Source organism: Dipteris shenzhenensis, chromosome 1 (genome assembly GCF_047967505.1).
Source record: "Dipteris shenzhenensis isolate YYH24624 ecotype China chromosome 1, Dip_SZ_1.0, whole genome shotgun sequence".
In the NCBI taxonomy this organism is placed as follows: Eukaryota; Viridiplantae; Streptophyta; class Polypodiopsida; order Gleicheniales; family Dipteridaceae; genus Dipteris; species Dipteris shenzhenensis.
In genome coordinates this window covers 41572984-41694879 of record NC_141596.1, presented here as the reverse complement: position 1 = coordinate 41694879, position 121896 = coordinate 41572984, and the positions used below count along the sequence as shown (strand labels likewise).

The 121896-nt window shown below is 42.1% G+C and overlaps 2 protein-coding genes across 2 annotated transcripts; both read left to right on the top strand.

The window, feature by feature from the left end:
• The first annotated feature begins 16817 nt into the window (after positions 1-16817).
• Positions 16818-56774, top strand: LOC147905850 (uncharacterized). Its single transcript, XM_087378584.1, has 7 exons — positions 16818-17285; positions 17382-17495; positions 17588-17758; positions 17886-18902; positions 32352-32477; positions 37465-37635; positions 54867-56774. Exons 1-7 carry the CDS (start codon positions 16818-16820, stop codon positions 56772-56774), a joined length of 3975 nt encoding a protein of 1324 aa, XP_087234710.1.
• Positions 56775-95579: 38805 nt separating this feature from the next.
• LOC147905849 (RING-H2 finger protein ATL43-like) lies at positions 95580-98807 on the top strand. Its single transcript, XM_087375120.1, has one exon. The coding sequence runs from the start codon at positions 96407-96409 to the stop codon at positions 98087-98089; it is 1683 nt and encodes a 560-aa protein (XP_087231246.1). The 5' UTR covers positions 95580-96406; the 3' UTR covers positions 98090-98807.
• Positions 98808-121896: the final 23089 nt, after the last annotated feature.

Genomic DNA, 121896 nt, shown 5'->3' with positions numbered 1-121896 from the left:
TATTGTTACACCTGGAGTAAGGAAGACAAAGGATGTTTTGAGAGCACCTGGTAGTGAGCCCATTTTGCATAGGTCTATTAGAGTTAAGTATCCTGTGGATAGGTTAAATATGATGGATTTACAGCCATTCACTATGCCTATATGGTCAAAGTGATACAAGAACTAGAACCCACTTCTTTTGAGTAAGCCATGGGAAAAGAAAAATGGGAGAAAGCCATGGATGAAGAAATGGATGCCTTGGAAGCAAATGCTATATGGGAATTGGTGCCTTTTCCTAAAGACAAGAATGCAATTGGCTGCAAGTGGGTTTATAAGGTGAAACACAATGCAGATGGTTCTGTGAAAAGATACAAGGCAAGATTAGTTGTCAAGGGATATGCACAGATATATGGCATTGATTATGAAGAAACATTCAATCCGGTTGCAAGGATGGCAACCATAAGAGTAGTCATTGCTATGGCTGCATCAAAGGGATGGTCTTTACATCAGATGGATGTAAAGAATGCTTTCTTGCATGGTGATTTGCAAGAAGAGGTCTATATGGAGCAGCCACCAGGTTATGTTCATGCTGTTCATCTTGAGTTTGTTTGCAAGTTGAAGAAAGCCTTGTATGGCTTGAAGCAAGCACTCAGAGCATGGTTTGACAAGATAGGATAGTATCTTGTCACTATTGGCTTTCAGATTTCCAAGGCAGATTTCTCACTTTATGTGAGAAAAACAGAGAAAGGCATTATGCTGCTTGTCATTTATGTTGATGATTTGATCATCACAGGTGATAGTGATGAAGATATCCTTCATGTGAAAATGCTATTGAAGCAGAAGTTTGAGATGAAGGATTGTTGGGGTAAAGGATAGTGTGCCCACCCACTTGTATAGTGCCCATGTATACTCATATATATATGATAGAGGAATAAGCTGGAGTAGCTTTTGCTCCACCACTTTTGCTGTCTCCTCTTATCCCTTCCTGAGTGCTCCTCTCTTCCCCCACAACTGGTATCAGAGCCAAGGAGAGCTTGTTGAGAGCTTGGTGAGTGTGGCCAGCAAGGTTAGAGAGGAGCAGCTCGGTGGGAGCTTCATCGATCGAATTGGAACTACAGTGAAGGCGAAGAAGCGGACGGTCTGATAGAGAGCTCTTGCAAGAACCTTGAGCTACCTCTGCGATGGTAGATCAAAACAACAGAGCTTAGCCTTCCCCTCACAAACAGCAGCATCTCCATCCTCCAACCTGCATGTTCAATCCTCCCAATAGCCCATTAGTAGCGACGTCTCCAATTCTACGTCTAGCCACAGCTCCTGGCTTTCACCCTTGCAGCAGCTCTTCCCTCAATGGCAGGGTCATGGGAAGGATAAACCCATCCTCACACCGGAGGAACAAGGCGAGGCAGAGTAGCGAGCGCTTGTGTTGGCCCTGGCGAGTAGAAAGCCTATGACCGTTCTAGAATTTTACTATCCTAGGTGCAGTCTGTGCCATTCACTACTCAAAATGGTGATGGAGGTAGTGGCCCAAAATGGTGAGTGGTTGAATATTGTGATGGCAGACGTGGAGAAGACGGGGCAGCCATAGCTATGCTGGTCTGAGCTCAAGAGCTCGAGGAGAAGAGCTTGAGGAGAGAGTTCAGTGGAGCTTGTGGATTGCATGTTTGATGCAGTTGTATGCTTGGGAGATAGCCGGTGTTGCATTTGAGGTCTTGGAGCTGAGCATTGGCTGATTTTGGTCTCTTTGCATGACATTTTGCAGAAGTATGCCTTGTGGACATTGTGTGGGATATGTGCTTGTGCACTATAGTTGAGCTTTGTTAGCTCATGTTTTCCCGTGCATTTGAGTCCTGTTGGACATAATTTGCTGCATCTTGTCCATGCTGGACATTAGACAGCGTCAGTTTCTTTCAGTTGGTCTTGGCTTGGCTCGGGGACAGGTGTAGGTCTCCCCGAGTGACAGTAGGCTAATAGAGACAGAGAATCATATCCAATGGATACAATACTTTGCACATGTCTCAAACTAGGTGGTATTGACTTGTGTGCAAAGTGGCACCCCCATCCGATAAGTACTTGTTTGAATAACACACCTAGGACCATGTTTTTTCATGGTTGTGCATGACACTAAGGCAAAAACGATGTTTAATTCGTCATCAACCATACAAAGCATATCCAATGGGCAAAATACTTTGCACGCCTCAACCTAGGTGGGATTGACTTGCATGCAAAGTTGGGCACCCATACAATAAGTACTTGTTTGAATAACACACCTAGGATCGTGTTTTTTGAAGGTTGTGCATGACGCTTAGGCAAAAACGGTGTTTAATGCTTGATCGGCCATAGAAAGCATATCCGATGGGCACAATATTTTGCATGCACGTCAACCTAGGTGGTATTGAGTTGCATGCAATGTGGCACACCCATCCAATAAGTACTTGTTCGGATAACACACCTAGGAGCATGTTTTCTAATGGATGTGCATCAACTGAGGCAAAAATGGTGTACAATGCTTGATCGACAATGGAAAGCCTATCCAATTGGCACAATACTTTGCACGCATCTCAACCTAGGTGGTATTTCCTTAGGTGCAAAGTGGCGCCCCCCTCTGATAAGTACTTATTTGGATAACACACCTAGGAGTTTGTGAAGTTAGTAGTTTTAAAAAAGGCGTGATTCAATGGATAGCCGATTTTGAGTAACAATTGACATTATAAAATTATTTGTGAGGTTAATAGTTTTGAAAAACGCATGTTTATTATGAAAATAATTGAGTCTAATTATAATGAAAACAATTGCACTTAGTAGGATATTTATTAATCAAAAGAAAGAGAAGGGTGACATTAGAAAACTATTTGGGAGGTTTGTAGTTTCAAAAAGAGCATGTCTATTATGAAAAAATTTGAGTATAATTACTTTGAAAACAATTACGCTTAGTATGAAAGAAAGAGAAGGGTGAAAGGAAAGGAAAAGGAAAAAGACTAGTGAAAAGAAAGAACAAGAAAAAAGGAAAAAGAAGGGTACAAAAGGAAAATCTTAATTTGCCCTAAAAAAGTATAAAAAGGACTTCTTTCCTTCATTCATTCTTATCTCAATCAATTGGAGCAAGAAGGAGCAATAGGAAGAATCAAGGAGAGTCTACATCCTATCTACAAAACCTTCAGCCAGCGTAGCTAGGTATGACGAATTTATATTCATGTTTCCTTTTCTTAAATATTTAAGAAATAAAAATTGAGAGAGAAGAGAGAGGGGAAAATAATCTTTTTGAAAAGGAGAGGGAGGCCATGGCTGACGGAAGAAGCAGGGATGGTAGGAAAAGAGAAGAGAGGCGATGGAAGAGAGGAGGGAAAGGAAGAGAAGAGTAGGGGGAGGGAGGGCGATGGAAATGGGAAGGGAGAGACGTACGGAAGAGGATGGAAAGGACGTATGGAAGGAAGAGATGTATGGAAGATGGACGAAGGGAGTGGAGAGGACGAAGGGAGTGGAGAGGATGCGATGGAAGGGGGGATGCGACGGAAGAGGACGAAGGGAGTGGAGAGGATGCGACGGAAGGGGGGATGCGACGGAAGGATGGATTACATCTCCCTTTCTTTATTCCCTCACGGCTGCGACCGCCAAGGAATAAGGGGAAGGGGATTACCCTTACCCTTAACGGACGACGGGGAGCAATGGATGGCAGGGACGGGCGAATGGGCGATGGACGATGGGGAGCGACAGATGGCGGGTGGGGAGTGACGGATGATGGACGGGTGAACGGGCAACGGAGATGGACAAGCGAATGGGCGACGGATGAATGGTGATGACGAGACGAATGAGCAACACATGACAAACATTTAAGCGAGTAGACTAGTAGTTGTGAACGGGTGAGCAATGGACATGAGCAATGCATGTCAGACATTCAACGACGGCGGGCAGAGGAGGGAGAGAATGAGGTGGGAAGAAGTTGGGATTGGTGAGGAAGGTAAAAGAAAAAAGAGTGTCATACTACTACAAAATACAAGAAAGAAAGAGTTTCCGAAAGAGAGATCTTACCAGTGTACTATTATCGGTAAGAAAGACCTTGGGAAAGAGAATGTCATGCATGTTCAGTGAGGACAGATGAAAGAAAATAGGATGGAAGAATGTTTAGGAGAATGTCAACTTTTTTGTTTAGGAAAATGTCGGCTCTTTTGTTTGTATTTTAAATTCAATCCTCCGGCACTTTTTTTTTGCACTTCAAATTTAAATCTCCCGCACAAATTATCTCCTAAACTATTTAGAAATTAGAATCCTTCTCATTTTGGTTCTCACTTTCCTCTCCTCTTCTCCTCCTAATCGATGTTTTCCTCTCCTAATCTACATCCCTCTTGATCTCAATGCTTGATGTTGATGGCGTTCGCGTCTTTACTCGATGTAGCTTGATGCATGATGCTTTGTTCTTCCATGTTCCTTAATGCTTTATGTGTGGATGCCATGCTTTGTGCTATGGTCATCTCATGCGCTTGTGCTTTTGGCATGATTATTGCATTCATGCGTTGCTTTTCCATTTGTTGCAAAGGTCTTACCATGAGTGTTTTTACTTCAATGGCAATGTCTAATTGCTAACAATGATTCTGATCTAACAAGAGCATAGAGCTCAAAAAGGCAATCACTTTTTCTTTTTGGAACGTGTCCAAATTCTTTATGGATTGCAAGTTATGGCTTGTTGAAGTTTCTGTGAAAAAGAGGGCCTTTGATGATGTTGCATAGGGATTCACATGCTGAATTCCAAACTGTGCTTGGCAGGGGCTATGTGCTTAGGTGACACTTGGTGATGTGGCAATTAAGCAACCCTACCTAAACTTAGTGTGGGGAGTTAACTTAACCATTATCTTAACCAAGGTTTAACTTGACCATACCCTTACCCAACCTTATTTGCCATGTGTCTTATCAAGGGACTGCCATGTGGCCTAATGTTCAACTTTAGAGAAGGAAAAAAGAAAGCTTTGAAGCTCTACAACATGGTGACGATAGCGACGTAGTTTGCGGCTTGTGGTCGGTGGATTTGTCTGCTGGTGCTGTTGCGCCTTTTGCTTTGGAGGCGAAGCTTGTATTTGATGGAGAGATTTCACAGTGATCGAATTGATCATCGACGAAACTCTGAATTTTCTCGGTGATTTTGTTTCGGCGTTGTCTCGTTCAGCTCCTTTCGAATTGAGAATAGAGGCTTGAATTTACGAGGGATCACATCCATTAATCAAGTTGCTGAGGCACTAGATTATCTGCATCCTATGCTAGATGCTTGAGGCTTGTAGGCCACAGAGGGCTGCTAGAAGGTTCGTTGAGTTACTTTGGTGGAGGCTATTGGTCTGTTGTTGGCATTGGATGCTTGCCTACAGCAGTCAATGGAGGGAGCTACTCTAGAGGCAAGGCGTTGGTCTATAGAATCGGTCGTGAGGAGCTTCGGCTGCTGGAGAGATGCAGCAGAATAGGAGTCGGCCATCTCTAAGTTTGTTGGAATGGACGAGTCACCCACTATGTAGATGTCAAGCCCGAGGCTCCATGTGCTCCTTCGATGGGCCTGCGCTAAGTCCTCATAGCTTCTGAGGATTGCTGAGGAGACTGGAACTCACTAGAGGTTGGAGGCCATAGTGGTGCTGGTGGCGAGGCATTGACTATCACCAAGTGATGATGTAACACCTAGCCGTGGGAGGTCATCTGCTAGAGAGTTCTGTGTATCAGGCATGGAAGCTACCTTGTGGTAGTCGGATGGGTAGTTGTAGAGGTCATTTGAGCTCGTGGTGGTTGAAGCGCAGGTTGTAGAGCTCGTCTTTGCTTGTTGAGTAAGTTAAAGCCCAAAATTCATAGTTGTTGAATCGCCTTGCAGTAAAGGGTCATAAGCTTGCGGATCAGAGGTGCCTGGAGGACAAGAATACCAATAGAGAGACTCAAGAGCTCTCACATGAAAATGAGCTTTGGAAACTAACATTTGGGAAGAGAGCCAAGAAATGTCTCTCTTTAATATGAAACCTGGCAACTCAAACACTTAGAAATCACTCAAAGAAATCTCTCTCTCCCTAAGAACAAGATGAGTGTGCCACTCACTCTAAACTACCTAGGCTTGTGGGCAACCTATGCTCTAATACCATGAAAAAGATCCAATATATGATCACCACTAAGCCTAGTGCACACAACATCAGCAAAAGAACTAAGGAGGCTCAAAGCACACTAAATAAGACATGAGAGGGAGATAGCAAGTCGATATCTCTTGCAATGTGTCTACTCAACAATACATGATAGGCCTCTTATATACAGAGTGCCCTTTGAATAGTCAACACTTGTGTGATCCTCTCATCCACATCTCTCCTTGTGGATATCCTCAATCCACATCTCCACATCATGTAGTCCACATCATAGGGTGGCTACTTTAATACATTTCTTATCACATACCTTTGCCCTTTAATCTATGTGTTCATGGCACCATATCTCAACACCTTCCATAAGTCAGACCCTTTAGCAATGCACGGTCCTTTTTCGAAGAGGGTTGCTCCTACCAGAAGATTTTTCTAGTGTTTACATCTCGTGATCTTTACCCGGGAGATATTCTTAATGATCAGGGCCATATATTGAAAAGCTTTAAGGATCCATTGAGCCATAAACCTAGCCTCTGATTTTTCTATGTCTATAATGACAAAACCTCCAATAGGATTTGGGAGGGTATAGACTTTCCACCTTACTTTGGCCCAATTCCCCTCCCTAGAGAAAGGTTCCAAAAAGGTGGTTTACTTGGTCAAAGCCTTTCTTTCATGGGGACCAATAAGAGAAAAAATATTAGAAAAGTATAGATATCGTGGTTAAGTACAAACTTTCTTGTAGAAAGAGGTGGTTGGAGTCCCTGCCATTGTTGCACTTTGGATATGATTTTATCAATTACCCAATCCCATCCATCCTTGTTTGAGCACCTGAAGCCTATTGGAATTTTGAGAAGATTGAAAATTTATCCTTCCTTTATGAACTCCGAGGCTAAATCTTGTTCCCGTTCGGACCCGCCGACCCAAGTCCCACAATCACTAAGGAATCCAAATCCACGACCATATCCAAGAGCACTAAATCCATCTCCTCTGACAGTTCCAATACAACAACTTCAAGGTGAGGAAGTGGATTCACAATTCGAGTATAAAGCTAAGTACCCAGTGTACTATGTGGAAGGAGCAAAAGGTTTAATACCTATCTATGCGAATCAAGTTTGGCCCAACACATATCAATCAGTACTACGATTGTGGAGAGAATCATCGGATTGCAGAGTGCCCTCATCATGGTAGCCCCACTACTTTCCAACCACTCTACAGAGATTGTGGCATTGACCATGCCTGTATGGATTGTCCCATGAAAAATAAGGTCCCACAACAAAATGAGGCTAAGCCTGACGTCCCAATTGGCATTATTGGGGTGGATCATCAAAGTCTAGGCCCGGTAAGCATATTATCACAACCTGTGAATGTAATTACACGCCAGCAAAAAGAGGCCACCAAGGGCCCTAATATTCCAATTTAATCCAGAAGTGACCTCTTCAAAAGAAATCACAAGTGCATATACCTCTTCCAACCAAGCTCATCCACATCAGCTATTGTCGATCCTCAAATAAAAGAAGCTCCATACTCTAATGTAGAAGTGGAGAAGGCTCGATTTTAGGCACCTCAACAATGGGTACAAAAAGAACAAGCTCATTTTGAAGCTGAGAATCAAGCACAAGATCCAATCCCTCGCTTGGCCCCACCAAGTATCAACACAGTCCTTGAGCCTTTGTTCCAACAACAAGATCCACAACATAATGTACCACCACACCAACTTGAAGGTGCCGCACTCTTTAGCATTCTAAGTTGCTCGGTGTCCATTCCCATCGGAATCCTCTTACAAAATTGTCCCAATCTCTGGGAGAGTTTCAAAGGATGGATTGAACTAGAAAAATCCCCCTCCACCTATGTAAGACATAGAAGATATTCTTGTGTGGATGGGTGAGAGAGATGACATATGCAACATCACCATGCCTTTGATCCATAGAGCATATGAGTAAGTCCAAGCCATAGTGGATGGTGGAGCGGGTCTGAATGTCCTATCCAAGGAGGTCTATGATGAATGGGGTCTCCCACCAATGCAAAAGGGCAATTTCAACATACGCCTTGCAGATGATTCACGTGCAAAGCCCTTGGGAATAGTGAATGAAGTGTCAACAAATGTAGTAGGAGTCTGCTTTTCTCTTTAATTTACAATCTTGGATCTCCCCAAGAAATCTTCTAAAATCTTGATTATACATCCTTGGTTGAGTGAAGCATCAATCCTCCATGATTGGGAAACTAATAGATTGACAATCCAAACTCATGACACTACAGTAAGAGTCAATGTGGGGACAGGAGCAATAAAACCTACTGAGACTGCCTAGCATGGTCAAATAAGCAAATGAAGGGAATTTCACCAAAAGTGGCAGTACACACGATACCTATTAGGGAAGTGCCCACCCTAAGGTATGTGGACCTTATCGAACAAATCCAAAAAGTCCATCACACATTATATAGCGTTTTCCCCCTAGTGTTATGCACTACCATAAAAGAACATGGACCTAGGTGTATTATTTTCTAACAAGTACTTATCGGATGGGGGCACGACTTTGCCTACAAGTAAATACCACCTAGGTTGAGGCATGTGCAAAGTATTATGTCCATTGGATATGATTTGCATGGTCGAGCACACATTATACACCTTTTTCCCCCTACTGTTATGCACCAACGTCAAAAAACATGCTCCCAGGTATGTTATTTAAACAAGTACTTATGGAATGGTCACACCACTTTTCATGCACAAAAATACCACTTGGGTTGAGGCCCATTCAAAGTATTATTCCCATCGGATATGATTTGCATTATTGACCAAGCATTAAACGCCGTTTTTGCGTTAGTGTCATGCACAAGCATCAAAAAACACTGTCCTAGGTGTGGTATTCGAACAAGTACTTATCGGATCGGTGTGCCACATTTCACGCAGCTTAGTGCCACCTAGATTGAGATGCATGAAAAATATTATGCCCATCGGATATGCTTTGAATGGTTGATTATGCACTGTGCACCGTTTTCCCCCTAAAGTTATGCACAACCATCCAAAAACGAGCTCCCAGGTATGTTATGCGAACAAGTACTTATGGGATGGGTGTGCCACTTTGCATGCAAGTAAATACCACCTAGGTTGAGGCATGTACAAAGTATTCTGTGCATCTGATAGGGTTTGCATTGCAGATCAAGCATTAAACACCATTTTTGCCTCAGTGTGATGCACATCCGTTAAAAAACACGCTCTTAGGTGTGTTGTCCAAACAAGTACTTATCGGATGGGTGCTCCACATGCAACTCAATACCACCTAGGTTGAGGTGCATGCAGAGTATTGTGCCCATTGTATATGCCTTGCATGGTTGATCACGCATTATACACCGTTTTTTCCCTAGTGTTATACACAATCGTCAAAAAACACGCTCCTAGGTGTGTTATTCGAACAAGTACTTATCGATGTGGGCGTCACTTTGCATGCAAGTAAATACCATCTAGGTTGAGGTGCATGCAAAGTATTATGTCCATCGGATATGATTTGCATGGTCAATCACACATTATACACCATTTCCTCCTAGGGTTATGCACCACCATCAAAAAATGCCCTCCCAGGTGTGTTATCCAAACAAGTACTTATGAGATGGCCATGCCACTTTGCATGTAGGTCAATACCACCTATGTAGAGGCTAGTGCAAAGTATTGTGCCCATCGGATATGATTTGCATGGTCGACCAAGCATTAAACTCATGCACAAGCATAAAAAAACACTGTCCTAAGTATGTTATTCCAACAAGTACTTATTGGATTGGCACGCCACATTGCATGCAACTCATTATCACCTAGGTTGTGTGTAAAGAGTGCAAATTATTGTGTCCATAGGATATGACTTGCATGATCGATCACGCATTATACACCGTTTTCCTCCTAGTGTTATGCACCATCGTCAAAAAACGCACTCTCAGGTGTGTTATCTGAACAAGTACTAATGGGATGGACGTACCACTTTGCATGCAGGTTAATATCACCTATGTAGAGGCCCATGCAAAGTATTGTGCCCATCGGATATGATTTTCATTGTTGACCAAGTATTAAACTTCGTTTTTGCCTTAGTGTTATGCGCAAGCATAAAAAAACACTATCCTAGGTGTGTTATTCCAACAAGTACTTATCGGATTGACGCGCCACATTGCATGCAACTCAATACCACCTAGGTTGAGGTGCCTACAAATTATTGTTCCCATTGTATATGCTTTGCATGGTCAATCAAACATGTACCATTTTCTCCCTAGTGTTATGCACAATCGTCAAAAAATGCACTCTTAGGTGTGTTATGCGAACAAGTACTTATGGGATGGGCATGCAACTTTGCATGCAAGTAAATACCACCTAGGTTGAGGTGTGTACAAATTATTATGCCCATCAGATAGGCTTTGCATTGTCAATCAAGCATTAAACATTGTTTTTGCCTCAGTGTGATGCACATCCATAAAAAAACATGCTCCTAGGTGTGTTATCCAGGGATGTTTTTATCGAAGCTATGCTTATATATTGATATCAACTCTTGGCAAAAGTTTTCAAGCTAATTTTTGTAGTTTCACAATACTGGTAGAATGTAGTACTTTTTTATATATTTATTTTGAATTTTGAAGGAAAAAATGTAAATCTTGGTGAAATTTTGAATTTTTTTGCATAAAAGTTTCAAACCCTGGCGAATGTTTCAAACAATTGTTTTATTAGGGCATACAAACTTTTGACGCCAATATAAAGTTTGGCTTCTTAATGAAACTATCTTGAAAGAATCAACCATGGTGTTATCCGAACAAGTACTTATCGGATGGGTGCACCACATTGCATGCAACTCAATACCACCTAGGTTGAGGTGCATGCAGAGTACTGTGCCCATTGGATATGATTTGCATGGTCGATCATGCTTGTGCATAACACTGTTTTCCCCCTAGTGTTATGCACAAGCGTCAAAAAACGTGCTCCCAGGTGTGTTATGCGAGCAAGTACTTATGGGATGGGTGTGCCACAACTCAATACCACCTAGTTTGAGGTGCATGCAAAGTATTGTGCCCATTGGATATGCTTTGCATGGTCAATCATGCATTATGTACCATTTTCCCCCTTGTGTTATGCACAACCATCAAAAAATGCACTCCAAGATGTCTTATGCGAACAAGTACTTATGGGATGGGCACACCACTTTTCATGCAAGTAAATACCTCCTAGTTGAGGTGGGTGCAAAGTATCATGCCCATCGGATAGGCTTTGCATTGTCGATCAAGCATTAAACATTGTTTTTGCCTCAGTGTGATGCGCATTCGTAAAAAAACATGCTCCTAGGTTTGTCATTTGAACAAGTACTTATCGGATGAGCGTGTCACATTGCATGCAGCTCAATACCACCTAGTTCGAGGTGCTTTTAAAGTATTGTACCCATCAGATATGCTTTAGATGGTTGATCACACATTATACACCGTTTTTCCCCTAGTGTTATGCACAACCATCAAAAAATGTGCTCCCAGGTGTGTTATTTGAACAAGTTTTTATGGGATGGGTGCGCCACTTTTCATGCAACTCAATACCACCTAGGTTGAGGTGCGTGCAAAGTATTGTGCCCATCCGATCTGCTTTGCATGGTGGATCAAGCATTAAACACTATTTTTGCCTCAGTGTGATGCACATTCATCAAAAACACGCTCCTAGGTGTGTTATCCAAACAAGTACTTATCGGATGGGCACATCACATTGCATGCAACTCAATAGTAAATTCTTTATAATATCATTTATCATTCTAAATCGTATAATCACAATTTGAAATTAGAGATTCTATTAGCTAAATGCTAAACATGAATCCATTATTGGAAACCCATATCCTTGTATCACCATCAAAATTTAATAAAATAAAGTAAAAGTAAAACAAAAGAGAGTAATTATAAAAAGCTACAACTACCAGTGTGGGAGATATTTTGCAAATGATATCATTTGCAAATAAGAACATAGCGGAAGGTCAAGTTTTGGGGTTTGAACATTGGGATCAGTGGCCATTTGCAAAGATGAGGATTGTGAAAGTTACTAATGATGGTATGGATGATAACGCAACATCATTGGATGGTCCCTATTATGAGGAAGGAAAAGATTTGAGATGGATCATGCAATTTTTGAAGTTTAAAAAGGGACATGTGGTTTTCAATGATAAAGATAAGGTATACTACAATTTTAAAGGACTTAAAGAATATGCCTACAAGCTAAGCTTTGTCCCTTCACACTTGGATGATTTTAATGGACTCAAATATAGAAGTGACATCTTATTAGGAGTGGATGAGTTCATTGATACTGAGAAAGATACAAAATTCAGAAGCAAGGCATGCTCTGGAGTGGATAAATTCTTGCATATTGAGAAAGGCAAAGGCATCAAAAGTGTTGTCTCTTCAGAATTAGATGATTTCAATGCAATCATCTATAGAAGTGGCATCTTATCAGGAGTGGATGAGTTTAGTGGTACTGTAAAGGCAAAAGAGCGATGTCTTATCTGGAGTCGATGAATTCATGCACATCGAGAAAGATAAAGATATCATCGATGAGTTCAGTGTTATTGTGAAGGAAAAAGACTTCAGAAGTGATGTCTTATCTCGAGTTGATGAATTCATGCACGTCGAGAAAGATAAAGATATCATTGTTGTTGTCTCCTCAAACTTGGATGATTTCAATGCACTTAACTATAGAAGTGATGTCTTGTTGGGAGTGGATGAGTTCATTGGTACCAATAAAGCAAAATGTTTCAGAATTGATGTCTCATCTGGAGTGGATGAATTCATACACATTGTCAAGGAGTGCAAAGAGTTCGAAAGTGTTGGCTTATCAAACATGGACGACATGGATATTGACTCAAATGGTCCGAAGATTACTTCAAAGACAATCAAGTTGTAACATCAGTTATGAAGGCAATTCATAGTGTACATGTAAAAAAAGGTCACCTACCAGCAAATTTGAGAATACAAGTAGACGATTATAGACGAGAGAATAAAAATGTACTCTTTTTTGCATTTTGCTCAATGCTAATCGCGCATCGAATCTTCAATGAGATTGAAGTTGGGTTTTCGTTGGTTGAACACACACATGAGGATATCGATCAGGTTTTTAGCACAGTCTCAAGAGAGCTAAAACACAATGACGTGGAGACAATGGATGACTTGATAAGAAAATGTGGGAGGTAAGTTAGTGGCCGCAAGGAAGGATGTATGATTGGAAGAGCTTTATTCTACCTTTCATACAAAAAGGTGGTGATGCCCTAATTGGCTATATCGCTCCACACTACTTTTGCTTTTTCTTAAAGGATAAAAAACCAGTGATGCAGTGGAAACACTATTCTCATGATACAACATGGGAACCCGAAGAACCTTACTGTCTCTTAACTTCAATCCCGAGCAAAGAAATGTATCTAGTATGGGCTCCTATAAAAGAATTCAATGAGAAATCTAAAGGTGAAATAGAAGGCTTAAAATCTTTTCTTACATACAAAGAGGAAATGCTTTGTAGATTTCCTGATTGGAAGCCCTCTTGGAAGGAACACACTCTTGTTGTAATTAAGAAGACCTATCGATTGATAAAGGATCTTGAGAAAATGTGAGCAAATGATGCTAAGGCAAAATGGCCTTTATTTTGACCAAATGTTGGTAACGACTTGCACCCATAATTTGATGTCTTTGAAAATGAGTTTGATTTGCTACTCCCACGTCCATATTATGGACCAAGGAAGAGAGAGTTTATGCCAGAAATAGACATAGACATCCACTGTTTTGTTGCAATTTGACCATCGGATGATGAGCATGAGAATGTTAAGTTTTGGGTTGCAAAAGTAGTGAATGTGAGCATGGATGACGACAAAAAAGTTGCAACATTTACAACACTATGGTATGATCCAAGGGGTAGGAATGAGAACCAGGATAACAATACATTGTATATTGGCTATTTGAAAAGGGAATGGGTCCCAAACCATGAAGCAGTTTCAGGGTTTTCCATCGAGACAGTCATAGTATCTTGGAAATCAAGGACAAAGAAGACAAGGAATCACATGGGATATGATGTATAAGAAAAAATAAGACTACCACTACCCATTATTTTGCATATTACAGAGTTTTAGAAGATGCTTGCTAAGGAGGAAGTAGAAGGAGATAGCGTAAATGAAGAATGCCCATGACAATACCATTCAAGCATCAATAAAGACTCTAGATGATAGACGAGATTGAACGAGGATGGCATCCAAGCAACAAGTGATGGTAAATCGGACATTCAAACAAACAAGTTGCCCATTTGTACGTAGCACTTTGTAAAGGCAAAATTGAGTTATTGAAAAGACTGCATGTCAGACTCCTTTGTACAAAGACTCATGGAGAGTAATATTTCTTGTAAACATTTGACAATGTAAAATTGCAAGCATAGCTATTACTATTTTTGGAGCACATTTAAAGAGTCTTCCATCCCTCATGAGTCCAAAATTAATGAAATAAGTGTTAAACACTAAAATATTATACCTTAAAATTAAAGGGTACCTAGGATCCCGACCCATCATAGATGGGTCATGCTACTTGCCAAGGCAAGAGAGGATTGCCACATGGTACAACCTTTGAGCGACACGCAAGTTGTTGAATATAAGAATATATAGATAGATAGATATATAAGAAATATGACAATCTGTTGTTTATCTAGATGGTATGGGATGCCACATCTCTTCTATGTGTTCCTTTACTGCAAAGTCCTTGAGCTAAGAGCACATCATTTGATCCATTGGATGTATTCAATTTACTACCCTCCCTCTTATTCATTGAGAGAGGACCTTTGGATTAATATATATTTTCATTGATATAATTTCATTCTTCCAGACAAAAAAGGACAAATGGGTGGAGAAACGGACAATGCTCAGAGGGGCTAAGCTAAGGAGATTATATAGCTAGTTGACCTTGATGTTGACTTTGGTTTCAATTATTCTAGCAAACAACTTGGGGATTCCAAGAGAAGAGAGGCCAGACTAGACAAAACATGTGGCTCTTAAGCACTCTATGATTCTATGGTAAAGTTGTATGATGTATCTTAATGTCCACATTTTCATTGATGCTTTCTAACCTTGGATTCAATGTCATGTTGGCTACATGAATTGATTGAACACACATTGGGAAAACCTATTTAGCATACATGCACAAATTAAAGGACGAAAAGTCAAACCAATCAAGTCTTAAGAATCATCATGAGGCTAGGGCCATACACTCCACCCTCCTTTCCCTCTAGCCAATTAATGATTTTTTCTTTTTTTCAAGTTGGGGAGACCCATTCACATAGCAACACGAATATTAAATAGCTTAATGTCCAAATAGATGAACCCTATAACTATTATCATTCTCATAAATGTTGAAAGTTTAACCCTATAATTATTATCTTTCTCATAAATGTTGAAAGTTAAGTACTTGATTGTGTAAGTCTTTTTTAAGTACTTGATTGTGCAAGTCTGTTTTGGTGCTTAAGTGTATAGATCTAGGCTAATCTTCCAATAATATATTTGATATATTGGTGAAAGATTTCATGTGCACGCGTGCATGCGTGTGTGTGGGGCGGCAGGGTAGGGGGAATTTTCATGGAATTAATTTATAATTTTATAATATTAATGGCTAAACTTAGCTATTTTTAAAGATTTAGTTTTAAATCATGGCGCATGTATTGAGCTTTTATTTTTATAGGAGCATATTAACTTTCACCTGCCTTATAAAACTCACTTATGAACGAAGCTAACGTGAAAAAATCATCTCTGGTATATTCTTAAGCCTTTTTCACATTGATCATGAAAGCTAGGCAAAGAAGAGCTTACAGGGCATTTCCATGTTAGGATTTTGAGTCTGTATTTCTACAGGGAGGCAAATAATAGAAGTCGTTCGTGAAATTCGCCTTCTTCATCGGTTGTAAGGGAGCCATCTACTTTCACGGCTACCATCAAGGATTTTGGTGAAGTTAGGGGTGAAAATAGGTGGAGAGAGACATTCGAGCCAATCTGTTGCAACGAACCTCAGCGTGTTTTGCTGCTACAAGCATCCCGAAATGTCGACGCGAGATGTTCCCACGAACACATTGCGTAGCCTTCTGCCTATGTCTTTGTTCTCGTCGTGGGAATGGGTCTTGGGTGGGTCCCTATTCTGAGGGTGGACACACACTATCGCCACCCAGAAGCATGTATTAAAATGCATCTCAACGGTGGGCAACCAAGCGGTGGATGGGTAATCTAGAGAAAATCGATTCTAGATCAGTAGAATGGCCAAAAATGGCGGCAGCATCAAGTATTGTTCAATGGAAACATAGTTTGAAAATCTGCAAAGAATAAAATAAATGAAGTCCGAAATTGCCTTGTCCAAAGGATCAGTTAATTATTGGAGTGGCATCTAGTCTTGATTAAGGCTATAGGGCCGAGCGAGGGTGTAAACGAGCTGAAGCGAGGGACAAGGAGAGGGGTGAGGTGTGAAGCAAGAGACTTGAGAGGGTAGTTGAATGTCCGGGTGGCGTGAAAGGTAGTTGAAAGAGACAGAATGTCCGGGTGCTGTGAAACGTAGATGAAGGAGAGGACATGCCGGCTGATCACCATCTTCATCACTCCATAGCCGCCTTACTATGTGTCTTGTGGGTGCTTCTCATCCCATCTCCATGCCCTCCAAGCTTTCAGACCTCCCCTTGCCCCTCCGCTTGCCTCCTGAGCCCTCCCCCCCCTTCCCCTAAGCTTGTTTAATCCCTCGCCCAATCCCACCATCATGTCTCCCCCTCAGCCCTCCCTTCTCGATTCTCGCAAGACCACGCCCTTAGGCTGGGAGGGCGCAAAGTTTCCCCTCTCCAAAATCGACCTTGCAAAAGTTGCGGGGGATTTTAATCGGAAATCGAAGCAGAACGGCGGCCCAGGATCAGTCAAGAATTCGCCAAGGCGACAGAAGGGGTCTCTAACGATAAATAGCCCACGATCCCATGGCCAAGGTGCCGCTAAGATCTCTGGGAACATGCGGCTTGTTAGTAAGACGAGCAAAGGTTGGAGCTGGTTGTCGATTAACTTCAGGGAGAGCAAATCGAATAAGTTGGCTAGACCGAGAAAAGGAGAGCTTGCACCGGAGTTGGTGAAAGCAATCTGGGGAGCACACAATATGAGGGCCTGCCAAGATCCGCTTGAGATTTTACGAAGTTCGGCTCGTAAAAAAGTGTCTATAGATCCAGAATTGGAAGTGAAAAAGGTGCTTATCATATTGTGCTAACGTTCATTCTACTTTCCCAAATGCATTTTGTAATATGTAGACGTGATCATATACTCTGTGTGATTTTCTCATCAGATCCGCGCTAGGAAAAGGCAACAGAGCAGTAAAGTTAAAACAGCTGAGAACCTTATGGACGTTTTACTTCAAAATTGGACATATTTTGAGCATGCTCATGCGGAGATGCCCTCGGTAAGCCACCAAGAATGCCAAACTAACTTTTAAAGGCAGAGAATTTCGCTATCCTGAGTACCAGCTTACAGCAAACCTGCGTTCCTGTGCAGACGGAAAAGCGTGTTCATGCAAAGTACTGTGAAAATGAATTTGGTCACTTTCTTCTTTCTGGTGGCCAACAAATTCATGGACAATTCAACTTGAATTTGCACTTTCTCATTAAAGAGCTTCGCCAACTTACGACTAAGCTTCGAAGCCAGATTCTCCCAACGTATTATCAGGCAAGGCCTCTACACAAAGTAGACGCTGACCAAACTATACGCATATTAGCACTCGACATAACCTCTTTTGAACTGCACATGCAGAAGCCATTCAATCAACTCATTTCAATGCTGGGATCATTTGCAGGAATTGCCATCCTGGAAATCACCTAGGTTGGAGGAGACTTCAGAACTGGAGATACCAGCAATGCCTTCCATGCCACAGCTTTATCCCATCGAGGGGCTTGCTCCAATCCCATCTGAGCGGGATGAACATATACCAAATGATCTGCCAGCTCCTGTATACAAACCACCCGCCACAAAAGAATACCCTTCTCTAGTTTTGCCTGAACCTTTGAAGGCACCTCCTCTTAAACTGCCCAATATGCCTGTTTTTACGGAAGATGAATCCACTATCAACTATGATGCGTATAAAGAGGAAACACTGCCTGTTTTTGTTTTTCCATATCAAGAGCCATTGCCAGTATGGGTAGAACCTCATTTGGCGGAGCTTCCTCAAGAACCAGAATATTTAGTGCCGGAAATTATACCTCCACCCGCTCTGGAACCCATTCCTTCATTCCGCCTGCCTCTGCTGGATCCAAGGCCTTGTGAAAAGTCTTATTATGAGCTTGGGAAGGATCAAAGAGGTATCTGTGATGGTTTATGCAGCAAGCATGGACACAAGCACCACTTTACACCAGGACAACAGAGGAGGGAACCATGCTTTGCTAAGCCACCTTCATTGTTGCCCATTCCCTCTCCTCCATTCCCTGAAGCTGAAACCATCAACCTTGATACTAAAGATTCTCAGATGTTGACTTTGGCGGCAATTCAGACTAGAGACCCTAACCACTTTCCTGCTGAGCTAGATTCGATCAGTCATGCCCTCCATCTACCAATCATGCCTGAACCACCCTTTGAGCCACCTCCTGATGAGCCCATCCCACCATATCTACCCCCAGTACAAAAAGAAGAGCCCATTTATGTGCCACCTCCCCCTCTTCACCTTCCCCCATGGAGGGAGCCAAAGCCACCACCTCCTGTTGGATGGCTTGCTGGACAGCGCCCAGTGTTTTTGATTGACTGCAGTGCCGCAATGGGAGGAGAACGCATGGAAGCTGTACAAAAATGTCTAAGACAGCTGTTCAGCCCAGGAGGCCAGGTAATCTCAGACCTTGGAAAACGATAACAAACAATGAGATTGTGTGAATATATGTAAAATTTCAATGAGTTCTCAGTGCCCTTAAGTAAAGGAAACAAAAAGATGATGAGAAGTTTATCTTTTCATAAAAATTTATCTCGGAGAGTCTAGAAAAATGGTCTCTCAACCATTACAGCAATACATGGATTTCGTAATTGGAACTCAGCTAATAGTTGTGCTTGTATACTATGAGACCATACACCTTGTTTCATATCAAAAGAAGTGCTTTTGTTTAACCATTATTTGATACTGGGGTCCACTGGAAGAAACTTTTTAGAATAGCGTTTCTTTCTTTAGGTTTCTTCTTGTGTGATCACTTTGAAATACTCTGGCTTGTAAGTTTGGGCACGTATGTCACTTTGGATCACTGACACTTTCACAGGAAGCAGTCCATTTTCTTGTCGAGGAACTAAGCACCAGTGAGATACATCTCACTTCATTTATCCCTTTCAGTAGAGGATGCCATATCTAGGGATAACAAAGCTGTTATTTCCCTACTCCATTTCTGCTCTCGGTTATATCATGAAATTACCTGGGCTACAAAATATTATAATAATCCAAGAATAGACATAGTATGTAAGAGAGACTATAAAATGATGGGTGCAAATACAAGATCAGGTGATACTTTAAGCCGAAGGTGGGCCAACAAGTACCCAAATCATGCAGACTTAACTCAGAAGAATTCTGAACTGACTTGACACTGTAAGCTTTCAGATTCTTCGACAAGAAATATATTTCTGATTTTCATACATTGACTCTCTCTGTCAGCAGCCTTGATGATGTGTGGGCAGTCCAATACTCAGGATGGGTCATGAACCCACCATTAAGCGCAATCAACCCACCAGCATATCAGAACAAGGATAAAGGCTCATCTGGATAATTTGAGTACAGGGACCACTTTAGTCTCCTTTAACTAATGTGGCTGCCACACAATGCTCTAATCCCAATATGAGAAGGAATGAACCAGAGCGACAATGCGCTGTTGACAAGAGCTAATGAAATGCCTCACAATTGCCTTCAGACTAAAATTTGGATTGACGAATATGTCGAAGAAAACTGCCTCCAAGGCTATTGTAAGACCCTCTAACCACAATCTTCATGATTTTGGTTCAGTGATACACAATTGTCTGTAAAAGGGTGGTAGATTGACAGTATCTCATATTGCTTTTGTTAGAGCCCTTACGTCATGTTATTCGTGGAAATGTCTGCACAAAAGCTTGTGGCCCTCACAAGAAGCTTATGTAAGCTCATCTTGGTGCCCTTTAAGATCAGGAAAACTGCTGAAATGAGAGAAAATTTAGGCCAACATGGAAGCCGAGTTTCTGTATGTGTTACATTGGAGAATCCATAAAATAATCTTATGCACCTGATGATGGAGTGTCCTTCGACATCACGAGCTGTTACCATTCTTTGCCGAAGCTGAAAAGTGATTTTTTTACTGCATTGAAATGCCCGTGCGATTATTGGCACCGCTCTGTTTATTTCCCAGAGAGAGGAACCACTTATGTTATGTTTGCAAAACTCCTTGCAATGATCAGGTGTCCACGGGTGTGGCTGTTTGCAATATGTGTCTCTGGGTTCCCGCTCAATGCCTAAAGCAACCCTGGAGCAGGTGCTAAAGCCAATGTGGCAGACTATAGAACTCGTGGATTCTTTTATCTTTGAAAATGTAAAATATGCATGCAAGCAAGCTTGCAAAAATGCGTGCAATGCTGTGAGTTTCTTTTGCAACCTCCTTCGCTTGTTCCAAGATCAAGCACAAGGTGTAAACAATGCCCAATTAGGCGTCCCTATAGGCAGGTCTATTGTCCACAACATGGGTTGATCACTAGAGTACAAAATGCAACCCAGATGTGCAAGGCTCTAGGACCGTCTCCCAAACATCGATGGGTGCAGCAATGTGAGATATCTTCTGATGCAAAACCGGATTTCCACACTTGGGAAGGAACTAGGCGCTCTTCGAGCCATGCTACGATGCCCCAGCTGAGCCCTTCTATGCAATACTGGCATATACCCATTATCTCTGCCCACAATAGGTAATAGAACTTGTAGCGGGACGGGTGAGAGTCGATTAAGGTAAAGTGAGAGGGCGAAAATCAATACAAGGGCGGTGGCAGATAGTCGACAACGTCCGTGTCCAGAAGGTTCTTGGTTGCCAGGTGAGTATATAGAGGGGAGTGAGGGGGGTGTGGTTGAGCAAACAAGAAGAGCGGCTGAGAGAACGGGGGAGATCGATGGAAGGGAGAGAACCTACGAGAAGAAGGGAGAAAAATGAAAGCGGAAGGGCAAGGCGGCAGAGCATAGGACTCGTAGCTTTGTCAATTTGCCACAAATAGAGGCACCAAAGACTAAGGGGCTTAGCACATGGGAAGAAATAGGTTGGGAATATTTCTATTGTATTCCCATCCCACAATGTGCTAACAAAACAAGGTGAATGATATTTAATCATTCATAAGGCTTGCCCAAGATCAAAATAGCAAAAAAAAAGAAATGATGTGGAGGAAGACTCGGGAGATAAAGGGGAGAGAGAGAGAGAGAGAGAGAGAGAGGATAGGGGAGGCGTTTTTTTGGGGGGGGAGAAAAGGTGGAGATGGTGTGTAGGAAGACTTGAGGAAATAAAGAAGGGGGGGAAGAGAGGGAGAGAGAGAGAGAGAGAGAGAGAGAAAGAGAGAGTCAACCACTTTAAAGTCTGCATTCAAGTCCAATGAAAAAAAGTCAATATATTGTCCAATAGGAAAAATGCACTTCCAAAATTTTTAAAAATGCCTAATTTTTGCTTTGCCCAATTTGAAGCATTGTTAAGGCTACCCAGAGGGCAAGCCAAAAAGAACTAAGGATGGGTTTAGGTGTAAGAGGACACATGGCATCATTTCATGTATTTAGGAGGTGGGGACAACGTGCCCATGTTTTGGAATCCCTAAAAAAGGGGAAGCCATTCTAGTTGCCAGGGTCTAGAGGCCATGGTCTAGGATGGGAGAAAAAGTGGCTACTCCCATTCTAAATCCATCCTAGACCATTTGGTCTAGAATGGGAGTAATGATAACAAAAAGATTCTCATCCTAAACCGATACTAGTCCCATCCATGTGCTAAGGCCCTAATTACTGTACTTATCTTTTGCACCTATTCCCTAAATCATAAATGGGTTGCTAGAATTCAAAATTTCAGAGCTATCAATGTACGAGCGATTCGTAGTCCAAATCAATTGCATGCCATTCGTAATTCCGAAGAAATTATAATCAAAGTGCTTGCCCCCTCTATCCCCCTCCATGGACCTCCACTCTTGGCTGGCTTGATTTCTTTTGCCATGTCAGGCGATGCCGAGAGAGTTCCTAGGAACACCCTGAATGGAATTATCCACCTTCTATGTATGGGTCACAACACCATTGTGTGGGGGTTAAAGGTCATTGTGCCTTTACCCCGGTTATGTACAATACTCAAACACATATATAAATAAATGAAAAAGAAGATTAGGGTGTTCTGCACCCATCAAAAACTTGTGTGGCTCTCTGTTTCTCTCTCTCCCTCTTTCGTTATGCTTCCGTTGAGAGCACTCTCAACTGGTATCAGAGCTTGGGTGATCTAGCTGAGCATGCGTGAATGCCTGGAAGCTCAACAGCTCTGTGGGAGAAAGGACAAGCTCAGTGGGAAGCTTTGTGGGTGATTTTACTTGCATCCGAGTGCCCAAAGACCTTAAAGGAACCTTTGGAAAAGTCACTTTGGTTTTGCGAAGTGGTTTTGAGAGCCTGTTACGTGTTTTCAAAGAAAAAGTCTTTTTTTTAGCTTTTCCTTGTTCCGTTCGACGACAGAGACTCCGTAGAGGCAACCATTGCCTGCTTTTAGTGTCCATTTCACTTCACGAACATGGAAACACCTTCATTCTTGAATTTGGGATCATTTTGTTGGATTTCTGACTCAATGTGTCGGTTTCAACGTTTTTCTGCCCGGGTGTTGGAACTTAAGTTTGGAGCAACCATTTGTAGATCTGTTAGTTCCGATGGACTCAGGAGGTCCTAAAACTTCTATGTTGCTCATCATTCGCACTCCGGTGGAGTTTACAAACAGTTCAGTTTCCAAAAATGTTTTTCAGTCTGTGTATTGGACCCAGTGATTGGGACCACGGTTTCCAAAACCGTTTGTCCCATTGCGTTTCGGACACCTAAAAACCTCTACCTATCAGTTCTTGCGCGATTCAGTGGAGTATTTTCAGAGTTATAGATCTTTGTGTATTTGATTTCGTCTCTCTGTTATGCATTTTTCATTCTAAGGTTTTAAAACCTTAGATTTATGCTATGCTTCTGTGGATGATGATGACATGGTTGCAGTCACTTTGAATGGACTTGGTCCTAAATATAAGTCTTTCAACACTTCCATTTCGGTGAGGCCACATATGCCAGATTTCATGAACTGGTTGCTTTTTTGATACATGAAGAAGTGAAGCTTGGGCTAAATACTGGTGCTAGTAGATCCAGAAATAGAGATGTTGTCTTTTACTCTAATCAGAGAGGTAGAGGTGGTAGAGGCAAGAGTGCCTCTCATGGTAGAGGTGATGTCAAATATACATCACAGGCTCAAGCCCATAATTGGAGCAATCAAAATCAACCTCGTAGAGGAGGAGGATCTCTCCAAGGCAGGGGGAGATCTAGATTGCGAGGTAGAGGGGCTTGGCAGCCACTTCACCATGTGGATCAGCCCAATAAGGATAAGGTATGCCATTACTGTGGGAAGATTGGCCATATTGCAAGCGAATCAGAGAGGAAGGGCAAATCAGCAAGGTCATTTTGCTTCTTCAAGTCATACACATGATACACCCATAGACCAGTTGTTTGCTATGACATATGTACAAGATCATAAGCCTACTGATGGTGGCTTTAAGGATGTGTGGTACATAGATTCAGGAGCATCTAACCATATGACACCACATGGTGAGTGGTTTGAACAAAGATGACTTCTGAGCTGCATGGATCTGTTTGCACCGGTGATGATACTCAGCATGGCATTACCCATACGGGTGTTGTATCTTTGGCTATGCATGATGGCCAGACTAAGAAATTGATTGATGTAGTGCATGTGCCTTCTATCACAAAGAATTTGTTGTCTGTTGGGTAAATGGCTGAGCAAAACTTGCAGGTGCAGTTTAATAAGCATGGCTGTTTCATTGAAGGATTTGATAATGGCTGTAAACTTATTGCAAAAGGGAAAAGACAAGGAAGAATGCTCATTTTAGATGCAGGCATACTGGAATTGAAGGCTGCCATGTTCACCCATGGTACGAGTGTTGTTTAGGACTTGGAAATTTGGCACAAACGCATTGGTCATATTAATATTCAGAAGGTGAAAAATATGCAGCATAAAGGCTTTGTTGTTGGCCTACCAAAGTTCAAGTATAATGCTTTGGAGCATGTATGTCCTACATGCCAATTTAGAAAGCAATCCAGGTTGCCATTTACTAGGCATATACGGGAAAGTAATAGGCCCTTGCAGTTGATTCACACTCATGTCTGGGATCCAGCTCAGACTACCTCGATGGGAGGTTCATCATATTATGTCACATTTATTGATGATTTTCACCCGTATACATGGTTGTATTTTTTGAAACATAAGGATGAGGTCCTGCCTGCTTTCAAGCATTTCAAGCAACATGTTGAAAAGGAGTTTGGGTCATATATCACATGCTTGAGATCAGATAATGGAGGTGAATATCTGTCAAATGAATTTGATGACTTCTTGGCCTATCATGGGATTAGACGGGAGCTTACATGCCCATATACACCAAGCAGAATGGAGTGGCTGAATGTAAGAATGGGGTGATTGGTTCATGTGGTAGAGCCATGTTGAATGAAAAGAACTTACTCACTTGCAACTGCAGTGTATGTGCTGAATCGCACTCCTACTAGTGGCATTCATATGCTCACACCATATGAGAATTGTATCGATAGAAGCCTGATGTCAGTCATTTAAAAGTGTTTGGTAGCTTGGCATATGTGCATATACTGGATGAAAAGAGAAAATTAGATCCGAAGGCTGAAAGATGTGTGTTTATTGGCTATGCACAGAACCGGAAGGGTTACAAATGCTACAACCCATTGATCAAGAAGACTATGGTGAGTCAGGATGTTGTTTTTGATGAGCTGGAATCTTGGTATGGCAAGCCGAAAGTGGATGTTCCAAATGATGCATCTGCAGGTCATGCATATGATAAAAATCAGCAAATTAGTACATCCATATCTGGGCCTACATCCATTGGTTCTACTATAGTAAATCCTTGGTCTGGCAGGTTATGCAATTCCACTAACACTGCTATGTTAGTGAGGGGGAGAGATAAAGGGAAAGCCAAGGTTGTTGAGGTGCTTTCGCTAGCTGAAAATGATGTCCTTGGGCCATCAAATTGTGGCTATGATTCGTCATGTAGTGACAGTTTGGATAGTGAGCTGGGTATACCATCTCTGTCTACATCTGGAGTTAAGGGAAGCAGGTACATACCTCCTCATGAACGAGAAGAGTCAGGCACTTCAGTGAGAAGATCACAGAGAGTCAGGTATCCTGTTGACAGGTTAACTTATAGTGGTTATGCTACTCGGCATTATGCATATATGACAAAAGTTATGGGACATACTGAGCCATCTATCTTTGGCGAGGCTATGCAACATGGTCATTGGCAGAATGCCATGGATGAGGAGATGGATGCCCTTGCCACTAATCAGGCTTGGGATTTGGTGGAGTTGCCTGAAGGCAAGAATCCTATTGGTTGCAAATGGGTCTACAAAGTAAAATGCAAGTCTGATGGATCAGTGGAAAGGTATAAAGCAAGGCTGGTTGCCAAAGGGTATAAACAGCAGTATGGGCTAGATTATGAGGAAACTTTCAGCCTTGTTGCCAAGATGGCAACTGTGAGAACTATCATAGCATTGGCTGTTGCAAATGGCTGGAAATTGTCGCAAATGGATGTCAAGAAAGCTTTCCTAAATGGTGACTTGTTGGAGGAAGTCTATATGGTTCAGCCGGAGGGTTATGTGCACCCTGACTATCCCAACTATGTTTGTAGGTTGAAGAAAGCTCTCTATGGGCTGAAGCAAGCACCTAGAGCATGGAATGAAAGGATTAGTAGTTGGGAAGGCTGATCATTCACTGTTCACAAAGAAGACAATTGCTGGATATGTTGTGATCGTGATCTATGTTGATGATCTGATTCTGACTGGTAGTGATGATGATGGCATTGCTGAAATTAAGAGCAAGCTGGAAATGGAGTTTGATATAAAGGATCTAGGGGATTTGAAGTTCTTTCTTGGCATAGAGGTGTTGAGAACGCCAGATGATGGCATTTGGCTTATGCAGAGGCAGTATGCCTTAAATATGCTAGAGAGGTTTGGCATGAAGGATTGCAAACCAATGGATATCCCCTTGGATCAAAACTTGAAGATGATGGCTGATCTGGAGCTGAGATTGATGACATTACCATGTATAGGCAGATGGTTGGCAGCTTGATATATTTGACAATCACTAGGCCTGATTTGGCATATGCTATGGGACTCATTAGTCAATTTATGCAGAAGCCACGGAAGCCTCACTTGGATGCAGTGAGGAGGATTGTGCGGTATGTCAAGGCTACATATGAACATGGGCTCTTTTATGCATATGGCAAGGAAATAGAGCTGGCTGGATACACAGATGTAGATTGGGCAGGATGTGCATATGATAGGAGATCCACTAGTGGCTATGCATTCAGCCTTGGAAGTGCTATGGTTAGCTAGAGTAGCAAAAAGCAACCCACAGTGGCATTGTCTAGTACAGAAGCTGAGTATAGAGGTGCAGCATTGGCTGCATGTGAGATTTCTTGGCTTCAGAAGTTGTTGCGGGATTTGGGATTGCATGTGGATAAGCCAATCAAACTTTACTGAGATAACATGAGTAGTGTCCAGTTGGCAAGTAATCCCGTATATCATGCTAGAACAAAGCATATTGAGGTACACTACCATTTCATCAGAGAGATGGTGTTGATGAGGCAAGTTGACCTCATTCATGTTCGAACTGAAGATCAGGTTGCAAATATCTTTACCAAGTCCTTGGGTAAAGATAAGTTCACATTCTTTCGAGAGCTTCTTGGTGTCTTACTCCCTACTTGAGCTTGAGGGGGAGTGTTGGAAGACAAGCTCGGGTATGCTATCCCACAAATATGTTACGGATAGCTAGATATGCCTATCAGCACTATGATTGGTGTGTTAGTAGTTAGTAGTAGTCAGAACATGGTTCATACCCATGGTTAGTTCTTATCAGTCCAGTTAGGTCTTATCTTGTGGTTTTAGTTCTTTTTAGTGTGTTCACTTGGTGGATGTACTGTCTTTTTCCTTCTAGTATGGAATAGACTATGTGTTGGAGGCTGCTCGCCCTCCTAGTGTTCTTCCTCATACCTGGGTATTCTCGCTTCCGCTACACTATCTTCTTTGACACCCACACTTTCCTAGTTACATCACATAGTATTCATGTCTGCCTAGTGATCGTGTAAGCATGGGACCATATACGTCTGAATGCACCAAATCAAGCTTTTCTAGCTCTGTATTTTCCCTTATTTTATGGGGGGCTGATTTAGTTTGCTTCCCATAGAGACAATGCTCATAAAATTATAAATTAAAAAAACTCAAACGCGGTACATAACCCAAACAACATAAGAGTTTCATTCCATTCTGGCTCATGTGTCCCAACCGGCAATGCCACAAAGAAGTACTTGGTTGCTCGATTATTGCAACAACATGATCAGACATCCCTGATACATGTAGGGGATACAATGTCCCACACCTAGCACCTCTTGCCAAAACCATAGAGCCCTTCTAAAATTTTTAACTCTGAAAAGCCAAAGGTGGTCTAAAAACCAGATGAAAATAGAATATTAAAGAATAGTCTGTAAATGTAGTCGAGAGAAGTGTAGGTTTGTTACATTCCCTCCATCACCAAATAGTTGTCCTTAGGTGGCAACAACTACACAGGGTCATTCAACTATTAAGCTTCCTCGTAAATCTAAATAAGATGAGAATACTCATCCAAATGACTACAATCAAGACACTTAGGACAAATAGTGAGATAATGCAAGAATTTCAATAGATACTTAACACTCATAGCATCCACCACTGATGGTAAAGGATCCACAACCTCATCCTTATCCAAAGACTTTGTTGCTATTCATCCGTGAGAGTGGATGGTACTGATCCCTCATAATGCATAAAATGGTTGACATGGAAAATCTTATGGATCCTTCATGCATCACTTTTGTGTGGTGTTTCTCTTACACTCTTTAGTTGGAATGATATGTTAGATAGTTGGATTTCTTTAATGGAAGTGGTGAGCTAGAGGCATTCGGGAATTTTTGCTATGATGTAGAGAAATTCTTTGGCACAACAAAGCTTACTTGTGATGAGGACCAAGTGTTCCATAGCTCCACCTTTCTCATGAAAGATGCCGATATGTGGTGGTGGCACTATATGATGTGGTCAATATTCAAAACTATTTCATACTTTCTTCATAGTCTATAATGGAAATAGCCCTTAGCATTGAATAAAATGTGAAGGCTATCAAATCCCTTTGAGTCAATAAAATGAATGCTTGAAAATGTGAACATTATTTTATCGAGTTTAAGGCTTCCATGCAATGATGAAAATGCTTGAGGTTAACAAAACGAATGATAGAATTTATTTCTCTCTTTCAAGAATAGGATGAAGCCTTGGGCTCATGATGAGCTAGTGATACAACATGCCTACATACTCCAATTATCAATAGGCATTAGAAGCGACCAATACGTTGACAAATTGGTAGGAGATTGGGAGAGAAGGCTTTGAGTGGAATGTTCCACACTGTGTAGACCTGAGCAAGATCATGATAATGATCATGGAAGAAAAACACCACAATATTCCTTCTTTTGTAGACACAAGAGAATGAGACCACATGGCAACAAAGCCATATGCCCCACATAAGAAATCCCTTTAGTAGATGTCAAGGAAAAAGGTAAAGCAATGGCTCAAAACACTGGTGGATCTAGTTGGACTAATGCAAGCACTAGTGGGGTCAAAAATATTTCATGCTTTAGATGTTTAGGTCCCCATTATGTTAGGGACTACCCAATGAACAATCATTAGAGCCAATAATGGAGAACTAGCACACCCTTGCAAAAAATGACATCACTATTGCAACTTTGAAGTGTTGTAGCTGAAGATTAGCAAACACTATATGTCATAGCCATCGTAAATGGAAGGACTACAAGAGTTATGGTGGACATGGGGGCCACACATAATTTTTTACCCCAATAAATGTTAACAACCTAGGCCTATGCATGGAATTGGATATTGAAATGGCCATGAACATTGAAGATAGTAAATTCTTGGAGTGGTAGTGGCACAAATAGCATAGAATGTAATGGTCATTATGCGTGAGGCAGGGTGCATTATAGAATTTAGTGTCATGCCTCTTAATGATTCAGTGAATATGGGCTAGACATGGCTATGGGAAAACAATGCACTTAATTGCACGAGCAGAGGCCTAGTTGAGGGGATGGAAGATCTCCTTATGGTGTGTGTGTTTGTGTGTGTTGAGAGAGGGATGAGAGAATGTCAAAGAAAGAGACCACGCTACAAGCCTATATGATAGGATTAGTTTACTAAATGCACCTTGAAAATGATTTAACTAGGAGAGCTAAACCTTTGACATCACCTATGATGTCATGTCCACATCCTACAATGACCCTTATCCACACCAAGAGACAAGATCCTATCCACATATATACACACAAACATACGACTTTAAGCCCCCTTTTGGAGTGAAGGTGGTGACCTTGGACAACCTTCAATATGCTCTCAAAATGTACCATGTCTCTCTACTATACATGTTCCCCAATGCCAACTGAGAGGCTAAAGTTTGGGCATCATGCAAAGGAACAACTAGGCACACAAAGAATACCCCACACTAAACATAGTTAAACATAGGAAATGGAGACTTTTAAAGGAATTGCAAATAGAGATAAAAGGCATACATGATTATTAAAATCATTTTGGGGGACATCTTGGGCAGAGAACCCATGACTCACACATGAAAACTAAAAATATAGATAATCTTTGGAAGTTTAATAACTTCCTAGGCATTTGTCAATAAGCATGTTCTTTTCCATCGACACTTTCATGCTACCATTGCTTGTGATTTGCAAATATTCTGTTGATGTATATTTTGCATTGATGATAAGACAATGGAGACCCAAAATACTATTGAAGATGACAATGCAAAAGCCCATGAAGACCTCAATGTAAAACGTTTCGATAAAGCACCCATGTTCAAGGCGTTCAAGGCATTTAACATACCCTTGTGAAAACCCCTTTAAAAACTAAAGTTTAATCTTAAGTTTAAAATGTTATGCTAAGGGTCACCTTGTCCACCAATGGTAAGTGTTCCAAATGGCACAAGCTCTGAGGACTGGATGAATGGCTATAGTGACTGGTCGCATAGGTGGAAAGCAAGGAGATGTTGCTAAAGATCAGCTACATCATATTAAGCAAGAAAAAAATCATTTTGTAGCATCTCATACCTTCAAAAATATCAAAGTATAGGATCTCCTCTTGTCCATACAATAGCATAGCTTTTGCACAATAGCTCCTCAAAGAGCTCATCACAAAACATAGATTACTACACAATCAATTATCAATAGTGCAGTGGAAAAATCCTTTCTACTCATTGAAAATTAGGCTCTATAGAGTTCAACAAGGCTATACTTTTCTTGGAATAGCCTTTTCATATATGTAGATCATCATTTGAAAACTAGGCTCTGCAGATTTCAATAAAGCTCTACTTGGCTTGGGAAGAGTCATTTGATATATGCAGATTAGAATTTGGCCCAGAATTTCATTAGAATAGGCATGAAGATGGACTTCTTGAACTATCAACATGGTGCTCAATATCCAGATTCAAGGTTATGGAACCTAAAATGACCTCTATTTTTAAGTTGGTTTTTCCTCCTCGCATCACCTAGGAATGCTCAATTACAATTGTAGATTAAAAATTTAACACATCAAGGCCAAGGTTCCTAATCAAGTTTTACCCCTATAACTACTACTATTGCACCACAACATCCTCTTCCTTGATATCTAAGATCATTTTGTCCCTAATACAGATTTAGGTTTGGAAAAGGTAAAGTTTTGGCACTCTGTATCAAAAACTTGAATGGAGGGGCAACCTTACTTAGGAAACATTAGTGCACCAATAGCTCAAGTTATGGAATGGCCCCCCCTCCTTTGGCAAGAAGATACTCCTCCTCATTGGCTGTGCATTGCCATTTAAATAGCAGCATAATTTCAACCACTTTAAGGCATTGAACTATGGAGGAATGCAAAGAGGGATTGAAGACCTAGGTGGTAACCTCATTACTTTGATACCATTTGTTAACTTGGGGCTATACAAGCAAAGGCCTAGCTAAGGAGAATGGAATGTCTCCATGGTGTGTGTGTGTGTGTGTGTGTTCAAAGAGGGATTAGAGAGAGTGCTTAAGAAAGAGACCACCCTGCAAGGATGAATTATAAGATTTTAATTTTGTGGATACACTGAGAACACCTAATATAGCCATAAGGGTTGAAAATGTGACATCACCTAGAATGTCATTCCAACTCCTACAATGGCCCTTGTATACCCCAAGAGATAAGATTCTATCCACACACACATACACATGGTTACATTAATACAGATACCCACATGGTTACATTAGTACATGTCTACACATGGTTACCATAATACAGGTATACACATAATGAGGACACACATCTATATGAATTTGAAACCAACCGTTGGCATTATAAAGTGGAGCATCATATTTTTTTTCTAGACGCATGTGGTGAATCCCTTATAGTATTCCCTTATAGACACTACGTTCAACTCTTATTAGTCATTCAGATCAAGAAGGCAAAGAAAATATGTCTAAAAATGATTTAAAAAAGGCAAGAAAGGTCCCTAGGTTTAACGTCAAACCATCACTTCCTAAGCCTTCCTTGACAAAAAATTGATTAGCAATAATGATAGATAAACTTGACTTTAGGGTTATCACAATAAATAAGAAATCTTTACAACTACACCACCATTCAATCTGTATTTTGAGGCAGGGCATCTTAATTCATGTGCAAATACAATGTATGCTCTATATAACTTGTGTGAATTCTTTTTTTGGGTGGGCAGAGGGGGTTTCTACATAAATTTCCCTTTTTTTCTATATACGCCTGTTATAAAAAATAATATACCACAAACTATATTTTAGGACATAAAGCTATTAAGGAATATAGCATGATAACAGTCAATATTAAATGTGCCAGCCAAATTTTGGACCAATATTGTCAAAAGAAACCGAAGATATGGTGGACTAAAAGTCTCTCTACTTTTGTGATATCTTGAATTAGGTTGAAGTTGCAGCTACCCATTTTGATATCATAATGTACTCATTTGATGCTTGGAGCTATGGGGAAATAGAAAACTCCTACATATACAAACAAGCATCAGGATCAAGATATTCAAGGCCTTTAGAGGTGATCTTGTTCTCTTTAGAAGTTAATTACTTTCCAACAAACAAAATTTTCATTTCTCCATTGCATGTAGTTCATCGACGTGGCTTAATTTCATGGCCCCTCGACAGATACATTTCATGAACTTTGAATGAATAGAATAGAATAGATAAGACTTGAATTGAAAAGATTTTGGAAGCTGTGCAATTTATATATAAGTTGTAGCTGTCATTTATGTTTTTGTTCTTGTTTGCTAATAATGTGTGTTTATTAACTTTTCTAACCTGGCTATCTAGGCTACAATGAGATTGGAGTTGGTGTTGCATGTAACAGTCAACTTTAATGGTTTCTTTAATGAATAATGTCTAGTAGCCTATATAGATACATTTAAATCTCAACTTATTATCAATTTTGCAACTAAGGACAACGATAATGATTGCTCATATCGACTTCTCCCAAGGAGAGGACCTCCCTAAATTGCAAGTATTTAACCATTAAAAACTTTCTAAGATGTTTTATTCCATTGAATAATCATGCATGTTATGTAAAGAGCATGCATATAAAATACCTTTTCATTAAACTAAATCAAGCATTTTATCATAAATGAACTCATCTTAGAAAATCTTCTACCCCTCAATCTTAAAAATAGATCCAAAGGTAATAAGATACCTTAGTGATCCCTTAGGAATGTTCATTGGATTCCTAGCATCATTGATTCAAGGAGGCAAACCACCACAAGGGACTTCTAAGTTTATACATCACAAATGACTCCAGAAGTAGAAACAATCCCCAAATATCCCCTCAACAAGGACCTAGGGAGCCTCTATATTATCTCAATATGGAGCCTTACACTCCGTGGAACCTTTCTATGCTAAAGGTTCACAATTTTCATACATGCAATTAGCAAGAGTCTTCTTTCAAGCCACTATAACCATTGTAGTCAACTATATCTAGAGCATAATAAGATGAAATGAAAATGGAATAATTAAATGTATGTATTCCATTTTCTCTAGGGCTCATCCTCAAATACAAAATGGTAGCTCCATCATGACACACTACAGGTTTCCACGTGGCATAATGCTAGATACTCTCAAAGTAATTATGTCCTAATAGTTCATCTACACATAAAGATGCCCTGTGTAATTCACCACATATATATGTACTATCGTAAAAAAAGATACTTTGTGAAATGTGTTGTATCAAGAATTTGGTGCACATATAGATGGGCTAAACAATTGCAAAAGTAGAACCGCCAACCTAGGGCCACTTAGGTAAGATGATAACAGGGAGGAGCATTCACTAAGCATGATTACACTACAAGAGTTGAATTCCTTAACTATTGCATGCTTGGTGGGAGGTATTTACCTAAGCAAAGGGAAATTTGATCACCCATAGCTTATCATGGGCTTGCCTTGTGTGTGAGGATGAATCTTGAAATAATTCATTGCGTTGAGATCTTGGGGCAAATGAATTGAGTAGCAAAGAGCTGATGGAGGAATTTCTTGCAAAGCAAGGACAGAGTCAGCTTCATGTGTTAGTGCTAAATCATCCTCAAGGGATATAAATAGAGCATCGGAATATTTAAATTTTGATTGCATGGAAAATACTTGATGTCAACAAATTCAAGAAGGTTCTCCCAATGTTATGTGCCCAATGCTATGAGCTAGAGCGTATGAACGTTAGGCTTGAATCGTATCAATTGTGACAGTGATAGACTTAGAAATATGGTGGGTGGGTGGGGGAGGTGGCGATTGTTGTCACAAAGAAACATTCTTGGTAGTAGAATTTGTTGACTCAAGTGTCATTGCATGGGGTGGTAGCACATCATCATCAACTCCCTACGTAGTGAGAACTATAGTGGCCATCACAAGGCCACAATCATTCATGTGTAAATGAATTTGTAACCATTGTTTCTGGAATATAGCATTTCAAGATGAATAATGACATATAGTAAAGTTCTAAATAACCACCATGCTTTTACTCCATAAGGGTAGCCATATCAAATGAGGTCAAGTTTATGACATTTCCTCTTAGGCATGTAGGTGTGCCACGGAACTAGAGACTTGAAGGTGGGAGAGGTTTGGATGATTACTTGTTTAAATTTGTAATGTGTTGCCTTTTGGATTTTAGCCAAATGGGTTATAGATGTGGAAACTACTTTATCCCAAAAGTGATTTTAAGAGAGGACCAACGATGAGCATCGTTTGTGACCATTCCACCAAGGTTTGTATCTTACATCTAATGACTCCATTTTGCTCAAGTTACGGCATTGTAAGTTGTTGAAGGAGAATGCCACCATTGTCGATCAACAACTATTTGGATATAGATAGATAGATAGATAGATAGATAGATAAATAGACGGATAGACATATAGAAAGATGGATAGATGGACAAATACATAGATAGACAGACATCAATTAGATATATAGATAGATAGGTAGGTAGGTAGGTGGGTAGGTAGGTAGGTAGGTAGACAGACCGATGGACGGACGGACGGACAGACGGACGGATGGACGGATGGATACACACACACACACACACACACACGCGCACGCACGCACGCACACACACACACACACGGGCACATACATGCACACACACAAAACAGATACATGGAAGAGATACAAATATAATCTCACTAAAAAGATATGCATATAAAAATGCTTGCTACCCACATTATCCTACATCAGTGAAATCAATATTAGAATAATGAATCCTACTTGTATTAATCAAGTACGTCCAACTACATCTTAGGTAATGTCTAAGTTGGGTTTGAATAAGAATGATCACATTCCTTAGTTAGTTACTATAACTACTTACCTCTTGGTCTATATGGTATGTACAAATCATGATAAATGTAGCTTTTTTGTTTCCTTCACATAATTATGTTCACTTTGTATGCATTCTATTTGTACAAGGGTCAAATATCCTTATGTGATCCTCAGACAACTCATGCCTCAAAGAGGCCCTTTGATGAAGGATCTTAGAGTGAAACAATCAACATTCTATTGCACTGTAGCATCGCTCGTCTACATGATGCACCTCTTTCTAGCATCATGGCATCTTCCAAAGCTAATGTCAAATGAATTTATTGAATGAAAAATGCTCACTAATGCCAATTATTGAATCTAGTCAATAAAGATGGGAATGCTTTTGATTCGGTATGAATTCTAGAAAATCACCAAATGTAGTTTTGTTTTTGTTCTAAGACTCATTCCAATAGACTCTAGAAAATCACCAAATGCAATTTTGTTTTTGTTCTAAGACTCGTTCCAATAGACTCCTTCACTATGGTGATATCCAAATTCAATTGGTACATCCCCTCCAAAATTCTAAGGGAGCCTTTTTACTCATCCCTATGATCATGTTGATGTTCCTATGCAATTGAATGCTCATAGATACTTGCTCCATATCGATTGTCTGATGTAGACTCGGTTTTAAAATTCTTGGACTGTTGGATACATCCAGTGCTGGTCTCTAAATTCCTCCACCCCAACAAGTGACGATGCTCGTATCCTCCCTTTCATGGAGAGCTTTTTAAGGAGATGTGCTGCCAATCACGCTTTCATCACAGAAGAAATAATAAGCTCTAAAAGTGGACACAGCAGTGAAATAGAGGAGCACAACAAGATGGAAGGAGGTGCAGACTCTGATACCGAGAGGAATCCTCCACCTGGTGGGTGTTTGTGGATGTTCATCCATGACATATGGTGGTGGATGAAAGAATTGTTAATGTGGCAGACACAATTCTTGGTGGGTCTAGTTCTACTTGAGCCTGTAAATTAATTTGCGCAAGGATCATTGCTGTGTGCCTTGAGAGAATTCATAAGGGCTGACCTTTAAACTTTGTGATACTTAGCAAAAGGGGGTCATTTAATATCAATAGCTGCTTCCACGTATTTGCACTACCACCATGACTACGACTTCCAACGCTTCTTCAAGCTCGTTCTGGTTACATTGGCTATGACAATCAACTGAAGGCCATCGGTTCTATCAAAATCCTTATACAAGCTAAAATATTGGTTATCAATGTCTACTTGGTTCCAAACTTGAGAAACAATATCCTTTCAGTTGTACAACTACATCTCAAGGCATGAGAATTGAGGTTTTTAGAGATCATTGTAGTCAAGGTCATGCACAAAGGAAAATCCATCTCCTTGCAATTCCCTCAGTCAATAGATTTTACCCACTTGTGCAGTGATTTATCTTGAATCTCATGACCCAGTCACTTTCCTCCTCTGTTGTTTCATTTTCTGCCTCATGTTTTCCACTTTGAATTTTGTATTGCTAGTATGACTCAGGGCTCTATAAAGATTGGACCACAACTTGTCTTTTACGTGTATAAGAGATTCCATCAACTTGATAGCCTTGTCACCTTACAAGTAGTTTTACAATAAGAACCAAAAATGTATGTGCTCAGTCTTTTCGATTCTCCTAGCCAAGATAAGCGTCCTCTGTGTTGGAGGCGTAGGTGTATGTCTCAACATGTCCTCAAGTAAAATTCCTGCTTCTCAGTCTTAATCATCTGTTGTGCCCCAAACAGAATTCATATTATCTTGTGCTTCTGATTCACTGCTGCATGCAACGTGAGTGTCTGCCCTTCTGTTGTACCTATTTCAGGCAATAAATTGGCATATGCCCAAAGAATCGCAACTATGACAGTCTGCACTTACTCGGCATCGGGTCCAGTTTGCCTTTTTATCTTTACATCCCAAGATGGACAATGATTAGTCTTGATGGAAATTCAGGATGCACTGGACTTCAGTGCCAAATTTGCTTGATTTCTTCATCCCACTGGATGGCAAACTGTACAGCTCTGGCAGATTCCATGAATATGCTGACATAAGGCACACATGCTAGCAGATCTTTAGTTTGCATGGTCTGATGCAAGTGTACATATATAGATTAGATTTCCTGTAGAATTTCATTTCATAAATTCAATGTTTTTTTAAAGTCGCTCCAATGATTCAATAATACTTAGAGCCATCAACTTGTTATTACTTTTCTGCAGCCGATGAGAGTGATGACTCCAGCAACCCTTGAAGCGGCTTTGGGTTGGGTGAAAAGGTGGCGTCCTGCAGGGACAACTAATCTTTGGAAAGCTATAGACTTAGCTACCAGTCGCACTTTGGCGGATTGCATCTACCTTTTCAGTGAAGGGAGGTCTGACAAACCAGTTCTTGTAAGTATCTGTTGATGTTTACAGGAAAGAACTACATACAATAATACTTTTTAATAAACTGATGCTATTGTAAGAAACGTAGAAGCTATCATTGATTAAATAGGCTAGACGCAAAATCAACTTATAAGAAACTGGTCCTAAACACCGAAAGGGGGGATCTACTCATCTACTTCCTACAAAACATTAGTATATACAACGACCAAGGAGCTGGTCCTCCAATCCTTTGGTATGATAAGTTTTGATTACCCTTACTAGCCTCCCTCTAGTCATGGACGCTGCCTACAGCTGCACAAGGAGGATCAGAGCCATCTATGAGTTGTCAGACCTAAAGTCACTTTACACGCAGAAAAGCAAGATGGAGCATCAGAAAGCAGCAAGAGGAGCCACAGGATCTGACGTAGTCCAACATCCCTCCCCAAATATTGAAGACTATTTTGGAATAGCCTTTCCAAGATGTCGAAGAGTTTTTTTTTTTGGCGGGTGAAAGTATCTCATATTTATGTTTATGTTTATAAAGTAATTAAACAAAGGATAAAAGATCAGCCCTCGAGGGGGGCGTTGTCTACATCATCTAGCTATCTAGCTACATCATCTTGGCAAAGTTTCTGGCAGTGAGCCTGAGACCCCGCCCAATTACGAAGAGAGAATGGCGAGCTTCCTTGCAGACATGCCTAGGAAGGTGCTAGGCCATGAAGCAGTTATGCTACAAAGACCTTTCTCTGAAGAAGAAATTAGGTACATCGTCGTGCAGATGCCCAGGGACAAAGCCCCGGGTCCGGATGGTATGCCTGCTGAATTTTTGCAGGTTTACTGGGACACATGCAAAAAGCAGCTGATGAGCTTAATCAAGTGGTGCTGCAACACAGGAAAGCTCCCGAGCAGCGTCAACACCGGGGTTATCAAGCTAATCCCCAAGGGGTGCAACAGGACAAAGCTCAGCCAACGGAGGCCTCTATCTCTCCTGAACACGTCTTACAAGATCATTGCCAAAGCAATGGCAAACAGAATAAATTTATCCTGGCCAGGTTGATACACTCCAAACAATTTGGATTTGTTACATGGACTTTGCTCTTAGCCAGAATGAGAGGATGGTTATGCTGAATCCAAAAAGCTTACGACAGAGTTAGCTGAACTCTATAACTCATACTATGCTAGCTCTTGGGTATGGCAGAGGTTTTTGCAGGCTGGTTAATATGCTGTTCTCAAATGCTTGGGCAAGGATCTCTATCAATGGGTACCACTTCCAGAGATTTTCGCTTATGAGATCCATAAGGCAGGGGTGCCCTCTGGCACCCCTATTGTTTGACTGGAATTAAACCTGACTGGCCCACTTCTCAAGTCTATAGGCTTCGGAGGGATGCGCTGGAAGAACGGGAAACCCTTCAGAAAAGCTAGACTAATGGAATGTGGGGGGAGAACGGCTAACCCTGCCTTGCTGGTAGCTCAATCTCAGTGAAAGTTCCACGCACCTCGGGACAGACTTGACACATGGTCCATGAGATTCAGGAGGATTTGGAGATCCACCCCGTCTTTAAAACTTTATGCTATGGAGGGTTCTTTTGGGGAAGTGGAACCCAAGGGTCCCTCCGGAGTCCGGTTCGCCCCTTCCGCAATCAGTGCAAGGAAACTCATATGCACTTATTTTGGGACTGTTCCTTCTCCAGGAAAGTTTGGAATGAGGCTCAGGTCTGCACAGATACATATCAGGGTTAGGAGATCGGGGTAGCCTCAATGACGCAGCCTACGAAGTCTGGCAGGTGATGAGAGGGGCAATCATTACTAACTTGTGGAAATTCAGAAATGATGTGGCATTTTCGAGGCCTCACTATGGCAATGGCCTCACTACTACAATTTTGGATGATGCCAAGAATACCTTGCTGTTCTTTGGGAAAAAGAATGAGACGTTCAGGAAAGATGTCGAAGAGTTAACAAGTGTTCGTTAGAGGTTTTAGTCGAAGACTCATCACAGACTATGCAAATGATGTACCAGTTAAAGGGCCTTATCTGAGACAGAAAGTTTTAAAGATATCGACACAGCAGCAATGCTATGGTGGCCGATCTGATCTATCGTTTGTGATTGAGGAGGCCAGTGATTTGTTGAAGATAAAGACACAGCAGCAATGCTATGGTGGCCGACCTGATCGATCGTATGTGCTTATTCAGTCTTCTTCACGCTTGTCTTCACCTTCAACGCAATACTTTGTCTTCCTGATCGTAACTCTTACATAAGAGGGTTTTTCTCAAGCATCAAAACTAAAATCCCCTCCCACTTGCAAAGAGCAACTGCAATGGAAAAGGTTACAATCTGCGCCACTCCAAAAGAGCCTAAAGACTTGTGCAGAGAATACAATACTTTACATCCCCCGTTGGAGATGGTCCTGCCAAACGAGGTGCGCATTCTACATCTGCAGCACTTTGCAACAGATTGTCCGACCAAAAAAGGTAATGAACATTCAAAATCTGATTCTCAAGATTTTCGTGAATGTTAGGGAATCCCCTCTGGAGCCGGTTGCCGCAGCTTTTGAACGGAAATCGGCGACGGGAGCCGATTTCCGGCCGTCAGCGGTGGCGACTTGGGGAGCCGGTAGCATCAATCTCACGCGTGGCGTAAATCTAATGGTGGAATATTTTTGATCAGAGGGTGCACGTCCACCGTTGCGCTAGCTGTCACAACACCGTCGCGGTTGCATCTATAGATCTAAGGACTGTAAGGCGACGCTTCTCGCAAGCCCTTAGTTCCTTTAGATCATTGGATGTGGACTGTTGAAGAAGTAGTCACGTCAGATGGTTCTAACGATCGTAATTAGGCAGTGATCGCGAGCCGTCCATTATGCATGTGGGGATATGTTAACCAGTTAATTTTACCGATTGTTGATGGCGAATTGGAGCACGGATGATGTGCAAGAACGAGGCTACATGAATTGAACGCACGCAGCGGTTTCCAATTCCCGAGCTTAGCCAAAGTTTTTCCGGATTACATTAAAGATTACAAAACTCACAAGGCCTAATCAATTCCAACGATCTAAAGATACTCCGCGAAAGATACTTCGGTTGCTGAGAGGAATTCTATGCCTTCTGTTGTAAGGGCCTCTGCAGCGTCAGGGCCCATGAAGGAGAAATCTCCCTCAGCCTCCCCTCTTGCTAAGAGAGCCAAGGACGACCAAGGGACGCGAATCTCCGAGAGCCATGAGTCGGACGACGACGAAATGGAGGTTTTTGAGGGCAATGCCTTCAATCGTCAAGGGGTGTCACGGACGAGATATCCAACGGTCTGGGTAAGCTTGCTCTGGGTACGCCGAAGGATGCTGTGGTCTTCAAGGCCTCTGTCTCAGGAAGTGCAATCATCCGCGAGTACGCAGAGCTTAGGGAGAAAGGTGTCTTTGTTTATTTTAAGGGCAAAACATACAAGGAGGCGGACCTTGAGCGATGGAGAGCGAGCCTCGCAATGCGGAGGTTCGGTATCTCCTCAGTTTCATATGTTGGAAAGGGCTTCTATTTGCTCCGTCTTCAAACTGACGAAATGGTCGAAGAGATCCTTGACAAAGGCAGCATCCCGTTCTACGGCTTAGTGGGCTACGCTGTTGCATATCATGCCAAGTTCGACCCAATAACGGAGTTGCAAAACGTTTGCCCTGTGTGGATTTCTTTCCCCGGCTTACCCTTCATGCTCAAGCCGGTTGTCCACGAAGTTGCAAACGAGTTGGGGCAAGTCATTTTCGCTCCCCCGCCAAAAGCTGTTGAGACGAATCCTACCCCCAGAGCTTGTATTCTGTGGGACATTTCCCAGAGGCCACCCGAGGTTGTCGAACTCGACTCAGGGGATTTCGAACCCATTCGTATCAGAGTCCGCTTCAATCCATTCCCCAATGCCTATTTTGCATGCAGAGAGATTGGGCACTTTGCAAGACAGTGTCCCCAAAGGGGAGTGCAGAAGAATTCGACCTAGAAAGAGCCCCAGGTTGAGGCCATGCAAGTCGAACCGCAACAGGAGCCAGAATCTAGTGTTCCAGCCAAAGAAACTCTTCCCGCTTCTGAAGGTATTCTGGAAGATTGCATCAAGGCTAGAGCCCCCCAACGCCCGACTCCTAAGGGATCACCCTCTCTTGCGCAGAAGGCACCGCTGTTGGGGGAATCCTCCAAGGCAAATCGGATGGTGCTCCCACAGCGTCTCGATCTCTCTGAGGATGAAATCCACAACTTCAACAGAAGGATCCCGCAGAAGGAGATCCAACCCGAAAAAGGAGGAGGGAGGAAGGGGAAATCGAACAGAAAGAATATGTTCGATGTGCTGGCTAGCCCAAACCTCCCTTGTAATCATGCAGGTTAAACTTGTGACGTGGAATGTCCATGGGTTGGGCCTTCGAGCTAAGAGATGGATACTAGCCGAGAGGATTCGTGGCTGGAAGGCTAATGTGGTCTGTCTTCAAGAGTTGAAGCTGGGAGAGAAGGATGTTTTTTTCTTAGCTGCTTTTTTTAAGGAGTTCGATGTTTTCTCAACTTGCAGGAAAAGAGGATCAGGAGGCTCAGCTATCCTCTGTCGAAAGGAGCTTAGAGCCTCGCACTGCTTGGTGCATGATGAGGGTTCAGCAGTAGGGGTAGTCCTCGATGTCGAGGGAGAACCTCTTTCTATTATCTTGGTGTATGTTCCTACAGACGTTGGGTAGGCGAATCAATTTTGGGATTGGATGGGAGACCAAGACCTCAGTGCCAGACTGGTGACAGTCGGTGACTTCAATCACTTTGAAGCTAGGAGCAACTACTGGTCCATGATGCAAGAGCAGCATGGTTTTGTAGAAGCTCGTCAGCTTGGCCTGCTGGACAGGAGACCCACATGGTTTAGAGCAGGCAACTTGCAGTCAGCTGTGCTTGACTTGTGCTGGTTCAATTGGGGTGCTTCTTGGGTCTTCCCCCCTTGGAAAGGTGAGGTAGACCGCTCGCAGACCTTCTCTGATCATATGCCTTGCATTGTTTCTTTTGTCATTAGGTCACAGCCAGTTAGGAAGGGTCGTTAATCCTTCAAACTCAATGCGTCTTTATTGAATGAAGACAACTGTAGGGCATTGGAATCCGCCTAGAGACAGGGAGTCAGAGGGACAAAAGATCCAATCAGAGCCTTTGACAAAGGGATTTCTGCTGTTGTTAAGGTAGCGCGGAGTCTGGGTAAGCTGCAGGCGGCTCGTAAGCGGAATCTGGACTTCAGCTCAAGAGAGAAACTCAAAAGTCTGAGGGAGAAAGATGCTTTGGAGGAACAGGACATTAGGGAGATGCAGCAGTGTGAAGCTGTGCTTAGACAATTCGAATTCCACAAAGCAGAGGGTGCCAGAGTGAGGTCGTCTGCCAGATGGATGGCACAAGGAGATGCACCTTCCACCTTCTTCAAGACAAAAAGGACAGATAAGACTCGGGACAATATTTGTAGAATCTGCGACTCTCTAGACAATTGGATCACTGAACAGGACAGTATCAGCTAGCACTTTACCTCATCTCTAGAGGCAATCCTCGGAGCCAGGGAAGTGCAATCAGAAGCTAAGACAGAGGCCCGGCAGCTCCTTCTGGATTGCGTGGACAAAAGAATAGAGGTGAGAGATTTAGCTAAGTTGTGTGAGCCCTTCACTCTCGAGGAAGCGGACGCACTGATTCTTCATATGAAGAGAAACAAATCCCCAGGCCCTGATGGACTAACAGTCGAATTTTACCAGGCGTTATGGGGTACTCTCAAAGGCGACTTTGTGAGAAAGGCCAACGAGAGTTGGGTTAGGGAATCCTCCTCTCCAAAAGTCAATAAAGGACTTATTAGACTCATTCCCAAGAGATTTCCTGAGATTTCCTGCTGAAAGATTCGGTGACTGGAGGCCTCTGTCAGTATTAAACATCTCCTACAAAATCATATCGCCACAAGAATCACACACCTGATACCCGAAGTGGTCTCTAACCAACAATATGGATTTGTCAAGGGTAGGCACATCCATGATAATGTTCTGAATGTCATTGCTGCTCTGGAGCACGCCTGGTCGCAAAAGGAAGAGATTATCCAGCTCAACATTGATTTCGATAAAGCTTATGACCAGGTGGAATGGGGCTACATCCTGGCAGTCATGCAAACAATGGGATAAAGGCACTTTTAGCTAATGCCACAGCTACCATCTGCATCAATGGAGCTGAGGTAGGGTCTTTTGACCTTAGGAGATCTATCAGGCAGGGATGTCCCTTGGCACCGTTGGTGTTTGCCCTGATTATAGAACCTCTGCCCGCTATGTTCTGCAAGCTAATTACAAGCTAATTACAAGGGGTTCCCTGGATCCCATGAGACTTCCTGGTTCCAACACCTTTTTTCGCTCAGCTATTTGCCGACAACTCCAACTCGATCTGCAAGGCTGATCCAGAGCAACTGAAGCTAGTCCTCGGGTTGTTTGAAATTCATTGTATTGCCTCAGGCTCGAGAATCCAATGGGACAAATCCCAAGCTCTGTTTGTCTCAAGAAGAGACCCAACTGAGTGGATGAAAGCTACAGGGTTGAAATGGGTTCCTAAGGGGCAGGTCATTCAGCATCTGGGAATCCCTATAGGAGCTGGAATCTCAGTCAGACAACGTTTCTTGTGGTGGTGGCCCAAGTTTAAGGCCAAAATTGACGCATGGGCAAAGGTTCCGCTAAGTCTATTGGGCAGATGCACGGTGGTCAAACATATACTGGCACCGGCTTCGTTCTACATTCTCTCTATTTGTGCATTCTATAAAAGCCATATCCTTCTGATCGAAAAGAGCCTGAGGGCCTTCATATGGAAGAGAACCAAATGGAAAGGGATTTCCTGGTCAATCCTGTGCACGCCAAAAAAATTGGGTGGCTTCGGAGTCCCTGACCTGAAGTGAAGAGCAGTCTCATTCCTGATGAAACTGTGGGTTCAATTCTTGGACTACAGGGAACCCTGGACTGAATTTCTTGAATTTGCTGTTCGCAATGCTAAGGTGACTCACTTCAGCACTCTGGATATGTGGACTAAAGTCTTCTCGATCGCCCCCCTATGTCTAAAAGGGAGTTTCTTCAACAGACTTATGGCAGCTTGGAAGGAAGGGCTAGTATTACTCTCTTGGAGAGGGCTCCCTGCAGGTCTAGAGGACTTCTCCCTGAAGCTATCCATTTGGTGGCAAGCGGCCTGGCCTGGTGGTGGCAAATTCGCATTAGGCAAGGAGAGGATGGCAGGATAGATCGCTGCCAAAGGATTACACTCTTGGGAAGACCGTTGGGATGCACAGACAAGCAGCTGGCTGTCCCCTTACCAGATTGAAGCAGATTTTGCTCCTGTCCCAGGAAGAAATGGGTATCATCATGGGCATTTTGCTCAGGATTCCCCCAGATTGGCCCACCAATCTCCACCCGTCGGAACACTCTGTTACAGAGGAGTGGGTGTGGGGCTCCGATATCCCCCTGACTAAACTGTCACCTAAGATGTTAGACAAGCTCCTTGCATACAAGGAGGGATGGCATCTAAAATTTAATGACCGGTGGCTTAGAAAAGATTCTGAGGCCACGTGGAGTAGCAGATTTGCGAGGCTGTGGAAATCAACTCCCGATAACAAGATTAACTACTTCCTGTGGAGAATATGTGGAGGGTACTTCCCCATTGGCAGTCATGTCCGGTGGCTCCACGTGGATGATAGATGCAAGCTGTGCAAATGTTCAGTAGAAACACTTACCTTTTCTGGGGATGCCCCTGGGTCCAGAACCTGTGGGGAATCCTGAGAGGGTAGTGTGCCTCAACCTTGGGCATGCAATTTATTTCTAAAGGAGCAGCTGTCTTTGGCGCGGATCTTGGTCCAGATAGAGCTACGCTGTGGGAGGTGATCAGATATGCCACACTCCACAGAGTCTGGTCCGCTCGCTATGAGGCATCCATTAACAGTTCGGCTATCTTCTCTCTTCCTTGTAAACAAGGAGTAGTTGACATACAAGCAGTAGTTGACATAGGTGTCCAAGTGAAATGGCTTGTAGCCAGCTGGCCTGAGGAGAGCGCTAGGGTACGCCTCCAAAGTGTTTTGAGTGAGATGTCTTTTGTTTGAGCCATATGGAAGAATTGGACTGAGCCGCATGTAAGAAACTGTTTTATGGAATTTATGAGAATACCTCTTTCAATAAAATTTTACTGATTGTTCGTAATAAAGCCGGTCGAATCGTGCGCCACTTATTCCCATGATGGAGAAATTTTGATCCTACGGCTAGGATCTCGCCTCCGACGACGGACGTGGACACTCCAAAGGAACATCCTACAGGGAAAGATGCTATGGACATGGCGAGGAAAGCTAATAATGCAACCGAATCACCTAAGTCGACGAGGCGAACTTCAGCGACATACAAGAAGTCCAACGAAGGCAGTTCGACAAGCACGGTTCGACAAGCAGAGACGACAAAAGTCCGCCTAAGCTCAACACAGTGGTGGCCAGTAACAGCGAGGCAGGATGGCAAGGGACTGACACAGGCCACAGGAAGAAGGTTGAGGTGGCAGATATGCAGACTTCACTCGATGAGGTGGCGCCAAGTAGGAAGGAATGTCTCCGTGCAGTCAAAGAGGTAAAATGCGTACAGGGTCTACATTCATCAATGTGTATGCCCTGTGGAGGTCATGGGACAAGCTGCTGATGACGACTAGGGCCCGAAGTGGCCTTAATATGCGCGGCGCGTGCTCCAAGTGGAAGAAAGTGGCAGTAAAGAGAATGATTACTAGATGTAAGCCTGCGGTGATGGCCCTTCACAGGAACTAAAGACTGGTGAGGATAACGTGGAGTCCATGCATATACATGGCTACCAAGTGATGTGCAACTGCCCCCATCTCGGTAAGGGAGGCACAGCGATGCTAGTCAGGTTTGATGTACAGATAGTTTCTAGCTTCAAGGATGCCAAAGGTGAATTTTCATCATCAGAGGTGCGGATCGGCAACGCCTCCTTTGTCATTATCTCTGTTTATGCGCCTAATCTCTTGCAACAAAGAACTCCCCTGTGGAAGAGATTGGAGCAAGTAATGGCAAGCAAGCAGGCGGTCTGCCTTTGTGCCCAGAACCGACAGATAGGTCACATCAGAGTATGAACATGTCGCTCCTGCAATAAAAGCTTGCGTGGGACTCTTTCATCAACAATGGGGAGTTTGTAGATTGGATCGAGATGGATGGTCTGAGAAAACTTAGGATCTTCACGTGGCACAACAGGCACGTGGCTGAAACATGGAGAGCCGCAAGACTCGACTGAATACATGTCTCATTGATGACTTCAGGGACAAGTAATTTTTGATGTTGTTGCTTCAGATCACCTCCCTTTACTGGTTTGTTTCGATCTAGCACGAATCAAAAGCGGCAGCAAAGGTCCTTTTCCTGTTAAGCTCAATACGAGCTTTCTAGGAAAATCAGCATTTGATGATACTATTTGGAAAGCCTATAAGGACAAAGCCACCGAATTTCATAATCAGGTCCGCAAATGGATGGCTTGCATGAAAACAACTACTGAGATCGCTTAGGAGTTTGGCAAAAGGAAGGCGAAGTCAATGAGGATCGACGAAGCCAATGCAACTTGGGCAAGAATCTGTTTGCTAAAAGCCCTTCAGAACTCTCCAGAGGACTCTAAATTGGCGTCACTTCTAAAGCACACAGAAAGTGCTATCCGATGTATTGAACACCAGAAGCTAGCTGTCGCCAAATTACACTTAGACTTGAAATGGCTTGAACAATGTGATAAACCTTCCTCCTTTTTCTTTGCAGCGGTTCGTTAAAAAAAAGCTAGAGAGCAAATTTCAGACAACTAAGGAGAGCTATAGCCAAAGTGTTGACGAAACACATCACAAGCAAAGAGAAGATTCTTTTATTGAGGCAGCTTTGTTGCAGCGTCTCTTTTCAGAGTCTTAAATCAATTATTAAAAAACTTGATAGGAAAGGTCTAAGACTCTTCCAGACATTTGGGACCCCACTACCCAGAATCAAATAACTCTTTTCTCTAAGAGCGTGATTGTGGTCGACTAGTGGCACACAAAAAGTCACGAGGATTATGGAGGATTCAATGTCCCATTTGGAAAGCCTCTACACAAAAGCTCGTTGAAGGACCTAAAGTAGCCCCCACATCTATAGGTGCTAGCTGGATTTCGCGCTCAATGGATGGCCTGCAACCCAATCCAATAAATTTAATTTACTTCTTTGGAAGCTTATCGCATACAAGTTCCCCGTACGTGACATGATTGCCACTTGGAACCCTGAGGTCTCTCCTCTTTGTCCACTTTGCACAATTAAGGTCGAAACTCACATGCTTCTTTTCTGGGATTGCTCAGAGACTCGAGCATCGTGGTGGAAAACTATTAACCGGTTTAAGAAGCATGCCATTTTCATACAACCGTCCTGGAAGATCTCTTTACGTGGAGATAGAGGGAGTTTGAATGACGTTAGTTATGTGGTTTGGTAGGTAGTTAGAGCAGTAGTGATCTCCAATATTTGGAAGCTTCAAAATGAGATCATCTTTAGGAAGAGGTCTTCTAATCTTGCTCTTTTTGAGAGGACTCTTGAAGATCTTGCTAGAACTGTCAAGTTTTTCACTAGGAAGAATGAGACGCTGCGGCCTTTTGCCGCCCTTTGTAACTAAAGTTCTTTTTTCACCTACCCTTATAGGGAGGTTGCTGACCTTCTTTGTAATGTTCTTTCTTTGTTAATAAATATATTTTCACCAAAAAAAAAAGAAGAAGTTGTAATCCATGCTTTCAAGGAAAGTTGAAATCCTTACAAATCCAAAGATGATCAAATGTTTATGTCGCTAACCTAAATCAAACTGAAAGATCTCAGATGGACCAATTCAATGCAAGAGTTTGATTTCAATCAAGGCATTAGAAGGACAATATAACATGTCCATTGATGTCCTTGGCCACTTGCATGTAGTAAATGAAACCAGTTTTACTAAACTTCACAATGATTTTTTGAAGGGTAGATATGTGTATCCCCTCTGTTGCTATGATATTTGGAAGACAGTTATAAAATAATTCCATGGGTGTAGCAATCAAAGTAGGTATAATCCACAATTGAGACACCAATAGACGTCAATGTTAGTGGTACAATGCCAAATGTTGGTAACTATAGTCGCCATTGAAAGTTGTGTCAATGGAGGACATTAGTGGAAATTTTTATACCATTGAAGATGGTTATGTATTCTATTAGAGTGTGTGTTTGATGATAAAAGAATAAGCATCACGTACTTAACGAGTGTCATGATAGTTTAATTGCAAGACAACCAGGTATTTAGAAGACTTATGCTATTTTAAAGAGGGAATTCTTCCACCCAAGTAGATGAATAAGAAAGTCCAATTTATGTTGTTAATTGCCAAAAATGTTGTTTGAATAATTTAGAGTGTTTTAATTAACACCACCCACTCAGACATCCCATATAGCAAATGGGAAACCATCTTCATAAATTTTATTATTGTCTTACCTAGGATTCAAAGGGACCATGACTATCTAGGTATTGTGAATATATTTGACCGATATAGCTCATTTTATTCCAACCAAAAAAATTATGAAGCTCCTATGAAGACTCCTTGAATTAGCAAAGTTGTTTGTTGGACTTGTGAGCCTTAACGACTATATGCAATATTGCTACAGACCAAGAAAGTGTGTTTGAAGGTTAGTATTGGAGGCTAGGAGTAGATTTGAAGTCAGCGCTTGGAATGAGGAGACCAACTTCATGAGAGAAGCTTGTCCATTAGAGGTCCATTACCATTGACAAGGAGCACGAGAGCCACCTAGTATGGGGCTAGCTAGGAGCCAAGAATGATAACCATCCCATATCCATCTTTGCAAACAAAGAGGGACAAAGATTGGACACTATCATGGACGAGGAGCCATGAGAAGCACCCACATTTGGACTAGACTAAGCACTAAAACCCACATAGGCGATATACTAAGCAAAACCCACAACAGAGCATGTAGCCCTCTTTGCAAACGTGGAAGGGAACTTGGAAGCATGTGGAAGAAAAGGAGAGACATAGATGGGAGGGACCTTGGAGAGACGGAGGGAGAAACAAGAATTTGGATGCAAGAAGGAGAGTGCTTGCTTCTTGATCTCAGGTTAGTGCTTACATTTTACTTAAAATAATATGTGGACAAAAAGAATATCATGTGCCTAGGTGACAAGTTGTATTCTCTTATCCTAGAATCCACAATGAATTGTGCCATTTTTGTACCTCGAGATGGGAGCTATACACGACCTGTTTATATATATTGGCCTCCATAGATGGCCGTCATCTAGAGGGCTCTCTTGCTTCCCACATGGAGGGGGCAGTAGCACAGTGGACTACTTGATGGGCTCCCTAGCTTTTGTGACCTGGGTATGGGACTTCATGGTTTTCCCCCTCCCACTTGGCACTAACCACTCAATATTTTCCTTCAATATCTCCACTGCATTACCAAATATATGCCATTGATCCCCCTGGCCCCACCCGGCTTTGAGTACGCTTTGATCAGACACTTGATGTGGTATACATGAGCCACCTATCTCAGGGGCTAACAACTCCTTTTGGAGATGATTCAGACCTCACTCACTCTTCAGAGACACTTGTTTTATTGGTCTAAGATGCAGCCATCAAAGTATTCTTTACCCATGACCTACTCTACAACACGCCCCCCCCCACACACACACACGAGAAAATGCCACAAAACCCATGGTTTAATGAGGAGTGCCGAGAGCTAAGATCCCACCTCATGCAAGAGCAGACTTCGGGGCAATTGATGAGATTGGAGGCACAACGGATTTCAAGGCATCTAACACGATGCAAGAGACATGCTGAGGGGAAGCCATTGATTCCCATCACAGATCTAGGTATATGGCACATATACATGACAACATTGTATGATGCCCTGGCTCAGTTCCCACCTGATATGTCTTCCATCCATAGACCCACCACTTGTAGGCTATACACTACCTATAATACATAGGTGACACTACGTTGACTTCATAACTACTAACGAGCACAGGATCATGAGGGGCTATGGACTAAGCACTTGGCACATGGGATGTTCCTGGCTGTGCAACTGTTCAACCAGGCTGTCTGTCACGGGTTCCCCCTTGCTTGGAGTGTACCAGCATCATCTAGATACACAAGTCAAGAGATTCCATGGATACTGGGAATTACCGCATGCTCATGATTGGCCACACATTGGCAAAGTTCTATGGTTCAGTGTTGGAGAGACAGATCAGCAACTTCACAGAGATACATGGGCAACAAGCTTTAAGGCAGGCCAGGTTCAGGAGACAACACTCTACTCTAGATCAATTCTTCACTCTATGGGCCATCATTGAGGAGGCAAGATTGAGATCCCTGAAAGTCTACACTTGTTTCGTTGACTTTTGGAAGGCCTTTAACATTGTCCCATGAGCTCACATGATTAGGAGGCTTCAAGAGATGGAGATTCCTATAGACATGATATGGGAGGTGATGAGCTTATATGAGATAGCCAAAGGTAGAGTATGTTCCCCATGAGATTTATCAGGTTGGGTTGAGAGAACGATTGGAGTGAAGCAGGAATGCTCCCTCTCACTGACACTTTTTGGGCTCTATATCAATGAGATCACTAACTTCATTGATAGCTTAGGAGGTGAGGGATCACTGCTTGCTGAATTGATGGTACAGATACTACTCTATGCTGATGACATAGTCCTCATATCTTCCTCCATAGCAGGCCTACAAAAGCACCTTGAGGCCCTAGAGATGTTTTATAGGGAGAGGGACCTAACAGTCAACCTTGGGAAGCCCAAAGTTATGGTTTTGAACACCTCACGGGTGGTGCTTCATGGACACAATATCTCCTACCGAGGTGAGCCTATAGAGTGAGCTTATGCAATCCTACACATATCTCGAGGCAATTTTCTTGGGATCTCTCTTCTAGATGGTCCACATAGCCAAAGTAGCTCGACTCACATGCGGCTAGGGAGCTCTAGCTTGACTAGAGTGATAGTGCTTTCAGACACACTTTGAAGACCCTCATACAAAGGAATGGCTTTTGGATACACTTGTGAGACCGACAACCGTGTATGCATCACCCTTCTGGGGGTTTGACCTCTCGATGGTGGCAGACTGGAAGAGGTTTGAGAGACTTCAAGAGATTATTAGTTCCTGGATGATCAGAAGTAAGCCCTCGATCCCCCATCATACTATATAGGTAGAGTTTCTCATGACACCTCTTCATATTGATGCTATCTTTAGACAATGGCATATACCCATAGGGTTTAGGCCCTGCCTAGCTGAAGAGTGCCGAGACTAGCACTACAGTCATTGTGATAGCTTATAGATAGTGGGGTCATGACATCTTGGTATGCATGTGTCTCCAGATGGTTTGATAGCTAGGAGATCCAGATGAGTCAACTCCCACCCTTCCAGTATAGCATGGATGCTTGTCCTTCCTAATCCCACCAGATGAGATTATGGTTGGATCTATTATAGCTCTACATGACATGGACTTGGGAAGGGGTATAGCGTGGATGCTTGTCCTTCCTGATCCCACGAGATGAGATCAATCATACCATATGGTTGGATCTATTATGGCTCTACATGACATGGACTCGGGAAGGGGACCATGAGTTCCTCACCAAGATCCAATTCTATCTCGCGACCACTTCCTTAGGATCACAAAGGACAAATTGGTCATCAAACCGTTATACCCAGAGGACAAACACATCTCACATTTGTTGAGGATTTCCATCAGGAAGATGAGAGTCTCATCCCATCAGCTGGGGATAGAAGCACGTAGAGCTACTGGCCTACCTAGGGAGCAATGGATATGCAGACTTTTCATACTAGGGGAGGGGGAGATGGACGAGCATTCTCTATGCATATGTCCAGCATACTATGAGATTCGAGGGCGGTACCACTACCTCTACCATGAAGGAGTCAGCTTTGGACCACTCTCTTACTTGATCCACTTCCAGGATCAGGTGTGTGTCGGTCTTCATCTGATGGAGATGTGATGACATGGAGATACCCTTTTGAGACACATCAGACAACCTACACTAACAGTCCTACTCGAGCTAGATATAGATGCAGCCCATAGACATGTCATAGATTTCTATGCCTTTGAGTCAGCCCTAGGATATAGCAGAGTGGAGGAGGAGGAGATTGATGATATGAGGGTAGAATGGGCTAGTGGGAGGAGACGACATGGAGCTGGGAAGAGTAGGGAGTGGCTAGTGGAGGAGGAGGAGATTGATGATATGAGGGTAATGGGCTAGTGGGAGGAGATGACATGGAGTGGGGAAGAGTAGAGAGTGGCTAGACCATGCACCATGGAGGTCCATCCTATCACAGCCTTTCCCCAAGGTGAGTGCTAGAGTCAAGGGGTCATTGTTGACCTCGCTCATCAGATACAGAATTCTTGAAAACCACGCCATCCCCGGCCATTGCATGAGACAACATGACAGATGTAGCTCAAGAGATATCCTTGCATCTCCCAAGAGAGCCACCATGGCAACAAGATATGCCTTTTGAGTATTTTGAGTATTTGTGCATTGTTTTTGAGTTATGAATTCTTTTTTAGTTTTTCTTAGCACTCAACAGGGGTCTTAGCGAACCCTTTGGTTCAGCCCATAGCGGCTTGTATGAGTCACCATGTGATTGTACTTTGTCTCATAGGCCTGTGAGGCCTCCCGAAGACGTTAAAGCATCTCTCTCTCTCTCTCTTCTTTTCATAAAAGGAGTGAGCAAGCACAAAGTAGAGATAGTAGGGAAAAATCAAGATCCACTAGATGGGAAGAGGAAAGTACATGGTATGTAGGGATGGATGATGGTTCAAGGTCTCAAGCAATAGTATTTTCTTGTCCACACCCACTTGGCCACCACTCGACCAATGTTTTATGGACATTGGTAGTGCTTGGTGGTATTCCTTACACTAACAAGGTACTGCCAAGGCTTTACATGATGCTCAACTTTTTCTTCATTATTCATTAAATTTGATTTTTTTTGTTAGACAAAGTGTAAGAAGTTCCAATATCATGATTGAGGTAGCCCCCTATTCGCCTCCCCCTTCCCCCATTAGACACTCCTATCACCCCTACCCTATCCCCACATCTCCTCCTATCCACTCTATTTTCCTCACCGAGCCCTCGCCCCTCCATCCTTTGTTTCCTTCCCCCTCTCACCATGGTCTTAGCCCTAAGTCTTCTCAAAATGCTCTTGCTAAGATGATTCCTCTTCCAAACTCATCTGCTTCCTTAGTTGCCTTTGACACAGTGATGAGGAACACTAGATTGAGCAAAACAAATTCATGAGGACTGCAAGTAAATTGTGCCTAAGATTTGTTTACCCCTCCAAGCCACCATCTCTTTGCCCAATTTTCACTCTTCCCACACACTTTGCTATTGCTACCACCAACCCCCTAGTGTGGGCTCCATACCGAAACCCCTTTCACCCAATCACTCCTTAGCTTTATCATTAGCGACGTGGAGGCCTACCATCTTCTTCCCTTTTCTTGCACTTGCAAATCACTCTCACCAGCCAACCCACCCCTACTCCCTCTTAGGACCTCTTCTCACTCTCTCCCATTCCTATGTTTACTCATGAAAGTTGTGATAAAAAAAGCATGAAACTCTTCCAACATGGACTATGCTGAACGAAGTAGAGTACAAAAGTCCTTGGACAAAAAGCATGCCCCTTTAGTTAGCCGCATAACCAAAGAGCACTAAGACATGGCTCACATGTCCAAATCTTAATCCATGAATTTCATCCTCATTTATCATGCTAGTCTCCATGTAAGGAGTGAGACATGGGTCCAAAGCCCAATTAAACTAACCCTATGTATATGAACATTACTTGAACATCTTGAGCCCCCATACAAGTACAAAGAAATCTTTAAACTAAATGAAGATGGCTATTACAATCATCAAAGTGCATGGAGCTCAACCACAAAGAAATATGTATATCTATAAATCTAGATTTTCCTTTAAAAATATAAGAAACAAAAGGAGATTAAAACAAAAATATTTGTGTTATGGGCAGATGTTCAATGAATAATTCTCACCTCTAGATTTTTGTTCTATGGAAAAAAAATGTGATTGAGAACTTTCAAGGAAGATTTCCTCTTTATGTATTGTTATCATAGTTGGATCTATATACAAGGAGCCATACTCTAGTTTTCTATTAGAGCAAACACATTCTGTAGCTATATGCACCAAAATGATGTGATTTTGTATTGCTTATATTAACCTCTCTTTTGGTTCTAAATCCAGATATTAGAGTCCTTAAGAAAGCAAGCCCACATGAGGGGATATTCAACTCCAATCTACACAGTGGGCTTACGCACTAACAAGCCTAAATGTAGGTTCTTGAAACGACTGTCAGCGGTCACAGGCGGACAGTTCATGGAATTTGACTTCAAATACGATCGGAAGACACCCGACAGCACAGGGGACGAATTTCAAGACATGCAATGGGCACAAGCAATGGTGGAAGCGGACCAACGAAAGAATGCCGAGTTGGGCAAGAAAGAAGATATCAAGGACATCATCAAGAGAGTGGAAGATCAATACGGACCAGCACGACTTGCACGACGAGTGCAAGCCTATGAACGAACAGTTAAGGAGCAAGAAAATCTACACCAAATACAAGTTCAAGATATCCGTCATGAGAACGCCCAAGCTGCATTGCAAGCCAGAGACGCTTATGAGAAAGCGATTGCAGATATACGAGAAAGGAACAATGTCAACCTACAGACAGCCAAGACACGACGGCAAGAAGAAATTGAGAACGTCAGACGAAAAAATCAGCGTATGATTGAGGAGCTTCTGAACTGGAGAACCATGGTAGCTGAGATTAAGCAGCGAAATGAGGAAACCCAAAAAGAGGCCAGACTGAGGTTTGCCAGAGATTTGAAAGAGGTGGAAGAACGGCACACCTCCGTCATGGAAAAGTCCAAAGAGCAACACATGTGTGAGGTAGATAGAATAAAGAAAAGGCAAAAAGACGCACTTGACGATGTGGCCAGGAGGCAGAAGGAAATTGATGAGAATGTTGCTGCAATAAATAGAACTTCTCGGGAGGAGTATGAAGGAGCAATCGCAGCTATTCAAGAATCCAATGCGGCCCTCTTATCAAGAACACAGATGTTATACGAAGCAAAACTAGAATCGGTAAAACTTCAAAATGCAAAAGCAATCCAGGAGGCACAAAACTCATTTGCAAAGCATTGTGAAGAAGTGAGAATGGAGAATGCAAGGAAGAAAATTGCCTTAGCACAAAGATTGGAAGACATCAAAAGGAGAAGAGAGGAAGCTATAGCCGCCCACAATTTGGATGTAACAAAAACAATCTCCCAACACGAAGAGATAATCAAAGCATACAATGCGATGAACGCAGAGAATGAGGCAAAAGCAAGGAAGATGTGGAAAGAAGCATGCGAAGAGATCGATAAGAAGAACAGGGAGGCGGTTGAGAAGGCGATGGCAGATTTCGAAGCAGAGCAAATTCATGTGCAAGAAGAAAACGTTAATCTGGCTGAAAGGAGGCTAGGGCTGAAAAGGAAGAGAGCAGAAGTGATGAAAGCAAACGATGAGCTTGTGAAGAGAAAGAAGAGGGAGTGGAAAGAGGCATGTGCTAAGGTGGAGAGAGATTATGAAAAACAAGTTGAGGAAGCCAAGCAGTTACACAAAAGGATGGTTGAGGAAGTGAAGATGAGAAATGCAGAAAAGCTACAATCATCACTTTTGGAGCATAAGGCAAAAGTAGCAGCTGTAGAGTCATATAACAAGACCGTGAGACCATATGTTGAAGCATCTAATGCAGTACGTGCAGAAATACGTCGTGTTGAGGCTTTCCTCCAATGCATTGCAGATAGTATCTTGCCTCAGGACCGTCACATTCTTGAGAAAAACCCAACTAAATCACAACTCGATAAGGACCTTGATCTCCTTGCAGTCTCTGAGGTGACACTCAACACACCCATGCTCATTGAAGCATTGAGATGTGCTTATGGACGCAACTGGAAAACAGATAAGAAGGGCGACAAGAAGCTGTCACAGAAAACCAGCTCCATTTCAGATGGACCCGGGTTGTCTGGATTGATGCCCATTCACCCACATCGTGCTGTTGCCCATAACTGTCTTGACTTACAGCAGGATCACCAAACAAAGGCGGCATGATGGTGCAAATGCTTATACGCAGAAATAGAATTTTCACAATTTGAGAAAGCATAGCAATAGAATGTGAACAGGATCAATGCATGCTCTGATGATCGTCAGTAGTTCAAGGGTGTTGTTTTGATGGGGATCAATTCTATAGCAAGCATACTTGGCGAAAGCTTTCTCATGTCACACATTACATACCGGTATTTCAAACAGCTGTGGATTGCTACTTTGAGTCTTTATTACCGGTATTTCAAACAGGTTTGGATTGCTACTTTGAGTCTTTACTTTGGATTCATTTTTTTCTGTGGATCGCGACAATCATGATACTCAATTGTAGCAAGCATACTCGGAGAAAGCTTTCTCACGCGTTACACATTACAAACCAATATTTTAAACAGCTGTGGATTGCTACTTTGAGTCTTTACTTCGGTTATAATGGATTCATTTTTTTTGTGGATCATGACGATGATGATGCTTATTACACCCACTATAATTGGGCGCAGCTTCATGGAATCCTGTGTCGATGTTTGCGATTGTAAGTGTCCAAATTCATTCTACCTACTTCCATGTCTCTTAGGGTTAATCCCCCACCACCAAATATTACAATCTCACCACCAAAAATTTCAATCTTCTTTAGAGAGAATTGGGTTTGCGTCATTCCTCCGATCCTCTAATCCTTGTTGAGAGACAAATTGGGTTTATCTCAGGCCCAAAATCCATCCAACAACCTAGATAATAAAAACACCAAAATCTGTCCAACAATACACAGGCACCCGGAATGTCCTTACCATTTGAGCACATGAAGTAAATTAGACTCCATGCTACAAAATCAAGAATATAGATTAAACAAGCTGGGGATCCCACTAAGGCCCTACTAGATGGAGTGGCATTATAAGTATAAGTGTAAAGCAAGTTGATAAATATTTCTAGTGACTTGTAAAAGAGAAAATGATAGGTGTAAATTGGAAGGAAAGGAAAAGACAAAAAGCAAGTGGAAGATGAGGAAAGGTAAATGAGTGAACGAGAGGAGAGGAAAGAGGTGTGTGTGTGTGTGTGTATGGTGAATGAACCATTAACTAAAAGTGAAGACTTGCCTATTTTGGCAAGAGTGGTGTCATACAAGAGACAAAGAGAGCCTCAATCTTTAAAGAGAAATACCTAACAAAAGACAAAAGCATTTAAGAGCTCCACAAACAAAAGACAAGAACCTCCACAAGCAAACAAAAACCTTAAACCCTAAACACATAAGAAGCACTCAAACAACTACTAACCCACACTTAAACCTCATACTAACCACAATTTGCATGGTCATATTGACCAAATGAACTAATTTCAAAACTATAAACCTAATTAGCAACTCACTAACGAAGACATCCCTTAGGACCCTTGAAGGGCCAAAAAGTTATAGAAAATAGGAAATTTTGGACCTTCACTAGGCCTCGCATGCAGCTTATAGAAAATTTTGGACCTTCAGTAGGCCTCTCTCTCTCTCTCTCTCTCTCTCTCTCCCCCTGATTATTTTCTTTGTTAAAAATGTTCTTTAAGAAGATTGTTCTCTTACAACATTATATTGAGCACTAATGTAGAGCTTTTACTCTTTCAAGAATTCATTAGTTTGGATCTACACTTCCAAATAGAACAATATAAGAGGAAAGTGTTCGGTAGCAATGGATTGAATGCATGGTTGAGATTCAAGGATCAAACAAGATGAGTTGACCTTTTTTAGGATCTTGTCTTTTTTTTTTTGTGCATGAATTGAAAATATATTAAAAGAAAGAAAGAATTTTACAACAAGTGGAAAATAAATATTACAAAAAGAACACAATGGAGAGATATCTTTTTATTTTCTGACCCTACCTTTCGTAGAGACTTTTCGAATGAGTGGCTACCACACAATGAAATTCATTCGAGTTGATAGAGTAGCTAACCATATCCTACGAAGCCTAAGTTGCCCATATATATTGCGAATCATTCAATGCCGACTACTACCATGATTTAGCTAACTTGCGGTACATTGGTGACACATGGTAATGGAAAATCTTGAATCATAATGCCATTGAGGCTTGCCTTTAGCAGTAGCCCACCTCTGCAATGCAGTTGGCCCCAGTAGGACAGGGATAGTAGGCCAAGATGGAAGTAGTGTCCGATAAGTAGATTGTAAAAACCTTTGTTCATAGTTTCACAGATGATAGATTCCCCCAACTCTCATAGAGATACCTTGATTATTTAATCATCTATATTCAAATTTGGGCTAATAATAAGAGGAACTACTTGATCAATGAAAGGCCACCAACTCAACCAAATATTGAGGCCTAAAGCGCCATCTCCACAAAGTTTAGGAGACCCAATCCACTGGCATTGATCAAGGCTCTTCTTCCATATGCAAGTCAACCATGTGAAAAGATCACACTCCTTGTCTTTGATTGGGAAGTGTGACAAAAGTTCTACGATCATGTAGTCCATCTATTAATCCCTAGGACACCAACGTGTTCATCCAATACCTGGCCAAGATTGGCCAAGGTTGGCCTCTGCGCAATTACATGATCCATTTGGTACATAAGCAATCACCCTTTGTGTTTCATGTCATAGTCCATTGAGTGATTTGGGAGTGGAGACAATATCCTATTAGAAGAAGTGCCAGTTATCAGCCCATAGGAAATCGTTTGCTAATCAATCAAGAGATGAGAAAAGTGCATGGGAAAATGGCAAGATGACAGAGACTTACACCATGTAGAGAGCATAGTTTATCAGACCAAGTTGAAAGGGTTGCCTATCTCTCCATTTGTAAAATGTGGCTTTCACACTTCACAGGCTCCATTTGTACCTTTGTTTCATAGACATCAAATCCTATCGGGCATCCCAAGTGATAAAAAATTGAGTTTGTGGTGATTTGCGAGAAGCTGTAGTGAGAGAGCTAGTCAGGAGTTGCTTCCCATGCTAGCCACAATATTCTTTGACTTAATGATTTTTGTATCTGAACTTGTTGCAAAGGACGAATAAATATCTATTAACTTTGCATCATTCTTTTGTGATCGACAACTAGTATGTTGGAGTTATCCTTTCTAAAAAATTGACTAAAAATATTTTAATCATCCAGTAGTTTGAAACCTCGCAGTGTTCATAACAAATATATGAGCATCAAGCTATCAAAGAAGTGGATCAATCACAATTGCAGACAGGAGTGGTGCCAATGGGCACCCTTGTCACACTCAATGGCAAAGAGAGAAACTCGGCATACAAGTAGCCATTAGGAGAGAGAGAGAGAGAGAGAGAGAGAGAGAGAGAGAGTCGCTATGGCATTCAATAATAGCACCGAGACTATTCAACGAAATCCCTGCTCAGAACCTAGTTTATGCATGACTTTGAGAAGCGGTCATATGCCTTCTCCAAATACATATTGAGTAGTACAAACTTTTGATTTTGTGTGATAGCAAAGTTGATGGTGGAGAAACAAATTAAGAATCGCTTCATGAATGCTATGGACATGGAGGAATCATATTGCCTCAAATGCAACAACCATGCTAAAATGAACTTGACCCGGAGAGCCATTGCCTCACAAGGATCTTGCAGGCTCCATTCAACATGGTAAGAGGTTTCCATGCACTAGGATCAATTCGACTCTCTAATTTTGCAATAGCTTCATCAATCTATGATTTATAGAAAAATGTATCTGCCCTTGTGCATGCACTAATTTAGAAGAGCCACAAAGTCATCCACACAGACCCCCAAGCAATGAATGCCATCAAGCTTGGGTTCTTTATCTAATGCAATGTCTTTAACCACCAAGTGCAACTCATTCTTGGAGAAAGGCCATTACAAATAACAACTTCTGGGGAATGCCATCAAGCTCGGGTGCTTTATCTCATGCAATGGCTTTAACCACGACGTGCAACTCATTCTTGGAGAGAGAACATTACAAATGACAAGCCTCTTCTAGAGACAAAATCAACAAAGTAGGTTGTAGTACCGATCCTCATAATCATCTTGAATAGGAGGGCTTGCATCAATCAAGGAGGAAATATGCCTAACCACAACTAGAACAATTGCATCCTCACTAGTGGTCTTGTGCCCTTGCTCGTCTAAAAACACACTAATATTTTATTTCCTTCTTTTGTTCTTAACATATTTAAATGAGAGTTTTGAAGGTCTATCACCACTATCTAACCAAGGTTAGTGAGGATTGTCTTCAAGTAGTTGCAAGCTTAGAATGATCAAATGTTGAGATGCATTTCAGCAACCAATAGGAGTGGTAGAATATACCAACCTTGGAGGTTCAATTGTAAGGCTTCCAAAATTTACACACAAGTTTGATGCAGCTGACTTTTAAGATGCCTCCATCCCTAGGCTCTTTCTTCCCCTAAGCCTTGCATGCCTAACGACACTGTTAAGACACAGTTCCCACATAGCTCCCATTGCTGAATTGAGCATATAGATAAGGACTGCACTGGACGCCATGCATTAGTAACATCCTGATCCAAACCCTAGCATGCCAGAAAAATTTATGTTCATTTTGAAAGTCTCAAGCCTTCTGTTAGGCTTTGTTTAGGCACACCTAAAAGACATGAGGATTGGAAAATGGCCGGAGGAAACACTATGATCAAGTATAGTTCCATGAACTTGAGGATCTATCAAGTATAGTTCCATGCTCTTTTTTCTAGGAAACTGAGTGAAGATGCTCCCAAAGGGTCATTTGTTCAAGTAACTTATTCATAGCATAAATTGATCCCAAGAATACTGATTCTCCAAAGAGATAAATTTTAACTACCATAAAGGCACCATCAATGCTTGCCAAGTGGAGTTCCCATGAACTTCAAGCCAGATTTTTTGATTGAAGAAGAAAATGAGAAAAACCCACCAAAATGACATTATTGCATAGAGGACAAGTAGAGCTAAGACATTATTGTGCAGAGGGCATTTGGTTTAGGCAAGTAAAATTTGCCATGTTCAACATCATCATTATCATAAAAAATTTGTCATTTCCTCGAGTGAAAATCAATTTTGGTGATAGTTGTGGAATTTGTGGTCTCAGTAGCATAAGTAAGCCTCTTTTATAGGAGGTTTAAGTAGTAAATTATTGATTGTGGTATGAATAGCTAGCTCCCTTTCAACCATTTTCATAACTTCTCATTAAAAGGATGATGTTAATGATGATGTACATTTCGAAATCAAACCGCTTCAATGCACCCGAAGTGGCCCAAAACCCCCCAAAATTTTGATGTATAATTTGGAGACTATGGCATCACCAATGCGTCTAGAGTGCCCCAAAGCCCCCAAAACGACTTTTGAATCACCAAAATCCAATGAGGGACCAATGACCTTTTTAGGAAAAAAAAATTCCCTAGATCAAGCCATGCCAACACGGCATGATCTGGCAAAACAATTTGCCTAAAAATTGTGCATATTTTTCCTTAAATGAGGCCACATCGATGCGGCTTGATCTAGGTAAGAAAATTTTCCTTAAAATGTTATTTATCCTCATCTAGAGTCCGATTTTAGTGATTTTCAAAAGTCATCTTGATGGTTTGGGGGCTCCGGATGCATTGGTGATGTCAAAATATCCAAATTTTGCAGCAATTTTTTTCTCCATGTTAGGGTTTTTCAATAACAAGTCATGCTCACACAACATGTTCTAGCTACAAAAAAACTTTCCCAAAAATTCAATGAAATGTCACATCTTTCAGTGATGTCAAAGAGGAATCGAATGTATTTATAAATCGTAATATGAGAAGGGAAGGTGTTAGAAGAGGTTATCATGTCGACAAGGTACTAGCTTCAATGTCATCCAATGACTTTGATATTGAAGGATCCTTTAGGTAAGTGCACACTACTCTCTACACACTCTCATCCTTCTCTTTGTAATCTTGACAGTGATAATATCCACTTCTATTGAAGATATAACAGAAACACAACTTCTTTATCAAAATCTAAAATCTTCAATTACTTTCATATGTTTCAATTGTCAAAAGTGTAATGTGAATAAATTTGTGTGTAAGTGTGTTATTGGTTTCCTCCTGTTGATTTGGTATGGAAAATTCAATTTATCCAAATGAAATAGGAAGACAACTTTGAACACTAGCTGGCACTGGCATAGTTCATTCATACCAAAAGTCATGGAAGGCAAATAACCCTCTAGAATGAGGGATTGGTGTCAATGAGGTCAAGGGGAAACCATAACTCTGGGGTCTTGAATTCTAGCAACAATTTATTTCATGTTAAACAGTGTCGAGGCTAGGAGAATATGTGAGATTGATTATATTGACAATTGTTGAGCCCTTGCCTACATTGAAAAGGAAATTTGCCCATTTTTTGCTTCAATTTCACTGAGAAGATAAGACTGATGTTGAAGAGTGTTGAGGCTAGGAGAATAAGTGAGATTGATTATCATGACTTGTTGAGCCTTGCCTACATTGAAAAGGAAATTTGCCCATTTTTTCGTTCAATTTGATTAAGAAGATAAGATTGAGGTAGAAAACAATCGACCATTCTTTAAAGAAGTGATCTTCTTTCATGCCATATATCCATGACCTCATTCCTTGCTTATACTATGGCTATTCTGGGAGAATAATGACTTTGGTGAGATAAAGTATACCAGAGCTTTTAGGTAATATTTTTCACTTGTGTGATGGAAAATGCTATTATTTTGTATGGAGGACAGATTGAAGAACTTTCTTTTTTCTTTTCCTCCTTGTTTGCTCTCTAAAGCATTCTTGTTGTTAAGGGATTAAACATTTCCTTGAGAACACACTCTCAATGGTAAGACCTTCCTATCATGGCCACTTTAGTAAAGATATAAAATATTTATGGCAATTTATTCCATAGATGGAAGACTAAGGCCAATTTTACCCTCGTAAAAAAGGGATTGTGGAATATTGCAATGGAAAGAAGAAGAATCTACCTCTAGAGACTCAAAATAAATATAGATTGGTGAAGATGAGATGCACTTTTCCTTTATGATCTTGGTTCTTAGCCTTAGAGGAGAACATTTCTATTTATTTTGCACTACAAATAAGAAAACAATAAATGGCAATATATACCCTATCTTTTGAGACATTTAGGAAATCAAGCACAATGTATTGAAATTATATTGATGGAATATTATTTTAATCTTAAGGAATGAATCAATTATTTTCATATTTGAATGCATATTTGCATTGTTGTATGTACATGGCGGGGACAATTTAAGGCATATTCTTTGAGTGTGCGGGTTCCAATTTTGTGAGGAAGTGTCTTTCACCCTCACTCAATGCACACATTCTTGAAGTGGACCATGAGGAGCCATGGTACAAGCACCTTCATGATCCATCGCATCTTGCATATCCTTAAGGAGTAGGAGTGGAGTAGGGGCTTTGGTAGAAGCACCTTCATGACCTTTTGATGGGGAAATTTGCATTGTTTGGTGATGATTAGAGTTACCTTTCCATTGGAGAAGCAAGTAAGGACTTTAGCAATTGACGAAGAAGAAGAAGAAGAAATTATTTAAACAGAAGAAGTTTTTGTAAGTAGTTATAGGAGTGAGGGAGAGTGATCAACAAACCAAAGGAAAGTGGGTGCTCTAAAGGATTGGGAATGAGTGCTATAATATGTGATAAAGTAATGCAGCATGAAAACTAATCAAAATGGGGGTTATGGCTCCTTTTGGAGGAGAGTTGAAAAATGAAAGGGAATAATGAAGAAACCAAAGACATGGTGTGCGTGCGTGCGTGTGTGTGGGGTGGGCTATGTGGCATGCATTCATTCATGAGTGTGTTTGTGCACGTGCATGCATGGGTTCTATATAATAATTATATTTTTGTTCCTTTTGCTCTATTTGAGGAGACCTTTAGCAAAAAGTTTCATGTCAAAGCTATGGTGTTCTCCTCTTAGGAAAACTTAAAGAGGCTTGGAATCAAAGCTCACCAACACTTAGGCTTTTAAGCAATATGTTTTGAAAGTTTTGTTTGAGAAAAATAAGGGCTTGAAAGGATTCTTTTTTTTCTAAAAGGAAAATTTTCTTTTAAAAATGGCTTGGAAACATAGTTTACTAGTGAATTAGGCTTAAAGTAGGCTCAAGTGATAAGATGCAGTTAGGGATTTTGTAAAGGTTTTCACATTTGCATCAACACATTATTCAAACATCATTTTTGTTCCAAAATTGCATGAAAATAACTTGATCACATTGGTAGCCTAGAAAATTCACCGATGAACTACATAATTATAACATCAGTGATACACAAATATCGATGATAATACGTATAATCCTAGTAGTATATACATATATACTAGTAGTAAGAATGAAAGTGTGGCAGTGTATGTTATGTTACCAGTGGTATAAGTACATATACCGGTGGTATTAATTAGTGCTTGTATGGGTGGTAATTTTGACTGGATTTCCTATCCATTTCATGTGTGTAGAAAGCTTGTAAGAGCCGCAAGCGCTCTTCATTTGGCAAGATTGTAGTCCATAGCTCGTGCACTTAGATGTTGGGGTGAGGTGCACCTTGATGTACTGTGATTAGTGAAAGAGAGTGTGTTCATTGTGAATGCTGAAATGCTTTGATGTTCCAATATCTTATGTATTGGGGTTTAAAGGGTCAACCACAATAGCAAGGCAATAAATGCAAAGTGGTCTATTTGAGGTATAAAGATTTTCAAGAGAGGTTATTTTGCATAGCTTTTTGGATTGGAATCCTACCTTTATATTCATACTATGTGTGAGGTACTAATTGTATTTGGAGAGATTGTGTTGTGATTAGTTTTAAAAATTATGCACCCTCCTCCCTTCTCCTCCTCCTCCTCCTCCTCCTCCCTTCTCTCCCCTCTTCTTCCTTCTCCTCCTCCCCTATCATTGAGAGTGCTCTCAACGGAAGCAAGAACGGAAGAAGGAGAGAGAGAGACAGAGAGCCACACAAGTTTTGGTGGGTGCAGAACCACCCTAATCTTCTTTTTCATTCATTTATATATGTGTTTGAGTATTGTACATAACTGGGGTTAAGGCACAGTGACCTTTAACCCCACAACCTCCCACTTAAAGGACAATGTGCCTTTAAGGGAGAACAACCAGTGAGCATACTATCCAATGCCCATCAATACACGACAATACTCAAACCGCTGACTAGGTAGACTCTTCGTCAGCATATCTGCAGGGTTATCATCTGTATGAACCTTGACAAGCTCTATGCGCTTGTCCTCAAGTACCTCCGTGATGAAATGGTACCTGACCTCAATGTGTTTGTTCTTTGCATGAAAGACCGGATTCCGTGCTAGCTGAATAGCACTCATGGAATCACTATGCAATGTCAGTACACCTGTATGAATCCCCAAATCTCCCACTAGCCGATCAAGCCATATAGCCTCCTTGCAACCCTCTGTGGCTGCAACATACTCAGCCTCTGTGGTAGACAAAGCAACGCACTTCTGTGCGCGAGACATCCATGACATTGCACCACCTGCAAAGGTGAACACATAACCAGAAGTGGATCTCCTACTATCCACATGCCCTGCATAGTCTGAATCTTAGTACCCAAGTACACGCATGTCTCCTTTACCAAAGCAGATGCACATCTCCTTGGTACCCTTCATGTACCTCATGATGCACTTAACTGCCTCCCAATGCCTCTTTCCTGGATTAGCCATATACCGGCTAACAACTCCCACTGCAAATGCAATGTCTGGTCTAGTAGCTATCATAGCATACATAAGACTCCCAACTGCTGATGCATAAGGAACCTTGGCCATCATGGCCCTTTCCTCATCTGATTTGGGACTATCTGTATGACTCAATTTCACATATGGAGGCAATGGAGTACTCACTGCCTTCCCCCCCTCCATATTGAAACGCTGCAATACTTTTGTAACATACTCTTTTTGTGAAAGCCAAAGGAGTTTCCTACTCCGATCACGCGTGATGCGCATACCAAGAATATGACCTGCAAGTCCCAAATCCTTCATATCAAAGGCCTCATGCAACTTGGCCTTTAATGCATCTAGCTCATAAGTATTCTTGCTAGCCAATAGCATATCATCCACATATAGTGCCAAGATTATCAGGCTATTATCCTTAGCCCTCTTAGTGTAGAGGCAGTGATCAATTTCACTCCTTCTAAAACCCTGGGACCGAATGAAAGCATCAAACTTCTGATACCATTCTCTAGGCGCTTGCTTAAGACCATAGAGCTTCTTCTTTAGCTTGCAAACTAAATGCTCTTTGCCCTTTTCTTCAAAGCCTTCCGGCTGCACCATGTAAATTTCCTCATGCAAATCCCCATGCAAGAAAGCTGTCTTGACATCCATCTGCATAAGCTCCATATCCTCTGCTGCCACTAGTCCAAGCATGCATCTAGGTGTGGTCATCTTCACAACTGGAGAGAATATCTCATCAAAGTCCACACCCTTCTCTTGCTTGAACCCTTTAGCAACCAAACGGGCCTTGTACCTAGGCACATCATCACCTGTGACCTTCATTTTGTAGACCCATTTACATGGCAATGCTTTCTTTCCATGTGGCAAAGAAACCAAGTCCCAAGTCTTATTCTTCATAAGTGAACTCATCTCTGATTGCATAGCATACTCCCACTTGCATTGATCCTCACGCATCATAGCCTCTTTGTAGCAAGAAGGCTCCCCGCAATCTGTAAGCATCACATAATCTACCCCTGGAACGAACCTATCAGGCGGTCTAGACACTCTAGATGATCTTCTCAATGGCATTTCAGCTTGCTGTCCCACCTGCATATCAGCCACATTTGGCTCATCATTTCCACCAATAGATGATCCATCATCTACCCTTGATTGTATACCTGTGGGAGTACTTGGTGGTACCATTTCTTGCACATTTGGTGCATGGACAGCTTGCTGTCTATCAACATATGCAGGTGGATTCACATCCTGGAAAGTGATTCTCCTCATTTCAACATCCCTCATGGGTGCCTTATGCATCTTCTTCTCATTGAAGACCACATCATGGCTGCGTATGATCTTCTTTGCTTCTGGATTTTGCTTCTGGATCCGAGAGACGATAGCCCATCTCTCCACTTTCACCATAACCCAGAAAGATGCATTTCCTAGACTTAGGATCTAGCTTCTTTCGAAGCTCTTTTGGCACATGTGCATATGCCTCACACCCAAATATACGCAAATGAGAGTAAGAGGGCTTCTTGCCACTCCATGCCTCTTCAGGAATACCACCACCCAAACTCTTACTAGGTGATCTATTGATCACATGCACTGCAGTCTTCATTGCCTCAGCCCAAAAACCACCAGAAAGACTTGCATTGGAAAGCATGCATTGCAACCTTTCTTGAATGGTACGGTTTATCTTTTCTGCAACTGGATTTTGCTCTGGAGTACGAGGGGATGTGAGCTCCCTCTTAATCCCACGTGTATCATAGAAATGCTGAAAGTCATGAGAGAGATACTCTCCACCATTGTCAGTCCATAGGCATTTAAGCATTCTACCTGACTGATTCTCAACCAAGGCCAGCCATTTCTGAAATACCTGGAACACATCACTCTTCCGAGCTATAGCATAAGCCCACACTTTCCTAGTTGCATCATCAATGAATGTCACATAGTATTCAGCCCCGCCTAATGACCGTATAGGCATGGGACCACATACGTCTGAATGCACCAAATCAAGCATTTCAAACTCTTTCTTTCCCCTTCTTTTATGGGCTGATTTAGTCTGCTTCCCATAGAGACAGTGCTCACAAAATTCAAAATCAGAGAAACTCAAATGCGGTACATAACCCAAATGGCATAAGAGTTTCATTCCATTCTGGCTCATGTGCCCCAACCTGCAATGCCACAAAGAAGTGCTTGGCTGCTCGGTTATTGCAACAACATGATCAAATACCCCTGATACATGTAAGGGATACAAAGTCCCACACTTGGCACCCCTGGCCAAAAGCATAGAGCCCTTTTGAATTTTCCAACTTTGAAAGCCAAAAGTGGTGTGAAAACCAGCATCATCTAGCTGACCCACTGAAATAAGACTCTTGGTCAGCTTAGGCACATGTCTCACATGTTTCAAAACAAATGCAGACCCATTTGCAAAAGAAAACTTTATGTCACCTGCTCCCACTATGTCACATGCATAGTCATTTCCAAGATGCACACAACCTGTCTTTCCACTGTCATAAGTGGAGAACCATTCCCTATGGGGAGTAACATGGAATGAAGCACTAGAATCCAAAATCCAATCCTGGGAATATGCATCATCTGAAGTGGTAAGCAACTCTGTAGATAAACTAGACATGAAGAGAACATCATTGTCACTATCATGCGTGACTGCATTGATCTCCTCGATCTTCACTTTTCCTTTGTCCTCCCTTGGACTCTCTTCCTTTTGATTTGCACCCCAATTTGCATTCTTTTTCTTATCCTTTTGCTCTCTTTTCAGCTTGTAGCAATCCTTTTTCATATGGCCCTTCTTGCCATAATGGTAACACTCAATGTTCCGTGCCCTGGATTTGCTACGAGACTTCCCTCTTTCTTGGGACTTCCCCCTGAATTGTGATCTGCCCCTTTGCACATTTAAGGCTGCATCCTGCTTGTTGCCATCCATAGACTTCCGTCTAATCTCCTCGGCCAACAAGCTACCCACAACATCATCAAATTTCAGCACTCCACCAGGTGCAGAGTTACTGACAGCTGTACGGAAGGTATCCCATGAGGATGGCAATGAACATAAGAGAAATATTGCCTTAGTCTCCGCATCAAAATTCATTTTTTGAGCCTGAAGCTGGCTCAAAATAATATTGAATTCATTCAAGTGAGAAGCAATGGAGACCCCTTCCTTCATCTGCAACTCAAACAACCTCTTCATGAGGTAAACTTTATTAGAGGCAGTTTCCTTCTCATAAGTGGCACACAGTTTCTTCCACAAATCTTCCGTAGTCTGCTCATTTACTACTGTGAAATAAACTGACTCTGCAAGATGAAGTCTAATAGTAGACTTTGCTAATGCATCCAACTCATTCCAATCATCCTCAGACATATCCGCAGGCTTAGCTTCAATACCTGCCAAGGGTTTAATCTGCTTCTTTTGAATAAGCACATCCCTTATCTGCTCTTTCCACAAAGAAAAGTTTGTCCCATCAAACTTTTTAATGCTGAAAAACTCCTTTTCAGACATGGAAGAGGATGCCATGATGCAAATAAAGCAAAATCCCAAATGCTAGTGCCTGCAAGAGAGAATCACACCAAATACTAGGTGCACCCAAATGTGTCTGCCACAATAGAGTGAAATATCACCAAAATTCAAAGCTCAAAGCATCAAAAAAAGATGCATCTGACTCATGTGAATATACTATGCATCCATATGAGCAAATCTGACCCAAAAGAAAATGCCAATAAGTGCCAAATGACTCAAGCATAAACACTGTCCACTGGTATATGCATCAATAATGTCTCATCCAAGAGAGCATAGCACTATCAGTGCATCACCTGCAATGTGTCAAAGCTGTCCCTCAGCATAAAATAGCATCCATGTGCAAAGCGTCCATAAAAAATAGCATCCCACAAGGCAATTTGAGCCTATCAGCGCATCCAATAAGGATCGCAATGCATCCAAACGGCCTATAAATCATCCACTGCAACCCAATGCATACCACGAATGAGCGCACACTGCTCAAACTGCAACCAGAGTGATCTGCATAAGGTATGCTCAAGAAATCATAGTCCCACAATAATGAGCGCTACTGAAAATAGAACCTGAGATGCCTCAAAACATGGGCGCCATTGCATAATCGGACTTAGTAAGAAAATCTGCAAATATCTCTCTTCTGCCAGAACTCCAAAATCCCAACCGATGAGTGAGAAATGGGAGTCAACACTTATCCACTGCCATGTGGCATAAATCTAAGGTTTCAAAACCTTAGAATGAAAAATGCATAACAGAGAGACGAAATCGAATACACAAAGATCTATAACTCTGAAAATCCTCCACCGAATTGCGCAAGAACTGACAGGTAGGGGTTTTTGGGCGTCCGGAACGCAATGGGATAGACGGTTTTGGAAACCGTGGTCTCAATCACTGGGTCCAACACACGGACTGAAAAACGTCTTTTGAAACAGAGCTATCTGTAAACTCCACCGGAGTGCGAATGATGAGCAACATAGAAGTTTTAGGACCTCTTGAGTCCACCGGAACTGACAGATCTGCAAATGGTTGCTCCAAACTTGAGTTCCAACACCCGGGCAAAAAAAACGCAGGAACTGACACAGTGAGTCAGAAATCCAATGAAATGATCCCAGATTCAAGAATGAAGGTGTTTCTAAGCTCCTGAAGTACTGTGGACACCGAAAGCAAGCAATAGTTGCCTCTACAAGTCAATACGGAGTCTCTGTCATCGAACGGAACAGGGAAAAGCTCAAAAAACGACTTTTTCTTTGAAAGCTCTTAACAGGCTCTCAAAACCACTTCGCAAAGCCAAAGTGACTTTTCCAAAGGTTCCTCCAAGGTCTCTGCACACTCGGATGCAAGTAAAGTCACCCACAAAGCTTCCCACAGAGCTTCTCCTTCCTCTCACAGAGCTACTGAGCTTCAAGCATTCACGCAGGCTCAGCTAGATCACCCGGGCTCTGATACCAATTGAGAGTGCTCTCAACGGAAGCAAGAACGGAAGAAGGAGAGAGAGAAACAGAGAGCCACACAAGTTTTGGTGGGTGCAGAACCACCCTAATCTTCTTTTTCATTCATTTATATATGTGTTTGAGTATTGTACATAACTGGGGTTAAGGCACAGTGACCTTTAACCCCACAATCATCCTTCTCCTCCTCCCTCCTCCTCCTCCTCCTCACCCTTATTCACCTAAACCCCATGAGTATGTGAAAGCAACTAGCTCTCTACTCCTCAACCTTGCAAGTCTCAATAAACTCCTTCTAAACCTTGCGACCCTAGCTAGGTTTCTCAACCCTACCCTCCTTTTAAACCTTGCAACCCTTTCCTAGACCCTTGAGCTCCTATGGAGGTGAGGAATTCCCTCAATCTTTGTGATCGTTGCTTCTTTCTCATTTCAACATGCACAAGAGCTGCTTTCCACACTTTAGCCTATACCTCTCACCGAAATATGACCCAATGACTTATGTTACACTTGTGAACACCTATTCTTTGGAATCTAAGAGTCTCTTTGTGGAACATGGCATGTGAGACATTTCATATAGGGCAACATTGTGTCCTAGTCTTGCAAGCCAACCTTTGAGTTTCACGACTCATTGGGAAGAAATTCATGTCTACAACATTGAAGTCTTAGGGCTGGCATACTCTACCAAAGGAAACATCCTTGAGTGGTCTACCCTTAAGCAAATCAAGAATTAATAAACTCCCCTCCCAAGATGGAGGATGGTGATGGAGAGAGTAGTGATGTAGAGGGTGGAAGACTCTTCCATGAGCACCTCTGCTACTCGCCCTCCCCCAACCTTTTGCTATCAACTGTGCCAGTATGGAGCGTAGGGAGATGTCTCAGAAACTGAGATTTTGCATGGACCATGTAGAGAGAGGACACTGAGTCTAAGGGTCTCCTTCCTTTCTCACTGCTAGATGAGGATATCAACTTGGAGGATGAGGTGGCTTTCCCCCCATTAGCAAGAGATAGAGACTACTACCCCTTTTTGGCTGTCACTTTTGAAGATTTCTTTGCTCAACCAAGGCACTATGGATCTAGAACATTTGAGCTACAGAGGAAGAGCAGGAGGACATGCACGTCCTTCCTTTGTGCATGCAACTCAGAAGCCATGGGGTGGATTCTTCAAATACTTCTTCTTGCTCCAAAAAAGAAGAAGAGAGAAAATGTTCACAACACAGTTTAGAGCTTCACACTAGGCAAATTCAATCCACAGTGGTACCGAAACTACAAGAACAATCCTAATGTCCTTAAGTATCTCCAATTCATCCCAAAAAATAGCTTCCATATCGAAATCTTTAGGACAACCATAGTTGTATAACACTTCACCTCAACTCACACCAGCATCACTTCATGCCAAATCTGTATGAAAAATAAACATTAAAAATACAAATAAGGAACATTAAACCAAAAAAAAACACCAGAATATAAAACAAACAAAACAAGAGATCAAAGAATAACAAACATGCAGAAACATTAGAAACTTTTGAATATCTAATCACAACAAGAGAAATGGGATACCTTGCTCTTCTCTCAATTCACGTCAACACTCAAACCTAGAACACAAAATCAACAATCAATGACTAAAATGAAAAAGAGACAAATAAACATCCAATTAGGTTACATCTAGTTTGGATTGAGTTCATTCCATTAGAAGTAAGTTTATCCAATTCGATTACATGGTAACTAAGTTCATCCAATTTGGAAACTAAGTCCATCTACTTTTGTTATAGGAGCTAGAACTCATATATTTCGGCTACATGGAAAACCAAGATCCACCAAAACTATGCTAGCAAACCCATGCACTAAAAGCATATATTACCCAAAATCATGCTCTATGAAAACCATAGCTTACCCAAAACCATGTACTAAAACCACAGATTAGCCAAGACAATGTACCAAAACCAAGGTTATATGTAAAGCCAACCTTATTTTTTAGCTACATTTCCTACCCATCATATCAATGCCATGGAAATGGTATTAATCTTTTATAGACTCCTTAAATCAGTCCTCCAACTAGGGAGGGAATTACCCCCTAATTTCTAGCATGTCAATTCAACCTTGAATCAATGCCATGTTTCATCATCCACATTGTCAATGAGCTAACTATTCTTTGGGTCCCACTGGATACTCTTGCACTGTCAGAGATTAGTCCAAGTTCCATATCTAGAGCCTAGTTTAGGTTCTCATCCAAATCCCAACTTGTATATCCCAATCCTAGTTACATCCAAGCCAAGTCTAGGTCTCCATCAAGATCTTGATTCGGGATAACATCCATATTTGGCTTCACAAGAACTTCGGATCTAGATTGTTCCATATTTTATCTTTATTGAGAACTTGGATCTGATTGTTCCATCCATCATTATCCTCCATGCCACAAGAGGCACATGATAGGGAGACTTGTTGCACATGGACATGTCCCCATTGCACAGATAACAAAGAGCTTTCCTTGGAGAAGACGTTGAATGTCATGATGAGGCTACTTTCTCCAAGGTTATTTTGCCCTTAGCATGGATCATTCTTTGGTGGGCTTCCTTGTTTCTTCCTATTGTTTGCCAAACTTGAACCTGAATTTACAATACATACAAGGAATTTTAGGTCTCCTTGTCATATACTTTGGCTCATTGCTCTTACTCCTTTGAATGCAAGGTGCGATGACCTGCATTCCCCTACAATTCAATCCATTTCACTCTTGCAGCCTTGATGACCTGCATTCTCCTACAATTCACTCTTGTAGCCTTGATTTGCTTACATGATTGGTCAGTGTTTCATTTGGCTTGTCTAGACTTCAATAATCCCTTCAAAATGACTGATTTGGTAGCTGCCATGATTGTGCATCTTCTTTTGGGCTAGCTTCAATGCGCCTTTTCTTCTTTTTCTTATCTAGTTTCCTCCTTGGGTCCTTACACCCTTCTTTGTGTTGCCTACACTTGCCAATAATCTATGTATTTCTTGCACCCTCTAGCTACTTGACATGCCTTATAATTGCTTCATCTCTATTGTGTTCCCTTGGCTAAGTCTTGGCTCCCCATTTGGTGTAAGTAGCTAAGATGAGGTTAGAGCGACTACTCCTCTTCTGCCTTGCTTCCAAAATTTTCTCCTCATCCTTAGTTTAAAGGACGAAAATCTTGGATTTATTGATTTTACATCCTTTTACACTAGTTCTCTGGTATCTAACTATACAATCTATCCCCCATGTGATCCAATGGCCCCTGCAATGGACGAGAGTAGGCCCTTTTATAGCATTTTGGTGGAAACTTCCATATAGATTCCCTCAGCCATTTATGCTCTCGGCTCCCCATGCTACCATCCGTATCATAACAATCCCACCAACCGCCATCATTGTTGTGGGTCTTGACTACTAAGCCATACAGATCCTGTCAAGTCACCGTCATCACAGGATCCCCGCCCTTTTGGCCTCATGGCTTTGTCTTTTGGTGCTTCACCTTTTTCTTTCACCATTCACCCCTACCTTTACATTTTCCTCTGGCATCTTTCCTTTAAAATTTTGTATTTGGCATTTTTCTTTTGGTCTCTTGTGCTTTGCCTTTCCCTCTAACCTTTTGCCTTTTGCTATTGTTTGCCCATCTAGATCTGGAGCTTATCGTCCTACTGGCTGGACTTTTGGTGTACATCTTACATCTATCAAGTTTCGTCCTTTGTCTTGATTCCTCATCTTTGGCCTTCGCCTTTGACGTTAACTCCACCTTCCTTTGTTGTCAACAAGGATTTTTTTTGGGAACAAAACAACACACTATGAGGTTTGTTATTCAAGTGCGCACATACCCGATGGGCATGATACTTTGCACATGCATCAATAAAACACATTTTAGTTAATCCATTCTAGACTACCCAAACTGAATCATAATCTCTATTTGTTTGGAATGACCATACAGTTTGCTTCTTTGGCCCAATGTTTACATTTCAAGTGTGCATTATCTTGAAGTTTTCTTCAGGTGAGAAACTTCTCAACCATTTACTGGTCAACTACTTGTTAATTACCTCATTCATTATCATTCGCTAAGTGTCTCATACCATCTAGCAAACACAAGGATATTTTTGGTAACTAATTATTGTAACTAAGCCCTCTTATAACAAATGTCTTGGTTTAGCCAAAACTTTCTATTGTGTCACTAGTGGGAAAGTGTCACCTTTGACATCCTTTGCATTGTAGTTTTAAACTTAACCATTTTGACAGAATGGTGGAAGAGATCCCACATCCTTTATATGGTACTTTTAAACTCAACCATTCTAGTGGAATGGTTTATTGGGATCCCAACATTAATCTACCACCTAGGGAATAATGTATTGGATACTACCCTCTTTATGAAAGCTATAGCCAGTGGTTCTGCATATCTCGATGAAGGAGCCTGTCAACCCTCTAGCAACAAGGGGCCAGAAGTCTAGCCTAGAACAACAAAGATGAGATCATTGTGTGTGTAGAGTAGAAAAAAGGCTCCAATTGTAATGCCTTGAGCCTAAAAGATTGTATGATGAATCTAAAAGTATAAGGATATCCAAAATCCTCTCTACAAAAGATCCAATCATACTTGCAAAATCAAGATCTAGAGAAAGAAGTACTAAAACTAGAGAGAGGAAGACTAAAAGCCTACACTTTTTGAGGTCCCCCCAAAAAGTGTAAAGACCCAAGAGGTCCCCCAAAAAAGTGTAGAGACCCAAGAGGTCCTTCCAAAAAGTGGAGGGACTCTTAGAGGTCTCCTAAAAAAAAGGTCCTCACCATTGAGGTTCCTACAAAAGGTGGAGGGACTCTTACCCAAGAGGTCTCCTGCAAAAGAGGTGCCACCCTTGAGGTTCCTGCAAATTGTGTGGAGACCAACATGTATAAATCTCTCTCAATGGAGTGAAGCTCTCATTCTTTGGATTCAGTGTTCAAGTTCACTTATGTGTTGATGTGATCAATCTCCATTGCATCAATGCTCCCATACACTCTACCATGTTCTAGAATGCCCTTACCCTTGCACTCCCTACCCTTGTACTCCTTACTCCCAACTCCTCCTTCTCCCCCTTATCCTACCTCGTCCCTCTTTCTCCTTCTCCTTACTCTTCCACCTCCCTCCTCCTCCTTTATGTTCCTCCTCCCTTTACCTTCACCTCCCTCCACCTCCTCCTTCCTTCCTTATCCCTCCTCCTTAACTCTTTACCCCTTGAGGTTGTGAAGCAGACTAGTGCTCCACTCCTCAATCTTGAACTCCTCCTAAACTGTATAACCTCTTTGAACCTTGGAACTCCTAGCTAGCTCTCTCAACCTTATCCCCCTTCTAAACCTTGCAAACCCCTTCTAAACCCTTGAGCTCCCGTGGAGGCGAGAGTCTCTATCCATCATTGTGAACAAGCCCTCTTTCTCGCCTAAGCACATAGGAGAGCTACTTTCCATGATTTAGCCTATACCTCTCTCCAGAATATGACCCAAGGACCTAGTATGCTAGAATTGTGAACACATATGCTACAATGAGCAAGGACATGATTGTAGGTGACTAACACCCTCGAAACCTATAGTTGGTAGAGATCATGACAACATTTTGGCACTGCCACCGGGGAGATTAGTGCTTGAAGCAAAAGTGGAGAACATGTTTGCATGTGTGAAAAAGAACCCCCTTCAAAAAACCATCCAAGACACTTCCGTCAAAGCAAAGGAGTGCAAAAATTCTTCCAATTGATGCAAAAAGATGAGATTTGCATCCTAAACAATGTTGATCTACATAAGCATATTAATCCACTAATTACAAAAAATAACCTTTAGACCCCTCACATCCTATAGATGCAACAATGCACCCCCCCTCCCCCCTTTTCATTTCTTTCCCCTCACTTTTGCAAGCCAATTCCATCTCTAAGTTCCTTCAAGCCTTCGAAGTTTCCATCCACCTTGGTTTTCCGTGCTCCACCTTCCGACCACCACCTCCACCACCACGTTTTCCATCAAGGTCCTCCCCAACATCCTCCACCACCACTTTTTCCATCGAGCTCCCCCCTACCTCCTCCACCATCTCAACCTTTTCCATCCCCTCTGCCACCACTTTTTCCATCCATCTCCCCTCTCCACCATCACTTTCCGCTATCCATCCCCTCCGCCACCACTTTTTCCATCCATCTCCCCTCTCCACCATCACTTTCTGCTATCCATCCCCTCCAACTTCACTCACCTTCTCCATCCCCTCGACCACATTTTTTCCATCAAAACTCCTCCAACCCACCCAAATCTCCATCACTCACTTCCCACTCACCACATCCACCACTCCAAGTATAACTTTTTCCTCCATTCTTCCACACCCCCAATCCTATCTCCTCCATTACCACTCCCTTTCCTTCTCACAATCACCATCCCCTTTCCTCTCTCCATTCCCACCCCATTCCCCTTTCCACCACCACCACCCCACTTCCTCTCCCCATCCCACCTCCGCCCCTTCCATTCTCTCTCAACACCCCCTCCATTCTCTCCCACATCCCCATTGCTTCCATTCCCTCCTTCCCCTTGCTTCCATTCCCTCCTTCCCCATTCCATTCTCTCCCACCTCCCCCCCTTCCATTCTCTCCCACATACCCCCCTTCCACTCCCTCCTTCCCCCCTCCATTCTCTCCCTAACTCCACTCTCCACTCTCTCTCTACCCCACCCCTCACCATAACCCACACCCCTCTCTCTCCACCCCACCCCCTCCATATCTCCTCCACTTTCTCTCTTGCCTCCACTCTCTCTCCACCCCCTCCATCTCTCTCTTCCCCATTCCCCCTCCTCTCTCTCTCTCTCTCTCTCTCTCTCTCTCTCTCTCTCTCTCTCTCTCTCTCTCTCTCTCGGTCGATGCACAATCGGGTGTAGCCAATCATAGAACTATTTTAGGGGTAGTTTTTAGGCCCAACGCAATGCACTGGTGGGCAACATTTTGAAATTTGAGTGGACATGCTTTTGCTAAAAAAATTATTGGCATAATGATTGCCTTCTTAGCGTAATAATGAGACACAATCTGTGAAAACTTGTCGTTTTGAACACCATAGAGCTCGACTTATGTGACTACAATAGCAGTTCTACCCTCCTTTGTGCAATCTGTGTGCTTCATCTTTGTGTATCAGGTTGTCCACAATCTGTCCTATCGTCTACCTATAGCTCACTACATGTCATCTACCCATAGCTCGCCACCTGTCATTCATGTGTAGCTCTCCCATGCTGATCTTGATTCACGGCCACTGTGTTAATATTGGCTCGTGTGACCACCGCACTTGTTCTTGGAGGTGGCTATAACTACTCCTAATTAAACCAAAGAAAATGTATTTACGTTAATTGCCTTAAGACCCGTGTTGGAGTCCCACAATTGATCATATATTTTACATCAAGTTTACAACAAGTAGTTAACAGTTACTAAACATATTTCCTTGTGCAACCACTATGCTGGATCTATTTAGTGGTGGGATTGTCACACAAAGTTAAACACTTTCCTTCATGCTATCTCTATGCTACATTTTTGTGCATCGGATTGTCTAGAGTCTATCCTATCATCTACCTGTAACTTGCCACCTATCATCCTACAGCTGACTACCTGTCAATTTCTTTAATGGTGACATGAGCCCTTCTTTTGCATTGAAGAGATCAATCAAACAAGGATGTCCCCTTGCTCCTTTGCTATTTGCAATTGTTGCTAATGCTCTAGGGTGGCTACTTAAAGCCAAGTCAAGGTAGATAACCTTAGAGGCATAGAACTAATTTTTGGCAATCCTTTGGGTCCAAAATTAATCATTCAAAGGTTGGTTATGCTACTCTCAAAGGAAAAATCAAAGGAACTGGGATGCCACGTCATTAACAAGGGCACTATTTTCAGATTGCTTGGATTCCAACATTACCATGAAACAAAGATGGGACTAGTTTTCAGAAGAAGATAGATAAATGGAGAGGCTTTCAAGACAATCTTGCAGGTAGAAGGATGGTTCTCAACCATTGTATTTATCCTAAATTTCCATTTTTTATTTATCCTGTTGGGCCCCATCCAAAGTTGGATTGGATAGATTCATTAGGATTTACAGATCCTTTCTCTAGGGAGGGAACTCTATAATATCTAAAGAAAGATGGTTTTACTACATTAAGACTAAGGAAGAAGGTGTCTTAGGAGTGATTGATATAGCTCTAGCTGCTAGGAAACTATCTGCCACATGGGTAATTCTACTTTGAGTCCAGAATGTGACGGGGCACAACGTATTTCAAGGAATATGAAACTGGTCAGACCAATTAGGTCTCCTAAATGGATAAATTACCATATTCTCTCTATCATTTGCAATCCTGAGCCTTGCAAAGCTAAGGGGAATCCCCTTTGGCAATCTATCTGGAAAGCTTTTGAGTAAATAAAGGCCTTAGCAAAGGAGCCTTTGTGTCTATTAACTCTATATGGGTCTCCACTACCTTTAGGAATGCCCAACTTAATGATGAACAGTTTGCCCTAGCCGGCCTTATGTTTAAAAAAGGATTACAAACTTCGGGACAACTTTGGAATAAAGAGTAGCTAAGATGGAAGACCCGGCAAGAAATTAGGAGGGAAGTTTCTTTAACCAATCAGTGTCAGTTATTACTGACTATAAGCAGACTTGAACTATGGCATAGGAACACAAGTTGGAAAGGTGCCACATTCCTATTCTATCAAACGAAATCTAGTTGGGTGGGAAGTAATTCAATACTTCCAATCCCCACTCCATCCTTTGATATTGAGGATCTTTTTAGAACTCTGAACACAAGATGGCTACTTTAGGATAGCAGAGAAAAATGGTATGAAAGGTTTGGGAAGATATGAAATAAACAGGTCCTTGAAAAGATGTCATGCCTAGTTTGGCATATATTACATAAAGCTGTATGGACTAATGCAAGGGGTCTCAAAATATGTAGAGGATATGGAATTCAAAAGATCCCCTGGTGTTATTTTTTACATTTTCCATCTGTTTGTTGCTTGTCCTCATGCTAGAAAGGTGTGGAAATACATCTAGATAGAAATTAGGGAGCCAGTGAACTGGAAAGCCATTCTATAGGGAGATGCGTTTAAGGCCAAGCAGGAGCTCTGGTTCCAAATTAAAGCCCATGCTTTATGGTCCATTTGGATATCTAGAAATAAATTTCAATTTAATGATGTTGTGATGCTTACTAACACTCTGTTTTCATGGTGGAATAGGAGAAAAGGAGACTGGACTTTAAATAAGTGCATACAATCTGGAACACACTAGGTTAGGTAAGGATCTTGCTAACCACATTAGCAGATGTGATTTGGAGGATGATCATGAGAAGCCCCCTCAGTACTTCCATAGGAAACCCCCTTCTCAAGCTAAAGCTACTCAGACCTCTGCTCAAGTTATTGCTACTCAAAACCTTGCTCCAGGTGCTACAAACCAGATCCCTATTGAGTTCTCTTCTAAGAGCCATTCTTCTCAGAACATTTCTATTGACCCTGCACAAGGTGTCCCTTCTCATGTTGCTACTGCTGCTACTAATGCTCAGGTTCCAGATGTTTTTGATGATGCTTCACAAAGTTTTTCATTTTAGGTCCCCTCACGTCTATATAGGAGGACCTGAAATGTCATGTTGGATTTCTACATACTGTCACTACTGAGTTACTAATGCTGCACTTTGAAAGTTTGTTTGAGCCTAAATCTTATGGCTTAGGTGGACTCAAGGATAACTTTTTGATGTACAAAGCTTTTTTATATTAATATAATCACTCTTTTTCTACCCCCCCCAAAAAAAACTCCCCTCCCCTACCCTAGTTCCATCCCCGTGTCCCCTCCAAGGGACACACATGTAGGAAGTGCACCTGGTAAGTCTTGATTTTAGCACCCTATATCATGAATTGCATGAAAGAAATTCCAATCGTGGTACAAAAGAGCAGTGACATACACTTGCACACAATTTCATTGCGAGAACATCTAGCTCAAGGGGATCTCTCTTGCTATAGCTACTTGATCACTTCTATTTGAGGAAAAAGGGGTCGTGGTACCCTTTGATCCTATCAATACCTATCACATGAAGCTACTACTACTCTTTATCTTAGAACAAAAGTGGTTAATCAAGACTAGATCATCCCCAAGGAGTGGATGGTCACATGCATCCTTAAGTTTTTTCATAAGCTATATAATCTCAACATGTTGGAACTATAGGCTTAGATATCTACATTCTCAATGGAATTCTATGCAAATAATAACATGATATCATACTTGCATACATTATAGTCTCAAAATAGACAAAACAAATAAAAGACTAAAAGTTGAGTTATACTATTGGACATAACTCTAATAGACTTATTAGCTATCTCGCATGTTGAGCACAAGTTGCTTCCTTGGCCACTAGTTGCATGGGATGCTGGCCACAAGAGAGTACACATGCTTGTGAAAGATATGTATATCGTATATGTGACATGGGGATGGTGGCTACAAATGAAATACTAGATTTGGAAAAAGTATTCATGTTCTAAAATTTTTAATATCGTTTTTAGCATCACATAATGTGTGTTGGCTAGGAATGAAATGCTCTATTTGAGAAAAGGATCCATGTTCTAAAATTTTGAGTTTATAGTTTCGAGCAGCACATATGTGTGAGATAAGCTAGCTTTGGAATGAAATTCCTCGATTGGAAAAAGTATTCATGCTCTAAATTCTAAAAGTTTTCATATTTACAGATAAGAGTTGGATAATGCTTTTTCAAAAAGAATTGGAAGGTAAAGCAGATGCAATTGAATTGTGTTTAGGAAAATGTAGAGAATACATGCACCAAATAGGTGTTATAGTATATCCTTGTCTGTGTGAGGTATGCCATGGGGAATCTATCTTAAATTATGCAATAATACAAGAGCATTTACTAAAGAAAGCGGCATGCACAAATAATCTAGTTGATTCATTCCTTTGTTGTTCTCATAAGGACACCAACATGAAAAACAATGCAAGACCACCCACTTTTGAGTTTGTTAAACAAATTGAATTAACCTAAAGACATGCACACATCTCAAAATGACCAAACATGTCTTTATGCATCAGGTCCTTTCATACACATGCTTTTTCTAGTTAGGGTCCTGCACGCCCTAAATGATGTTCTTTAAGCCTAGTGAAATAGTCACATGAAATATTATAAAGGATAGCTAAGGTTTTCAAAGTGTGCTAGGTCATTAAGTATAGACTATCCAATACATTTTTAAGGATAAAACCTACATATTACCAAATTTCGTTAATTAATTAGGAATATCACAAAAAGTCTAGAATTGATTGATGGGACCCCTTTTTTGAGATGCAAATATGGATTTGCAAATTTTATTAAACAAGGGACCCAAAATTTTGTTGTAGATATTGTCAAAACTTGGGGTGCAAATATATAAAGCTACAAAATAGGGAACTCAAATACACCTTGGGAATGTAACTATGATAAGGAGAAGAGGATGGTTGTGTGCATATGTGTGCTAGTGCATGGATGCATGAGGATGTGTGCAGTCATGCTGATGTTTGTTTACATAAAGATAAGAGAATGGATGTGCCCATGTGTGTGCTAGGGCATGGATGCACAAGTATGTGCGCATTTATGAATATGTTTGTTTACATCTTATGCAAAAACATTATAGTATATACCAAAGTTTAAGGGAATGTAAAGAGGAATGCAATAATAGGTGAGAAGCTATTGCCTTTTTGTTAGGTGGCCTCCATAATTAGTTGCCCTCATATGCATGGATTTAAAGAACAATATCCAATTGTTGGAATTGAATATCCATGATTCAATCTACATATTCCACCCTCGTTTCAACTTGTTTTTTAACTCATTTGTCACTCGCAATTCAATATACCACCCTGTTTTCACTCTTTTCACTTATTAACCTACATCATCATTTGATTTAGAAAGCCTATTCTACATACAAGATCAATATATTTTTGGTTCTAAGAAGACACTACTCTCAACACTCCATTGATTAAGGGAAGTGACACCCTAAAGGGAACCCACAATCTCACTCCATGTGGGTGACGACTAAGCCAACAAAGATTCATGTGTTGTAACGGAATTGTGCTGAATATAATGTCATATTAGGAAAGGGGCCCCAAATAATAGTAATCCCCTCTAACTAAATAGTGGACAAAGGCTAAGGTGGCACAATTTGTGACACGATGCGATTGGAGGGCTAGCTTGATTTATGGGGTTCCCTCCCTCACCTCAATAAATAGCTCCCCCTACCTTCACCCTTTTCATTCATAGACCATTAATTTAGGTGCCATCAATGGCATCAATATGATGATTCGATGTTTTGATGCTTTGATCCCTAAGATCACTAACCTAGGTAGATGAGAAGGTACCTTTGATACCGTCTTTTATTTGTGTGACTCATCCACATGACTTGGTCTTACCCACCAATATCCGTTCAACAACTGTCCCGTACGAGAGGACAAGCATAACTTCTTTGAGAGCATGAGAGGGCTTATCCCCTTGTACGAGGCCCCTAAGACACTAAATAACTACTATAGAAGCCTCCATGAATTGAGCATTGAAGTCCAATGCCTAAACATGTAGGCCAAAGCCTTGGAGGCATGAGACTTTTACAAATTGAACTTTATCAAATGGATTTTCATTGCAAAGGAAGAGAAGCTATGAAGAATTGAGGCACTAAGCGATGGGTTTGTCCCTCCATGTCCTATGATCTACCCTAGTTGGTAATAGGCAAGAGGGCTATGTGCCTAAGTGCAGTTCTAGAGCATCACCTCCTACCCTTTGTATTTTGCATGTCCTATGCTCTAATCTAGTTGGTAACAGGCAAGAGGGCTATGTGCCTAAGTGTTTCTAGAGCATCCACTGGGAAGACAATGGGTTCCCGTGCGCGCTAAATTGGCCAAAGGGTTTGAAGTTAATTCTGTATGCCCACTATGCGATAGAGCAATAGAATCGGTAGTCCATCTAATGTGGAGATGTACTCTGGTTTGCCATGTCTGGATACGAATAGAAGCAGACGTGAGAAAGAGTGGCCTGATGGGGAGGTTTCATCTGGGTCAAAATTGGAGAATGGGTCTTTTGGGTGACCTGACAGGAGTCACATCCAGTGTCAGTGCGTGCTGGCCATACATCGGGCCTCAGTCCTATTGGGGGTATGGAATTTTCGCGACCAGATTGTCTTTGGGAGGAAAGGGATGGTAGGGTTTAGGGATGATGCCCTGGGGGGATGGGATGGGTGAAACACCTTGTAATAGACACAGCCAAAGTGCTAGAGCTATCAGATCCAGTTGTGAGCTAGGCACTGACAGCCATGGCGAGCAGTTTCTAAGTTCTACCATCGAGTAGGTTCCCATCCGCTTCTTAGCGTGGGCCTAGGGCTTCGACCCAACTAGAGGTCAAGTTTTGTACTACTAGGGTCTGGTTTATTTTCCAGGGACTCACCCCCCCCCCCCCACAATACAAGTCGGCAGTTTTTTTCATTTTAAAAAAAAAAGTGTTTCTAGAGCATCACCTCCTACCCTTTGTAATTTAGAGTGGGAATATTATATATACAATATAATATTTGAATTCCGGACCCTTTTTGCTTTAAAAAAGAGTAGATTTACTTGATTGGAAGTTCTGTTGAAATTTTCAGAAACATTGGACGGTCGGAGACGTCACCCATGATGCAACAGGCTGATATTGGTGAAGCTGTGAGTGTCCGTGCGAGGTGAACAAACGCGATGCGCAATGGTCGATGGAAATCCGAATTTTTGGATAGTAGCTCGTCTTAAGATTCGTTTTGCACCATAGTGACTGCAAATCGCAATGCTGCATCCAAATGCCAGGCACGAGGCGACAAACGAAGCAGCTTGTGACTCGTCACCCACAGGCAGAATCCACCGCAAGTTTCAATGCACATACATCAAGCGAAGCAGAAACCATCACACATCTGTACAAGCGACAAGCCGTCCAAGCAGGCAGATCGCATGCCACAAAGGCGATGATCTCATCTCGACGGGAGCTTTATACCTGCATCGTTGCTTTATTCTTTCAATATATTTGGAGTCTTTAAGGCCGTTGTACGAGGGGTCATGCAATTCTTCAGCCGCAGCGACGGTAAGGATTTGGAACTTGGGACCCATGGAAGCCATTTGCAAGTTTTCATGTCGGGATCCTTTCTTGAGTCGTGAATCTTCGAAGTTCGGATCAATCTGAACGATCAGATCGGTAAAGAAAGATCAAACGACCTTGAGGCTTGGAGAAACCGAAGCTTCAATCAAGGGAAGCTTGCTGTCTTCGTTCGTGTTAGTGGGCGATTTGTTGGGATTAGATATATGACCAGTGGGATCCAAATGTCAACGTGTAGCAGGTTGTGCAGTTGGGGATATGAAAGGAAGGACGAGAATGTGCTTAGTCAGAAAAGACATTTGTCAATCACTCTAAGGAGACTTTCGTCCTGATAAATTATAAAACTCAATATGTGTAATAGAGACTTGGAGAGGGGCACCTTAGAGCGCTTCGTAGTGGCTCTCGCCACTACAAACCATGTCTCTTAGAGGGCTTCCCCACATTCAGGCTAGAGGTGGAATGCGAGTAGGTGGGTTGTTGCTCAACCATAACAGTGCAGTGTCCTCGTGCAATCACCACCTAAGCGGGAAATAGCACCTTCTTCCACCTCCCCAGCACGTTGTAGTCCATCTCCTTAAACCATAGAGCCATACTCAAAGTGAAGAATTAAATGCGGGATTGATAACCCGTGCCCTACTCTTCCAATCCAACATTGGAATACTGGGTTCGAATCCTTCAAAATCCCCTGGCCGGGCTAGCATTTGACCGGCAAGGATTCTTACTCTCCCAACCCTTCTCTTGCATGGGGACATGAAGATTTCCTACCAGAAGTACTAGGAGAGCACTACTGGCCGACACGGGGAGGCCCTCTCACACAGCTCAGTTTGAGGTTTGCTAGCATAGCACTAGAATGCCCAAGCATTGTGATTCCCTGAAAACCTTGATCTCTTCCATGTGGCATGCCATTGGATGACACATCTTACAATATTCCTCTAGGCCTCATTAATGCTACTCTTAAGCCTCCATGGGGACCTATTAGCTCTATGTGACCTGCAAAGTGCTGTAGAAGGCAATACTGAGAGCCAAATGGCAAGTGATGATTGGTTGGAGGAGAAATGGCACACAAATGCTCAAATCTACACCCTCCAAAATGGAGGTGCCAATTTGAACATCAATAGCACTCTAAAAATGAGTCAAACTTTGGGCCAACCTCCAAAACTAGCCACCAACTCCGGGGCTTGTGTGCACTAAGCCTTAAACACTAGCCCTTCAGGGTGGCTACCTATGTTCAAATCCCTTCCAAAGCTTTTTCCAAGGCTATGCCTACGTGGTTTTTTTCTTTTATTTAGATGTGGAGACCTATGTCCATGCCGCCCTTCACACAAAGCAAGAGATAAGGCTTTATGTTGATCGACGGTAGAAATGAAAAATCATTTGGTCAATTTTGGCAAGCATGAATCCTAATTTTTGGCTAGAGTTTTGTGTTGAAATATACTCTCTATCAGTTTTATTTTTTAATTAAATAAAAAGCTATGTATTTATTACCAAAAAAAAGAAGTGGATGTTGCAATAAGAGTCACTTGGAAGGTACTTACCATCAAGAATCTTTTTTGAGAAAATAATTAAGAAATATATTTATTTATAAAAAATGAAGGCGCAACCCTACAAAAGCTTTTAAAGGAAAAATGGAAACATTACTGAAAAGCCTCGAAAGTCTTGAGTAGCATTGTGCCATGCGGGTCGTCGTTGTTGGCTCTCCATTTGTGCCCTTTGTTGTGCCAATTGAATTCACATTTGCCTGGCATCTTCTTGTCCTCTGGCCCATTCTTCTAATCTACGTCTTTTGCGCTCCTGTTCTTCTGGTCTACTTTCTGGCTCTTGAGGTGCCTCGAGCTGACTCTGAGGATTGGATTGCTCCTTGTGACCTTTTTCGTCGTCATCTGTTTGCTCATTGGTTTTTGTCCTCTTCTCCTCCTCCTCCTCCTACTGCCTCCTCTTTCTTCTCTCTTCGATCATTGCATTGCATACATCGGGAGGGATTGGGAGCTTTTTTCTGGAATCAATCGGTCTTCCAATCTACTTTGTTCTTGCCATGTTAGTGATGGTGGAGCTATGGGAAATGTGACGGTAGGAAGGAATGTACTAGTATGAGAGAGTACTAGCGGTACTGAGAAAATGAAGGTATTTGCATATATATAGGGGTATATTTATTTTGTGCATCATTATTAGTTAGCCCCCCCCCCCTCTTCCCCCTTTACCCCCCCTCAACCCCTCCTCCCCCCCCCCCTATTTGTCATCGTCCCCTCGGGGGTTAACCTCACAAAATTTTAGTGTACCACGTGCATTGTAAAGAAGTGATGTTTATCAAAAATTTGACTTAGTTCATTAAAACATTGGGTTTTTTCGGAAAAAATTACATAAAGAGGAGGGGTGTTTGTTTTGGGGAAAAAAACTTATTTAAGGGGTTTTTGAAATTCCCCTTGAACTCCTGTGATGTCGCTCCCCCAACCTTTTCTCATCGCCTGCCCTTGTTGGGTCCACAAGTACAAAATTCAATGCTTGTTTTAAAAAAAAGGAGCCAATTAATCAAATGTCCACAAGAAATATTGAAGTGCAATTTTAATTAACATCAAAGTACATTTGGTTTAGCAATCCAATGCTTTCCAACACGAATTCTGGTTGCTATCCAACTATGTTTTTGGGAAGCTTGCGAAGATATCCATGAATGCCTTCTTTTACTCGTTTGAGTTCGACGAACTGCTTGGGCTAACTTCGTTTGCAAAGCTTTATTCCTTGCATAGGAGGACCCGACTATACCACGATAGAACCACTCGAACATCTCATGAAGAGCATTACTTCCATTAATCCCCCCTCCATGTCACGTACTCTTGAAATAAGCACCTTGAGCTCTATAATGAGACTTTTCCATCCCTTGGGCACTCCAAGCATTCAAGAAACCATAGACCATGAGCATAAAGAATGTGCTGCATACATAGAAAAAACACATGAGGTAAACAAGAATAAATTGATTGCAATTAAAATTTTAAAAATAGCAAAGACTAAACACACCATGTAGTGAGTAATGTGTGATTCACCCCATCCATCTACCATGGCTTCAATGAACTCTTTCACGATGACTTTACATAGTTGCACATCATCATCGTCTATGGAAGGCTTCCTCAATATCTTTACCGGAGTATCCAATTCTTTCTAAACACGTATTCTCAAGGTTCTGACATGAGGATCAGCTTCCAAATGAGTCATGCAATCACATAACTTTTTCCAATAATTCCAATGCAAATTTAATCGATGTTTTCCATGATTGGACAAAAACCTTCGTGCCTTAGAGCCTCCCATGGACACTTTATTTGGAAGATTTCCTAAATTTCTTTGACCCTTGCTATACATGATGCCGCTCTCTCCTCCAGTTTCATATTCCATGCATATACAATGTGCAAGTAAAGCAATTTATCAATGAGCCGCATCTCCGCATGTAACACATAGAAATGCACTCTTTATAATGGAATGTTTAAAATTGGATCCCAATTTTTATCGTTCTGATCTCTGTTGGGTGCAGCATCCTGATTGCAGCTCATTACTCCATTGCTCCAATACATCCGTTTGTTAGCCTCATCATCTGTGATGTCATTCATTACATCTTTAGCATTCCCAAAGTCTTTTCCTCTTTTTACTTGCTCTTTCCCTCTATGTATTCCTATGTTACTACCTCGAGTTTGGTGTGAGTGCATACAATAAAGACATGGATATGTCGCATTTGCACTCAATTCCGTTCCAAACATACACTTCAATGTCTTGAGATCTCTTGCCATGTGCCATTCAACTTTAAATGATCCGAACCCTTCAACTTGAAGCAACTCTCCTTTCGTTTGCGCATCTATGACACTTGGAGTTAGAGATCTATCAAATACCCAGGATCAAAATTCTCCTTGCGAGACTGATACATCCCCACCAATTTGGCTTTGTGGCAGGTAGGAACATACATGATGCAATGTTGAATGCCTTGATGGCTGTGGATTATGCTTTGTCATGCAATGCAAAACTAATTATGCTTAATTTGGATTTGGAGAAGGCTTATGATAGGGTAAGCTGGGAATTTGTGCTAAGATGCTTGGATGCACTTGGGTTTGGGAACGGCTTTTACAGGCTAGTAAATATGCTCTTTTCTAATGCCTAGGCAATTATGTCAATAAGTGGGTACCACTCTCAGAAGTTCTCTCTGTAAAGATCTATACGAAAAGGATGCCCGCTGGCACCCTTGCTTTTTGCCATAGTCATGGAGCCTTTACTGGTACAGATTGATCGACACCTAAACAGCGGGAGCATTAACGGTATTAGAATGCCAGATGGGGCATCATTCTACTCGCAATTCTTTGCTGATGACAACACCAATTTTTTGGCTGGAAATGAGGGAATGTAGGCAAATTTCTCGACATTGTTAATTAATTTGCTGCTCTTTCTAACTCAAGAGTCAACAAGGACAAGTCTACAGCCCTCTGGCTTGACTCGGATAGAATACCAGACTAGGCAAGCAACTTTGAGTTCAAATGGATTCCCAAGGGCCAAGTGATAAGATGTCTTGGATGCCCATTGGGGATAGGAGTGTCCCTAAAAGAAAATTTTGAATGGGTAGTCCAGAGAATTAAAGAGAAATTTGATAGATGGGCTGGAAAGCCTCTATCGCTAGCGGGCAGAGTAACTATCGCTAAGCACATGTTGGAGTCTCAACCATGGTCTACATGCTGTCTGTGTTACCTTTCTCCAAATCAAACCTAAAAAGAGTGGACAGATGCATTTCGAACTTCGTGTGGGAGGGTAGGTGGCATGCCATGAGATGGGAGTTGATGACAACACCTAAAGAGGCTGGGGGACTTAGTCTAACTGATATCAAAGAAAAGAACAATATTTGATGCAGTAAATGGCTTCTACAGCTAGGTTGCAACCAACCTTGGGCAGTCATTGCAAGGTATTTTATATGCTCAAATGCCCCAAAAGGGATCAGCTACCCGTGGCAGGACGTGATTCTATCAGAATTCCCTATTAAGACCCCACATTCAAAGATACTCACAAGGCTAATTCAGATAAGGGCTACACTTGGAGAGGGTGATAGTGGACTTGCGCTTCTCAAGAGCCACCCACAAATGGCAGCTAGGCTGTTTAGAAAAGGGCTCCAAACCTTTTATCAGATAAGGGACCCAGGAGGTAGAAAATGGCTACAGCTTATAAACATTGAACAGAGATATGGATTGGCAGCTCGTGAGGGACAGGTTGTAAGAATCTTATTGAGTAAGATCAAAGATGAATGGCCAACTAGCCAGTATATGCAAGAGGAAGTGAGCTTTAGGATTTCAAGGACACTGACTCTCTAAGTGCCCCTTTGGCTGCTAGCACGCAATGGAAATTCCATGCCTCGGGTGACAGCTTGGAAGTCTGGGCTGCAAGGCTTTGAAGGGTATGGAGGGCCACCCCCTCTTTTAAACTAAATCTTCTAATGTGGAGAGTGATTATTGGGAAAATGCCTATGAGGGCAAGGATTGCTAAATGGAATCCAAACGTTGCTCCAGTATGCTTATTCTGCAAGATAGGAAATGAGACTCATATGCACCTCTTTTGGGATTACTTCTGCACAAAAGAGATTTGGAGGCAGATCAGCCTAAGCCTTGCTAAGGTTCAGATTCACTTGAAGATCAAATGGAAAATGGCTCTTTTTGGAGACAAGGGCAGCATGACTAACCCTTTACATGAACTCTAGCAGTTGATTAGAGGTTTTGTGATCATGCATGTGTGGAAGCAGAGAAACAACTTGGTTCACTGCAGACCTCATCACGGAAGAGTGCTCGCTGTGGTCATAATAGAGGAAGTTAAAAGAGCGGTTCAGTTTTTTGGGGAAAAAAATGAGAACCTTAGGATGATAGGGAGAATATGGAACTGAGATTCTTGCTCTTCTTCTTTACTTTGTATACTTTTCTATTTTCTTTTCTTTAATGGAATGTTACTGACTCTTTTACCGCAAAAAAAAAAAGAATAAGTGTGTCTCTTTAGGAAGTTCAAACGTGGCAAGCCACCAAATGTGCTTTTCCGATTGCACACTAAAAGCTTCCCTAATTTCCTTATCTTTGGCATGTCCGAGGGCTTGATTCATCAAAGTAATACTAACCCTCTCCAACTTGTGGCCTTTTACAACCTCACACTCATCCAATTTGATAACGAATACTAACTTTCCTTCACAATATCTGAAAGATTAAAGATTTACATGATTAGAAAAGATTTCATTAAAAATTCGAGCTCTCTAAATAATATAATTTTAACATACCCCATGCTTTCATGTTGTAAAACTCCACCATTGCATCTTGGACCCTACGTACATTTAAAAAAACAAAATTATGCTCTGTGTACTCAAAGGTTCTTGGTCCTTGCTTTGCCCCTTTGGTAGTTGGTCCTCCTTTCTTTTTACTATGTTGGACATTTGTTTTGTTTATGCCTTCCAACGTCATGCTTTCTGAGATGTGTATAAATCCACCCAACAAATCTTGAACAGCAGAATTTGTTTCTTTCCTTGCATTTCTAACGTATACTGGTCTCGGCAATAGAGGGTTCTTAATGCCTTGACCTCGAAGTGCATTTACGAAGACATTATACACAGCTAAGTACCCTTGCCAACTACTAATGCCAGCAGCATCACATGCATGGACAACTTTCGATGGATCTACAAGATTCTCTAAATTAGTTGCAACCTCTTGTAATATTGCATGTTCTTTCTTCTTCATTACACTCTTTACGGCACAAAGTTTGTCAGAGGAATTTCTCCCAATAACCTCCTCCATAAAATTTCTGCAGAAATCATGATAACATTAGAAAAATAAATGACTCATTTGTAAGTAATGCTTCATAATTACAAAATAGTCCAAATGTGCATACCTTGTAGGTTTCACTCTATGTTTCCTTGCTATGCCAAGCTCTCCATTGGTTGCATAGGCTTGATCCTATGCTTGTAACCTAGAGGGGTTCTTTTTATCCTTTCTAGTCTCCTAGTCAAAGTAGCAAGCTCTTGTTGGATACACCAAGCCTTTTTCAACAGCTTGTTCTTCTCATCTCTATTAATCTTGTGATTGTCTCTTGTGACCTCTCTTTTGCAATTTCTGAGTTGGCAAGTTTTTTTTATTCTTGGGTTAGTTGTTCTTGGAGGTTATGCACGGTATCTCTAAGTATCTATGTCTCTCCTTCCATTCTCAACAAGTGAACCTTCGCAAAGTGTGCTTCAGCATTGGAATGGCCGATGCGTTTACAATATCCTAGTAAGCCTTGAAGACCATCACCTACGTATTGAATCAAACTCGTCACATTTTCAAACAAAGGTGGAGCACCTGTCAAAGGATCCACTGGATAGAGTCCACCAACACTCCATAAGTCGACATGCTTTGTTTCTTGTTGTCGTAATTGACCTAATGTATCTTTGCCGGCAACCTTGTGGCCATAACATTGACGAGTTGTGGCATACTCGCAACTTCGATGTGCAAAGTGCTTTTTCGTGGCTTGTTGGTGCGATCTTTCAATGGAGCCATGAGAGGGATTTAGAAATAAGGCCTTGGATCAGTTCAAAGAATAGAATAGCATCAATGGAAACAAGTTTGGGACAATGGAAAGATATAATAGGATCAATGGAAGCAAGTTTGGGACAAAATGATGAGAAGAAATTGGATTTGGGTGTTGCAAAGTGCTTACGATAGAAGGAGTATGAATGTGGGATTGGAAGATGAATACGGTGAGAAAGAGTAGGATTTAGATGTTGAAAAGTGATTTGGGTGCATAGGCATGGTTTGGGGGAAAGTTTTGAAGAGTTTTAAGCCATTTTGGACACTTTTGAAAATTTTCAAATTTTTGAGCTAGGGTGTACCCACGAGATACTTTTTGGGAATGTGGACCACCTAAAGGTTGTTAAGAGAGTTAACTTTTTGAGAGTGGGGGGGCCCTCCAACTCAGAGAGGGAGGTGCACTTTTGGGGACCACCAAGGACCTAGGGAGATGTACTTTTTTGTCCCCATATGGGGTGACAGGATCCTTTGTAAGCCTTATTAGTTCTTAATCCATTTCGCTAATCCACTCCTTATGAGGCCCTTTTTTAGTCCAAAATTCCCTTAATGGATAACATCCTATCAGCCCATGTTTTCAACTATACATTCATGTCCACTTGATGACCTTCAATCAATCTGAGATACCTCACAAAGCCATTTGCAAGAAGATTAGGGTGAGAAATATTTTCATCCTTCACTCAATACATGAATTCCTTCATTGTTTTCTCCTCATTCCATCCAAGAAAAACTTCAATGGACAATCTCCTATACAAGGCCACGTAGTCCTAGCTTGAATTCTTGCTTTCTCATCGCTCGAAGGCTCGTCGATGTTCACGGTCTCATTAACTTCCACCAATAATGTAGAAGCTATTTGTCCTCGAGCACCTCTTGGATCTATTGGACCCAAAGTTTGCCTTACATTAGTCGTGTCCCTTCTTATGGAAGTCCATTTTCTACCATATTCATGGCCACTCGCACAATCCTCCCACCTTTGCACCGAATCCTTACTCAAGTGAGACCATTGCACCCATCCATCAAAAGGTTGATGGAAAAGCTTGTTATCCTTCAGTAGAGAATTATTAAACTTGAAAGGAATTTGCCCCCTCCATGCACTAGCTAAAATTCTAACCAGGTTGATGATCAAGAAGAGCCGTACCATACACAATGCTACCTTCAAAGGGCTCGCTACCACCACCGTAAACCTAACACACATGAAAATGATCTAGCCTCACAACGCTAATACCGATCCACTTTCTTTTGCTAGACCATGTAAAGGAAGACAAGAACTAAAGAATCTAGCTTCGAGGAATCCACAAAGTTGCAATTTCCAACCCAATTTTCCCACATATCGTTCTCAACTTGGAGCATGTCTTTGATCTCATGTGATCTATGAGCTTGACTCAAACTCATGTTACAATCCCCATCAAGAGAAACTTGTTTGACCCTCAAGCACATCTTGCAAGTGCTAACTCATCGCCCATAGATAATTATCACCATCCTTCTAGTGTGCTTCTTTGTCAAACTCAATGTGGCTTACTTTAAACCCCTACCTTATAAGTTTGTATGGATTGAATTTGATCTTGCCTCTATTAGGTGATGATCTTAGTGTTCAATTTGCCTAGGAGAGGGAGGGTGAACTTTGCTTTCTTTGATTGGCTTCTCTTCCAAAAGTTTCCTCATTTGAGATACGTTCTTGCCCTAACAATGTATTGAAAGTTGAATCTCTGTCTTGCGGAATGATTAAAATGTAAGATATTTTCGTGCCCTAATTATGTACTGGAAGGTGAAATCTCTGTCTTGCCGAATGATTAAAATGTTCAAACATATAATAAGTGGAGAAAAAAGAAAAAGTATAGAAGAAATGACCCACAGCGTTCTTCAGCAAGCAGATGCGCAGCAGCCAACAATCAAGTGATAAAGCTTTATTTCCACGGGAAAAAAATAAAATCAGATGCAAGCAGCATCTTGGGTGACGGAAATTGAATGGATCTTGTGATAGTGTGATTTTGAGTGAGGTGAATGCAAAGTCTTTTCAAGGTCGCTATTACAGGAAACGACGAGGAACAGCGAACGGCCACTAACAACAGATAAGGATAGCAGTTGTCCAATGGCGAGTTATTATATGGATTGATTCGAATGCGAGATGGGCGATGGATGGGGGAGGCGATGGTTCGCGAATCTCGGGATCAAAGTAAAAGTACGATTTGAAAGTGAGGAAGCAATTTGAAGGGAAACGTTCAAAACGTTCAAAAACAAATGGAAACTCTGAAAGCGTCATCAAGAATAGGACCCCCCGGGCTCCCAACCTCTAAATATCAGCACGAGCTCTGTGGGTAGTCTTTAGTGGGAATCACCTGAGCTCCCTTCAATTCTAACGTTCCAAAAAGGCTTGCTTCCGTGGCAGCCGCCTTTGCCGCCCATGTCAGCAACATCTGTGACGTGGCGCAGCGCCTGCCGCCCACGTCAGCGCCCCTGGGAGCTTTCCGTGGCGTGGCGCGGCGTGTGATGCCCACGTCACAGCCAGATGGACGCTGTCTCTGACGTGTCGTACGTTGCAAGCGCCTCCGTGGCATCGTCACTCACAAAGCAGAGGTTCCTTTAAAGCCTTTCCTTGTCCTTTGTTTCCTTGCTTTGCATTTCTCTGTCTCTCTCTCCCTCGCGCTCTGTCTGTCTGTCTCTTGGAATCCGAGCTTCTCGACCGCAGCTGCTCGCCCAAGGAGTCGCCGACTCGCCCTGCCTTAAGTAGACCGCACGAACGTTCCACCGATGATTATCTCTGCTCCTCATCTCCCCCGCCCGTGCCTGTAGTTACCCACAAGAGGCCAGGGCGATTATGCACGGTCGAGGATCGATCGTTGCATAATAAAGCGAGCGAGGGTACCCAAGCGAGCAAGGTGTTGGAGTTGGGCATCTTCCATTTGTTGCGAGGAGGAGGAGAACTCGTCCCCGGTGTGCAACTCTCGAGGGGATTGATCATTGAAGCAGGGCAGGGTTGCCATCGTGCATTTGTTGCGAGAGGAGGAAAGCTGTGCAAGCCAGGCAATTCTCTCGACCGTGGACAGGGTGGGAAAAAGCCAATCGCTCGGGTGCAAGCCAGGTAGCGCTGCATCGGGGGGTGGGGGAGGGGGGGCGTTATCAGAATAGGCGTTGGTGCGATTCCGGCGATTGCGGGAGCGGATGGGGCGGTGAAAGTCTATTTGCGAAGAAGCTGGTTTGCGAAGGGAGGCGATTGAGGAGGAAGTGGGGGAGGAGGAAACGGAGGTGGCGAGGGTGAAGGGAAGCGATGGCGATGGCGAGGGCGAGGGGGAGGGGGAAGGCTGGGAGCTACGGTTACGGGTAAAGGCAGAGGAAGAAGGGGGGGGCGATATTGGCCACATGGGCGGAGGCGGCGGCGATATTGGCCACATGGTCGAAGGCGGCGTAGGCACGCGCGGCGCGTGTGGAATTTGGGTGGAAAGTAGGTGAGAACATGGGCTTCGTGTGGCCACCTTCCCCCACTTCTTCTTCTTCCTCCTGCTCCGCCGCCATGCTCCTGGCGCATCTCCGCCCAACTCCGCCACCCTCCTTCCTCCCCATCCCGCCCTTCTCCTCCCCCCCTTCCTTCGATCCCCTCGCTGCCTCCTTCCGCCCCAGCATCGCCGTCATCATCGGCGTCCTCACCACCATGTTCTCCCTCACCTTCCTCCTCCTCCTCTACGCCAAGCACTGTAAGCGTACCGGCGCTGGTATCTTCGCAGCTAATTCCTCGCCCCAGGATCAGCTCATCATCCCCCCCCCCGCCCTCCTCCGTGGCCGCAACTCCGGCGTCGATCGCTCCCTCGTCGAGGCCCTCCCCATGTTCTCCTTCGCCTCCCTCCACGGCCTCAAAGACGGCCTCGAATGCGCCGTCTGCTTGTGCCGGTTTGAGAAGTCCGACACCTTGCGCCTCCTGCCCAAGTGCAAGCATGGCTTCCATCTCGAATGCGTGGATACTTGGCTGGAGAATCACTCGACGTGCCCGCTGTGCCGGCACAAGGTGGAGGCGGAGGACGTGCTGATGGTGGAGGAATTCTTCCCTGGGTTCACTGGCCCGAAAGGAGCTGCTGAGGAGCGGACGAACTCGCAGCAACAACAGCAGCAGACGCCCAGGAACTCCATTGGAGGAGCCTCGGCATCCTCTGCAAGGAATTCGAGCGAAGTAGGGATCGAGAGGATGCAGCAGCTGTTCGTTCAGAGGGAAAGCGAGCTCGGGAGCTCGCCCAGTTTCAAGATGGGGCGCAATTCGAACAGCACCAGCAGGAAGGAGGGTGGGGTTAGCAGGTCAGGGAGCGCAAGGAAGGATGGCAATTGCGGAAGTGGACGGAAGGATTCGCTTCTGCTTGCAGATTCGCTCTCAATTGAGGACGAGGAGCAGCTAGCTCACCGTCTTGGGCACCGGATCATCGTATCGGATGTTGTCTTTCAGCATCGTTGGAGCGATTTCATGGCTTCCGACGTGCTTTTCTTGAGCTCTCACAAGCTCTTCCAGCAGTCCGAGCGTCTTTCCACCAGGCAAATCGACCGTCCGCGCACGTCTTGTTCCACGGTCGATGCCCCTGCTACCTCAAAGTTTGATCTTCCTCGGTTATCTTCTTCGAGGATCGAACCACCTCGCCTCTCTGCTTACTCCAGGAATGAACCTGCTCGTCTCTCGTACTCTCGGATCAACGACGCAGGATCCCCTCGTCTTTCAGTCTCCAAAAGCCAGAAACCAAGATCGAGCGACGTCGGCCCGTCGATAATTTCCAATGTAGGTACGACGATCGATTTAGAGATGGGCAGTACGGAGTGGAGTGCGCCACGTCGCTCCAGCAGCAGCAGCGGCAGGCCGAGCCCGATCAAGGGAGGAAGCAGGGTGGAGGGAGAAACCAAGAGTGCGTTGGAGAGGCAAGCGAGTCTACTAAAGAGAGCATTGACGATAGGGAGGCAAGGTGGGGATGCGAAGTTGCTGATGCCGTCATATCAGAGGTCGAGGTCGGAGGTGATGGGAATGGAGAGGTATATGGATAAGGAAGAGGAGGGAGAGGGGGATGAGAAGGCGAAGAGATGGTTTTCGATAGCGAAGAAGACGATCAACTGGTGGAAGGGGAGCGAAACGAGCAAGGCAAAGGGAGAGGAGGTGCCCAAACATTGACGAATTGGTGAGCTTGAAGGCGGAAGGCTATGGCGATTGTTTGAAGGTGAATTAAACAGAAGGCTCTGGCGATTGTGAAACAGGCAATGCAGAAGAGATGAAGGTCCAATATTAGAACTGCTGAAGGTGCAACAACGAGCTGCTCAAACAGGCAACGCAGAAGAGATGAAGGTCCATGCTCAAACTGGCAATGCAGAAGAGATTAAGGTCCCTTAGAGCTTCTGAACGTGAAACAAAGAGTATATTAGAGCTGTTGCAACAGGCAATGCAGCAGAGATTAAGGTCCATTAGAGTGGAACAAAGAGCGGTGCAACAGGCAATGCAGAACAGATTAAGGTCCATTGTAGCTGCTCAAGGTGCAACAAACAGTGCCTGTGCATGATCAACAGAAAATTGAGCAGACTGTCTCTCTGTGTCTAATCCAAGGTTGCTTTGCTCCCTCCCTAGCTGATCTTTGTGCACGTGCTTTCTTATCCCTCTTCTTTTGGGCTCCCATGTATCAAGCATTTCATCCTTTGTTTCTCTGCCCACATCCTTTTGAGTACTCCCACCTCATATTCGAAGGTGCTAGCAAGCTTTACTTAGATTCAAAGGTTGCACCCTTTTTAGATTCACTCTATACGTTCTTATATAAAAAATTTCTCAAGGGCTCAAGTGCCCTTTCACATAGTAAGTCTCTAGACTTCAAACTGTTTTCCCATGTTATCACAGCTCCTTGTGGTTTACCATGAAAGCTCCCTCTTAAACTTTGAATATTTCACCTTTAAATTTTCTTTCTATGAAACTTTACATATGCTAAGCCCTAACCCTAATGAGTGATCTTAAATTCCATTTTGTATTAGTGTGCATTGAAATGTTTTAAAGGTTTTTCATGAACATGCATGACAAAGTGATAATATTGGATAATAAATTAGTATTGTCATTGTTCATGGGAATTCTCTCAATTTTAATGCATGGAGTTCAAAATTGTGTATTTAAGAAATATATAAAGTGTTTTGATAGGCAATGAAGCTTGTATCCCTACCATATAGAGAACTCTTTTGGTACTCTACAATTGACAAAATGAAACAATGTACAACCATATGTACACTATATGAGACCTAATTACCCATATTCTCTCCCATTAGTGGATTTTGTCTATATCACTTAGAGATAGACATGTTTTGGACTTTTCATGGTAAGGCATTTATGTAGAGATTTGTTATCTAATCCGCAGAGCAATAGTGAATTGGTTGGGAATTTCCTTCGTTGACCTATTGTCATAAGAATGGTAGTAGATATCAATGTGCTTTGACCATTCATGATCTCTTGGACTCGTTGTCAATGCCATAGCACTCTAATTGTCACAAAAGATGCACCAACATCCTCCATGAGTGTATGAAGCCATATTGTTTTACATGCACACTAACAAGCAAAATGTACTTAGCCTTTAGTATAGATAGTGTCGTGGTTACATATTTAGTATGAATGTGTTTCCTTAAATAGGCTTACACTTGGGGATGTCTCCCAAATTAAGGTCACAAAAGCGTACCAATTATGGCTTTGCATATTTGGCTCTCTTTCAAATATGTTAGCCTATGATTGGTTGTCTCACTAAGGGATGTCTCCCAAATCAATGTCACAAAAGCGTACCAACTATGGCTTTGCATATTGGCTCTCTTTCAAATATGTCAGCCTATGATTGGTTGTCTCACTAAGGTATCTAAAAATGATTCAAATAGTGGGTATGTGGCTTTGTCATTAATTGGCTCACAAATCCTATTGCATAGGGAATGTTATGGCCAAGTTGATGTCATTAAGTAAATGAGCTAACAATCACTTTTCAATACAATGTTGATCACTTTATTGCTTCTACATATTGTACCCAATCGTAATTTGTATACTCACAGGTATGGCACACTTCAACTATTTGCATCATTTGGGATGCTACCTTCAATGAAAAAAGTGTTCACATAAGCATGGATATACATATTGCTAAGGAAGCATTGATTCAATATACATAGCTGTCAATATATCACTATATCAACACTTACATTCACGGTTATATTGACACTGTTACAACAAAAACCGAGATGTTTTAAATGGTTATATATATGCTAACAAAAGGATTTAGGGCAAATTAGGTCTTAAGATCAATCCAATCTGCCCTAAATGTGTGTGTGCGTGCGCATCCATGCATGTGCATGTGCGTGCGCGTAGTGCTAAAAAGCACATTTCTAAACTATCATTCCAAAATCACATTCAAGGATAAGCCAGCTTACCCATAGCGGCTACATGCTACCTGACCACAAAAAGGCTCCACCGAGAAGCGCTATTCGTCGTCTCCCCTTCCTCTAAGTCCTCCTTAGAGTCATCGCCCTCGTTATTACATTGAACATAGGAAATCCTCCTCCAACTCATCCTCAGCTCATCATCTTTCAAAGATCTCATGGATGTGTCAATATTAGAAGGAAATTACAATAGTGCAATTGAAATATGAAAATCAAAACTCATACATCTTAATCATACTACACAAGTGTTTTGAAGTAAATAACATATGCAACCATTTCATATCCAAGCTACAATGACATTGAAAGCTGAATAAATGATTAAGAAATGAGTAGGCTTGATTGGATGCGATTGTCTTACAGCTTGTCGACTCACTTCCTTTTGATGTTTGAAGCAATCGGCCATTTTATTTAGCATCTACTCCAAGACAAAGCTGAGATGCTTAGGCATCAAAAACTTGTCATGCAATTGTTGGGGGATATCATTTCTTCTTTTCCTTTGGTTGCAACATGAAGTCCAGCATGACTTCTTTAAATACCATATAACGTAGTTGTCGCATTCTTGAGAGTATGGCATTTCCATTTGCATCCGAGTGCAATCAGAGCATCATCATCACATGAACACAAGCTAACATCCAAGACATACAAGCTAGAGGTACTAGTATGATGTCTACAATGTCTTCTAGTACCGAATTGTTGTGATGCCTTGGGTTTTGGCATGAGAGCAAGACCAGATGATCTTAGACCCCTCATGCTTTTCTTCATCTCCTGCAAGATTTGCTCTTTTTCACATGAGGATTGAGCTTGCAAGTAAGCTTTGGCACATTATCAAAATACTGAACTTCTTCTTTGAAGGGAAACTATGTGCACTAAGTTACACCTTTACCACGATCACTCCCATTGGCTTCAATCTCACAATTCACCATATTGAATATATGTGCTTCTAAACAAAGATGCTCCACTGACAAAATCGTGGGGAAATCACATAAACGCTAAACCAAAGACTAAATTGTTCATTTTAAATTTCTTTTCATATTATAAAATAAAATAAGAGGGAAAAAGAAGGGAGGAAGAGGGGAGAAATAAAGAGGGAAGAAAGAAAAGGAGGAGAAAGAGGGGAGAAAGAAAGATGAGAGGAAAAGGGAGGAGAGGGGAGGGGAGAAAGAAGGGAGAAAGAGGGGAACAAGAAAGAGGACAGGGGAGGCAAGAAAGAAGGGAGAAGAGGGGAACAAGAAGGAGAGGATAGATAAGAGAAGAGGGAAGAGATGGCACATGGTTATTAGGGAGAAGGTGACATATAGACGGAGTTAAAAGAGGAGAAATAGGGAGGCAAAGAGGGGAGAAAGAAAAGAAAAGGGGAGAGAATGAAGAAGGGATAAAATGAAAGAGAAGGACACGGTTACTGGGGAGAAGGTGACAAATAGAAGGAGAAAAGAGGGGAGAAAGAGGGAGAGAATAGGGGAGAAAGGAGGAGAGAAAGAACAGGAAAGGGGAGACAAGGAAAGCACAAGCAAGCATTCAATACAAAACAAGAGAAAAGGAAAGAGAAGGAGATGAAATGAGGGAAAGGAGAGAGGAGAGTAAGAACGAAATAAGGGAAAGGAGGTGAGAGAGCCAGCAAGAAAGGAAGCTAAAGGAAATTTCTTCAAAAGAAAAAAGAATATCACTTGTGCTCTTTGGAGTGGAGTCATCCAAGCTTGAGTGGAGGAGTCCAAACTTGAGTGTCTGCACGCGTTGCTCTTGCCTTCAAGGTGAAAAGAATGGGAACACCTAGTTATTGGAGAAGGGTATGGGATCGAAAGAGACATGATAGGATGGAGGGAGGGTATGGAAACAATGAGAACAAGCTATTGGAGAAGGCTGTGGGATGGTGGGAGGGAGGATAGGATGGAGAGGAGGTAATTTATCCAAAGAGGGAATGAACAATGGCATAGCATCACGATGAGTAGGGAAAAGAACCATCACGGTGAGTTGTAGTAGACTCTTGCCTTCAAGGTGGAAATAATGGGAACAAGGTGTTGGAGAAGGGTATGGGATCTAGGGAGGTAGGATAGGATGGAGAGGAGGTATTTTGTCCAAAGAAACCAAGAGAGAATGAACAATGGCATGGCACCTTGATGGGTAGGTAACCTATTTAAAATAGAACCATCAAAATAATTGTCGATATAAGCATCGAAAGCATATTTATAGTGTCAATGTAAGTGTCATTTGTTTTTCAAGAACTGTCTCAATAGTTTAATTGGTGATTATACTCAAGGAGAATGAAAATTTTCTCTAAGGGTATCAATGCATGAGAGATGCATTTTTCATTTTTCATGTAAAGTTTCATCTCGACTAAACCTCATTAATCCACTTACTATCAAAGAATTTTACCTATGCATGAGGTAAGGGTGCCATAAGTAGACGACTATGGGCATTTCAAATTGCAAGCACATGTGCAAAACAATGAGCCTAAGTCATTGGCCTTTGTGCAATTTGAAATGTATTTCAATGTGTGGATATCATATTTTAGGACGGTGAAGAGCAACCGGATAAAAGGCGACATGTTGCATTACATTATCAACCTCATGAATCATGATTGAATCAAAAGTATTGAGATTTTCTAAAAGAAACACAAGCAAAGTGGAGGAGAAACATGACGAAGCCCAAGCATGTTAATGTGTATCTATAGACATCAATTGTGAGCAAGATGATGCAATGCACACTTTTGAATACACCTAACTTTCATTGGAGTAAAACCCATGGTGCCTTTGACAACTTCACCTTCCTATTCACCTATATTACCACATGCTCCTCTTTATTCCAATGATCCTCAAGTCCTCTTGTCATCACAAAACCTTTTTTGGTATCTTATTCCCTTGTGCATCTCAGTTATATTGTAATGCTCCAAATTCTGGAAAAGAAATGGCATGATTATATGCATTCCTATAAGAATACAATCATTTAGATGATGAGCAAGAATGGAGTTGTAGTTCATACCCAATGCTAGGAGAACTTGCTTTTCCTATTTTTTTGGACTCTACAATTGTGTTACTCGCAATGCATATACCAATCTAGGTAAAAATTAAAATGTCATTAGGCCTATACTTGAACAAATCTTACAATACACCAAGGTAGGATTATCATAGAGGATATGTAACACGTATGCCGGACCATGCGTAGGTAGCTCATAGATTCAATATGATAAGAACTGCTGTGAGAGAAGATGAAATAGATCCCATGTATAATATTTGTTTGCCTTATCTCTTAATCGAGCTTGCCAAGGAATCATGGGATATGGTTCTAATTTCTCTCTAGATTTTAAAAGATTCTCTTCTTTATGCTCATTCCTTGGATCTTATCAAAATATGCATGTATCATGTTGTGTCCATAGTGCGAATTCAAATCATAAGAGAAAGGCAAGTTGCAAATCATATCAACAGGCACATCAATACCCTGGTTTGAGATACCATCAAATGACTTTGCTTTCTTTATGAAGCAATATTTAAGGAGAATCCCACATGTAAAACTTGGTTGAAACATGATATAGTTATATTATGATATGCTCAAAGAAACAAGTTTGATGGCATCTAGTCCATCCATAGACTTTGTTGATCAATCCCTCAAATAGTAACAGTACATAAGTTCTCATATGCAATAAATGTTAGCAATCTACACGTCAAGGATGGACATCAAATACATATATTTAATCCAAGAGAACATCAATGACAACAATAACAAGAATACAAGTTATCCAACCTCCATTTCTTTATATCATGATGTTGACCTTGAGGGAAGTCGTTGAAGATGACAATCTCAACATTAGTTTCTGTGAATAGTGTGCATGCACTAGGGAGTGCTAAAAAGGCAAAAGGGGATAAAGGATGGAAACCTTGACCCTAACCCTACGGCATCCATGTATACATCAACATCTGTGTTCTTTTTTCAAAAGAGATGTACATTGTATAGGATTGTGCAATGTACTCACTCACTCACTCAGTCTCCCCTCTCTCCTCTCCTCTTTTAGAAAAAGTACAACTAAGTAAGCATGCATATAGAAACTTACAAGATGAGGTAAATAACATATACCCATCTTCGGTGATTGTTGATATATCATTGTTTTGCACCTAATTTCAATTTCAAATAAAGTGTGTCGTCTCTCTTTATATTAAGTAGCCTAGCTACTGCAACTTGGAAGTTGGCATGTTCAAAATTTGCAAGTATGCATCTTTTAATGACAGTGAAGTAGATTTCTAATCATTCCAATAGATCCACACATGGTTTTCTATACCATCATGCCTTACCTTGTGTCTTCCTAGCATGCCCTTTTCCTACCCCTAGATGAGTGGTCTACTAGTTCAACTATCACGTGACATTCATTTCTCAAGGTTATGTCCAAAAAACTCATTTACTTGTTTACATATTGCCAAAATTTAAGACCCCATTGTACATCGATAATGAGGATGCATGTGCTAATTGAAATTGCAATCTCAGCTACACAGAAGAAGTCTTACATGCAAACCATCCACACTGAACCATAAGTGTAAAAATGCTTGCCAATCATTGTTGTAGCTATCGATTGTCTCCCAAAAAAACATCATGAGCTAAATGCTATTGCTAATGCATGTGGCTTAGGCAACCAATGCTGCATTCCAATCCACAAATACACACCGCACATGGTTCAAAATTGTGCTTGTGTGTGCACATGCACATGCACATGCATGCACACACGCGCGCACGTCGCACGCACACACACACACACACACATTCGAAAGTATGGTTCTTGCCTCACGCAGGATTCCAATGGATGGCACGCTGAAACCCTCTGCAACTAGGTTATGATGAACGCCTACTAGCCCCTCCTATCGTCGTACAAGGTTTGATGATATGCATCCATGAGTTGGGATTGTGAAGATTGTGGGAGAGAGGGAAGGAGTCTCACTTGCGGCTTTCTCACATGCACAATGGGGGAATACACACAAAGGTGGAGGCTGAAAACAGTTTTCCTCTTCTTAGTGGTGTAAGCCAAAAGAACTCTAGTACAAAGAAATAGAAGAACCCTATATGTGGGTCTCAAACCAAACTCAACTAACTAAGGTGGCATACTAACTGAGCCACGAACTAGTGTAGATAAGGATAGCTGTCATCCAGCTATTATTCGTGGGTGGTGTACCAACCGCATCTCCAGCTAACAAGTCGGTGACATAAATGCACAACGGTCACCCTGGCATATCGCGAGTGGAGCTCGATATCTCAACACTCCCCCTCGAGCTCAATCCCAATTCCTGCACACCAAGCAGGTCTTTGAACTTGCGTAGCTTCTCTGCGCCCAATGCTTTTGTGAAGATGTCAGCTACCTGATCCTCTGTGCTAACATAAACTAGATCAATAAGACCTAGTAACACTTGCTCCCGCACATAGTGATAATGCACCTCAATGTGCTTTGTTCTAGCATGAAAGACTGGGTTCTTTGCCAAGTGTATACTGCTCATGTTGTCACAATAAATGACAACTAGCCCATCTGTAGACTGATGCATATCATAGAGTAGCTTATGCAACCAAGCTACCTCACATGCAGCCATTGCTGCACCCCTGTACTCAGCCTCTGTCTCGACAAGGCAACTATAGGCTGTTTCTTGCTACTCCAAGTGACTGCAGCACTCCCAAAAGAGAACACATATCCACTGGTAGATCGCCTATCAGAAATACTACCAGCCCAATCAGCATCAGTGTATCCATGCAACTGTATCTGAACCCCAGCCTCATAAAATAGTCCATACTGCAATGTGGACTTCACATACCTGAGTATGCGTCTAGCCGCATCCAAATGCGGTTTCCTTGGAGCCTGCATAAACTGACTTACCAACCCAACAACATAGCTCAAATCTGGCCTGGTAATAGTCATGTAAATCAAACTTCCTACTATGCGTCTGTACATAGTAGGGTCTTCCAGAAGCTGACCTGCATCTGTGCTCAGCTTCACATTCTGCTCCAAAGGAACTGAAATAGGCTTACAGCCTGTCATCCCATATTTGGATAGCATGTCCAATCCATACTGCCTCTGCAAGAGCTGTATCCCACTTGGTGATCTAATCACCTCAATGCCCAAGAAATAATGCAGCTCTCCCAAATCCTTCATCTCAAACTTCTGCCTCAATAGCATTTTCACATGAAGGATATCTTCATCACTATCACCTGTGATGATCAAATCATCAACATAAATGACCAGCAGCATAATCCCTTTCTCTATTTTTCTCACATAGAGTGAGAAATCTGCCTTGGAAATCTGAAAGCCAATAGTGACAAGATACTGTCCTATCTTGTCAGACCATGCTCTAGGTGCTTGCTTCAAGCCACACAAGGCTTTCTTCAACCTGCAAACAAACTCAGGATGAGTAGCATGAACATAACCTGCTGGCTGCTCCATAAAGACCTCTTCTTGCAAATCACCATGCAAGAAGGCATTCTTTATCTGATGTAAAGTCCATCCCTTTGATGCAACCATAGCAATGGCTGCTCTTATGGTTGCCATCCTTGCAACCAGGCTAAAAGTTTCTTCATAATCAATGCCATATGTCTGTGCATACCCCTTGACAACTAATCTTGCCTTGTATCTATTCATAGAACCATCTGCATTGTGCTTGATCTTATAAACCCACTTACAACCAATTGCATTCTTGCCTTTAGGCAAAGGCACCAATTCCCATGTAGCATTAGCATCCAAGGCATCCATTTCTTCATCCATGGCTTTCTCCCATTTTTCATTTCCCATGGCTTGCTCAAAAGAAGTGGGTTCTGGTTCCTATATCACTTTGACCATATAGGCATAGTGAATGCTGTAAATCCATCATATTTCAGCCTATCCACAGGATACCTAACCCTGGTAGACCTGCGCAAAATAGGCTCACTTCCAGGTGCTCTCAAAACATCCCTGGTCTTCCTTACTCCAGGTGTAACAACAGAGGGAATACCCAACTCATATCAATGCTCTGTTCTGAGCCACTGGATTCACCATCCACACAAGAGTGACCTGCATTCACATCAAACATGGGCTGATCTACCTTCTCTTTTCCTTTTCGTGATACCTGCGTACCACTCTCTGCATTGCTTTGAGGAGATTCTCCTTATCTCAATCTGCCTGTCCATGGCGAAGTATGTGAACCACTGCTAGAGGACACTCCAGGTCCACTGATATTTTGTGATTGCTACTGTGAATTCTGTGCAGCATTACCATTTTGTGCATCTACATCAATCATCACATTTACTGGTTTATACCAACTGCTCATCTCATCAAAAACATCTCTGCTCACTGTGAACTTTCGTGTAGAAGGGTTATAGCATCTATACCCTTTTTGCTGCAGAGAATAACCAATAAAGACGCACTTCTCAGCTTTTGGATCCAACTTGGACCTCAACTCATTTGGCACATGGACATAGGCAATGCAACCAAAAAATTTTCAAATGAGAAATATCTGGTTTCCTACCAGTATACATCTCCTCTGGCATCATGCCATGTATTGCTGCAGTGAGAGTCCTGTTCATTATATACACTACTGTAGCAACTGCTTCAGCCCAATAATAATCTGGTGGATCTTTTCCATTTAGCATAGCCCGAGATACCTCTCCAATATCCCTGTTTTTCCTTTCTGCAATTCCATTTTGCTGTGGGGTATGACTGCATGAATATTGCTGCTTTATACCATGCTCCTGCAAGAACCTTGCAAACTCATTTGAGAGGTACTCTCCCCCTCCATCTAACCTTAGGCATTTTATTTGCAGGCCTGTTTCTTTTTCAACCATAGCTTTGAAAGCTTTGAAGTGCCCAAACACTTCACTTTTCTTTTTCATAAAATACACCCACAATTTTATGCTGAAGTCATCAATAAATGTGACAAAATAGTGACAGCCTCCAATAGATGCAGCTTTTGTAGTCCACACATCAGAGTGGATTAATTCCAATGGCTTTTTACTCTCTTGAACATGCCTAGGAAAAGGTTTCCTTGCCTGTTTCCCAAATTGACAGGCTTCACAAACCTTGTGCATTTCTGCAACCTTGAATTTAGGCAATCCTGCAACAATATTTTGGGCTTGCATTGATTTAAGTCGCTGTATATTAACATGACCAATGCGTTTGTGCCAGATATCAATATCTGCAACTACACCGGTCCCATGTGCAAACATTGCTGCACTCAATTCAGGCATGTCTGCATCCAACGTAAACATCCTGTCCTTCTTCTTTCCTTTTGCTATCAAGCGACCGTTATTTTTCATATCCTCAACAAAGCATCCATGAGGATTAAATCTAACCTGCAAGCCCTGCTCAACCATTTGACCAACAGAAACCAGGTTCTTGGTGATGTTCGGGACATGAAATACATCATATAAGTATTTCTTTTTCCCATCCTGCATAGACAAGGGAATTTTGCCAATCTGCACAATAGGATGTGCAGTATCATCACCAGTCTCCACAAATCTTGGTTTTTCCATTTTTCTTGCATCCTGCATCCATTCAACGTGACCTGTCATGTGGTTTGACGCACCCGAGTCAACATACCACACATCATTGCTTTCTTCTGCACTTGTTACAAAATTTGTCATATGCTGCACCATAAACAAATGCTCATTTGTGTCATCACCCTGTCTACTAGAGGATGCATAATTGCCTTGCTGCAATTTTCCATTCATAATGTCATTCTACTTTTTATAGCAGTCCTTAGCCATATGACCCATTTTGCCACAATAGTAGCATTCAATATTGCTGTTTGCATTTTGGCCTCTCTGCCATCCACCACGGCCTCTTTGGCTCCCCCTGCCTCTAGAGTTACCACGTCCTCCTGCATAGGACTGGTTTTCTTGCGTTTGCTGCATATTCTGATTTCTACCACGGCCTACAGATCGGCCTCCTCTACCTCTGCCTCTACCTCTGCCAGCATTTGAGTAGAAGACAGTTTCTTTTGAAGTTCCTGCTGAAGAAGATGCACCCCCATTTCTTTGCTCTTCGGAAATTAGAAGAGCAATCAACTCCTCAAAATCAGGAAATTTTTCACGAACGGCAATGGATGTCCGGAACTGTGCATAATCCTTTCCTAGACCATTCAAGGTCACAGAGACCAAATCGTCATCATCCACTTGCGACCCAATGGAAGCAAGTGCATCTGCAATTTTCTTTACTTTCATGTGGTAGTCATTTATGCTCAAATTTTCTCTCTGCACATTGTGCAACTCCTGTTTGAGTTGCATTTTCCTGGCTTGCGCATTTGTGCTGTACATTTTTGCCAAAGTATCCCATGCCTCCTTTGGCGTATTTGCATCTTGAATATGCACAATCATGGAGTCCGAAATACTGATAGACAGCCAGTACATAACTTTCCTGGCTCTCTCATGCCATCCTTTAAATGCCTGCATTTCCTGTTGACTGGGAACATTAGGAAGAACAGGTTCATCTTCATTTCCTGTAATGAATTCCCAATAGCCTTTTCCCATCAAGAAATTCATCATTCTAAACTTCCATGCCTGGAAGTTGTTCTTGTCAAGCTTTTCAGTGACAATCTGTGAAAGAGAATCAGATGCCATTACAGAATGCTGCAAAATATTCTGTCACTGCAAAAAACACAGCTTTTGCCTCACACGGGCAGAACTGCAAAACTAACAAAGTGGTATTTCACCACGCAGCCACTTCCTAGTGACGATTTTGCATCAACAGGCAACAAGCATGAATCTGCAACTCCCAATATCTCTGCACAAAGGCATACAATGCAATTTCTGTGGCAACTTTTCACTGACCCGCAGAATAGTGGTCGCACAGCAAAAACAAGGCCTTTTTCTGAGTGCCTGCGGAGAACTTCCGCCTCCAAAACGGGCCCCGAAATGACCTCGAATCAGAAAAATAACGTCACTGAGGGCTTTGCCTACACCCGCAGCATATACTGCGCCTCTTGCCACACTGCGAAGGGCGTCTCAATCTGAGACAGTCCACTCTTGCACTTCTGGTTGTGCTACCTGCAGAGATTTGCTCCCAAACTCGAAATAGGAAAGCAACACTGGTCTTCTTACCAAGACACCATGAACTTGGCTTGCTTTCTTGAGCTCCTTACCACGAACAAGGCTCTGATACCATGTGAAGATTGTGGGAGAGAGGGAAGGAGTCTCACTTGCGGCTTTCTCACATGCACAATGGGGGAATACACACAAAGGTGGAGGCTGAAAACAGTTTTCCTCTTCTTAGTTGTGTAAGCCAAAAGAACTCTAGTACAAAGAAATAGAAGAACCCTATATGTGGGTCTCAAACCAAACTCAACTAACTAAGGTGGCATACTAACTGAGCCACGAACTAGTGTAGATAAGGATGGCTATCATCCAGCTATTATTCGTGGGCGGTGTACCAACCGCATCTCCAGCTAACAAGTCGGTGACATAAATGCACAACAGTCACCCTGGCATATCGCGAGTGGAGCTCGATATCTCAACAGGGATTTCATCGGGTCATCATTGAACATGATAAATCTATCTTGGATGCGAATGAAAATTCAGAACGAACTCTTCTCCTACAGTTAGATATTCCTACTTGGTTCAAACTTTACATTCTCACTCTGAAGGATATTCATGAGGCTATCTCTCGAGTACATGCTTTTATTCGTGGCCTTGAAGGGATCATAAAGGAAGATACTCAGGTGCAGAAGGAATGGAGTGAAAATTCCCCAGCTATTATGGGTCGTTTCTATGATATTTATGGAGGCAAACTCAACAATGATCCATTGATTAGACAAAAGCATCTACCATGCATCTCAGGATCTTCTTCTAATGATTTCTCCCCTTCCTCAGGGAGTGCATTGATCCCTCCTTCCCTTACAAAACAAGAGGCCCAGGTGCTGATTTCTAAGCTCAATACACCTCAGGTAAGAGCTAAAAAACTCTTTGATATGTACATGGATCCTTTCATCCCTCCTAGGTTGTTGGATATGCTCATAGAAGCTTCCCATAGAGTTTGGGCATATGGAAATATGTCTCTGATGGCTTCAGTCAATGAGGAATTAATACTCTTATTGCTCAATGACAAGGATAAGGAAGCTTCAAAGCTTGGGCTTATGCAAATAACCAAGGAAAACTCTTCAAGCTTGTTTGAGACCATGAGTTTAACCTGCCCTTTTTCCATGAATTCTTTTGAGCCTCATCGTTGTCTATGCCTGTTTGGGATGATCATTGGAGCCAAAAACATCATCAGCACCAAAGGTAAGAAGGACTCAGCTTATCTGTCTCAGTTGTGGAATGTCCACAGGCCATATGTCAAGTGTGCTTGTGACAAGGTGAAGCAGAAAGAGGAATGCAAGAACTCCAATATACTATGCTTGGACCATGCTTTATGGTTCCTCATGCACAACATTGATGATTTCTTTCCTGCTCCTACACTCAAGCAATCAATGCTTTGGTTCTTCAAGTGGATCCACAATGAGGCACAAGAGGCTCTACCTTGGTTCATCTATACTACTGGTAATTTTTTAAAGATATAGTGAAGCACAGAAATTGTCCTTGAAGACTTGGAAATTCACCTTAATTGGTGGGCATCTTTATAATCAATGTGCAGATGCTGTTCTGTGTCGATGGGTTTTACCACATGAATGTGCTATAGTCTTTCAAGAAGCTCACTTGGGCCCATCTACTGGACACTTACAGGGAGAATTAATAGCTCAAAAGGTCCTCTAGGTAGGACTATGGTGGGGACATTATTCAAGGATTCTCCAATCTGTTGGGGTAAAGGCACATTGCCACCCTTTAAAAGTTATGACCCCACAATCATAGGGTGAATCCCTAATCCTAATAAAACTCTTGAGTTTGTGGTGTGGCTCAACACTTTTACACACCCACACTTCTTGTGTCTCCCTCTCCTAACGTTCCACCCCCTCTCTTTCCCTCACAAGTGGTATCACAGCCTTCCTCTCCCTCTCACTCCGGTCTACCCCTCCCTCTCCCCTCGGGCCTCGTGCCCTCAGCAACGAGCAGGGCAGCAGCGTGCGAGCAGGGCCGTGCGAGCAGGGCACAGCCAGCGCCCGCGCAGCGCGCGCAGGAGCAGCTGCGCGCAGCTTTTGCGCAAGCAGCTAGCTGCTGCTAGCTACTACCAGCTACAAGGCGACCGTAGCCAGCCAAGCAACCGAAGCCAGTGGCTGCAGCCAGCCGTACCGGCTATACGGATGCGACTGTATGGACGCCGCGACAGCCAGTCGTACCGATTGTACGGACACGGCTGTACGGACGCCGTGCCCTCGCAGGTACAGAAATTTTGAAATTTTTTTTTTGGGATCTGTGCCCTCACAGGTACAGGGTACAGCAGGTACAGAAGGTACAGCAGGCACAGATTTATTTTTGGGGAAGAAGGAAAAGAGTGAGAGCACTCTGCCCTTTTGCGTGGTACTTGCAAGTACACACAGGTACAGAAGTACAACGAGGTTTTTTTTCTTGATGCATTTTTGAATTTTTTCAATTTTAAAACTGTGTGTTTGAGGTACATCAAGTACACTCGTGTCCCTCATGCTTGAGGTGACTAGTGCCACAGTGTGTGGTGGTTGCACAGTTATTTTTTCGGGAAGGTCAGATGCCTTGATTCAGCAGAGGGCTTTTATGCTTACACTGTGTGTAAATCTCAGTTTTCGGGTGACAATTTCATAGGCTTTTGCCTGGAAGTGTATGCAGTGTATGCCTTGAGGCAGTGTGGAACCAGGGTGCCCACATTGGTCTCGTTTTCCGCAGTGTATCAGTGACATTTCTTTGCAGATCACATTCTGTGTACGACACTTTGAAAATCTCAGTTGAGCCACGCTTGGCCAGGGTGCATCGAGTTTACTCGGTCCCTAACTGTCCATCGTTGACAGTGCTCAAAAGATCTTCTTTTCGGTGTTTGTACGTTGGGATCTGTGTTGCCACTGTGCACACAGGCAGTTTATGCATTACTTTGTCAGGTGAAAGTGCCAGGAGAGCGCTGTATTTTGTATGCTACCTCAGTGTTGAGGTGTTTTTCACTTGGTACAGGTGTCAAATCAAGGGGCTTTTGCCCAGATTTTGCTTGTGAGCACTTGAGTTACTGTTTGAGAACTTCAGATGCCTTTTATCCCGTTGGCAGAAGGGTGATTGGTTGGGATTTGTCCCATACTTTGTTGCAAGTTTTGTGACAGGCTGAGGTGTTTGGAGCCTTTTTTCAGTGGACAAAACAGTGTATGACAAGTGGTTTATGCATATAAAATCAGTGCAATACCTCATCTGAGGTGGGAGAAGTGTCCAGGACAGCAGTGTTTTGTGCTTCGTCAGATGATGATGCACTGATAAAGCACTTGTGGAACAGCTGCAGCATTCTGTAGTTATTGTTTTATGCCTATTTGAGCACGGTACAGGGTGTCAGAAGGTACAGTGACTGGAGGGAAAATTTTCTGTTTTGCTGCCAGATTTTTTGACAGTAAAAAATAGCACTATTGTGAGTGCTCTTGGCTTTGAAGTGCCAGAGGAGGTGTGGTCTGGCAAGCCACCTTCATATAAGCACTTACGTGTGTTTGGCTGCGAGTGCTTTGCTCATGTACGCAAAGAACTGCACACCAAACTGGAGCCAAAGTCTTTCAGATGCATCTTCATGGGTTACGGTGATGAAGGTGAAATGAGGTACAGGTTATGGGATCCTGTCAAATGGAAGATTATACGCAGCAATGACGTCATCTTTAAAGAGGATAGTGTACACAAAGAACCCGTGCAATCTGTGGAATACAGGAGGGTTGTTTATGATGATTTCGAACAGCAAAGAATAACCATTAATATGCAGCAGTAGGCTGCTATAAATAACCCTGTTCAAGATGGTATACAGGCTGAAAATCAGCCAGAAAATTTTGCCAATGATGCTGGATATGCCAGCAAATGGCGCTGTAGAACAGCCAAATATGGTGGTACAGCCACCCATCATGCATGACGAACAGGCTAGACAGCAGCCTATTACGGAACATTTTAATAGGAGGAGCACCCGCGTACAACGGCCTCCTGACAGGTTTGTTCCAGGAGCCAATAATGTGGCTGATTTTATCATGCTGACAGATTGTGGTGAGCCTTCCAGCTTCAAGGAAGCTATGGGAAGAACAGAGAAAAGGAAGTGGGAGAAAGCCATGCAGTCAGAAATGGACTCCCTACTTCAAAATGATACATGGGACTTGGTGCAGCTACCTGCAGGGAGAAAGGTTTTGCCATGCAAGTGGGTTTACAAAGTCAAAGTGGATTCAAATGCTTTACTGAGGTATAAGGCTAGATTAGTTGCCAAGGGATTTAAGCAGGAGAAGGGCATTGACTTTGATGAGATCTTTTCCCCTGTAGTCAAGATGACTACTTTGAGAGTAGTGTTAGCTCTTGTTGCTCATGAGGACATGGATTTATGTCAGATGGATGTGAAGACTGCTTTTCTTCATGGAGATCTCCATGATGAGATCTACATGAGTCAGCCAGAGGGATATGCTGTTAAAGGGAAAGAGCAGCTTGTGTGTAAGCTCAAGAGGAGCTTGTATGGACTCAAGCAGGCACCAAGGGAATGGTACAAGAAATTTGATGCCTTCATGCACTCCCAAGGGTATCATAGGTGTGAGACCGATCACTGCTTATACACCAAACGGGCAAAGGATGGCAGTTTGATGCTACTCATTCTATATGTGGATGACATGCTGATTGCTAGCAAATCTCAGCAGGAGATCATTGCTTTGAAGAAGCAACTACATAAGTCTTTTGACATAAAAGACTTGGGTGATGCAAATCACATACTAGGTATGCGGATTACTCATGATAGGTCTAAAGGACTTTTGTTTCTGTCACAGAAGGAGTACATTGACAAAGTACTGCAGAGGTTTAAAATGGAGGGGGGGAAGTCTATTAGTACCCCGTTGCCTCCTCATTTAAAACTCAGTAGTAAGGACAGCCCCAGATCAGATGATGATAAGGCTAAGATGGCCAAGGTTCCGTATGCATCTGCAGTTGGTTCTTTGATGTATGCCATGGTTGCCACTCGTCCGGATATTGCTTTTGCGGTGGGAGTCATCAGCAGGTATATGGCAGATCCAGGCAAGCGGCACTAGGAAGCAGTGAAAGGTGTCTTGAGGTATCTCAAGGGTACCAAAGACTTGTGCATATGCTATGGTAGGCAGGATGCATTGGTGCATGGTTTTACAGATTCAGACTATGCAAGGAATGCAGATAACTGGAAGTCTACTACCGGTTATATTTTCACATTTGCAGGAGGTGCTATATCATGGGTGTCTCAGTTGCAGAAATGCATTGCACTGTCAACCACTGAAGCTGAATATGTTGCAGCCACTGAGGCTTGCAAGGAAGCAATATGGCTTACTCGGCTGGTGGGAGATTTGGGCATTACAGGAGATATGCTAGTCTTGCATTGTGATAGTCAGAGTGCTATCATGTTGGCAAAGAATCCGGTCTTTCATCAGAAGACCAAGCACATAGATGTGAAATACCATTTCATCAGGGAGGTACTGGAAGACAAGCGGCTTGAGCTTGTGAAGGTGCATACTAATGATAATCCTACAGATTTGCTCACTAAGAGCTTGCCTATAGAGCGGTTTACACATTGTCGCCACATCATGGGATTAGATGAGACCATTCTTATTTTATGGTCTTGTATACAGTAACTGTATATTGCTGTAATTTTTATTCTTTTCTCCCCTTTAGGCACATTGGCCTTTAGGTGGGAGGTTGTTGGGGTAAAGGCACATTGCCACCCTTTAAAAGTTATGACCCCTATGACTGTCTTAAGACAGTCATAGGATGAATCCCTAATCCTAATAAAACTCTTGAGTTTGTGGTGTGGCTCAACACTTTTACACACCCACACTTCTTGTGTCTCCCTCTCCTAACGTTCCACCCCCTCTCTTTCCCTCACACAACCAAGTGTATGCAATGTAATCTATGCCAATGTACCAGCCGTCTTTTGCCAAATCAATCAATGCCATTCCAACCCACTTATCCTTGGGAAGCTTTTGAAAGATGGGGATTGGACTTTGTTGGTCCTTTCAAGCCTGCTTACTTTACACAAAATAAGTATATTGTGGTTGCTACTACTGATAATGCTACCAAATGGGTAGAAGCTAAGGCTCTCTTGGATAACTCAGCTAAAGCACAGTTAAGTTTGTCTTTGAAAATATCAGTTGCAGATATGGGTGCCCAATACAAATTGTCAGCCATTTTGGACCCCTCCCTGACTCTTAATTTTCCCACCAACTACGTTATAGTTCCACCAGCTACTATCAAAATCAGTTTACACGATGCATAATCGATCATACCAAGATTTTCAATAGTCACTGCAAATTACACTCTCAGTTGAGATATCTAACCGATCTGAGCGATCTCGAGCTATGTTCCAAATTTAACAATCATTAATCTGAGTAGTAGCCAATGGATGAGAGATTTTTTCATAAGTTTGAAAATGAGACGAGCTGCTTTCTCTTTTTTGTTCAACTTTTTGTGCTACTTTAGTTGCAAAAATGTCACCTTTAAAGGGTTGCTCATATGCTCGTTCTATTGCTATATGCTATTGCTTGTATTTGAGCAGAGACCTACATGGCAATGAGAACACATTAGTGAAGACTATCTCAATCATCAAAATCAACAAGTATATGCTGCTTATAGTCATGCAAATAAAAGTACAAGCATTATGTATAGTCTAAATAGAACAAACATAAAGTGATAAACATGAAATGTAGAATGTTATAGTGCTAGGATTTGCTTGTCAAACTCGATTAAGGCTAGTCATACTTCTAGCAAATTTAGGCCATCTTGCTCTCAAGACAATTAGCCATCCACTACTTCCTTCATCCAAGGATTGATGTGAAGTGCCCCACAGTGCCACTTGACATACACAATAAGTCTAGTTATTGTATGAGAGTCCACAAAACAAGGACCTTGACAACGTGTCATATTTCATTCTATCCATGCCGTGCAATCGTAAAATGGGTCTTACTATCTAAGTTTGATATGGGTAGGTCAATCTCTATCCTCTTATCTTGATCTCTTGACTCTCAGACTTGGATCTCTATTATGTACAATGGATCTCCTAGGCTCTACAGCAGTCTTTCCTATACATTCCAAGTCTATTTGTGCCACAAGTTCCTCAGCTATCGAGAGAGAGGAGGAGAAGGTGCCAATGCAATAAAGGGGGGTCCAATCTTGCACCTTATAATATTAAGCTAAACTCGCACCTTATAATGGTGTCACCGCTCCAATATGCCTAAGGATGGTAGAGTACAACCAAGAACACATTCTCCTCATGTGCTTGCTCTCCTAACTTTCTTTTGGTTAGCACAATTATTTGTCTTTTGGCGCAATTGTTATACATTTGAATTTGTCGTGGTAATTGATGTACGGATCTTCTACATTGAGCAACATCAATGCAACTAAGTGAGCTAAATAAGGGGCAAATCATGTCTTATAACAAGGTGAATGACTTTTTTCATTCAAATGGCATGCCCTATGGGTGAAATAGCAAGTTGCGAGTGGAAGGGAGAAAAAATAGTGAGGCAAAATGGTAAGTTGGGATGTGGAACAAGGAATCCCATGCCACAACCAATCAAAAGTAATTTAAAAATCAAAAAACCAAAAATTCAAGATTTTCCCTTTTGCATCCTTAAGGGGGACAATAAGATGAGTCTCTTGCACTATTTGCACCTTTTCATAGGATAGACCTCTCTAAAATTAATTGTATGCAATAGCACACCAACAACACATGCAAGCAAAAACATTTAGCTATGTAAGATCTAGTTGATGAATAGACGATTTGAATGTGGCTATGTGAATGGGAATGGTTATACATGCTATCGTGACAAGGACCACCACATAGATCTAAGCCGCTAATGCCACGTAGATCTTAGCCCCGCTACGTGTAGGCCATGCGGATGCTTGGTAAATGGACTAGAGGTCCAGAAGGTTGTAATCTCCCTATTTCTTTTGTCTCTCACTCTTTTGATGTACAATCCAATTTTCTAGTACATCAGATCTTCCCAGTCACAATCGGCTATGATTGGATTCAGTTCTAATAAGGTAGTAATTGATTTCAACAATCGGGTCCTTTTGCAATAGTAAGATTGTAGTCAAGGTTTGTGAAATTTGCTCTACACACTGCAGAAGAAGTCTACAGGTCCCTCAATGCTTTCATCGATGGCATTTTCACAATCAATGGGATTAGTAGGGCCTAAGTTATGGAAGAGGGAAAGCTCTTGTAAGAAAAGAGATGACTCGGAATGCGTGCTTGAAAAATAAAACAAGAAGGGAAACCTCCGATAAAGCAAGCTAGAAAAGAGATGGAAGAACTCTATAAATCACACCTTGAAGATGAGGGTATGGAAGAAATACACAACATCTTGAAGAAATAATAGGGAGGGCCTGCTTGTGAAGTCGTTGCAAAGAACTGCCCCAAATTCACTCATTTCCATCTCTAACTCCCGCTTGTGGGGGAATTGCAAGAATTTGAAATGGCTATCAGTTTCTGGCTTGCTTACAGATACAGCGTTTGAATACAAGTAGGGGAATTGCAAGAATTTGCAATGGCTATTAGTTTATGGCTTGCTTATAGATAGAGTGTTTGAATAAATTTGTGTGTACGGGAAGAGCTTTCACTGAAGATAGTGATTTTGGCATGCAGTATGTGAATGAGAAGCTTTGCAAGCTTGAAATCAGATATGGTCCCTTTGGAGATAGAGCTCTTTGGTCAAGCTTACACCAATATCCATCAATGCGCTCTCTGTGGAGGTTTGATGGTACTGTTGGTGTCAGTTGCTTGCAAAGAAGATGCTAAATCTAAATGTTCAAGTAATCAAACAGAATGAGAAGAGTAATACAAGGGTGGAGAAGTGGTATATCTACCGATTAGTTATGCATTCTAGATGTGTTGTACTGGCCATCCCTTGGGTACACCTGACTAGAAGTTCTTTCTCATTCTACATATCTCTCTGCAATGAACTTGGTGCTTGCTTAGCATTTCCTTTGTTGTGTCCTGAAAATGAGCTCTTCTTGCTTAATATGATGGTTTATTTAGCAAAGTGTACTATATTTTTAATCATCCTATGTGGCTGAGCCAAGTAGGATGCTAGCCCTAATCGATTCTATTTCAAAATGATCTCATTTTTATGATGGATCCTTGGATGTGTCTCAATAACAAGGTTGACATAAACACAAGATGTAATAAATATGGTGAGTTTGGACATTTTGCTGGATCATCTAGGTTGTTATCAATTGTGCTATTTTGTCAAGGGGATCAGTCATTTAAAGCCTACATTAGGTTTATCTCAACTAATGCATCTAGTGGATGACTTAAAGGCATGCATTGTGGAGATATGCTTTTGCATATCAAAGGGTTTTCACCTAGTTGAGTTAAAGGGACATTGAAGGGAATTGTTGGCCTCTTATAGTGGACACCTCAAAGTAAAAATGCATTTAGTGGGCTTGTTGATGAACATGTGGTAAAGTTCTTTTGATTTTGGAACAAGTGGGTTTTTTGCCAGCCCCTTGTGAGGGGTTCAAAACAAGGGATCCAAAAGATTAAAACACCTACAAAAAGATGGCAAGAAGGAAGTTTTGTGCTGATTAAGGCAAGGTGGACATCAGATGGTTCCATGCTATGATGATGTTGAAGGTTTGCAACATTGAGGATCATCACAAGGTTGGAGATTGCAATTTTCTTTTTCATTTTGCATTATAAATGTGGAGATATGCCCTTATATTCTGTGATACCAGCATATGGAGGTCATGTCACTTGAAAGCTTATGATGGAGTTAAAAGTTTTTCCAACTTCTAGGTGACTATATGAGATTGACAAATGCTCCTCATTTTTTGTTATATGAGATTAACAAATGTGAGCATTGTGGCTAGCTGTGCCATCCATATACCATTGCTTTAGAGTTTAGTACTTAGCATATGCTCCTCATTTTTGGCTAATGTGAGTACTTTGATTGGGTGTACCATCCATAAACCATTGCTTTAGAGTTTGGTACTTAGCATTTAGGGGCACCCTCAAGAAATTTCTAAGGAGCCGCCGATAGATGAGGAAAGCAGTACGCTGAGGAAATCAAACATTTGGTGGAGAAGCGATTTGACCTTGCACACCCATTGTAGTAGGAGTCCTATGATATCTAGTGGGTTCGTCAAGTAACATCATTTTAGCTGGTTGAGGTTGAGAGGGAGCAACCAATCGTGAGAAGAGCATGTACCATAGGTAGAGGTTGGCAGAGGTTATATGGGTCCTATTGATGGTGACGGCATAGCATGTGCCTTTCCAAGTACAACAATTTTACAAAAACATGTAAGTCGACTAAATAAAGAGGGAGAAAGAGCAAGAGAGAAGGAGGGAGAGGGAGAGAATCACTTACATATACACAATGTAGACATGAGTCGTTAGACTCACAAGTTTTCCATTATGTGGGGAATTTTAAGAAAAATGCCATTACATTGTCGAATTCTTGGATGTCCCAAGCGATGCCGTGAAGTCCAAAAGATGCTGTGCTTACTTCATCTACATCAGGTGTACATCCAACTTGAGCCACTCTCCACAGTCTATGCCTCCCCCCCGAATTGCAGAGCTGGCCATCTTGCACTTGGACTTGTGCTCCTCTCGCTCGCATTGCTTGCTTATCTCCTCCCTCAGTGCCCTCAACTTGTTCAAGCCCCTTGGTGACCCTATGTAGGTGCATAGCCACTTCCTCTTCGACTCTCTTGCCCTAAGTTCCTATTGCATCATCAATTTCCATGTTATCTCCTCCCTCAGTGCCCTCGACTTGTTCAAGCCCCTTGGTGACCCTATGTAGGTGCATAGCCACTTCCTCTTTTACTCTCTTGCCCTAAGTTCCTATTGCATCATCAATTTCCATGTTAGGTCTTGTGCAGTAATGCCCGCTTCCAAATCTTTGCACACAACTTTGCAACAACATATACAAAATCCTATAAGCCTATAATGGCGTTAAGGAAAAGCTCTGATAATGCTCAAATATACATAATAGAAACGCTCTCGGGAATTCACAGTAGGGGAAATTAGAACACTGAAGGCTTGCATTAGGGGAGAAATGGGGTCTCAAAAGGGCCTCCAATTAGTGTTTCCTAATTTTAAGGGATTAGAGAGGGATTTGAGGTATACCAATGAGAGTGCTCCTTTGTGTGGGGCGATGGTATGTTCAGGTGGAGGGATGGCAGGCATATAGAGAGCCCTTATTGGATATTCCTCTTACATTGGGGACCACCCATACCATCCTCCCGCCCTTAACCCATGCTTGACCACCCTCCCATGTGCGCCCACCCTAAATCAGCCCCAAATCTCATTTAAGGCTTTGTGGGCCCTTGTGGGTGAATTTCTCTTATCCTTGGGGTATTACAGGTTTGCCTATCTGCTCCACTTCTATGATCCAAGTGCCCTCTCCCTCCATTGTGAAACATTCTGGACAAATTTCTTTTGTCCTCTAGCCTATTATAGGCCTATACCCACTCTCTCTTCTCCTCTGCCCTGGCCCAACTGTTCTCTCCCTCCATTTTTCAAAATTTGGGTTGCAGCACCTC

Bases quoted from the DNA above. Each gene is read 5' to 3' on its own strand.
- LOC147905850 (XM_087378584.1), top strand. From the start codon at position 16,818: ATGTCTCCCCCTCAGCCCTCCCTTCTCGATTCTCGCAAGACCACGCCC. The intron at 17,286-17,381 runs GTGCTTATCATA...TTTTCTCATCAG, and splicing joins CAGAATTGGAAGTGAAAAAG to ATCCGCGCTAGGAAAAGGCA. The intron at 32,478-37,464 runs GTGATCTTGTTC...ACTTTTCTGCAG, and splicing joins GATATTCAAGGCCTTTAGAG to CCGATGAGAGTGATGACTCC.
- LOC147905849 (XM_087375120.1), top strand. From the start codon at position 96,407: ATGGGCTTCGTGTGGCCACCTTCCCCCACTTCTTCTTCTTCCTCCTGC.